Below are 144179 nucleotides of genomic sequence, written 5' to 3'. Positions count from 1 at the left end.
GCTGAAACAGTGCTCATGGTAAAAAGGGCCCCTACGACCGCACTGCGGCGTCGACATGCCCAAAATTAAAGACCTAAACAATTTCCAATTACTGGTATTTATCAAACCAGCATTTCGGACTTCAACGTAGCCCTGTAGACCAGGGGCCAGTTCCACCACGAGTGCTGTGTTGTAGCTCATATTTCACGCCAGCATTAATTGTCAAAAACTCATAGTATTTTACCTCTTTAGATCTTAACATTAGACAGCCCAAATACATGCAGCGAAACTCTCATCCTAATCAGTACTTTTTGTTCTAACGTTCACTCGCCCTCAAGATATTGCGGGGTGCGCGAGCACGTGGCGAAACGACCCTCCTCCCCGTCTAGTGGCGCACCCCTGGTGTCGAGACCGACGCCTGCGCGCATGCGCGTCCCTGCAAGACTGCAAGTGGCCATGTTTCCGCGCTTTCTCCTTGCGTGCCGGCGATATGCGAATGCAGCCGCGAGATGCCCCTCTTGCGATTGGCAATGTGGCGGCTTCGACGGGCAGAACTATGTGAAGCGTGTTTGGAAGCGTGAGCCTGCGAGCGCCCTTTCGGCTGCTTTTTGTCGAGTCACAAGCGCTGACGCACAGGGCCCGGTGGCGAACGCAACAAGTAATTTTTTTCCGCGCTGCACCCTGTCGTGGCCAATCTTCGTTGCTGATTTTTTTTTACGAACTGGGCGTTCTCCCGCAGAAGAGCATAGCAGAAAACGCGCTCAATAGAAGCAGACAGGAAAGACGAAAATGAACTCTTTGATTTCCGTTGTATAAGCGAAGTTTTGCCCGTCAAAGCCGCCACAGCGCCAATCGCAAAATGGGCACCTCGTGACTACGTTCGGATATCGCCAGAGCGCAAGGAGGAAGCGCGAAAACATGCAAGCCTGCAGTCACGGTGTGACGCGCATGCGCGCCGGCGTCAGTCTGGATACCAGGGGTGCGCCGCTAGAAGGGGAGGAGGGTCATTTCGCCACGAGCTCGCGCACCCCGTAATATTTAGAGGGCGAGTGTACATGTCCACGCTGATCCATTAGATTTAAAGTACTGCAAATGTATTCAATGCTTTTCCACAGGCAGCTGTTTTTATTCCTGATGATGCCAGGAAACCGAGCCTGATGCCACAAACGCTCAGGAATCTAAGCCGGAGCGCGCAAATTGTTTTCGCACACCTTATGTGATGTAGCGTAGCGCTCAGGTGCTTCTTGTATAGAGTGTAGGACAATAGGTTATAAAGGCAGAAGTGCATGGTTGGTCACATGTGCGTAAGCTCTTCAAGTTGATTCGCGCCAAGGTAACCTGCCCGCGCTTTCGTACTTGCTTTTTAAGAAGCCTACAGCACCAGCAGTACGCCGGCTGCTTTTAACTGCAACAAATAAAACTATTACACCAATACAAATAATGGTGACATCATTTTATAATTTGAGTGTTCAGAGTGGCAACCTCTAGATGCGGAGTAAGTTGAGAAGTTGGGCGTGTAATTAGACTACAAACACAAGCTAAGTTACTTAGATTTTCAGTAATTGATCTTACGGGGCTAAAGAAAATGAAGAGTTTAGAGCCCGCACTCTAGATTATCCAGCCGAGTGAAAAAATTTCCATGAAGCATGCTTGTGTAAGAGCCACGCGAACAAAAATTTTGCAAGTATACGCTCTTGGAAGGCGTAACTGACGCAGAAAAAGAACATATATAAAGTCACGGAAAGAACAGCGCTTCAAGACGCGACACAAAGGCGGAACCACACACACACTGCGCTAGCAACTTGAAGCGCAGTTATTTCTACGATAATGAACCAACTAGCCCGTCAGTCAATCCTTGCAAACCTGTAAAGTCAACCTGACCGCACCTAGTGTTTTGTGATGCTGTCAATAGTATGGCCCCTTGAGCATGTTCATTGGTTCAACGAAAAGAATTAGCCATAAGAATTGCCTTTTTCGATCACGGCATCAGTCGCCCACCGCGGACCCCAACGACGTGACGGGGCAGGAGCTTCGAAGCTAGACCTGCTATACGCCAGCTGCATACCGCGGCTCTAACCCAATAGGGCATAGCTCAGGGTAGTTAGCCACGCACGGTAAACCCTTGCCGCAAGGAAATTTGAAAGGGATAAGATATCTGAAGGGAAGACAGGAAAGATTGAAAGTGGGAGAGAACGGCGAAGGTTGGAGAGGAGGACAGGACAGGCGACTGCAGATTTCCTCCAGTTGGGCCAGTCTGGATGAGCCGTCTATGTGAAAGAGAGGCCAAATGGGTGTGTGGCCTCCGCTGGGGGGCCTTAAAGGTCCGAACCCCCGGCACCGGCTCAACCCCAAGGATCCCCCTTTCCCCGGACACGGCTAAGCCACGCACGGCTACATGCGGGAGGTTCCAACTCGTGTGCTCGGTTAGGTGGTGTGGAAACACACCAAACGGCTGCTTAAGCAGGCGGCCCTACGGGGTCCCATGTATTTCTATGGAGCCCACCTTGTCAAGCGTTGCAGGCACAGGGACGTGCATGTTCCCGAGTGAAACGGCCCTAGAATGCTTATGCGCTAAAGAAATTACTCACTTTAAAAAAGAAGTTCCGGTGCTGAATGTTACCTCTGAGAAGAAGCGTGTGGCATAGAAAGGAGTTACCTGAACGACAACGCTGATTTTTACTTTTTGTTTCTCTAAGGCGTCGGACACTCCGCATTGGAACTGTCCAAGCGGAATTTCAATATCAGTATACAATAAACAAAGTACGTTGACTAATTGATATTCCACTTGCCATATTACCCCTGCCTCGAAACTTCATAGACTTTTGCACGTCATGTTTCTGACATCTAGAGGTACTTAAACGAATGTATTGCTAGAATAGCGAGCCCTCCACCCCGCTATACTCTCTTGCTTGCGCAGGTTTTTAAGCAGCTCTCTACGTATTTTTACCACTGTACTCCGGAGGTAGCCCGAAGCTTCGCGGGACGTGGTTGCCCTAAAAGCGTTTTCCTTATATGTCCACCATTTCACCGTATCTTTAGGGCAACAGACTGTATTGCTCGCTTGTAGTTCTGACGTAGCTTTGGACACTTCGTTAATTTATTGAAAGCGACCGGTTGACTTCTGGCATCCCGCTCGATTTCTCGAATTTCTGGCATTACACGGTTGAACATGAACGCTATGGTAATTAAGCCGGAACTTCTAAATGATATTGTTGACTTTTATGATCATTGTGATTACTCCTGGAATGTTATTCATTGATGTCTGCTTGACGATTGGACATACTTTAACGTCTGCGGTGTAGGCGTTGCTACTGTTCCTCGCTCTGGTCATGGGCTCCGGTCACTTTTTGTCAGGTGGCCCATCACGCTTTTCAACACCAGCCTTTTTCACAGCAGAACAACGACGAGCTGCCTCGGCAGATAGCTTCTTCCTTTCTTCAGGCACAGCAGGACTTCATAAGCATTTAGGATGCGCTCTTTTATATGGGGCACGGCGACTGCGAATTGTGTACAAGTGCGTGACGCTTCCAGGGGAGCAGATGGTGTTATACTTAGTGACGCAAGGGCTGTCGAAACGGTGGTAAAAATTTACCAATATGGTAAATAGTCGTTGAATATATTGGACTCATATATGAGTTTCATTTGCCGCATAGATTACTATGAAGCGACGTGATGTGTATATGTCTTTGTTGTGACTTTTAAGTATGTCATGTAGAACACAGAAGCAGGCAAATGCAACTGTATTTCGGGTCAGTACAACGATATTTGGTTTCTGGGTCTAATAGAGCTGCACAAAACGGTTTTTTGTGCAAAAATAGTCCTCTCTAAAAAATTGTTTATTATCGATTGAAAAGAAAAACATTGAATAAATAGTCCAATTTCCTTTCCTCTATAACCAAGTCTATGGGATAGCGGTGTTACAACCGCGCGCTCCTCCTTATCATTCTGATGGTCCCTAACGTCGTCTTCTTAATGTTGTCCTCTTTGAAAGTGGGCGACAATAAATAGTTACCTGACCACTTTGATATAGTTACTTTTATTAAACCCCTTGCAATCTAGATTTTTGTCTATGTCTATACCGTAGCCTTGCATATGAATGCAACCATGTCTACTCCGCCTCTTCACAGATTTTTTTATATGGACACTCTAATCGCGTTATCCAGACTGCCGACATGCTAGTGCTCCCATGAGCCTAAAAAAATTATGGGGTTTCACGTGGCAAATTCATTTTCTGATTATGAGGCGCGCCGTAGTATAGGACTCCAGAAATTTACACCACCTGGGGCTCATACGTGCACCTGAATCTAAGTACACGGGTGTTCTCGCATTTCGCCCGCATTTCGATCCCGTGACCTTCTGCTCAGCAGCCTAAAAACATAGCCACTTGGCAACCTCGGAGGGTCCATCAGTTTTAAACATCAGCGCTTATGAATGATGGACATTCGCAGCCATTCTGTCTGGTTGAACATCTTAGCATTCCAACACAATCCGCTGTGTCCCCTCCAGACTTTTTCTGCCGCAAACAGATGCTGGTGTGCCGAATATGTGCCTAAGCTTGTCATTAGGCAGCCAGCTTGTCCATCAAATAGCAAGTCACTGCAGTTTGTGTCACCATGGAAATGTTCCCTCCTGATTTGTTTCTAGCCATAGTATATTATCGGGGTCTTTTTGCAGCGAAGCTCCAGATGGCTAGTTTCCAGCAGTTCGATGTCCGTACACCAAAGACCTGTGGGTCGATCCCGAACATCATGTAATACCAGGCCGGCAAGCGTCAGAGGTGAAGCAGGCTTCAAGCGCTCCACCAACTTGCAAAAAGAAGTTTAATATCTTGGGCACAAATACAACCCTTATAAAATATTAAGCTGCAGATACAACACTTTGACCAGCGTCGGCCATGCCTACTTCACACTGCCCTCTTTCTGTAGGAGTTCCAAGCGCTGCGGATCTCCTTTCCTTTCCTTCCGCTCTCCCGTGGTGGCGGTCCCGTGTAAACGACACACGCGCCTAACTTTCTCCGGCTCCTCAGGGCGACGGTGCTGTCGTCTTCGTGAATATATCTAAATATCACAGTAAACGAGTCCATACCTATGTTCAAAACTCTATGTCACCTCTGTGTTGTATGACAGTTTCGCTGGTCATGGACCTTCACAGAGTGGAATGGCTCATGATTTTTTCAACTTTGCATCCGATTCACCGTCTTTATTTCTCTCGTTTTTTTTTACAGCAAAGCTGTACATGGCTAGGGTTCCATGTATTTTGTTCCTTGCGGACAAAATCTATCATCACCAATGTTTCATACCTCCGTAAGGAGGAGGAGGAATAAACGTTTACTGCGAGACAGAGCGGGAAAGTGTTCTTTCTTTTTCCTAGGTGGACGGCTCTCTTAGTCCAGAAAGCCGGAGGCTAATGCCGCAGCCCGGGTCCGGTCCACCAGATTTCGCTGATCTTCCAGGTTCTGTGCCTTTAACATTGCCTCCCACGTTTCTTCGATCGCTTGTAGCTGTTCTGAAGCATCACCTTGACTGTTCTTCTCGCGATGTGGGCACACCAACAGCATCTATTAGAGGGTGTCTGGTATATCACAATATCGGCATAGGTATGAGAATTTGTGCATCCGGTGCATGATAATTCCATAGACATACGTATTCGTTTATAGTCTGCGGAGGGCGGTGGCTTCTTCCATGCTTATTTTTGGATGTGGTAGAGGATGTTGTCTTCCTTTCCGTCGTTAATGTTGCAATATTACGGCGTTGTTGATGGGTATTTCCTCCTCCGTCGTCACATTCCGGAGACCGTGCGGCTGGAAATCCCGGCTGGTACGCTCTCGGGCGACAGCATGTGCTGCTTCGTTTGCGGCCAGGTGTTCGTCGCCTGGGGTCCATGCGAAGTAGGTTTCGGGTAGTCATTGGCGTCTTGTTATTTCTTGTAGAATTTTTACTGCTGCGGCAGAAATTCTGCCTTTTCATAGGTTTCTACTTGCCGTTTGCGGCTCACTCAAGATGCTTGCTGTGTCTTTCTATCCGGAGATGCGGAGGACGATGGCCACTTCCTCCACCGTTTCTGGATTTCTGACCGGTATTGCGGCAGCGACAAGCTCTTTCCCTTGGTTGTTGGTCAAGGTAAAAGCGTATGTTTTTCTACATGGGTATTGTGCCGCATCTGTATATCTTGTGTTGGGGCTCTTTGAGTATTTCTTCTGAAAGCTTTAACTCTTCATTGTCTTCTGTTTTTGTGGTATGTTGCATGCATGTTTCCAGGTGTTGTGCGACTGAGATAGAGTCGCGAAAAAGTGGTGGCAATGGGGCTTTCTTGTCTGAGCCTGCTGTGAATTTTTCCCTGTATGCGAGTTTGCGAAGTACTGCTGTGTCTGTTTGAGTGAGTAAAAGGGGTTCCAGCTGGCTGGCTCTGTGCGCTTCACTAATTACTTTCCAGTTGTTATGGAGGTCAAGTTTGAGGAGTTTCGTGGTTGAGGTGGTAGTGGGAAGTCCTAGTGCGCTCTCGATTGCTTTTCTGATGACCATGTTGAATTTTTCAATTTCAGCTTTCTTGAGGCGTAGATACGGGGTACCATATTTGATCCGTCTTATAAGGAGTGCTTGGATTAATTGGACGGTTTTTTGCTCTTTAAGTCCTCTTCTTTGGGTGGTTATACACCGAGAGGGATGGGTTACTTGTGTTCGGTTCTCCTGAAGCTTCGGAAGTGTAGCTGTAACAGAACCATCTTTATGTATTGTGAGGCCAAGGACGCTAAGGGAGCAAGCTTGAGGGATATCAATTTCATTGAGTCTGACGTTCGGATCTGGGGCGACGTAGGCTGGTGGTCTTCCCCGGGTCCTTGCCTTGAGGATAAGCAGCTGTGATTTTTCGGGGGCGCTCTAGAAACCGCATCTTGAAAGGTACTGTTCTGCCTAATCGATTCCCTCTCGGAGGGCAGTTTGCTGTCGGCCGGTTGTGGACGCTTTTGCCCATAACGTTATATCGTTGGCGTATATTGCATGGCTTAAACCTTAGATGTCATCGAGTTGCTGTGTGAGTTTAATCATGGCGAGTTGGAACAGAAAAGGTGAAATGACTGAACCTTGTGGAGTTCTTTAGTTGGGCATTTCGAACTTGTCGCTTCGGATGTTGGCAATACACACCGTAGCCATGCAATCGTTGAGAAAATCATGTACGTATTGGTAGGTTCGGGTTCCGCAGTTTGTGTCTTGGAGATTGTGGAGGATTGCGTAATGCTTCACGTTATCACGTCAGGCCCGTACGCAAGCAATAAATGAAATGGCTCATGATTCTCTAGTTGAACGCTGCACTTGCATCCGTATTCAATGACCGATTTGGCAGAGCCTTCTGGCTCTGTTCCGTTGTTACCAGTGTATTTGTGAAGGCGCTACGAATCGCCCAAAACCGAATTTTCGGTGTAAGGCAAGCATTTCGCCATTTTCTGGAACATGATCGCCGGCGTCGGTGTGGTGGTGACCTTAGCCTAGGCTTGCTCCATGGCCGCCGGGATTGAGCGTGCTCCCGGTGCGAAACCATACGACATGGTGTCTGAGATGGAGACGGCCACGCCTCCGACGACGTCGAGTCCTGGCCACGGTCAGACGTGCGTCGCGGTACAAGGGGAAGAGATTTCTCCTGAGGATTTCCAGAATGTTATCGGTGGGTGGCATGTGAGCCAGCGCATACCTGCCCCGGTGAGCGAGCGCTCCGCCGCTCGCCAGTCAGGCCTAAACCGAGAGACCACTTCAACAGAAAAGCGATCGCATCGACAACAAGGGCAGCTAGGATGCCAGACGTACTGCAAGAGAAGACACCAACGTGATTGCGAGACCACGGGGAGGCATAAACATCGCAAGAACGCAGACAGGGATTGTTGAGTCGGCCATCATGGCGGCGGTGAGGGTTTCAAGGGAAGACGGTGCGGCAGATACCTTCTGCCCCAACCTACGCCAGAATATCATTGTGGTGCGTACAGGCGATAAGGGGCGTGCGTTGTCCTATGGCAAGATTCAAGTCATCCGCATCGGAGACAAGATACACGAAGTAGCCGCGTACCAAACCACACCATATGGTATGGTCAAGGGGATCATTTCAGGCATTGTCATCGAAAATATTCCGGAGAACATTGACCGGAACGTTGTTAACTAAAGAAATTCATTAGCCAGAGCGGCGTAACGAATTGGCAATTTGCCTACCGTAATAGTAGTTTTTGAAGGCCAAAAGGTTCCAAATTATGTATGTTACGGCAATGTGTTAACAAGGTCCAGTCTCCACCGAAAGCATTTCGATGTGTGCAAAGTGTGCGGCAAAGTAGGCCACAGACGAGATGTTTGTCCTAACTCGAATTTGAAAGTGTGCTCCGACTGTGGGGCCAACAACGCTGTCGGTGGCCACGAGTGTAACCCTAAATGCAAGCTCTGTAGGGGACAACATCTAACGGCCAATAGAAAATGCACAACAAATATAAAACTCCCTACGTAGTAACCAAAAGGCAGTTGGAGCGCAAGATGGCGGAACAGCGCGTACAGCAACATCTTGCCGCAGAGAGTTTCCACCATTGCTGACGTCAGATGAGCGAACGGAACAGCTGGTCACCATGAGTCACGCTCGCGCTCGGAGAACAGCTAAAGCCGAAACAAGCACGAGCCGCCGCCGCCAATCCCAATCCAAAGACAGAGTCGGCTGGGCAGACGCAGTAAAGTAAGGGGTAGCCAAGAGAGAGCAGCAGCAACAGCGGCAGTGACAGCAGCAGCAGTCACCGATATTGCAAAGTGGCGGAATGAAATTTAAATACAAAAGTCAGGCGATGAAGGCGCTTGGAGAAGCAAATGAGGCGTTGCGGAAGAACATTGAACTAAAGACGGCAGTCAATAAGATCAGTAAGAAATTGGCAGAGATCAAGAGGATGCTGGCCGTCTAGCTACAGCAGCAGCAAGCACAGCAGTTATCGCCACCACCAAAGCAGATGGCCATAACCGAGGATGAACCAGAAGTAGCGGTGAACCCGAGGACAGAGAACGCGGCCGCGGCGGGTCCGGCGCCCAAGAGAATGGCAATTGAAAGTCGCAAAGAGCGTAGATTCAGCGATAGGGTGGACAAGCTTGAAGATAGGCTCAACCGCTTTGAAGAGTGTATTCGCGCGACGTTCCCCAAGAAAATCACAGACCGTGTAATAGCAATTGAACAGAATTGAACTGTCTGTGATAGTACAGAATTTGTCGACGCAAATGGATAACTTTCAGTAAACATGGATAGGGCATGAACCACCTCAACCACAACAACAGTGGAAGGCCTCCTGGTCTGGCATTGGAATAGCAACGGTTTTGCTGAGAAAAAGGCTGTACTTCAGCAACACTTAAAACAAGTGCCCGCCAAGCCTGCGGGCGGCGGCCGGCAGTAACGGCAAAGGAGTTTGCCCCGTGGTGAGAAAAGGAATCACGTACGTCGAGCACGAGTTGTTCAACAAAAGCACAATTGAGCACAGCATGGTGGAGGTGGCTACCGGGAAAAAGCAGAAGGAAAGTACTTTTCTGATAAGCGTGTACAGTAGCCCGTCACACGGAAATCAGAAATTCAAAGCACTGTTACACAGAGTGCAACATCGCGGGGCCCCGCAGGCTGGTAAACTGCGGGGACCTTAAGGCGCCGAATCAAGCCTGCGGTTACCCCAAAACATTGGCAAAGGGCAGGGACTTGATGCAAGATGCTACCGACTTGCGACTAAGTCTAGTCACTAACCCAGCATACCCAACAAGAATCGGGAACTCGATCACCCGAGACGCATCGCACGATCTCACTTTCGTCTGGGGTAACGGCGGCATTACGGCGGACTTTGAATGGCGATACACGGAGCACAAGTTGGGTAGCGATCATTACATTGTGGAAGTCGCTGTCCCGCTCGGTGGCAACGAAGAAGTCGGCAGAAACTTTCGTAAACATACTTTCGAATTGGAACGCGCTTCGAGGGTTGTTACCCGAGGAGAAGAAGGTAATTACAAACATTGAGGAGTGGTCGACCAAGATTGTAAACAAGGTAGAAGACGCCACCAAGGAAGATGAGACGGACGAGCGAGTCCACAGGGTCGACGGCGGCCTGGCCCAGCTCATCGTGGCCAAGCAGTCCATCCTCTCGACGTGGAAGATGCAGCGGACAAACAGAAAGCTACGCAAGAAGGTCGCCGAATTCAACCGCGAGATTGAGTCCCAAAGCAGAGCGCTATGCACTCAGCAACTGAATGATGTTTGGAACGCAGCGGACGGCCAGATGCATGGTGTCAAGTTACTGCGACATCTTTTGGATACGACCACGACCAAGTCTCACTAGCACCACAACCTGGCCAAGATCGTCCACAGGACGCTAACCGAGCACGGGGTAGACGAAGTGAAGAAACGCTTCGATGACGAGTACTACCAAGGCGAAGCAAACGAGTGGCTAGATCGAGACATTGAAGTATGGGAAGTAAGGGTTACCCTGCGCTTTCTCAACAGCAAGTGCGCCGCTGGTCCCGACCGGGTTAGGAGCAGAGCGCTGAAACAGCTTAGCGAAGCGGCCATCGAGAACTTCATGACATGGTTCAACCATTGCTGGCGAGCCGGGTCGCTTCCCCGGCAGTGGAAAGCAGCCAAGACCATATTGATTCCCAAGCCGGGCAAGCCACTAAACATTGAGAACCTCCAGCTGATCTCGCTTGCGCCCCGTGTGGGCAAAGCGTTGGAGCATGTACTCCTATACAGGTGGCAGAGGTACCTGGAAGTTTCGGGGCTCTACCCAAACACCTCCATCGGGTTCCGAAACAAGCTGGGAACTCAGGACGCCGTGTTCCAACTGGAAAATGAAGTTCTCGATGACACTACCACCACGAAAGACAAGCGAGCCATCTGGGGTTTGGACCTGCACAGCCCTTTGGATAAAGTGGGACACTCTGCGACCATGGCCCAGGTCTGACGGCTAAACATGGCCAAGAGAACATATGCGTGCATCAAGGATATTTTGATGGAGTGGACCACTGAGATCATCGCCGGTGACCTGCGGCTTCAAAATAAGAAGCTCGGCAGTGTCGGGACCCCCCAGGGCTCGGTCATCTTGCCATTACTTTTCAACCTTGTAATGATAGGCACGGCCGAGCGGCTCTCGCGAGTCGCGAGGGTCCGACACACCATCTATATCGACGACAAAACGTTCTGGGTCCCAGGGGGAAGCGACGGACACATCGAGAGTACATTGCAAAAGGCGTTTGACGCTGTCGAGGAGCAGCTGGACGGGTCTATGCTTGTCTACTCCCCAAGCAAATCTGAGCTGTTGATGATTCCACCGCAATGAGCAGCTAGGAAGAACAAAGGCAACCAATCTGCGAGGGAGCAAGGGACAATACAGACCAAGACGAGCGGCGGTCACACGATCCCAGATATCGAGAAAATCCGAGTGCTGGGGATGCTAATTGAGCGCCAACAAGTGAACGGTAAGACGACCAACCATCTCGCGGCCAATGTCAGCACGGTCATTCGCTTCGTCAAGAGGGTGTCACACAGAACAGCAGGCATGAAGGAAGAAAGCTTCACCGGGCTAGTGGAATACTTCGCTATAAGCCCCACATTGCATACGTGGCTGCTTTCCACAACTGGAGGTAATGGGAGCTAAATAAGATCAATGCGCTCATACGCAAGGCGTACAAGGCAGCACTGAGTCTTCTCGACTGCACAACACCAACAAGTTCCTGGCCCTGGGAGTGCAAAGCGCCCTGGAAGAAATCGCCGAGGCGCAAAGGACCGCCCAGGTCGCGCGGCAATCGGGAACAAGAACCGGTAGACAAGTGCTACGTCACGTAGGCCTGGGGCCAAAGGAAGGGGGACCGGAAAATATAGGAGCTCCTGTACCAGACGCAATTAGCAGACGGTTACAGATACGTTCGGTGCCAAGCAACATGAACCCTGCGCTCCACAAAGAGCGGTGGGCAGCGAGGGCCAAGGCGGTCATCGATCTCCGTGCCAAAGACAGCAGTGCAGTGTTTGTGGGCGTGGCAGAGTATCCAGATGACAGAAAGGCGTTCGCCGCCGCAGTCGTTGGGGCATCGACTGATAAGACGAGAACTGCAGCGAGTGTGCAGACTCGGAGGGCGCATAGAACCAAGGAGGTGGCCATTGCCATGGCCATCGCCGACTCCGAGTGCACCACTGTGCTCCGTGATTCCAGGACGGCAATGAGAAATTACGCCATAGCAAGGGTGTGTGGTGAAGCCGCGCCTGTGTTGCGTGCGGTTGATCTCGCGAGTGAAAATAGGTGCGTCGTGATACAGTGGTTTCCGGCGTACATGGGCAGCGATGTGTCGGATAGCGGCCACGAAAACCACAACGAGACGGCGAACGCAGCGGCGCGAGGACTAACGAACCATGCCGCTGATACTGCGGACGACCCATCGTGGTGGTGGGAAACCAAGGAGAGACTGACCTTCTACAACGAAATTGTTAAGTGGGACAGACTAGAGAGAAGAACTATGCCGCCACCTCATCCGGGCTTGACCCGTAAGGAAGCGGTGTTTTATCGAGAACTTCCTACGGTGTGGTTATTTACACCGGTGGTGATGAGGCACGTGTATCCGAGTGTTTATGTGACTGACCTCTGTTGTGTGTGCCGAAAGGAAAGAGTCACTACAGCTCACCTCCTTTGGGACTGTTGCAAGAATCCTCACGAATCTACAACGATCACAACCATCGCACCATGAATCGAGTCCACAACGAGGTGCTACGATCACGAGGTCCAAGCCCAGGCCCTCCAGCAGATCTCGGCGGCCCTCGAAAGGCAACGAGCGAGCGAAACCGGAGGGAGGCTGCCACCCCAAAAGAGGGGCACGTGCGATCGACCAAAGGGAGTAGTGCGGCCACAGGCGAGGCAGAGGCGCCACACGCCGGGAAGACGTCGTGGCCGCGTGACGATGACGCCTCCCTTACAGGGGAAGGCTAATTGTGTTGCAGGCATTCCTAATGAAGATTCTTCGTCCCTCGCTCGCTCACAGCCCCGTAAGCAAGCTGCTACAAGCCCCCAGCAAAGTGAAGCGAACAGTGCTTAAATTATTTTTCATCACGCATACAAGATACAGAGCAGCAATCAGAATGAAACATTCAGTCTGCGTACCTTTCGTCATTATGACCGGCCATGGAGACCAAAAGTGAGTTATTTCCTTTGTTGAAAATTATGTGTCACGTCCGTGTCGTGGGAAAAACAGCTTCGCTGGGCAGCCCCCTTTAGAGAGTTGAATGGGTCACAATTTTTTTCTTCAGGACTCCGTGCTTCTATTTGCACTTACAGTTTCACTCCACTTGGTTGCTAACTTTCTTAATCTCTTATTACGTGTCCGTGGCTTTGGCGCAGATATTTCTCCAGGGTAGTCACCCTTTCCTTTTCATGTATTCTATCAGTCTTTCTTTATATTTGCCTTGACAATGCGTTTATTTTACTTCAAAATGGCCGAACCCACGTCACTCTGCGCTGCCCCATTTGTATAGTTACCGTGAGCCACCATTGTTAATCAGCCAACCCATGTTTTGTCAAGTTCCAAGTTAGACATGATCTGTTATTTTAAGCACAAAAATCACATTTGCGAACTCTAGCGGCGCTGATACCATTAATTCTTTCCTATTACTCGCACCGCCTTATGTTGATTGTAGCTCAAACATACTCTAAATAGTTTCACGAAAAACATACCTTTCGGATGGCAATAATTTGTCAAATATGAACATTCCAAAAAGTTACGCAAAATGTATGGTCCTTTGTAATACCTCAAATGGAGCGGGGAAACCTGGCTATTCTGTCTAATGTAAACTACCTATTATCAGGGCAGCTGCTGAAGTTTTCACTTTTAAGAACCAGCATTCCGGTCATACGAATACTCACCATATGAACTTGTCTCACGCTGAAGTTTTTCGAGAATCTCGGTGCGTATTCGTGGCCAGTCGACACAAGATTGTCATAGGCTGCCACGACCGGCTTGGAACCGTAGTCGGGGAAAAATATGTAGGTGTCCAGTGTCTTCCTTATCGAGATCCTGATGGTCACGCCAGAGTGATTTGGCCTTCCCATGTCTTGCACTGCGCCCACAGCCATGATTGTAACTCTGTAAAATAAGAATGATAGAAAGAAAGTCAGTCCTTTTCAGCAGGGAGAAAGTAAGAAATGCAGGAATATACAGTATCTGTGCAATATGACAAAAACACACATTTACAATGAACTAGCTTATTTCATGCGACAGAAAAACATATCAAAAGACAGTTATTACAGCACAAGAAGACACATTGTACAAACGTGGAGGCTTATACGGCTGCCTTACACGCTATTTGCGTGTGCCTCCATGAGCTCATTGCATTTAGGTTTTGCATTTCTGTATCTACACCTCAATGAAAAATCACTAAGGAGACTGCAGTGCGATATTAGCACGCCTGTGCAGTTCAGTATTATTTATTAGCCGAGGCGGTCGAATCCCGGAAATGAAGTTCCCGGAAAAAGCTTGGGACCTCAGCATGTCTACTGAACGTCAGGTGATTAATGCAACGGATCTCTAAGAAAACGCAGGCCATTACGAAAAAATTGGAGGACGCTTAAGCTTCGCCTTCAAGAGTGGAACGCGACAGCGTTCCTGTCGACCCGCCAAGGGGTGTAAGACAATGGGCTACGGCGCAGCGACTACGCGCCCCGCATCGGACGCGGTGAGCGTCGAGCAACGCAGCGTTCGGCGCGACAACGAAATGTGCGCCTGAGCAAGCGACGCACGCCTGAGCTAGAAACAGCTCGTTTCTAAGGCAACACCGCGTTCACTAGAGGTGCTTTTGTACCGCTTTGAAGCATCGAACTCGTGGCTCAGTGGTAACGTCTCCGTCTCACACTCCGGAGACCCTGGTTCGATTCCCACCCAGCCCATCTTGGAATTTGCTTTTTATTTATGAAGTGCCTGCCGTGATTTATCGCTCACGGCCAACGCCGCGGACGCCGACACCGACGCCGACGACACCGGCTTTTCTGCGACACGAGCTCCTTAACGCTATCGCGTTAAAAACTCGGGGACCGATCTCGTGGGCAGCGAAAGCCCAGGCATGTATCCGAAAACCCAGCATGTATCACGCACGTAAGCCTGTCGTTCCGACAAGGCCGTGTTTGGCCTTTTTAGTGTCCACTACACTACAGTGTCCTCTGGTAAACAACGCCTTCTTCGCAGGATACATAACGCATCCAGTTTTAATTCAAACCGCATTCTTTGCCTACTTCCGCCGTTTAAAATCTATCTATCTATCTATCTCTCCTCTCTCGCCGACCCAGTGGCCCACCCGTACAAAAATGACTGTTGATGAACTATTGATATATTGTTGGGCAATTGTTGAAAGAACGGACTTCAACAAATTTTCAAGAGCAATTGAGTTCACTCAACCCTTGCACAACAATATTACCGTTAAGTGTTCTCAATAAACAATTTATCGGGTAATTTGTGTAGATTTTTTCTAATTCTTTTTTTGTTGTGTAGCAGTTGAGTCCAGTATACAATAATTAGGACTCGTATATGAAGACATTCCAAACATGTTTTGCGATGCGTTCCAACCTGATTCCTGTCACTTTGCGGCAGGTAGCTTCTTCTTTCGCCTCGATTTCATTAAAAGAAAATTATGTGTGACCGATGGGGTGGAATCGAACGTCGGCCGTCGAGCCCGGTACTCTAACCAATAGGCCACGAGCGCGCGCATACTCCTCTCATTCGAAAGCCAGTAAGCTCTGAAATGCTTGGCGCGTGCGCCACGTGCCACTTCCTGGTGCTGTCGCTACAGCTGGCGCTTTGAAGCGCCTATCTCCGGGACCGCCCCACTTTCGTAGCCATTTTCGCTACGTAAAAACTGCAACGTTAGACTAGATTCATGACCGCCAAAGTTCATAACGATTTATTTCTTCGCCGGTGTACAAATGCCATCGTCATTTTAACATACACTAGATGGCATAACCATTGGTACGATCCGAAATGAGCACGTTTCGTGGAGCAGAAGAATGCGAAATTCACTTGCAAACACGGGGACTACGCGCATGTGGAGTTCCCCAAAAGTAGACACGGCGGCAGCGCGGCCGGCGATAAGACAGGTGTCGACAGGCGACGACGCTACCTTCGAGCATCGGACGCACGGTGGGAACCGTAGGATGCAAGCGCGCACAGGCTACAAACATACACGGGTGAGGTCTTCGAATTTCCTGCGACGTACCGTCTGTCCGTAAAGCAAATATAGTTTTTTATCCAATGTCCATGGTACTGGAGATCAAAGAATGAACGCGCTTTGAGATCGCAGCGCGCCGCCGCTATAACCATTGACTTCAAAGAGCTTCGGATTCAGCAACAGCCGCAACAGTATCACAGCTAATCGCTGTATCTGCGGCTGCTCCCGTTTCTCGCCTTGCAAGAAGCACGCGATTTATTTGAGCCTCGCCGAACTGTCGTCCTCTCATGTCCCAAGCATGCAGGTCTCGTATGTTCAGTTAAGAACACCAAAGGGAAATGAAAAAAATACAGGTAACGGACTCTTATCGTACCTTACTTGTCACCTCGTCATCTGCAAAGGTGCTACAAACTATTTTAAAAGCTTTAATTTTATAAAAATAGCAAAACTAGTAGTAATTTTTTTCTAGGTGGCGCGACAAACGTTAAGGTAGCGTTCGGATGTGTATGTGTGCGCGCAAGCGGGTGCAATCGAGCTTCGTATTGCGCACACTTTTGCAACAGTACACACGGTTACCGCTAGTTTCGTAGTCGCATTTTTTGGTCGTAGTATTTGTTGTTTACGCTACAAATTAGGTAGTTCTTAAACAATTATGAAGGCGAGTTGATGAAAAATTATTGCTAATTAATTAGCGGTTCTTAAGTGCAGTTATTTTGTGTTTGAAAGGTTTTTATAACTGAATACGATGCTGAAGCTGTGAACGGCTTTCGGACTCAGTTATTCGGTTGCAGTTGTGCGTTGGTTTACGCCTGGTGCTTTTTGATGAAAGTATTTTGTTTTCGGACATCATGACGCACATTTTAGTGAAATGCTTTAACGACGATAAGTGGGACGTTTATCCGTTGAAGTGGTTGGCTCACCCAGCTACTAGTCTTCTACTGATGTCCGAGCCTGACGGTTTTGATGAGTGGCGCGGCAGAGGCCATGATGCCTGTTGGAGAGAAGGCACCCAGAAACAGTCGCAGCCGCACTTCTGAAGATAGGTAAGTAATCTCGTTTTCTTGGGCACGTAGCCTACTTTTCTATTTTGATATTGACGAGCGTGACATGTTAAGCACACCGTTCACTTTCTTCAAGCAAACCGCATGCCCCGTAGCAACTGCGCGCGATACTAACTCTCGCTGCCGCCTTACTTCGTTTGAAACAATGGAAGGCGAAGAGGCAGCGGCGCCCCATGTGCGTAAGATTGCATTGCTTCATTTGTTCCTGTACAATAACGTTTCCTTCATTTGTATGAGAGAACACAATTGGAACATAAGGATCGGCTTCTCTGCGCAGTGATAGTTTTGTACAGTGGCCATGTCATCTTTCATAGGGGCTAACGTATGCCGTCTAAGCGCTTGTTATCGTGTTCCGATACGTGGGAGGCGCGCTGCCTTTCAAGGTATTTAGGCAGGCACTACGAGCTTAGGAGAACCGCGACAAATAATCGTGCAGCAGGTGTGCAGCTGTGCTACGCTTGTACCACACTCGTACTGGAAGGCAGTGTTGCGCTTCACGCTTACGGATTTCGTAACTATGGCGGGCTCCGTGGCAATTTGGGGCTCGAGGTCGTGGATACGATCCCTGCAGCGGCCGCATTCCAAAGGAGCGGAATGCAAAAACGCTCGTGCATTGTGCATTGTATGCACGTAAAAATTTCCAGGAAGTCAAAATTAATACGGAGTCCCCAACTACGACGTGCTTCATATTCACATCGTTGGTTTGGCACGTGGAACATCAGAATTATTTTTTTTTCCGTAGTGGCTCATCGTATACCATACGGTTAGTGTGATCACCTTTTGTGCCGTAGTGGTTAAGCGCGCCTCGATTTAGGTTGCGGCTAATGAAGCGGCGCACCGCGAAATATATTTCGCCTCTCTGGGATTTGCGGAGAACGGCCAAACGATTAGTCACAGCTTCCGCGCGGAGACTGTAGTACACGGATACACAGCGCAAATAAATAGAGGTGTGGTGACGACGTGGGCAAAGAACACAGCCGCCGACGGGCGCACCTTATCGCCTATCACCACCAAAACTACCGCAGTAAACATCTTTATCTAGCGCGGCGGGTTGCCGTTGAAGGCGTACTGTACAATTTTAATAAGCGATAACCGAAATATGCCACTGTTCTCTGCTGCCTCTTTGAGTTGGACCGATCCGAATGTGCGTTGTTTCCAGAAGCGAAAGGAGCGCCAATCGGCGCGTTGTCGCCTCGAGCTAAGCGTCGCACTCGAGCACCGTTTGCGCGGTGAAGAATGACGCGCGCATGAAGCTAGCTCACTGCGCGGATGCTACCACGCCAAACGCGCAAGGGCGTGTGCGCGACGTTCTGCACACAAATGGCGCGGGATGATCGGAGCCACGCCGGAGCGGCTAGCTTCAAAGAAGCGGTACATGTTCTCACTCGTACAGGCACGCTCATGCTCGCATCGCTCTCGGCGTATGTTTAGGTTATTCCTTCTACTGGACTTCTACCCAAAGATTCGATATCTGTTTGGTATCGGCTATGCACTGTCGCGTGGTCTTTGGTTCTGCGAGAGAGCCGGGAATATTTTCCCCACTGTGAAACATCGCTGTGCGTGTTTTAGCTAACATTTACCGTAGGAACCCATTTCTTCCTTTTCTCGACGGCACTCTTAGTAAAGAGTCGCAAATTTTTACTTGCCAGTATAGTGTGTACTTCTATTTCATGCGTACTTATGTGCAGTGTATGGCAGATTCTTAATCCGCGTAATCTCATTTTCTGTCCACATTCCCTTCTCACAGCTTACGTATGCAGCAAATTCCTAGGTGCTAAAGTGTTCTACGCCAAAAGCACCTTGGCGTCGTGCAAGAGACACCCGTTGATATGTGGCTGATTCACTAGCGAGCTCGCATCTCTTTTGCCACTCTCCATCAAGTGGGATTTTCAACTATTTTTTGTGCTGCTCTGTGGTGTACTAGCTGCCGGATGGACGCTGTGAAGGCTTACTTTCGATTTGCTCTGGCGTTTAGTAGTAAAGGAGGGGCTACCTTTTGAGGGGAGGCATTTACTTTTGTTTGTGAGAATGTTTACCAGCCTAACCAAGTGATACGTGCGTACTGTAAACAGCAGCACGAACAGAGGCGGACGACGGACGACGAAATAGGTAGGAGCACACACGAGCGCAAGCTCTACTGAGACTTTGCTTTTGATGACAAAGGTATTAAACACACTGATCAACTTGGCAAAGGTAAAAATCCGTGCATGCGTGGCAGAAACAGCCACGTGCGACAAGAAAAAGATATGAAAAAGCTATGTCATGTAGAATAAACGTGCGTGAAAAACGAGAACTATCGGACAAATCTTTCGAAAAAGCGAAAGATTTGTCCTATAAGTGATACTACCCGAGAAATACTCTTTTGAGAACTGCAACTTTTTCCCACTAAGAGAAATAGATAACTTGGTTATGCATTTGTTTCGTTTGTGATCAATAAATATTGCTTCTGGAACTCCTCTGGTGTTGCGGTATAGAGCAGAAAGAACGATTGTTTCATCACAGAGACCAGAACACAAGAGGACTTATGGAAGCATTATTTATTGATCACGAAGAAATATTCATAAGCAAGATTTCTGTGACCCTTAGCGGGAAAGAGTTGCTGCAGTACTTCTCGTTAATATCACTTACAGGACAAACCTTTCAGTTTTCATGTTTTTGTTAGTTTTTGACGCACATGTTTATTCTACAGGACGTATTTCGGTCCTTTTTTGTTGTGCCGGGCTGTTTCTGCTGCGCATCCATGGCTTTTTCTTTGTGAAGTTGGCCAGTGTGTTTAAAACCTTCGTCTTCACGAATAAACTTCTAGTTGAGTCAGCGTTCATGTGTGTTCCTACCTTAATTCATCCTTCTAGTCTCTGTTTGGGTGGTTGTCAAATATAAATGTACACCGAATTGGCGAAGTGTCCATAGAATCGATACATGAAGTTGACATGATGATACATGATACATGATGTCGGCGCTGCTGTGTAATCTTGGGGCGCTTTCAGCCTCGGGCACCGTGTGGCCGCCCACACAGCGTGCGACTGTACAAGCCTAACGGACGAAATAAAGAACATATCTGGGAGAAAAGGCGTTACGGTATACTGTGTTAAACATCAAACAAGGCGTGTTCAATGTATGCACTAGTCAGAGATGGCAGAGAAAATGAACAATGCACAAAGAACCGCGAGGAGTAAACTGCCTGACATTAGCCGCCGAGGTGGCTTAGCTGTTATGATTATCGAGTCTTGGCCTCGGCGACAGCATTTCGATGTGCGCTAAATGCAAAATCGCCGCTATCTAGTGCGTTGGGAGCACGTTTAAGTTTTATTTGTGGTCGAAATTAATGGAGAATCCCCACTGTGGCGTGCCTCAACATCAAATTGTGGTTTTGGCACGTAAACCCCAGCATTCAATGCACTACCTGAAAAAAGTGGCCATCTTTGATATATGCCTTTACCCATGTGACTGATGATGCATATACCAAACATACTGGTGTCTGCTTGACGAGACAACAGCACAAGCAGAATCTCTGGAAGGCAGCTCCCGCCGGACATCTTACTTTTCATCATTACTATTGCGCAGGAAAATACACCACATCAAGGTTTTAGAAAAGTGTAAAGAGGAATTGTCGTGCAAATTTAAATGTTATGACCACTGCGGAAGCTGCGCCATAATGACCATCTGTTGACCATCAGACCTACTAACAAATGAAAGAGACAGGCTAAGTAGTAAGAACGGTCTATACCCCTAAGTAAACGTATTATCGGCGTGACAAGGAAAACAGCACCATTGGTTGCAAAATGGTATAAAAAATGTCAAAAAAGAATTTCGACATTCACCTGATAACCCAGCGACGTCCAGCAACAATGTAGCTCGTTGTATATTTCTCAGTGCTTTCATCAGAAAATCGTTCTTGCTATGTGAAGCAAACAAGCTCAGGCAAGCACTATTTTACAACAAACAAAAGTGTTTCAACTGGCATGCACTGCGGAACATTCCAATCCTACAGTTTGCTGCTCGTTCTCTACAGTTGACTTAGAAGTTTCAGCCACATGAATGCCTTTTGAACTTCTTTGCTTTGGCGGAGCTATTCCATTTCTGGTGCTTCCTTTCTGTTCATGGTTGAAACTGCCACATTGAACGGAACTAGTATTACTTTTTATGTGCACTCCTCTGTGATTAGCCAGGAACCGCTCAAAAAGCGTGTTCCTCGAGATCAAGCTCGCATTGCCTTCCGGGCTTTGGTGCCTGTAGATTGTTCCTCGACAACAGGCGGTCGTTTATCCGCCGAATACGCAACAGCGCCGAGCGTCCGCATAATTTATATCGCATTAAAATGCCGACTGTAAATGCAGACTCAAATTCGATGGACAAACCTAGCGGGCTAATCACTCAATTTTGGTCATGGCATTACTTGCTTCAGCCCTATTAAAGTACGCTTCGGGTCGACAAAAAAGTATTCCTCCAATCTATGTTCACGCTGCGCCAGTACTCCGGCGTGACCGACGCTGCTGTGGCCAGTTTGAATTTTAGCAGTGATTTATGTTGGGTGGAGAACTGCGGTCCTATAACGTAAACTCCTTACAACCTGTTTTATTCCAATCTCTTGACGTAAAACTTCCGTAACCACCAATGCAAGCATCGGGCTATAGCCCTCAGCATTGTATGAGAAGCCCAATGGAACGCACTCCTGCTTCTTAGCAGGCCACTTTCTTTTTTCCTTTCAAAGCGAATAGCATTGCCTACATTGTGCAGGTTTCTTTATCGAATTGGCTGTCAAGAGGCGAGGCGCATACTCAATTGAAGAGGGATTCGATGAGGCCGAGCCGGAACAGTGAAAGTGGATATCTTGCTAAAGAGGGTGGTGCCGGCGTCTGTAATAATACGCTTCCCTTATACTTAGCCTACGGCGGATGGTCGAAAATCGCGGTGGCGTGCAACGGAACGGTAAAAATTCCGCCAGGACGTATCCTGATCAAAGAATAGTTGGCAAAGTGATGTCTGATACATGCCGGAAGGGCACGATAACGTTACAGTAGCCCAGAAAAATGTTTATCATACGCAAATAAATCGATGTTCCGCGGCCGCTCCCAGTATCTAGCGCCAGAGCAATCGGTGGGCAGCCATCTTCTATTATTTTCGGAACAGGGCAGCCTCCGGGTATTCAGAAAAAAAATAGTTTTTTTGGCATAATAATGCGTCCTTAACGCCTACACGTCACTTTGACGCTATAAGTTCTCGTCGTTATGTGACGTCGCGTGAAGATAGACGATGTGGACGAGCCCGAAAACGTTTGATCAACTGGCAGAGTATTGCGGTGAAAAAGGCATCGAATGAGAAATAATTATTTTTCTTTCGTTCGGGCTAATAACGCATAATCAGTCATCAAGCATCATATCAGATGGGGCGTTTTCGCGGTTTTTGTGACGTCGTGTGAGAGACAGGCGAAGTGGGGGGGTGGCCTGAAAACGTTTTCTCCAATAATGGAGGACTGATTGCAGAATTGTAATAGAAAGGTTTCGAATAGCTTTACGTTATAACGCCCCTAAATTAGGTATCGAATGGAGCGTCATACTTTTCTGCCCAGGCAAAGAAAAATCTCTCACGGGCAAGCATTTGTCGAAGTGTGTAACAACAGATACTAAATTTTGAACAAGACGGCAAGAACAGCAGCAGTACGCGCAGACAAATGTACGCAGTACTGTAAGCGTCGTCGGCTTCTAAAATTTGGCCAAAGCTTGAATCTAAACCCAGTCGTAAGGACGCCATCTTTGGGAACAACAAGGCCCAGTATAGCTAATTTTCGTGCGCCAGGAAATTCTTTCTTCAAGTGACGTTCACACTATTTTGCGTAAGGAAAGGATGAACTTGCTTAAGGCGCCACATGGTTCCGGCTCGGGGCGCACTGCTTTGCTCACCATATTTATCTGCGTCACCACATATGTAGAAAATTGCAATGATTAATTTCCAGCATGTGAATCCCCAAGAGCAGCGTCAGCGTTGCTCGGAAACAAGTTGTTTTCTTGCTTTTTTTAATTGGAAATTACCCGCAAATGTTTTGCTGCGGGCCATATTTTATATTACGCACTCATTAGCGCTGCCGCGGTAGCTCAATTGGTTAGAGCATCGCGCGCGTTATGCAAAGATGTGGGATCGTTCCCCACCTGCGGCAAGTTGTTTTTTCATCCACTTTCATTGCCATTATTTTATCATTTCTTTATTTCAATTAGTAAGCGCAAATAATTTCCCGTGTGTTGTCCTTGGCGTCTCTGTTGGCTTCTCATGGTATGATTAATAAAAATGGGACATCTCAGTTAACCCCCTTTCTTCTCATTTACATAACGAGGGTCTCGAATCCGACAAAATTGATCCCATTAGGTGGCATGTGTGGGGTTATTGGCCAGTTGCCTTCATAAAAACAGGTCACGTACTCGTGATGCCTGCGGCAGAAAGGATGTTCCCAAATCCGCCGCTAAGTTTTGTGAGTGGTGACGCTGGGTAACACTCCTACGGTTAGTTGTGGTAGAAAAATATTATACCCCAAGAAAGTGGACGGGGAAACGGGGGCGCAGTAGGTCAATTGGTTTGAGCATCGCAGGCATAACGCGATGGCGTGGGAGCGTTCGCTACCTGCGGCAAGTTGTTTTTTCATCCACTTTAATTGTCACATATTAAAGATTTCTCTAATATAATTAGTAAGTAGAAGTAATTTCACATATGTAGCCCTTGCCGTCTTTGTTGGCTTCTCATGACTTGTTATAATTTATAACAAGTCGTGAGAATTTGTGCCAGCGTTATTTCACCTTAATCTGTTTTAGGTCACCTGAGTCCACGTTAATCTGTCTTAATCTACCTTAATCCATTTTAGGAGTGGGCCAGGTTGGTTTTTTGGGTGTGGGCCACGGCGTCCGGCCAACGCCGTGGCTGTTCAACGTGGGTTTTTGCAGTGCGAACCGCAGCAGGTCCAGAGCCAGGAACGTGGCGTCATCACTTGCTCACCTACGAGTTTTCTTGCCATCCGAAATTGACGCTAGAGGGCGCATCGTTTGCTTCATTGGGCGTATAAGGCTATCGCCGTAATACCAGAAAAGGGGCAACCCCGTAGTGTCGACACTGTCGCTTGCACTAACTTTTTTTCGAAGGCGAAAGCCCGATATGCCCCATGATGCAAAAATCCGGTGTCTGGCGTCCGAGCTTTGTCACCTGATAGTACCAAATCCCACGTAACCAAGTGATGACGTCGCGTTCCCGGCACTGCGCATTCTGCGGCTCAGACTGCGAGTTCACACGGTGAAGTGAACAAAAGTGGATTGCGGTGGCTTAAAGTCGTACAAGATAGGGCAAGGTGGAATAAGTTGGATTACAGTGGATCAAGGGTGGTGCGAATCACAGCGATGAGAGTCAAGGTGTATTAAAGTGGATTAAAGTAGGTTATGGTGGATTAGAGTGGAATAAGGTGGATTGAATTCATACAGGCAAGAGCAGGGTGGATTGAAGTGGATTAAGGGCGGTGCAAAATAGGGCAAGGAGGATGAAGCAGGATTGAAGTGGATTAAATAAGTTTTGGTGGAGTAAGTTGAATTAAGGCGGATTAAGGTTGGTACAAATAATGGCAAGGTTGATTAAGGTGCACTTTTAGCTTAAGGTGCTAACTTAAACAAGCAAGTGCTCATGCTTGCATTTTCAAATTGCGCAAGTAAACTTAAACGTTTGTCAACATTGTACTCCGCGGCAGCTTGCTAGCCGAGCCAGTCGCTATTATTTAAGTAAACTTAAACGTTTGTCAACATTGTACTCCGCGGCAGCTTGCTAGCCGAGCCAGTCGCCTATTATGCCCCATGAAACGAAAAATCTTGCATCCGTGGTTAACTTTGGATGGCAAGAAAATTAACGTGACCGATTGATGAATTCACGTTCCCGGCGCTGGACTAGCTGCGGCTCGCACTGCGAAAGCCCATGGGGAACAGCCACGTGGTCGGCCGTGATCAGCCTACGCGCTGCACCGAAAGAAAACAGCACGCCGGCCCACGCGTTTCAGTGAGATCACAGCTGGAACAGGACGCTCACTTCGTGCTCATGCGACGGGGAGGTGTAAATGCCTCCCGACTCGCGGGCGGCTGATAAAGGTAGGGCAACTGCTCTCTTCGGTAGTTTCGGTTCTCGAAGGTAAATTGTCCGGAATTCATCATGACGCAGAAAGTAGCCGTGTTAGGTATTTGGATATCAAAAAACGGTTATTCTTGGATGATTGGCATCAAGTATTGCATTAGAGTCAGTTATCTTGACTATGTCTCTAGCGTGCTGTTTTCGCCCCATGGCAGTCTCTGGTGAAGATGTACGGGACAGCTCTCGAAAATATTGCAAGGTCTATTTTGGAAGGGGTTCATGCGTGACCAACGGGATTCTACTTTCATGATTTTGCTTCTTAGATACTCTGCTTATCTGAATGTTTTCCTGTTTTTACAGTTTTGTGTGAACGGGGGTTAACTGTATTTGCTCGAGGTTTTGTCATATGGAATAATATGGCTGTTCATTGCTAATGTAAACCTAGCCGCAGCAGCAGAAGAAGAAACCTAGCTTTCTGCAACAGTTCAAAGTGTCGCATGTCACTGACAGGGCATTACGGGGTGGTTAGTTTTCACGAAATCTGATTCGCCTCTAGTTCACAGCGGTGCGCGTAAATATTCGAAAATACTTCTTTCATTTATGCCTATTAGTTAGAAATAATGTACGCGGGAAGTTTGCATGTGCGCTGTGAGTAAATTGATCACTTAAGTGCAGGAAATCTATGTGAGCGGCGCATTCTTCCCATGTTCGACTCAAGGCTGTAGAAAATTACGCTGTGAGGCTAAAAAAAAAAGGCAAGTAAATTTTGCAACAAGACAGTACAAGTTACTTGAGAACATGGCTCAGGAGCGAATGGTGAGGCAGGAAAATGTAAATTCAGGTTATCTTAGCACCAGTTCTTAGTGCTAAGCCCCATTGGCGCCAACAATCCGTAAATTATAGCGTAAATGACGACATTCAAAAAACACTGGTGGTCGCACATTAAAATATTTATGCACACATAAGCACTCACTCGCTCGTGCCGCTATATACCCCGGTGTAGTGCGCTATTGTACCGACTTCCATCAAAACAAAGTGGTCCAAATACGGATCCTGTAAATATAGCACAAAGATTTGTTGTAAAGATGTGAATGGGGACAACACGTTTAGAGAACGGACTGAATAAAACGTTAGTTAACTTTGAGTACTACGCCGGACCAACTGTTGCAAGATTATGCGACAATAAAAGCTGCACTGTAGCATGCACTGAATCCATAAATAGGAACTTGAATCATCCATTGTGCTGCCTTTTAGGGCAGGATGTGCCTACTAGAAAAAATAGTTGTTTAGGAAAAGCACAAGAATATTCTTAGTCAACTTGTCCAGAACATCTTTGTAGGCAAATTGAAGTGTTATATATAACATGTAAAAATTTCTCAATATAACATTTTAAAAAATTCTTAACTGATGTGGTTGTGAGGCCGGCATTTAGAAGTCAAATTGCGCTCGCCCTCAAATGATTTTTAGCAGTAACATATGAGTGACATGATCTGAGTAACGAATCGAAACTAACGAGATGGGAGGAAAGCTGAAAGAAAAATCCACAAAAATCCTGGCTATAAAAATCAAGCCATATCAAACCTTTTTGGACGTTTGTTGCCCAGCCAGATACGTGTGAAGTAAGCATGAAAGCGTCTTTGAAAACTCTTTATAAGAAAAGTAGATATGCTTATTCGCGTACGAAACAGATGCTGAAAATTGGTTTAGCGAAAGTTTTAAGAAAGTTATCAGCTGCCCCAATTCGAATAAATATCCAGGAGAGGTAAAATTAATCAGATTCGTAGTTTATATGCTTCTCGTTCTTGCTTTCTGCACGACTTAGACAATGGTGCGGCTCATCATTTGTCCAGCTTGTTTGAGCGATCGGTACTGTAGCGGGATGCGCTCACATTGAAGTGACCAGTAAAGCTGAAGAGAAGTTTTTGTTGTGTAAAGGACATGTTCTATTCTGACTAGTTTCAACTTATCAAGTGTGTATTTCTTGACATTGCTGAAGTGACTGAGAGCCTCAGATAGAGCAAACTCGAGAATCACTAGGTCCAAGTCGTACCCTTGAAACACTCGTTAAGGGAAGACATCGTTCGGCGCAGTGCCAAGATTTAAATTTGCTTCCTTCCAGTGTACATTTTCATTCCGGAATACTGCACCCTCCTTGCACATCAATAACCAAACCGCAACGTATTTCTTGAAACACTGCTATCCCCTGGTTTCTCGTGCCTGGTAACTATCGCGGATTGATTCCTGACAAACCTTCCTTTCCTTCGCCTTCCCACTCCCATCTTGGTGATATTGTAGCTACTTGTGCAAATGAGCAAGCTACCGTGCATATACATACACAAAAAGACAATCTTGTACTTATTTTAGCACTTAAAAAGCCAAGAGAGCGTAAAGAACATGTTTTAAGCGTAGGATGTCACCAATGTGAGAGCTTATGCCTATCACATCTGTGATAGGGATAAACTGTTATCAATGATTTTTTGGCTTACCCCTTCTTCGAACACTAAATTACCGAAAAAAGAAAGAACAGACAAAAGGCCAAAAAGAAACCTTTTGAAGAAAGAAAGTTGCGTCTTCAACTTGGCGTGCAGCCTTAAACTGACAAGAAAAGAATGTGGAGATATTACATCCTTTAGAGTGCTACAGGAGAACTGCTTCCCTCGCGTTTTCCTTTGGGCTCAAAACAATCTTGTCTCATAGTTTGAATATCATGCGTGACCAACTATCGGGCTCTTCATGTTACGCTTCAGCGGAGCAAATACGGAGAATAAGTGATACCCTTTCGGTTCGCTACGCATGATTGCTTAGTTTTTTACGGTGTGTCTGTCCTCATTACTGAGTATGCAATGTCTACTCATCACGGTTCATTGCTGAGCAGGAGATTGAGCGGCCACTGATTGTAGCAGAAATGCTACATGCGCACGCCACAGTAAACCGAGAAACATCTTTCAACGTACACCACGTTGTTTTTTTCTTATGTTTCGTGTAAACTCGTGAGCGCAAATGTAAGGAGCCCAAAGCGCGTGCCCAACGCTATGCCGAACAACATCAACGCGAAATGTTACGACGCGGCGCTTGCTGGCGGAAGTGACACCAAGGAAGCGGTCTGCCTGCGCGTCCCATTTCGAAGTAAAATTGTTTGCTTGAAATGAGGCGTGCAATCTGGACTAGATGGCAGCGAAAAGTCTCACCCTAGCCGCCAGTTGTACTGTTGTTTCCGAGAAGACGCAGACCGACTGAACTGTACGCTTTATTTAAAAAGTACGCTTCTCTTATGTGAGTGTGTTAGTTCAGTACGACGAGTTATGACAAGTTTTATGAGTATCTTACGTTAAGAAGAGTTGTGTGTATAAAAGCAAGAAAACAAGAGAAAATTAAATAGACGGAAAGAACGCAGTTTCCTTGGTTCATCTTTTTATACGCGCAGCTCTTCCTAACATGGCCATGCACCAACCCGCCCACCAAGAAGCTTTAAAATTTTCTGAGTACGTGACGATTAACAATACAGATCAGTACCGCACGCTGCTATAAAGTTTCATTCTCATTTGGCCCCTGGCGAGTAGATTAGATTGCGTGATTTAGGCAGGCCTAAACATGCAAGTTGTTCACTTGACGATTCTCGTGGAAATTAAAGCCGTGTTAGGAGATTATATTCTTGATTCTTTGTCTAATTCAGTTTGCTCAATAAAGGGCACCGATTGCAATACCGTGCTCGAATAAGCGACATTCATCGTTGGACGTTATTTCGATAACATTACTTCGCGGCAAACAGCAAGGGATTATGTGCGAATCTTCAAGAGGCACGAGAGAAGGCCGCAGGCTAAGCGGTAGTGGAAGAACTGTGATGCGTGACGGACGAACTTGCAAACATTGTGGCAAACAAGCAGTGAAGCAGTGGCATAGATGCGGGGTGGCACAGGGAGCGGCAGCCTGGTGAGCGCTTCGTTGAGGAGCAGCGTACCTCCTTGGGTAAAGTCACGGGACACTTGACCAAATGTGATGGGACACGCGTATGTAACGCCCCTGCAGCGTCACTGTTGGTTCATTGTTGGTTCCTTGCTCGAATGAATACACGAGCGTCAAGAAAAATACGATGGCAATGGTAAAGGGCAAGTGTAACACACAAACGCACACACAAACACGCACGCACACACACAGACGTAGGGACACACACAAAAATAAAATAAACAAATGCGCGCATTTGGCGTGCCAAAATATTGATGTGAGTATGAGCTTCAGAAAACTGGCTAGCCAGGCTTATTGGTACAAACAGGTACTTAGCAAACAGCTTAAATGACGGGACGCCGAAAAAAAAGGGGGGGGGGGTACTGCGGAATAATATATTTAAATGTTGGGTTTTACGTGCCAAAACCACTTTCTGATCATGAGGCACGCCGCAGTGGAGGTCTCCCGAAATTTGGACCGCCTGAGGTTTTTTAACGCGCACCTAAATTTAAGTACAAGTGTCTTTTCGCCCCCAACGAAATGCGGCCGCCGTAGCCGGGATTCGATCGCGCGACACCAAAGCCACTGCGCAACCACGGCGGGAATCGATTAAGCGGCCTCGGTTTCCTTAACATGCACCCAATAAACGACACCGGGCGTTACTGAATTTCGTAGCTATCGAAACACGGCCGCCGTGACCTGGATTCGATCCCATTCCCTTCACCTTAGAAGCGCAACGCCAAATTCATCCCGTCGGGTAGACACGCAGACACTCACCGACACTACTCGCCGCAGTTGCTTAGTGATTGTGGTGTCGGGCTGCTAAGCACTGCAGATGGCAGAATCGAATCCCGGCCGCGGCAGTCGCATTTCCTTGGGGGCTAAACGCGAGAACAAATGTGTACTTAGATTTAGGTGCGTGTTAAAGAACGCCGAGTTGTCCAAGTTTTTTTTTTTTTGGAATCTCCCACTACAGCGTGCCTCACAATCAGAGCGCAGTTTTGGCATGCAAAATCCCATAATTAAAAAATAAAACACACGCAATTCCAAGGCCAATGTGAGTTAATAGTTATATCTTTTTTTACTGTTCATGTGTTAATTAATTTCGAGCATTACCTCAGAAAGCATTCGTTCGATCGTATGAGCAGGGTAGGTATCCTACGCGAAGTATGTAAGACATCGGAGAAACTTAGCATAATATCGAAGAGTGCGGATTTGATGGCTAGTTGGTTAGTTGCATCAATTGAAGCCTGTTTGAAGTCGGAGGCGATCTCACCGCTGCCAACCAGATGTTTGGATCGCACCGCTGGTGCGATCGGTTGGGAACTCGGCGCTGACGCCCGTGGTTGTACCTGGGTCGCAAGCCCCAAGGGTAGCGTTGGCCTGGCGGCCTGGGGTACAACTGGAAGCATCCGAAGGTCCCGACAAAGCATGAGTCGACTGGTAACAACAAAACAACTTGTTTATTTTAACATCGCAAAGAGTTGGCGGTCAGGTTGACCGAAGTAGAGAGACGGGAGAGCACTTTACTCAACAGAAGAAATCGGAGCCCTCCTTTTGGCGTCCGGGGGCAGCTGTTTTTATACTCTCGCAGTTGAGGGCAAGAAGGAACCCCTTAATAGACGAGCACGTGAATGTACAATGGGCTAATGGTGACGCACACTGTCGTAGCGCTGCCGGTCGGGCACAATGACTGTAATGAGAGGGTGATCCCTGCTTTCGCATCGCCTGGTTCGGGCACAATGACTGGAAGGAGAGGGTGCCCCTGCTGTCGCATCGCCTGGTTCAGGCACAATGACTGGAAGGAGAGGGTGATCCTTTGCGGTCGCATCGCCGCAGTCGCGCCTGGAAACACCTGGCGGGGAGCGTTGCGGCGACGACGATCGGGCCAAAATGTCTGCCGCCCCGCCGCAGTCGCGCCGGCAAAACCACGTGTCGCAGGCGAAACGCAACAGACCGCCCCGCCGGGGGAAGGAGATCCCGATGGACAGGGGACTGCATCCGCTGTCCGGAGGGATGTCGCTCGATGATGCTCATAACCGAAGTCGGGCGTCCCTCGACGTTTCTTGAGCGCAGCGCACAGAGAAGGCCTCGTTCTCTCGTTCAGGTTCGCACGGGACACTGCAAAGTGACTTCGGGAGAGTTCACATTTTTGTTCTCGTTCCCGGCAAGCGTTAGAACTACGCTGAAACTCAACCGCTCAGTCAGCAAGCACGGCACAACCCTCACTAAGCCCTGCCAGGCTCTTTCCCCTTTTTATACCACTGCCTAGTTCCTTACAGTAGTCTAGCATCACTCAGAACGCGTCCACAAATTGAAAAATTGCACTAGAAAGCATATCATCACTTTGAAACACTAAACAAAAGCAATATGTTAAAAAAAATCCTGCCTCAGGAAGAAAAACATCAGTAACAAACAATTTTGAGGCTGATTCCTACGTTAGGGGCTTCGACTTAAGCCATCGGCGTTACCGTTGAGACTCCCCTTTTTGTAACGCACCTCAAAGGAATATTGTTGTAAAGCGAGGCTCCAGCGCAGAAGGCGGCCATTTTTGGGAGAGATGGTCTGCAGCCATTGGAGAGGGCAGTGATCCGTCTCAATGATAAACCTCGAGCCGGCTAGATAGCATGACAATTTCTGAACGGCCCACACGAGACATGCACACTCTTTCTCGGTGGCGCTATACGCCTGCTCACGACTGGTCAGCTTACGACTAGCATACAGGACGGGGTGTTCTACTTCTCCCTTTTCCCGTTGGCACAGTACAACGCCCATGCCTCGCTCACTAGCATCGCACTGAACAATGAACCCTTTTGTATAGTCTGGCGATCGTAGCACAGGCTGGTTTGTTAGGGCACTCTTTAGGGCGCTAAAAGCTCTTTCCTTTGTCTCGTCCCAGACGACTGTTTGAGGCTCTGTCTTTCTTAGAGCATCCGTCAGGGGAGCCGCGATATCAGAGTACCTAGGGATGTACCTCTGATAGTAGCCGGCGACACCTAAGAACGACCGAATATCGGTCTTTGTGCGCGGTTGCGGAAAGTCTCGCACAGCGGCCACTTTTATTTCAGAGGGGCGGCGACGACCCTGACCAATCACGTGACCCAGTTAGACAACCTCGGCCTGTGCTAACTGGCACTTAGGAGCCTTTACTGTCAAGCCCGCTTCGCGCAGGCGGGTTAGCACTGCCCGCAAGTGTGCCATATGCTCAGACCAGGATGCGGAGAATATCGCTACGTCGTCTAGATACGGTAAAGCGAATTCTTGCTGTCCCCGCAACACTTTATCCATGAGGCTTGAAAAACAGTATGGCGCGTTTTTCAAACCAAAACTCAGCACTTTAGGACGGAATGTTCCCATTGGTGAAATGAACGCCGCATACCTACTAGCCTCTTCTGTAAGTGGAACCTGCCAATAACCCCTGACAAGATCTAGGGTGGAAATAAACTGAGCGCTACTAACTTTCTCAAGGCGCTCCTCGATGTTAGGGATCGGATAAATTTGATCCTTAGTGATGGAATTAAGCCTGCGGTAGTCGACGCAAGGACGAGGTTCCTTGCCCGGTACCTCAACTAAAATCAAAGGGGAGGTATAATCACTCTCACCTGCCTCAATAACACCGAGCTGTAGCATTTTCTTTACCTCAGCCTCCATAATATCGCTCTGGCGGGGTGACACCCGATACGCCTTGGATCGTACTGGCTCTCGGGAGGTAAGTTCTATATCATGAGTAAGTACAGAAGTCCTACCAGGCCTCTCAGAGAACAGACCTTGAAACTCTTGTAATAGCCGGTGTAGTTCGGTTTTCTGCTCGGGCGACAGCGGTGCTTTACTGATAAGGTCACTAATGACTTGACCGGTGTCTTCCCTGTTCGTCACTGAGCCTAGTCCCGGAAGCTCGACCGGAAGCTCTTCAGGAACGTTTACCATCATGCACACCACTGCTTCCCTTTGTCTATAAGGTTTGAGCAGATTACAGTGGTGAACTTGCTGTGCTTTCCGCTTTCCTGGCAGACTTACCACGTAGTTAACGTCCGACAGTTTCTGAACAATTCGTGCTGGGCCCTCCCACTGCACGTCTAGTTTGTTGTTTAGCGATGTGCGCAATATCATGACCTCATCGCCCACCTCAAAACGACGGGCCCTGGCGGTCCGATCATAATAAACCTTGGCCCTCTGCTGGGCCTTTGCCATTGCTTCACCTGACAACTCCTGTGCCCTTCTTAAGCGTTCGAGGAGCTTAAGCACGTATTCCACCACGACTGGGTCGTCGCCCCTGCCTTCCCATGATTCTCGAAGCATGCGAAGCGGAGACCGAAGCGAGCGACCGTACACCAGTTCAGCTGGCGAAAACCCCGTAGCTGCATGCGGCGCGGTCCTTAAAGCAAACATCACCCCAGGCAGACACAGCTCCCAGTCAGTTCGATGTTCAAAACACAACGCTCTCAACACGCGCTTCATGACGGAGTGGAGCTTCTCAACGGAATTCGACTGTGGGTGGTACACCGAGCTGTGTAGCAGCTTTACCCCACACCTTTCGAGAAAAGTTGTCGTCAAAGCGCTAGTAAACACTGTGCCCTGATCTGATTGGATTTCCGCAGGAAAACCAACTCGCGCAAATATGGACAGTAGTGCATTGACTATCTCAACTGAGCTGAGTTCTTTAAGCGGCACTGCTTCAGGGAACTTTGTCGCTGGGCAGATCACAGTCAAAATGTGTCTGTACCCCGTGGCTGTTACCGGCAGAGGTCCCACAGTATCAATAACGAGCCGTCTAAAAGGCTCCGTAATGATAGGTACCAATTTCAACGGCGCCCTCGATTTGTCCCCTGGTTTGCCCACCCGCTGACAGGTGTCACATGTCCTCACGAAATGGTCTGCGTCCCGAAAACACCCGGGCCAATAGTACTCTTGCAAGAGACGGTCCTTAGTTTTCTTAACTCCTAGGTGTCCGGACCACGAACCCCCGTGCGACAAGCGCAACAGATCCTGACGATAGCATTGAGGAACGATCAGCTGATCGAACTCCACTCCTCTGCGGTCTAGATACTTCCGGTACAGGACTCCACCTCTTTCCACAAAACGCGCAGTTTTCCTGGCGATACCTTCTTTGACATTGCAGCGCACGTTTTCCAGGCTGCCATCCTTTTTTTGCTCGGCTATCAAAGCCGACCGGCTGACTTTTAGCAACCTATCAAGTCCGTCTGACGTAGGCGCGATGAGCAAATCAGTAGATAGCTCTTCTAACTTTCCCGTGTCGGGCGTTTCCTCTCCAGTATCTGGCGCCTTTAACGTTACAGACTCAAGTTTATTCAGTTCGGGCGTGCTCTGAATATCAGCTTGCTGCGCCTCTGACCCTTTTTCGTTGTTTGATAACGTCGGCCCCGCAACTACCGCCTTTGCAGCGAGCTCCCGAACCTTCGACCTGGTTAAGGCCTGAACACTAGCTTCACCAAACAAAAGCCCCTTCTCGCGCAGGAGGTGATCCGACCTGTTTGAAAATAGGTACGGGTACTGGGGTGGCAGCATAGATGACACTGCCGCCTCCGTCTCAAGCGCTCCGAAAGGTCCTTCAATAAGCACCTTTGCTACTGGCAGACACACGCTATGAGCTTCCACGGCTTGCTTGATCCACGCGCACTCGCCCGTGAACATATGGGGTTCTACGTAAGACGGGTGAACTACATCCATCGTAGCTGCGGAATCGCGAAGCACTCGGCACTCTTTCCCGTTCACGAGGAGGTCTCGCATGTAAGGCTCGAGAAGCTTCATGTTCTCGTCAGTGCTGCCTATTGAAAAAAACACAACTTTTGGTGTTGTTTCCGGACACTGCGCCGAAAAGTGACCCGGCTTCTGGCACGTATAACAAACGCGCGCTTGCCTCATCTCGAACCGCTTTCTGCGTTCGGCTTCGGCTGCCGCCGTCTCCTTAGGTTCGGTCGCACTGCTTCCACTCGCATCCGAACTACGCGTGTTCCCCTTTGCTCTCATGGGTGTGAACTTCGGCCTCTCAAACTTCGAGCCAAATTCACCCTTTTGACCGTCCTTAGCTCCGCGAGCCCGACGCGTCACAAACTCCTCGGCTAGCTCAGCGGCTTTAGCCACCGTACAAACGTCTGGCCTATCCAAGACCCAGTATCGCACGTTCTCCGGTAACCGACTATAAAACTGTTCTAGCCCGAAACACTGCAGAACTTTATCGTGGTCACCAAACGCTTTCTCTTCTTTGAGCCACTCCTGCATGTTCGACATAAGCCTATACGCAAACTCTGTATATGACTCACTTTTGCCTTTCTCATTTTCCCGAAACTTCCGACGGAACGCCTCCGCAGACAGCCGGTACTTTTTTAGAAGACTCGATTTCACTGTGTCGAAGTCCTCTGCCTCCTCTCTATCCAAGCGAGCGACTACGTCGGCCGCCTCGCCGGGTAACAAAGTGAGCAAGCGCTGTGGCCACGTTTCCCGAGAGAACCCCTGCTTCTCGCACGTTCGCTCAAAGTTAACCAGGAACAAACCAATGTCCTCTCCAAGCTTAAACGGCCGCATCAGGTCAGTCATTTTGAACAATACGCGTTCTCCTGCACCGTGTGCCTGACTTCCATTACGAGCGCGTTCTATCTCTATCTCGAGACGCTTCATTTCCAAAGCGTGTTGACGGTCGCGCTCTTCTTTTTCTTTCTCTTTTTGTTCTTTAAGTTCGCGCTCCTGTCTTTTTGCAGTCTCCCTCTCTTCAATGGTCTCAAGGCATTCCGACAGCTCGTCATCCTCAGCCTCTAACTCAAGAATAGCCTTTAGCAGTTCTGGTTTTCTGAGTTTGTCCGAGACATTCAGACCCAACTCTCTTGCAAGCTCCAGCAATTTCGGTTTGCGCAACGACTTCAAATCCATGGCTGCTCTGAATGCTGCTTTCTCTACTGCTTACTATTGTCTTGCCGCAAACTAACCCGGCAGCAACGACAACCACAATTACCAGCTCTGTTTCTAACACTAACAAAAGCCTGGCAAAGCTCAGAAGAAGAAAGTCCCGCACTCACCAAACCTCGCAGGCAGGAATTCCGCGCAGTCGTTCCGCTGCAGGCAACCAGTCGTCACACAGGGCTCGTTGCACTGCTCCCGGATCGTCGTTGAGCTGCTCAGCATACAGTCAACTGCATCTCTTCGCTGCTGGCCTCCGTTGTCGCGATCTCACCGCTGGCAGACAGTTGTTTGAAGTCGGAGGCGATCTCACCGCTGCCAACCAGATGTTTGGATCGCACCGCTGGTGCGATCGGTTGGGAACTCGGCGCTGACGCCCGTGGTTGTACCTGGGTCGCAAGCCCCAAGGGTAGCGTTGGCCTGGCGGCCTGGGGTACAACTGGAAGCATCCGAAGGTCCCGACAAAGCATGAGTCGACTGGTAACAACAAAACAACTTGTTTATTTTAACATCGCAAAGAGTTGGCGGTCAGGTTGACCGAAGTAGAGAGACGGGAGAGCACTTTACTCAACAGAAGAAATCGGAGCCCTCCTTTTGGCGTCCGGGGGCAGCTGTTTTTATACTCTCGCAGTTGAGGGCAAGAAGGAACCCCTTAATAGACGAGCACGTGAATGTACAATGGGCTAATGGTGACGCACACTGTCGTAGCGCTGCCGGTCGGGCACAATGACTGTAATGAGAGGGTGATCCCTGCTTTCGCATCGCCTGGTTCGGGCACAATGACTGGAAGGAGAGGGTGCCCCTGCTGTCGCATCGCCTGGTTCAGGCACAATGACTGGAAGGAGAGGGTGATCCTTTGCGGTCGCATCGCCGCAGTCGCGCCTGGAAACACCTGGCGGGGAGCGTTGCGGCGACGACGATCGGGCCAAAATGTCTGCCGCCCCGCCGCAGTCGCGCCGGCAAAACCACGTGTCGCAGGCGAAACGCAACAAGCCGTAGCGCTGGATGGCACGCTCAAGAATGACGATAGGACATGCGCTAAAGTTTAGGTTTAGGCGAACGTTCTGTCGTTTTTCTTGTCCGTGCCACTCCAGAGCTATGTCTTCAAATGATGCGACCTAGCATAGCCGCTGATTCGGAGCTCTGGAAGCCAGATGTGGAGCGTATATTTTCCTAAATCAATTTTCTTACCCCTCAGTGCGCGGAACACAATTGCGATAGGCGTCTGACGCCATTCTGTAGAAACTGCCGTGCTCGTATCGCCGTTCTATCAAAGCCTTGTCTTCTGAGCTTCATTGTGTCGCAAATGTTGAAATTTTACGAGAATGAAACCAGCAATAGAGGAGACTGCCCAGCACTGTTTACGCGCACCAGCAATGAAGAATGTTTAATGGCTACACCCTATACAACATACAAGGTATAATTGCTGCGAGAAAAAATTAATCCGAGGGGCTTCATTTTTCGCTACAAGAAATGTGGAATCACAAGACAATGAAAACAAGGAAAACACCGGGGAAATTTGCGGGATTTTAATAAAACACAATAAATACAATGACCACAGCAATATGAGTAGGCGAAAAGATGCCCTGTCGCCAGTGACAGCTCAAGCCACGCCTCCCACATTGTTTGGGCGTTACCTGTTTAGCTAAGGTTGCGGCCATCCTTCCGTCAAAGTAAGCAGACTAAGATTTATTTGCCCTTCCCGTTCATTCGTAACATATATCTCCACTCTGGCAGCATCAATGGCTTCAGGCAGCACGCGAGGTTTAGCTGGCCAGTTGGCTACTCCTACAGCTCGTGCACCATGGCATGCCTATTGTTTAAAATAATCTGCCGCATGATCGACCATGATCACGAATGGCGTTGGCTAACACGGCCAGGGCCAGATCTATGCTGCGTATACATAAATAAACAAGAACGTGGATGGGGTCGCCAATGAGCTACGGCCGTCGCCATAGCCCAGTTGGTGGAGCATCGCGCAGGTAACGGCGAAGGTACGAGTTTCGCTCCAACGTGCGGGAAGTAGCGTTTTGTGCTCTTCCATTTCCCTTTTCCTTAAAATTGTACACTTCAATTGAGAGAAAATGGCTAAATTCGTGATATTCTTTTTTTTTTGTGCCTTCAATCACAGTTGGATCAGAGAGACTGTGCGCCTCAGGTACAAGTTATCTGTCGCCTGATATTTTTCGTTGGCCCTGGCATTCGGGCTAGTGACCTGCATGACAAATGGCTATAAACGGTGTAAGCATCACCTTCACTACCAATATCGACAAAGAGATTCTAGCTTATGCGTTATGACTCACGAGTCCAGTGCTTGTCGGAAATTTTGTTGTGCCTTCCTCATCTCCTACGTGTTTCGACAGGTGCACCATCTTGCCCTCGTCCATTTGCTCCCGGTGACTAACACCTGCGCAAAAGAATTTTTAAATCGAGAATGGACATGTGTAAATCGAGGTATACACTGTGAGTCCTAGCTGATATTATCCACGCTACTAGTGCGAAAAAAAAAATGTGGCGCAATAAAGGAACATGAGCCTCACAGCGTTCGGTCGTTTTTCGTCTCTCGCCATGAAAACAACTTTTGTTTACTGTTTATGTGGTGATACAGAAAGTACTTATTTACCTTGTTTGTAATCTTTAAATCATGGGCACATCTTCCGATGGCATGATTGTTATTATCTCTTAAAACAACCTGTTTAGTCGTCTACATTGTGGTATGTTCTGCATAAACAGTTTTTCCGCTCTTATAGATTACTAAATGCAAACAGTGCAACGTGATTCTGCGCCTACGTGCTGCGACAGAAGTGGCACTTAAGTAAATTGAAGAAACCAAGTCCGCTTATTGTCTGAATCATCAAACACCTCGTCACTGCGTTAGGCTGCACTATTACGAGTATCACGCAGCTCTCAATCTGCGGAAGCCAACACCGACATCTCGTCACTTAGGTCCGGTTGTTGTGCGATGAGAGAAATTGTTTATTTCAGTTGTGAAGTGGTGTGAAGTCATGTCTCCAGCATTTAGATCGTGTTATCTGCGAATTAAAAGAAATAGCTACTGCGCCTACGCCCTTTGCTGCGCCGGCGCCTCTCTTTACAACCAAAAAAGCTTAACTTCACATGTGACCTACTGCAATATCTTGCTGTCAACTATGACGTCATCATATCAGACCCAGTGGAAACCATGACAGCTGACATGCGTACGACACGGACGAACAAATGCAACCTGCCCGAATTTTTTGTATTCAACGCGATTTTTAGGCTTTTCCTGAATAATGGATAAATAAAGTCGAATTATTACACAAGCCTACAATAGACGGCGCCCCACTAGGGCCTCTGCGTCAGCAGGTGCTTCTTGGTTTACGACACCATGGACCCGAGCAATTGGGGTTTGTATCCTTTGCGCCTAACCGTGTGTGGTCGAGCTGTGTCCAGCAGAACGGATACGGCAGATTGAGCCTGTGCTGAGTACCTAAACCTTTCAAAAGCCTCTTGGTTATGGCGGCACAGTCCTTTGGCATTTGGGCACGTAAAACTAGAGCTCAGTTTAGTGCAACAAACCTGTAAATGCTGAAAGGTACAAGTAAGCTCGCACGATATTTATTGGTCGTCTTTGTGTCTGAGTGGAAGAACCTTCCGGCGCTGAGAGAAATATGAAAGAACTTGAAAAAGAGGGTTCCAGCGAAACACAAAGGACGCGCACACAAGAAGAATGCGCTAGACACGGACTGCTGCGTCCATCCGAGTCTAACGCTGTCTCCTTGTGTGCGCGTCCTTTGTGTTTCGCTGGTACCCCCTCTTTGAAGTTCATCATGCACCAACTGGTCCAGCAGCTTGCGCTATGCACCACATTTTAAAAGTTGCTTTTAAATGCTATGTTGGAGTTCTAGTGCAGAGCTACTCAGCGAATCAACAGCCACGTTCGAGCGCAACAATAGAGATGATGAGGCCTACAAAGGAAAGCTAGCTCATCGGCTACAGTCACGCACCGCACAACGGCGCTTTCACAATACGACTTGAGTGAAATGCACCTGTCTCGATCATACTCGTCAACAGCAGAACGCCACAGCAGCTGCACTTCCGTCACGGGCGCCGACTACGAAGGGGCCCAGGATTAAATTGTTGACCTCATGCTGGACTCTGTGCGGCACTAGATGGCCGGTTCATTTCCCCGCCGCGGTACTGGCACTAGAAAATGTGATGGAGGCAGAAACGCTTGTGCGCCTTGCTTTGTTTTGCATGCTTTGCGCACAGAAAAACGTCACCAGCTGGCCAAAATAAATTTTGACTCCCCCAGTTGACGTGCCTCATGCTGAGATGGTAGTTTTAGAAGTAGAAGCGCACAGGGTAATTTATTAGAACGGATGCCTTAAGTGGTTCATTGCAACGGCTCATACCTAAAATACGCTGCGTCTAGTGAAGTGGTGCAAAAATATCATCGTCAGCAAGGGCGCCTACACCCGTAAGCAAGCAAGTTCCAACGGCTCATACACCTCGTTAGCAATGGCTCATACACCCATAAGCAAGCAAAAATGCAATGGCTCATACCCCCATAAGGCAGAGGCTACCAACACCCAGCAAAGTGAAGGGAATAGTGCATGCATCCACTGAAATCACCCATGGAGCTCAACGGACAGAATACGATTCACTAAAGAAGAAGCTCAAACCTAGCATCAGAAACATCCAAAACGAACCAAAACAGCATTGCGTACCTCACATTGAAGAACGCTTAAGGACAAGTTTGCTTGCCAAGCGAGAAACAAGATACTACGTGCGAAGCGGCAGAAGCAAGGCAATTGACCGTGATCGCGGCTTTCCCATGCTGAAAGGATCATCAGCTTTTTTGTCGAGGAAAGAAGAAGAAGAACGGAACAACAGTTAAGAGTTTCTGCTGACGTCCCCGCGTGTTCCACGTCGGGGACGTCCACCTCTTATGCCATGGCGCCTAGAGCATCGAGGACTCCCTCGAAGGCCCACGTCTTCGATGTTGTCGTCCCTACGGAGAATGGTCCCGAGACCGTCGTCGACGCGACGGCCTCAATGGTTGTCCTCAGTGAGGACTACTGCGTTCAGCACATGGGAGGCCTCAACTTCCAAGTCACCGTCAAGAGTATGGCTTGGATGACTCTAATCGTCGATGCTGGCTGCCTTGTCATCGGTGGCGAGTGTTGATCACGGCAGAAAACTGGGCTAGTTGGTGTGTCATCATTATTCAAAAGACTAGCGCAAAATAGCAGGGACAAAGACAGAGAATACGACAGGACGAGCACTCGTCCTGTCGTCTTCTCTGTCTTTGTCCCTGCTATTTTGCGCTAGTCTTTTGAATAATGGCGAGCGTTGTCCTTTCGTTCCCGTCAGCCTGCAGGTCAGAAACGTAACCTGCCTCTTTTTGCCCTCCTTCGTTCCGAACGAAGTCCTCAAGCAGGCACTATCACCATACGGCAAAGTTCTATCTGTCAACGCTGGTCTTATGAGCGGACGACGTGGCGTGCTCACGGGCACACGCTTTGTTCGTAAAGAAGTGAGTACTACAACCGCGGTCCGCAATTATCGGCGAGTCTCTGGTCATCGTGAGACGTTTCACTACCACGGCTTGCAACGCGTGTGCCGTCGGCGCGGCTCTAGCGACCACTACCGCGCACAGTGCACCGGAGCGTTCCGTGGCTGTTGTGGTGTCCATGGTCAGGAAAGCGACGGATGTGACCGTCCTTGTCGGCGTTACGGGGATGGTCACCCTACGGTCGCGTGAAGTGAGCGGCGTTTATACTCGGACGCTGCTGCTGGAGTCTTCCCACCCTTACCGCCGGCGTCAGCTGCGGTTGCGACTGCGCGTGACGCACTGAGCAAAGAAACTGCCCTGACACCACATCAACCAGCATCGACAAATGAAAAATAAGAGGCGTGCAGCTCGGGAAGTCACAACGCGTCACGTTCGCCGGCCTCCTCTACTGAAAAAGAAAACCGTGAAGTGGCGAATCGCAACACACCGTGTTCGCTGGCCTTCCAGGACACGCATGCAGTGGCCGACAGCGCCTCCACTTCGGCTGCTACTGTCAGTCCTCCTCATTGCAGCGAGGCTTTAAACACAGACAAAACACCTGATCTTGCGATTACTATGGTCGATACAACCACGAAATCTGCTGTGGCTTCATCCGCCTCAGTTACATCGCCTACAACGCCGCATCCGGTACATCTGAATGAGCCCCCGGCTGCCGAAGTTTTCGGCGGCGATGAAATCAATCCCGCCGCCCTACCGCTACCGACATCTTCCTCATCAGAGAACAGCTTCAGCCTCGGAATTGATAGCAGCGTTGAACTCTCGCCAAGCCTGGATGAACTCGACATAGAAATGGCGGCCCCACGAGACGTGAAACGTTCCCATGCGTCAGCTTCTGGCTCGGACGGCGGCCCGGATCGCAGTGCCGAGTTACAGCGGCCCAAAAAACCTCGGCCTTCTTCGAGAGCGTCGAAGAAGTGACGTGGGCACTGCATAACCCACGGACTTATTCCCGGGGCGCCGACTTGGACAACATGACCAGGTCAGTTTGGTGATACATTTAATTAAATATGGAGGACACCCTGAACGTTATTTATTTAAACGCACAAGGGTTCCGAAGTCCTGCAAAACAAGCCCAAATTATCAGCGTGGCCCGCGCAAAAAAAAAAAACATGTGATATGCTGTGTTTGCAAGAAACAAATTTTTTCACGATTGGACATGTTCTTACTTTCAAAAGCACTTTTAACCTAGACTGTTTTTTCTCATTCGCAACATCAAGCTCTAGTGGAGTTGGTATTATTATTTCAACAGAACTCTCTCGTGAGATCGTCATGCCTTCTATGGTGGGACAGCGCAAATATTGGCATTTGAGGGCGTACTATATTAATTTAGGTTACGAATCTTGTGGATATATGGACCCTCGCAGGCCATTAAGTCCAACGATATTTTCGCGGCCTGGACGTGTATTTCCTGGAAGTTCGTCACGTGGTGCCTGTTGAGGATTTTTACTGCGTCTCAGACAGTCGAGCAGATGTGCAAGGCCCAGGCTGGGGTCGCCATGATTGGAAGGCACGGGAGTGGCGTCACCTTGTCCAGCACGTTTCGTTGCTGGATACAGATCGATCTTTTAACGGTTCTTTAGTTGCCTGGACGTGGCGACGCGGCGTGTCGTCAAGCAGGTTAGAGCGTACCTATTTGCCAAGCTATTTAGCTCGGTATGTCACCCGATCTGATGTGATAACATTACACGAGGTCGCGGGATCGAATCCCGGCCACGGCGGCCGCATTTCGATGGGGGCGAAATGCGAAAACACCCGTGTGCTTAGATTTAGGTGCACGTTAAAGAACCCCAGGTGGTCAAAATTTCCGGAGTCCTCCACTACGGCGTGCCTCATAATAAGAAAGTGGTTTTGGCACGTAAAACCCCAGATATTATTATTATTATTACGTGATAACATTACCTTCATCCCCTGTTTATATTTCCGATCACAGACCAGTTAAGCTCGAAATTCGCTTCCCTACTTCCTCATCAGTAAAACCTTAGCGCCTAGACATTCGCGTTCTACATGACGCCCGCTAACGCTCTTCTTGTGAAGAGTCTTGCACGCCTCTGTTTCTAGATCTGACCCAGTGTCACGTGACGCGTTCAAGGTGCCGTGGCGTCTGCATCGTTCTGTTGAAGGATCGTGCACTCAGACAACGTATGCCGGAAGAGCTTGCGGATACTGCAACGAAGTTCTGTATTCCATTTCGGGTCAATCTACTGATGCCGTTGATGCGGTCATGGCAGCGTGCGCTACGGAAGCGTTTCCAACGCCTCATCGCAGCGCCGTCTTTGTCAGGTGCTGCTTGGCGATGCAGACGTAATCCGTATGCACACCCTGAAGTTCTGCGGTTTGCAAGAAACTCGCTTTTTAGACAGGCGAATGCATTCGGTTCTACGGCCCCAAGAGCACTTTCTGTTACGTCGCCTCCCACGCGTGATTATTCGCTCTTTTTGACGCATTTTGAAAACATGCCGCGTACGACTACGCAAATAGACCCTGGCTTTCGAGGATTTCGTGCAATGCTTAGTCGGCTGCCTCAGGTTCCACCTGCGGCAGCTGACCGTCTTTGTGCACGACAATCACCGGATGAAGTCAAGGCAACATTATTTTCCATGAAGCGTGGCTTGGCCCCAGGGCCAGACGGGTTATCCGTTGAGTTTTATCTAACGTTCAGGGAAGATATTGGTGCCGCTTTCGTATCTGCTATCAGCCGCTCCTTTGAGAACCTTTAATTTCCGTCCAGATTTTGCGACGGCCGTATTGTGCTGATAGCTAAGCACGATCCATCAGCAGTTCGTCGAGAGGAATGGAGGCCAATCACGCTTCTCTCAACGTTGACTACAAAACCTTCACAGCTACTGTCACCCTGCGTTTGGGAAGCCTGATGCCTTCCTTACTAGGACACCGTCATGCATGCTCAGTCTCTGGCAGAGAAATACAGTCTTTCGTTCGTTACGCATGACATAATGACATACACGGTGACCAGGTCAGCACGTGGTCTCTTAGTTTCACTAGATCAAGAAAGGGCATTCGATCGCCTTGAACATACGTACATATTTAGTATGCTGACCTCGTTCTGCTTTTCGTCAAATTTTGTTGAACACATTAGGAATGCTTATTCAAATATCCGAAGTACATTGTTCCTTGATGGTCACGAAAGTGCACCATTTGCCGTTAATCGTGCTGTTCGTCCAGGGTGCGCTCTATCCCCAGTACTATTTCTGCTCAGCGTTGAGCCATTTCTGCGCTCAGTAGTGAGAGACCCTTACGTATGCGGTCACCCACTGCCTTGCAGCGGTGTTGTGAAGGTGACAGCCTTCGCTGATGACATCACATTATATCTCAGGAATGAAGGTAGCTTAACCCGTAGCCTTCGAATTTTCATTGATTACGGAAATATTTCAGGTGCGGCGCTAAATTTTTCAAAATGTAGTTATTTGTTCATTGGTTCACCGCAGACACGCCTAAGTCCCTTTTTCAGTCTACAAAAGAGCAATTCTTTTCGTATTTTAGGCCTTGATTATACCTATGATGGCATATCAGACTCTGTGAGGCTCTCAATTCTTGAAGATGAAATATCCAAGAAGTTCAAGCGTATAATTTCCTCTATTAGAAAGAAGGTACTTAGCACAGTCTGTATTTTGCGGCCGAGCGTTGTAGGTTTCTCACCATGTACAGCGAACATTACGGGTTACTAGGTCCTTGCAGTCCTTTCTCGATTCTTTCTTCTGGTCGAGCCGTAGAGCACTTGTCTGTCGCGTGGCGCTTGGCCAGCCACGCTCTCGCGGTGGGTTCGCGTTCCCATCAGTGTCTGTCCGCTTCCGGCTGCTTTCTCTGCGATTTCTGCTCCGCCTGTTACAGCGTGATCAGTGTCCTACGCGTGAACTCGATTGGTATTTTCTTGGCGCAAAAAATTCATTACATGTTACCGGGGGTGCACTTAAATCGCGGACAAAAGTTTTACACGCACATACATTTTACTGTACGCCCGTGGCATTTTATCGCCCCATACAACAGGTATGTCCTAATGTAGACGTTCTCGAAACCCGTGTAGTAGACTCTATGGCAGCCTTACTGCTTCGTCTAGTTCCCCGAACGCGCCCCGCATGTTCCAATAATGTGTCATGGGATGCGATAACGCAGTCATTTCTGCCTGGCCACCCACGCGACTTCATGTGGCGTCTAGGGTGGCAAGGGATTCCAACTGGTGACAGGCTAGATTGGCAGGGCGTTGTCCCATCTTCGCTGTGTCCGAATTGCCCCCTTTAAGAATCCAATAAACATGCGCTGCTGCACTGCGTCGTTGCCGGGATATTCGGGAGGGCCCTCTATACTGGTTTCTGTGGCCTTGGAGTTAACCACTTTATTACACCTGGTCGTACTCACGTGCTGCTTCGGGCGACTTTAATTGCTGCGGGGGCCTTTTGTCTATGGCGTAACCGGTGCGAGGCAGTTGCCGTGGGACGTCGTTACCGCGCTTTCTTTCCACTTCTGGCGAGGCTTTACTCTGTGCTACTGTCATTTCTGCCAGAGGAGTTGTTCTTCCTTAGAGAAGAAGAGTTGCTTCGACAGTGGTCATGCTGTTTCCTGTCTGTGGCTCATGGACGCGTATGGCCTAATTTTCGACAAGCCTGGTTCTTGTAGCCAGGCCATCAGAAGTAATTATTTAATGCGCATAGAATAAATGTGCCCGTGATTTCTGTGTGTGTGTGTGTGTGTGCTCTCGTATACATGACCATTTTTGTATACACACATCTCGTGCAAAATTGTGTAAAGTGTTCTATCACATCGTCATTGTACGTAACCATTGTGTACACTGTATATATGGAACATCTTTTGTACATGTGACATTTAGTTTATGTGCAACTGTGCTTTTGCGTGGGTATATGTGTTGTACTTTGGTGAGTGAGGACTTGGACATTGAAAACGTGCCGTGTTTCGTGTTTTATATGCTATCGTCCTGGCGGAATTGTGCCGGGATTGTAACTCAGTGTTCATATCGGCTCTTGTCGAAACAAACTTATTCTAAACACAGAAGGGAAACGTCGTCGGCGCGTGTCTGACTCCTCTATACGAATGTGCAAGGGTCAACCAAGGGTCGAAAAGAAGCCGAAGAAACCGAATTGCGAAGGCAGCGAGGCCACGATGAAAAACGGCAACAATGAACGGAGGCCAAAGCTCGCAGACAACGGCTTTCTAAACGTTTTCTTCAAACTGAGGCTTGTTATGTCTTACCTCAGGAAGAAGAATAAAACACAGGTTTAGGAGGGAACGGCACTCCGTGTCTTTTCTTGACTTCAATGGCGCAGTCGGCGAACAGCCAGGTTTTAGACGAACCAGCGTTAAGCAGAGGGCTTCAGAAAGAATATTTCTATTCCATCGACAGGACTTCACTGCGGAACCGCAATCCCACGGATTCAAGAAGTGCACTTTGTCGTGACCGTACATTCTTAGGCTGACGCTACCACCCCGCTCAGACATCCCACTTCTTTGCCGTATGCACAAGTGGAAGAATCTATCACTACTTGCACCCACCACCGCAGCGACTGGCCACAGTGGCCACGTATACGTGCCAGGCTGCCACGGAGACTCACGGATTGAGCAACGCTGTTGATGTTACCCATGATATCTCTGAACTGCCACAACAGCTGAAAGCTATGGCCAGCTGTATATTTACGACATTGGTCTTCTAACTAATACAACTTCTTCCGAGACAAGAGCTCTCAAATTCAATGGTTTCCAAGAAAACCATACGTTCCGGATACGAACCGTTGATTCCTTAGGCGAACATTATGCTTGGACTGAAAACGACCGGAGATTGTTTGCTGAAAGAAACTACGGTATGCCTCCAAAGCTTGGCAAGGGTACTCCTGAAAGCACAAAACCATGTGGCCCAGTCGGCCAGCTGAGCTTCGCAGTGACGAAATCCCGCAAATGACGTGTCGACGCATGGCGAAATGCGTGTGTTCGCCAACAAATACGAAAAATAATATTTTTTACTGTTCGTTATCGACATAAAAATTGTGCTAATTATTTAACTACTTTCATTCTCAGAGAAAAAAAACTGCGTAGTCGTGTCTATGGTAAAGATGACATTAAGCGGCTTCAACGCCATGGCGGTTGCATTATTACCGACTTCCGTGAGATTGAAGTCGTCGTAATAGACTAGAATCGACAGTGATTCTATGAGGCTGGTCATCATAAATAACAATAATCCGGACGGCGGGGTTTCAGTCTATTGTAGTAAGTGTGGGGGTTTGCTCGATTTAGAGCACATGCTGTGGCGCTGCTTGGCGTTGGCCGGTGATGGTTCTCGAGGTGAACAGTGGTGGCAGCGGATGCAGCACAGTGAAGTGCTGGCGGACCAACTCAGGGCTGTCCAGAGGGCCTGTGTGACGGCAGAAGGGCTCGTCCTCTCTGTACCGACGTAGGAGCAGCCCGCATCAGTCCCAGACTGATCCCTGAGGACCTAAATAAAGTTCTTCATACCATACCATATGAAGCTGGTGAGCGGGAAAAGAAAGCTGAAGCTTGCAGCAGGCCTCAGGAATATAAAAATACTTTTTGACTTGCATCATCAACAGGTGTGTTATAATTTCAAAGTCGATAAAAATTTTTCGATATTTGAACACAGGCCGGTAAAAAAGCTGCCATATGCAGAAAGGGGAAATCGCTTGAAATCTTAGCACAGTGCTAAATTTGACAACTTAGTGACAAAGACCTATATCGTTGACAGGGCGCCAACTTTCGGGACGAGTAAATTTACAGTGCAAGGAGTTCGGCTAAAACCCAGAGCTGCGAAATAAGGTGAGAATGCCGATAGAAATGGAACAGAGCCGCAGTCAGCCCTGTGGCCGCCGCCAGCGTTCGGCAACTGTCGGGCGATTGCCTATATAGGTGAGATACCTGGCTGCCAGCCATAGCAGGGTGAGTCGGGGCTAAAATTTCGCACTCTAACTCTGGCACATGACAAAATATTTCAATGGTGCCATTCTTCGACGACAGCACGGAGAACAATCTTCGCGCATTCACTATGCGAACAATTTGTCTTGTGTGTCCCCTACCACATTCTTCAAGCGGCCAACATTCCTTAATGATGGCCTTGAAGGTCGCACAACTGTTGAACACAAATAAGTGTTAGTAGTTATTCGCGATGTCTTTCCGTATGTGGACAGCCTTTTTGGCTTTCCATATCTGCTATTGAAGAGTGCGGATATAGTATAAAGAGTATAGGTATAGCATGACAAGGTACAGCATGAAAGACAATTAGGATAACTGACAAATCCTGCATGTATACTGGTCAAGCTCCTCGCACACGCATAACATTGACAGGGAAGTATTTTGGCAACTACAAGTAATGGGTACATCCTAGCCAAACGTATACCCGGCCTAGTGGCCAGTAGATGTGACGTAGTATGACGTACTAGCAGTGAACAGCGACGAGCACGGACCAACAGCGCGCTGGCCTTGCTTGTTGACGTAAGGCTAACGCCGCTTGGAAGGGTGCGGCCTAGTGCTCGTTGAAGCTTCTTATTTTATGTTTCGTGTGCTCTGACAGCCCAAGTTTCTCATGCCACAGTTCCGCAGGTAATAATATTTGGTCACATCAAAAGTTGATATGGCTTGTGCGGAGAGTTTGCTTCAATTTGTCTATCGCGATAAGGCTGCTAAAACAAAGGTTCAAAGGTTAATGCATATATTTTTCTGAATTAGTGTACATTTGCCGCGTATCACCTTCACATCGTGGTCGCCACAACTGAGAACATGTCCTTGACGGCTGTGGCCTTTCATTTGAAAATGACCCTTTTTATAGCGGAGCACTCTATGGCTAGGATCCAGGGATTTCTTCGTGGCATAATATCGACCGCAAACTATCATCAATGGCTCATACGCGCAATGCAATGGCTCATACCTGCTTAACGCAGAGGCTACAAGCACTCCGCAAACTGAAGCGAACAGGGCATACATTCCTTGCAATTACGCATACAACAAACCGGACAACATACATTTCAAGAAACAACAATCTCAATACAAGCATCCAAACCACATAATTGATGATAAGGCGCTCCTGCACCTACGTGCAATGCGCAGCACGTAGCCAACCCCACATCCGTTTCCCTGTAAATATTTGTGTTGGGCAAGCTGCCATGGCGACTGCAGATTGTAACGTCGGGAGTGACGACCCTAGGCTTTCGTCCAAAATATAACCGACCTATCAGCTCATTGCAATGTTGTTGCAGCACTGCTAAGGTTCGCAGCGTGCTGTCAGAATCACCATTACTCCTATTACTAGCATTACTCTAAGGTAGCATTACTGCTATTACTCTAAAGCCATCAACCATCGCACACCCATGAGCTGTTGTAGTTGTGGTTTTCAACAGGTTCAATGGACATATGTTTTTGCAGGACCGGGATGGTGATTCAAATTTTTTTATAATAGTTTTCTCCGTAGAAACACACTGTATAAAATTTGTTAATCTAGGAATTAACTAACATTAGTGTGAAATCATATTTTATAGCAATTGCTCACTATTATAAACCAAATATTTCCATATTTCCACGAGCTCTCCCTGGAAGAGTACTTACCGCTCCATGGAAATACTGCATATTTCAGCGCCTGTTTGTCCACAATGGCCTGAAGAAAAAAGAAACAAAATAATATAAGTGCGCAGTCACTTAGATAACATATAATGTGATCAGTGTACGATCGATATGAACAAAACACTGACGGCGCCAAAAATGGCTGGCCGTGTTGCAAACGCCATTGCTTATGGAACATTCTTTTGTATAGGGGAGCATGTGAAGATTCAAAAAATAACGTGTAAATGGACTGACAATGGAAAAACAGTAATGATGCAGAATAACTTCTAAGGCTTTCGTTCAATGTACAAATGACTTTTCGTAAGGGTATTGCGTGGCTAATCTTATTTGTTTAAAATTTTCACATGGTGACAAATTTCCCGCAGTATAGCTGCGTCTTCATAACACTTTCAGATTGTGACAATGTTGTCACGTCGTAGCCACGGTGAAGAAATAAACACTGCCAAAACTGAAACGCAATTATGTATCTCCTTATTTGGCGGACTTGTGAGACATCGGTAACGAAGAACTATACTGTAAATAAATGTCGCGTGCGCGAAGCGTCGCCTATTTATACATCACTCACCGTAACGTCCTGTGTATTAATCTTGCTGGCGAACAATGGAGAATGTAAAACTACGACTAGAATTGCGAAGTGCCCACATTCTTAACTAGAAAGCCCTGGTTTACTTTATAATTCCCGAAACATTCACCAACTTTCGCCTTTTGTATGCAAGTCCTCCATCTGCTATCGAAGCCTGCGTGCGATTCAGGTAATTATAGTGCGAACGAGGAGGAAACAAGACTTACTTTCCTACCAAACAAAAAAAACACGACAGAAAGAAGGAACGCAAGCTGACTTTTGTTTTCATGCTTGCGCCTGGGGGAGGGTGTCATCCGTGCAGGAATTCTGCCGGTTTGGATGCCTGCTGAGCTCGGCACACCAGCTGTCAGTGATTACACAGGTCCCAGCAGGACTAGACGGCCTCCCACTGTCCTATTGTGGGATGCACGATGGTGGGTGGTGTCGTTGCATGGGGAGATTCCCATGTGGTATGATAGGGCGATGCTTATTCCTCATAGTGTGGGTATTTATTGTTGAAATTTGGCGAAAATATGCCGAATTAGGTGCGACCTTTAAAGGGTCACTAAAGCGAAACTGTAAATCAGTTTAGTCTAAGAAAACATTCTTTGAGCACTCTGCAGGCAGCCATATTAAAATAATAGTTTGATTATTAGATGAGAAAATTGAGGTCGAAGTATCAGTATTTGAATTTCGCGCCGAAACCCCGACGCCGGTACGTCAGTGTGACGTCAGGGATTCCAAAGTATGTTTTCGAACTTGGGCTGGGTTGACTGAGCAAAGGCTCCCGGAACTTGCCATGTTTAATATTTGGTTCCTTTAGAACACAATGTGGTCAATATGTACCGCTATTTACTTAAAGAGGCACTAGAAGATGCGTCAAAATCTATGACGTCACAGCGACCAGGTGCAGAACCTTGAAGGAGGCATCGCCACCAGTCTTTTGTTCTTGCGCTTCTTCTGGATTACCAAGCGTCTTATCGTGGTAAGAGTGATGTTTTTGTCATCGTAGAAATGTAGTTTACTGATGTAGAAGAAATTATTTTTCCCCTTAGTGTCCCTTTAAGATTGAAAAGCTTAATGAGGGTGCCATACAAAATGCGCCTGCTGCCTTCACATTCATTACTTAAAACGGCTTTAGGGCAGTAATAAAAAGCTAATCATAAAATGTTTGTTAATTCGTTACGGTAATTCGTTAATTGTAACGTTAATTTGCTGATGTTGCTTTATTATTAACGTTAGTTCGTTTTCGTTAATTTGTTTCGTTAAGAAGGGTATAATGAATGTTTGCCACTAAGTGGCCAGTCTCCGTGCCTGTCCGCCCTTTTGACTATTCCGGCTGGAGTAATGGAGTTATGCTATCCGCAACAAGTGCTTTTCAATATTGGGCAAAATTTTAATATGATCACCCATTATGTGACAGAGTATAGCACCGATAGCAGGAACGCGGGCAAAAGAAGACGCCCTCACGGTAATAGTTACGTCTAGTAGTGCTGCTTCGCCCCTCGAGTACCTTAGGACATTCCACCATTTCTGGTTAACATCCTGCCTTCCCTTTTCATTTTCTCCTCCTCATCCCAAGAAAAACGCCACTCTGCAATTCTCGTTCATTTACTTTCAGCCTCGAAACAGACCCAATAAAAAGATAGTTACTACATTGACGATAGCTTTAAGAACTGTTAACGTCGCTACGCTGTGAAAAGGCCTTGAGTGTTATTATTTCCTCTTTCATGAAGCCTTTTTTTATTGTGTTCGCATGACCTCTCGCCACTTCTCTGAAAGTCTTACAGTTTTGAAAAAAAAAATTATTCTCTTCTCGAAGCTGAGAGCGAGCTTCGGTCCCCCAGCACAGCAGCCTGGTGCTCTGACCGTCAGGCAATGATAGGACATATGCTTCCATCGCACCAACGGCAAACAACAATTTGACCTAATCGCCGGGGTTCCCACAACGCGGTGCAACGGTGTAGTCGAGCGCATGCCTGCGTATGTTTGCTTGCAACGCCACAGGAACGAAATAGACGAACCGATATAGAAATTGAATAAGTTGTTCACCAGCGTTCGCACAACACAGATCCGAAGATGTGCGCCGGATGTGTGCAAGCGTTCGTGGAATTTTACTCTGACACCTTGTGGGGTTATGAAAAGAATGCACTGACCTGGAAAGATTCGCCATAGTAACTGTCCATTATCGCGCGAATTGCGAAGCTGAAGAATGTACCAGATCCATAAACTTGGTCGTTTTTGACGTCATCGTCGGTGTAGCTTATGCCGCTCGTGCCTTGTAGCACTGCGAGTGGCTTAAGCTTGTAAAATTTCATCGTGCAATAGGCGCCTCCATTACTGATCGCATGCTCGTATCTGAAAGAAAAGAAGCACACATTTGTCGCACATAGTAAAGATGAATTTTAGAAATGGTACGCATGTTAGACATAAGTATCACTTTATTAGTAGGCTTAAGTAGATACTAATGGGTTGGAACGCGCCTCCGAATAAACTGCCTGTTTCTGACAAAAAAATTCTAGAAAGCCACGTTTACATTTCATGACGGCTTGGTTGCAAAAAACAGGCATATCTACACCATTATGCAAAAAAGAGGTGAGGCGTGCAGACAGGACACAAGAGTAGAGAAGTGGACAACTCGAACGCAGCTTATCCACTATTACGTCCTCTCTGCACGTCTCACCTTTTTATTGCATAATGAATCCTTACCAACTAGCGCAGCTTTCTGTGATATCTACACCACTTTTCTTTATCGTTGAATGCGCCCCATTCTCTTCAAAAACGACTTAAATGACTTGGGAAGTGGGTCCTGTGAAGTGGGTTTAAAGGTGTGTGGAACAGCTGCTGGGTTAGAAACAGTGGCGGACTGAGCAACGGAAATGTAGTTCAATCAGGTCGAGTGTTTACGCGTTTGCGCTGGCCGCTTGCTGACGAACAAAACAAGCTCTCCCATTATTGCGCGTGCCAGGTTGAAGATTAGAATGCACATGATTTCGTTTTGCTTCTTGGTTTAAGACATGCTATTATCGACGAGAACTCGTTTTGTTAGCCCTTATTCTAAAAAAGCAACCAGGGGCCCTATAGCGTAAAACTATTCCAATATGTTTTTATCAAATTTGTGTAACCGCCGACGCAAGCATCGGGCGGTCAGCCGCAGGGTTGTCTGAACAGACCAATGAAACGGTCTCCTCTTTCAAGGGAGGTCACTTTTATTTGCTGGACAAACGAATAACATTGCCTGCACTGAGCGGGTTATCTTATCTAATTGGCTGACAAGAGGTAATGAGCACGCTCAAGGGGAGAGGGATTCAATGGGGCTGTGCCACTGCACTCGATAACCGGATGAATAGGGTGGTGCCGGCGCCTGTGATTGGTCCACTTTCTCTTACTTAGCTTGGGGTGGCTTGTCCAAAATCGCGCCTGCATTCTACGGCAGCTTAATAATGAGGCTGAAACAGATGCTCAGCGAAGAAGAGTTGGAAGAATGAGGTCGCAAATGTGCCGAATGTTCTCGAAAACGTTATACGGCCACGCAAGAAGTTTTATTATACGCAAACAAATCCATGCTCTCCGGCAGGTGTGAGTAACCAGTGCCTGAACGATCGGCGGCAGCCATCTTTTATTTCCTCCGGAACGGAACAGCTTGCGGCTTTCAGAAGAAAATTCACTTTTGCTCGGCATATTAATGCACCTTTAACGCGTACACGTCACTTTGACGCGGTGAGTCCTCGCGGCTTTGTGACGTCGCGTGACATGCAGGTGAAGTGGCTGCAGCCCAAAAACTTTTGACCAGTAGCAGAGGGCGAATGGCGAAAAGGCGTCGAATCAGAAATAACTATTTTTCTTTTGTTCAGTCCAATCATGCATAATCCACGTGTACACGTCATATCAGACAGGGAGCTATCGCAGTTTTTGTGACATTGCGTGACAGACAGGTGAAGTGGGGGTGGTCCAAAATAGGCTTCTGACCAATCGCGGAGGGCTGACTGCACAATTGGAATAGAAAAGTTTAGAATAGGGGCGCTATAACGTAAAACTATTCCAAACTTTTCTTTTCCAATTCTCCAATCAGCACACCACGATTGGTCAAAAACTTTTTTGGACCACCCCCACTTCACTTGTCTGTCACGCGACGTCACGAAAACCGCGATTGCTTCCCATATGATATGACGTGTACACATTGATTATGCATAATTTGACCGAAAAAAACAAAAATAGGTATTTCTGATTCGACCCCTTTTTACATTTGCCCTCGGCTATTGGGCAAATGTTTTCGGACTGCAGCCACTTCGCCTGCCTCAGACGCGACGTCACAAAACCGAAAAAACTTATCGTGTCAAAGTGACGCGTACGCGTTAAAGATGCATTAATATGCCGAACAAAACTGAATTTTCTTCTGAATAGCCGCAGGCTGCCCCGTTCCGAAAGCAATAAAAGATGGCTGCCGCGATCGCTCTGGCACTGGCTACTTGCCCCTGCCGGAGAGCATTGGTTTATTTGCGTGTAATAAAACTTTTTGCGTGGCCGTGCAACGTTTTCGATAACTTCCGGCACATTTACGCCCTCGTTCTGCCAACTCTTCTTTGGTGAGGATCCGTTTTAGCGTTATTCTTAAGCTTCCATTGCATGCGGCCGCGATTGTCGACGAGCAACCCCAAGCTAAGTAAGAGAAAGCTGACTAATCGAAGATGCCTGCAGCACCTTCTTCATCCGGTTATCAATATTCAGTGCACTGGCTCGGCCCCTCCGAATCCCTCTCCATTTGAGCATGCGCTTCGCCTCTTGTGAGCCAATTAGATAAGACAAGCAGCTCAATGCAAGCGATGTGACTCGTTTTCAAGCAAACAAAAGTGAGCGCCTATGGACGAGGGGAGCATTTGATTAGTTTGTTCAGACAACCCTGCGGGTGGCCACCTGGTGCTTACCTTGGTGGCCACCCAAATTTGACGTCCGGAGATTGGAATAAAAACATATTGGAATAGTTTTGCGTTATACGGCCCTAGTTTTACGTTATAGCGCCCCAGGGCGACTGCAGTTTCCTTGGCAACATGAAGTACTTTTCTGAGAAAAGTTAGGGGTCTTGGGTACAACTCCTGGACTTTTGTCGGCACTCCAATCACATCGACGGTGAAAACATCAGTGTACTATCCTGCTTAATACGTCTGCTCCGACTCATTCGAAATGGTGTGCGCGTTGGTCGCGCGAAAGACACTCGATCGGGCTAGTTTCTAGATAGTGGTGATGGCAGTAACGAAGAACATTCATCTCAAGCCTTTCGAAATATTGAGCTATTATGTATTCTAGAGTCATGGCCTACTTCCAGAAGTGTAGCTAAACTGCTATAACAGTGAGCTAAAAAATTTGCATTGAATATATTTTTTTATTTATGACGGTTAATGGCTTGCCAAGATCAAGGACGATGAAAGCAAAAGTTTACAGATCGATATTTCCCCAGGACATCATGGTGCGAGATTGATTCATCCATAAAATTCACACCGAACACCTGAGCAAACACTGTTTTGCCGAAAAGGACTTGTCTTCTAGCAATCTCTGGAGATTGCATCTTTCACCAGACACGGCCTCCAAACGTGAGCAAATGGGTCACAAATGCGTGGAACGTGGCAGAATTTCTGAAAATGTCGAACATACAGGGGCCGGCCGTGAGTTCGACTAAAAGCCAGTGCTACCGACGCTGCAGCTGGCATGATGCGCCTAGTCTCAAATTGGAGGCATGTGAGCGTCGGGTACGCCTTAAAAAGAACACTTTAAAACGACCTGTCTAACAAGCAAAAGTAGATCAAGCAACGACATTTCAATATTTGGAGTCGACGCTACAATGTCTTGTCATTTTCTGCAGTTGATGAGTCGTCCGCATGCAAATCTTGCTATGTGCTGAATGCTTTGAGTGGCCGGAGTTAATGCCGAAGTTGTCAGTTAGCTTGGTAGGTTATGTTAATTCGATGTAATGTTAATGCAATTCGATGTAGACTTTGGGTCCACATGGTTCCTTACTACTCAGTTGATATATCGACGCTCATTAAAGGCGCATCCTGCGAAGCTATACAAGCACCCTCTGCAATTGCGCACGCGGTCCACAAAAGAGATCGGCGTCATTGTCTCCGCACAGGTACTTCTGTGGTTCAGGTACTTCTGTGGCACAGGTACTTCTGCGACTACTTACTGCCATTGCTAATCATGCAGGCAAATGGCTGAAACTTACTGGGGATAGACAGGATTTCAGCATTGTGCATGCTCCTGGAAGGACTAAACCAGATTCTTCACGTGACGGCAGCAATACAAGAAATCATCGCTAATCATTAAGCTATCATGAAACAAGATATTGATGACTACACTGGTCCCATGGCGCATTTAAACGTGCAGGAGAATGAGCGACCAACATTTTACTGTTTGAACCGTACCACATGCCCAGCGAAGTGCAGTAGGTGACGGAAAACAATCGCAACAAAAAAGGCTCCTCGAAAAAACTCATCATTTTGCAAATAGCATCACGAATACTGCTTTATCGCAAGAGATACGGCCCTATTCACTGTTGTGATGACTACACGAGAATAGTCAGGTTATTAGTGTGAAAAGCATCGTACCACCTTCCGACATAGGAAACACCGTGGACCGCCACCTCTGCCGAAGGATGACATCAACGTCATTTTGAGGCCACACAAGGATATCATCGTTAAATATCTCCTTGGATCGGAGCTCGTTATAGCAGTGATAGAGGCCTAGCAGAATAGTTTTAGAGGCAGCATTTTTCGCTGCCGATTCATCCCGGATCCAATATTTTAATATTATCCACACCACACGAACAAGTGGCGGAAGGCTGCGAGAAATTAGACAACTAAAATTCAGGGGGCAGCTTTACCCCTTTAATTGATATGTGGCAGACCTAGATGTTCTGCGAGGCATTGTTCACGGCTTCCCACTCGGAACAGCTCACGCGGAACTAATGGGAAATCTGCGGTTCCGCACTCAAGGTGTGAAGATTGAAAGAGCCCGCATGCTGGGCTCATAAAAATCGGTGATAGTTACTCAACGGGAAGGTGCTTCCAAGGTGTGTGTACTTTATTGGAGCCATAGTGGTCTGCTACAAATACAGACCCACAATCCAGGTTTGCAAAATATGTCGGTCAACGGATAATCGTACCAATGTGTGCCAAACACCCGATATCAGCGTGTGTTTCAACTGTGGGGTGCTCACCACGAGTGCTCACCGAAGTGTTCCATCAGTGGCGACGAACACGCGACGGGCGACCGTTTATGCAGAAAGAAGCTAAAGAACATCACCCCCTGTACTTCTCGAATCGAGCAGCGTCAACGAAAATCGGTGTGTATTAATTTGAAAAAAGACTCCCTGAAATAAAGCAACAGTGACCCCCACGATGGTTCAGCTTGGAACGGCAGGAATTGATGAGCAAAAGGAAGTCCCGTCAAGATCACGATCAAGACCCGCATCGAGGACATGCCATACCAAAGCCAACAAACCAGAGGACACTATTAGGAAACCAAACCTCAAGAACACCTGGTCCAATAAAAAGGACAGGGAGAACCCCCCCCCCCGTCTGTAACCGGAGCAGAACGAGCAGCTGCCAACCAACCAAACAATCAGGTAACGCCCAGTGCTCTACTAGCAGACAGTCAGCAATACAGAAAAATCGTAGATGATAACAAAAACTAATGAAAGAAAATGAACAGCTTAAGATTAAAATGGCGGCCGAGCGCAAAAAAATTCCAATTGGCAATCTCCTCATTGCAAAATAAGTTCGAAAACACAATTAAAATACTGCAGGCCTCAGGCCCGGCGGTCAGCCCTGAGGGGCACAAGACGGAAATACATCCCACCCAAGAAAGCAAACTGTATATAGGCGAGGGAAGAGGTGACGAACTTCTTGGCATCTCCACGCATAATCACAACCTTATCAAACATATCCAGAACCAAGTCCACGAAAATAGAAGTAGCATTGCGAATCTCCACTAACTTTTAACGAATTTTATGTAAGGCATAAAATCGCTCATTGCCGAGGAATTAAGACTCCAGAAGCAATATGTAAACAAGACTGTGGGAGACTTGCCGAAAGCAAATATTAAGAGCCCTCTTATGGACCCATTGTAACCCACAAACCATCAAATATGGGTCGGGACGACGCAGAGGCTCTCGTATATCATGGCTCAAACTAAATTGAAACGCGGGGAACAATCAGAAATTTGGCAACAGGATTGCCGCACTTTTAACAAGCACGCTGCTCTACATAAAAATTATATAAACGGTGCACCAATCCGATCAGATGCAGTATGCCAGCAGTAAATTGTCCCCAACGTGGTCAAGCGGCGAGAATATTACACACTGCTAAATTCAAGATATCCCCGCGCGGCCACCTTGGTCATCAGAACTATCGCGGCCAAAGCAGAGTAAATAGAAAATCTTCAAATAAACCACCAAATAATAAGCTTATTCCCTCTAAAATGAGGCATGGCAAAAACTATAATAGCAAATTTGCACAGTCCGCCCAAATAAACAGGAATGAAGATTTTAGCAAACTCATTGCGGATGCTAGGGTACTGAGACTCGGGCACCAAGGACCACCTCGTGGGGCTGGGAGATTTCAACGCTCCCAGCACCGCATGGGGCTACCCGAAAAACACACCCAAGGGAACGAGTTGCGAACACGCTGTATCCAGGCTGGCGCTGAGCTTGACCACGCTCCGCACCATGCCCACCGGGATCGGCAACAGCATGAGTAGAGACACGTTGCCGGAACTCACTTGCACACGCAACATCAGCAACGCCATCTGGACCAACCTAGGTAAAAATATAGGGAGTGGTCACTGTCTCATCAGCATTTTCTTATCGACTCCCAAACTATGCCGGGCGGCGGGGACAATGTTCGAACTACGTTACCCTCCACGCGCAATCGAACCGGAGTCCATGGGCGAATGATCCGATTTCGTTACAGCAGCACACGGGCAGGCATTGAAATAGATTACATGGACGGTGGAAACACCGGTGGTGGATAGGCACCCCCTGAGCCTGTGAGAAAGCAGGCGTAAGCTGCAAGAAAGGTGGCGAAAAGAACGTTTAACAGGAACCTTCTGAGCAGGTTCGCAGCTCGGGCAGGGGAAGCAAATTGATATGATAGTAAATTGGCAACTGAGGGGTGGTTTCACTTCTGCAGTTCGCTACAAGAAATACGGAGCACTACAAAAACCTGGGCCATTGTGACGAATATCTTAGACCTGGAAAAGTCCAAATCAGTGACCAGCAGAACATTGCAAAGGATCGCGGAGGAATTTCTAGGCCCGAATGAGGAATTAATAGAGGCTCTCAAGGAAATATATGTCGAAGCGAGCGCGATACAGCCAACCGGACAAAACATTTATACCTGTGTCTAAAATGGGAAGCTGGACTTCCGAATATCCACGGAGCAGGTTTTTGTGGCAGCCCAGGCACCCAAGAATACCACGTGGATACCCTTTCTGCCACAGTGAGTGGCTTTTCACCATTTTACGGACATTCCTGTACATCCGTTGGTGGCGTCTAAGAAGCACTTCGGAGACCACGCCTTGGCCTCCGGGGTGGCTCAGTGCCACTCGTCCGCTCCCATCATGGAATATCAAGTAGAGGGAGAAAATATTCTCCCGGAGGAAGTCACTCAAGAGCAGGGAGGGCCAACCGCAGGTGCTAGAAGAGCTGGCGCCAAATCGCGGGAAGCTAACCCGAACGCCATGGCAACGCCTTTGGCTCCCCATAGCTACAAGTCTAGCGGCGGAGCGCTGAAGACCAAGATTATTAGGGCAAGCCGAATGCCTGTTCTTCCCAAAGAAGGCACGAAGATCGTTATTAGACCAAGAGGTGGGCTGAATATTTCCAAAATTGGAGCGGCCACGGTGGCTGACGCAATACTTGCAGCCTCCGGCATCAGCCAGCACGAGCTCACACAAGACACTCTGTGCCCGAACTTATAGCAAAACATCATGGTGGCCACCACTCTCACACGGGAGAATGCCGATCGATATGCCCGCATCAAGCAAATCCGAATCACAGGCAAGATTCACGAACTCTGCGTGTACGAGACAGCCCCGCACTCCACGTGCAAGGGGGTCATACGTGGCATACCGCTATAAGACGACCCAGCGACGGTGGATGGCGAGATTGTTAACCAGAACAACCATCTTGCACTAGCAGCCAAGAGAATCGCTCAAACTGGGACCATCATCATCGCCTTTGACGGGCTGTGGGTACCGAATTTTTTCAGGTACGGAACGCTCCTGATGAAATGTTCCCTATATCGAAAGCAAGTGGACGTATGCCACGCCTTCGGAAGACTCGAGCATCGCGCCGATGTATGTCCAACACCGAGCGACGTCATCTGTCGGGGATGCAGCCTGCCAAATCCTGATGAGCAGCATCAATGCACCCCAAAATGCAAGATCTGCGGCGGTCCGCACCTTACAGCCGGTAAAGAGTGTGCGCATAGATTCAAGACGCCGTACACCGTTCGCCGACGACGCTTCGAGCGTGCCAGGCAGCAAGAGGAGCTCCCCACGCCGTCGATCGTTCGATCCTCCGATCCGCAAGCCTCATCCAGCACCAACCTTAGGGACAGAAGACGCTTGCGCTCGAGAAGCCGCTCTACAAGCCGACGGGGCTCCAGAAGTCGCTCTACCTCGAGATCGCGACACACATCGCCTTCTCCAGCGCGCTCCAGCTCCAGAAGCTGCTCCAAGTCCCGTACTGGGAGCGACTCATCCAACAGCTCACGTTCGAAGACCCCCAACGGCGGTAAAGGCAAGTCCTCTCTAACGTGGGCCGATAGTGCCATGGCAGCCAAACGCAGGCGTCCAACTCTCAAGACTCGCACGACCTGCGTCTCACGAATGAGCTCGAAGAACTTAGGCGTGCCAATGATAGTCTTAGGAAGGAAAACGCTCTGTTCAAGCAGGAAATCAGTCGGCTAGCCGCCGAGATGGCAGAAATACGAAGATTGGCGCTCACACAGCCAGCTTCTCAGCCTGCCGCACGCTCTTCGACCATGGCCACAGTGGAGGCCCCTCCCAAGACGGTTACAGTGAAGCGGCGTGCCCTGGATGACTCAAGGGGAGACGAGATGGTAGAACTCCTGTCTGATCTCAAGAACGCCATCTCCAACATACAGACAGGTCTCTCTCACGTACAAGAAATGATCGCGCACCCTCAGCTGGGCCTGGTCGCCCTCAGCGCTAGAATACTTAGGCTGGAGGGGACCAGCCACGGATCTTTGCCGAGCACATCTACAGCACAATCCCAAAGCTGCACAGGGCCATTTGCCTCACCGACGGAGGGTGCCATTATGAATGCGGCACTTTCGCAATCCATTCCCAAGCCCAAATATGGATAACAGAACTAACATTATAACAATGTGGCAGTGGAATTGCGCAGGGTTCGTCAGCAAATGGACGACCCTGCGACAATACCTAAAAAACGTAAAGGACAAACCCCATGTAATCGCCTTGCAAGAAACGATCCCATCATCAGCTATCAAGCTCCCCAGTTTCCTTACGGTGGCTTCCACTGAAGCAGGAAGGGGGGTCGCCATCCTGGTCAGTAAAAAGTTCACGTGCCTTCTGCGAGACCTTGGTCCTGCGGACAATGGGATCGAGTACGTCATGGCAGAACTTCTTGTCGACCCCCCTACACAGTGCTTAAGAAGAAACAGTATCTTCATACTTAATGTTTAGTGCAGACCCAGCGTTCACAGAGCCAGGCCTGGTGGTATTCTCAAGAATGCCATGCATTTGGCCGGCTGTCAGCCTCTAGTCGTCATAGGGGATTTTAATGCCCAGCATCAGGCGTGGGGCTATTGTACCAATACGAAGAAGGGTAGAGACATATGGGACGCAGCAACGGAGGAAGATCTTACGCTGATAACCGGTAAAGACTTTCCAACCAGGAGAGGGAACTAGGTGTGCCGAGATACGACTTCGGATCTTACCTTTGTCAAGAACGTAGAAAACGTCAAGTGGACCAACACAGCCATGGACCTCCGCAGCGATCATTGCATCATCGAAGCGGTGATCAAGTCTGCCCGTAACAAAACGAGGACCTTTAGGTTCACTGAGTTCCGAGCCAACCGCTCCTAGCGCTTCCTTAACGATGATATGGACCTAGACTCTTGGTGCGACGAGATAAAGAAGGATGCGGCTAGAGCCACCAAGGAGGTGGCAACCGATCTGGAGGTGAACAGAATGGACAGTAGGCTGGTGCATCTATTGGAAGCCAAGGAGGCACTGCTCACGAGATGGAAGACTCAGCGCCATAACAGAAGACAACGCAAGAAAATTTCCGATATAAACAAGATGATAGAGGCTCATTGCAAGGTGCTATGCAAGCAGCAATAGGACGAGCTGTTGCGACTCGGTGGAGGGCCAGCTAAAGAACGGTAAAAGCTGGGGTCTCCTTAGGCACCTGCTGCACGATGGCAACACCAAGTCCAACCAGACGAGAGCTTTGCCGAAAGCTGTCCATTTGGCCACCGACTCGACTCTAGATGAGGCAGTCACGGAGCACCTCATAGACAAGTACCTGGCGGCCACGGACGATTCGGTGCTCCCCCCCGCAGTTTCCCGAGTACGAAGGGCGTGACGTACCATCTATGGACGAGGGTTTTACCGTGACTGAGGTCAAGCGAGTTCTCGCATCCCTCAACGGCAGATCTGCCCCTGGGCCTGACGAGATCACCAACAAAATGCTCAAGCATCTCGACGACGCCTCAATCGAGTTTCTTACGCGCTAGATGAATGATATCTGGTGCAGCGGCCTCATTCCCAAGAGCTGGAAAGCAGCCTACACAGTACTCATACCGAAGCCGGGTAAGGCGCCGAGCATCGACAATTTATGGCCCATCTCCCTGACGTCGTGTGTTGGAAAGATGGCCGAGTACGCCATGCTTAACCGCCTCACTGACCATCTCGAGTCTAACGAATGCTATACACACAACATGATTGGCTTTCGGTCGGGGCTTTCGACTCAGGACGCCATGAGACTGATCAAGCACCAGATCATTGACTCTACCTCCGCCGACACTAAGGCAATTCTCGGCTTAGATCTGGAAAAGGCTTTTGACAACATATCGCACGCCTTTATTCTCAACATCCTGACAGAGTGTAACGTCGGCAAACGGGCGTACAATTTCGTGCGCTCTTTCCTTTCCTCAAGGTCCACTAGACTCAAGATTGACGAGTTTTTGACCCACGAAATCCAGCTTAGGCCAAAGGGAACACCTCACGGGGCGGTGGTCTCCCCGTCGCTGTTCAACATCTGCCTTATCAACCTGTCGAGAGCCTTGAACAAAATCCCGAACATTAACCACACGATCTACGCGGATGACATCACCATCTGGTGCTCTAGTGGATGTGAATGGCAGGTCGAGGGTGCTTTGCAAGAGGCCATCGATGTGACGGAGCGGTATCTTATCCCCACCGGGCTTAGGTGCTCGCCCGCTAAATCCGAGCTCTTGCTTTAGAAGAGGCCCAGAGGCGGTTCACACCGGTCCTGGAAGCCAGCAACAGAGAGCCACATTACATTATTCACCGGTAAGGGCTCTCCAGTACCGCGGGTAGACACTATCAGGGTCCTAGGAATGTTTATCGAGTCGAACGGGGCCAATGGAGCCGTCCTCAAACGCATTTGTTCCAAGACCGAAAGCGCCCTCGGCCTGATCCGAAGAATTGCCAACAGGTACCGGGGAATCAAGGTAGACAATCTGATCCGGATTATCCACGCCTTCGTGCTAGGCCACCTCGCTTATTCAGGGGCTATGCACAACTGGCTCCTCAATTTGGGAATTCACAACACGTTCGAAGAAATTGTTGAAGCCCAAGAATTTTCCCAGTTTCTCAGACTCTCCGGTACCCCAGCGGGCCGGGCCATACTTGGCAAGCTGGGACGTAACCCCACGGTCGTCAGTCTCGACGCTGCGAAGCTGCCCAGCGATGTAAGGTCCAAGATTTACATACGCCGGATGTCACGAAATATGCATCCCACCTACAACGAAGGACGAAGACGAGCCAGGGGTAAAGCTCTGCTCGCCAGTGCCCGCTTGAACAAGGACCGAACATGCTTCGCAGACGCTGCTTCGTACGTTCAAGAAGAGGCCTTCTCCTCAGTGGTCATCGACTGTGATTCTAAAATCCTTAGCTGCGCTACCGTCCACACTTCTAATTCTAGCGTTGCAGAGCAGGTTGCTATTGCTCTTGCATTGACGGACAGTGTACGTGACACGATTTATTCGGATTCGAAGGCCGCTGTCAGGGCCTTTCATATGGAAATGGTGGCTCCCCAGGCCCTACGTATCATCCAAAGTGCTAGACATGAAACACCACGCTTTGGCGTGGTTCCCTGCGCACCTTGGAACCATTGAGGCTGCCTCGATCAACCCCAACGAGGAGGCGCACTCGGCTGCACGAGGTTTGACTGACCGTGCGCTGGGCAACGCGTCCTCTCCTGGGTGACCCGAGCCTCTCTGCTCGTACAACGAAATCTGCAAATATAATGATGTGTCAAGAAGACTCCTACCTTCGCCGCACTCCTCACATTGCAGGGCCCAGGCGGTCACTCTCAGGCTTCTGCAAACAATCACTTATCCGAGCCCCGCTGCGCTGCACACAATGTACCCCGAACGGTTCCCAAGCCCGGACTGCCCTCTGTGTGGTGATTATGCGGACTTCGAACTTGTCCTGTGGGGCTGCGCCTCTGCCGGTCCCTCTTTCACTCAAGAGGAAATGATGAAGCTAAGTAGGGCCCAGGATCAGACCTCTCAAATCCTGGCAGTCCAGAGGGCTCGCGAGAGGGCCGTCAGGTTTCACCTGATGGTCCCCGAGTGGGCCTAGCCAGGTGAGGTGGAGCTCGCTTACGTCTATAGTGGACCAAATAAAGTTGTTTCACTCACTCACTCACTCCTGGCACCGATTAGATTACCAGGGCTGTGCTTACAAAACAACGCTAAAGTCATAGAAGCTATGGCAAGGCAATTTAATGAAAACTATGGTCTTAAGGGAGAGATCCCCAAAGAGTGAAAAACTGCAAAATTATTACAATTAAAAAACCCGGAAAGAAGCCATCCCTGCAGGCGCTCAGGCATAGTTCACTGATGTCCTGCATGGGAAAGCTCTTCCAACGGGTGATACACACTAGGCTTAAAAATTTCATTGAATACTGGGGCTTGTTCCCGGCCACCATGTTGGGCTTCCGGAACAGCCTTTGGGCACAAGACGTGTTCCTGCTGCTACAGGAAGAGGTACTCAAAGGCGTACCCAAGGGTGGCGAGCACCTACTGCTAGCTCTTAACCTGAAGGGCGCCTTTGGCAACATACCACATGAAGTGATACTATCCGAGCTTCCTATTTTTACGTAGAAAGACGCAGACGTGAAGCTATATGCAAGTATATATAGAAGGAAATACGCCATACTTGTCCTAGAGGCAACAGCCCGCGCTAGCCTCTAATCGTCGTCGTCCTCTTCACACTGCTCGCCTCTTCGTCATCGCAAATACTGCTCCGTAGCACCGCCCCCGGCGGCAAAAGCGCCGTCCCGGAGTGACTAAAGGCCAGACTCGGAAGCAGTGTAGTAGGCCTTGAGCCTGCTGACGCGCACGACATCGCTAGATGCCAGAGTAAAGGACGAGGTTCAACTCACAGGAGCAATTTCGCACGCCACAGGCGTCACCTTGCACAGCACGTGGTAGGGCCCTGAATATCGCGAAAGGAGCTTCCCTGAAAGTCCGACGTGACGAGAGGGCGACCACAGGAGCACGAGCGCAGCAGGCGAAAACTGTACGTCATGGTGGCGGGCGTTGAACTGACGCTGTTGAGTTGTTTGAGAGGCCGACAGCCGAGTACGGGCAAGCTGGCGTGCATGGTCGGCCAGGGCGATGGCGTCCCGCGCATACTCGCTAGTTGAGATTGCAGGAGGAAGTGCGGTGTCAAGGGGCAAGGTCGGTTCGCCACAGTACAGTAGATAAAATGGAGAAAATCCAGCGGTGTCGTGCCGGGAAGAATTATACGCAAATGTGACTTAAGGAAGAACAATGTCCCAGTCGTGGTGTTCCTTGGAAACGTCCTTCGACAGCATATCGGTAAGAGCACGGTTTAACCGCTCAGTCACGCCATTGCTTTCAGGATGGTATGAGGTAGTCAGGTTGTGTTGAATGGAGCAGGAACGCACAATGTCGGCGATAACTTTCGAGAGGTAGTTACGACCACGGTCAGTAAGCAGCTTTCGCGGGGCGCCATGAAGCAAGATAACGTCATGCAAGAGAAAGTCCGCTACGTCAGAGACGCAAGTGCTAGCGAGAGCGCGCGTGATAGCGCATCGGGTGGGGTAACCAGTTGCGACGGCTACCCATTTGTTCCCAGAGGATGACGTGGGAAAGGGGCCGAGGAGGTCTAATCCTACACGAAAGAACGGTTCCACAGGGACGGGTGATAGGCTGGAGATGACCGGAAGGTATCACGTGAGTTATTTTCCGACGCTGGCAGGGATGACAGGGAGCAACATATCGTCGGAAGGAGCCAGCGAGACCACGTCAGTAGAAGCGGCGGCGGACGCCGTCGTACGTGCTGATTACCCCAAGATGTCCTGCAGTGGGCGTGTCATGCATCTCAAAGAGCACAGTGTGTGGTAGATATTTTGGCACGACAAGAAGATCAGATCCGTCAGGCAGGAAGTTCCTTCGGTAGAGAATGCCGCCTTGGAGGATATATCGGGGAACGAATGGGTCGGTAGGTGTAGAGCACAGACGCTCGATTAATGCTCGCAGCGATAGGTCTCGGTACTGCTCATCGGCGATGTTAGCGAAGGCAGACACAGAGAAAATGCCGTTGGCGGTACTACTGTCAGCGTGGTCAGGCTAGTCTGTCGGGTAGCCAGACAGGCAGTCAGCGTAATTGGGTAGTCAGCAAATTTGTAGGTGACAGAATAGGAATATTCTTGAAGGGCGTAAGGCCCAGCGACCAAGTCTTCCTGTAGGATCTTTCAGTGAGCATAACCAGTAAAGCGCGCGGTGGTCTGTGACAAAGGAAAATGGTCGGCCATATAAGTATGCGCGGAACTGTCTCCTCTCCAGTGTCATCCGAAAATTGACAGCACAGCACTGGGACAATCCGGATAATCGCCACAGACGACTCCAGAGATTGGACCCTGCCATGACTTTTAGGCTACCACCGAAACTTGCCAGTCTTCTGTGCCAGTCTTCTGCACAGACTAAGGCTGGGGGTAGCGTTTACGCGCGGATACGTGCACCTCATGCGACGCACCGAGTCTCCACACTGTGAGGTGTGCAATGTGACTGAGACTATAAGTCATGTGCTTTGTGACTGCCCTAAGTACGTGGAAGAGCGTGAAAGGCTGGACAACGACCTTACGTGTCTCGACAGCGCGCCGTTGTCGGAGGACGTTATTTTAGGCCCTTGGCCAAATCCTCAATCGAGTTTCAAGGCCATTCAGGCATTACTGAACTTTTTAAAAACAACGGGCTTGGATTGCAGACTTTGAGCATGCCAAATTGCTTGCGATATGTTCTACTCCTTCCTTCTATCGTCATCGTCACCCATCATGCACCTCTTCCCTCTTTCTTTCCCTCTTCTCCTTCCCCCAATGCCGAGTAGCTGGCTAGAGGAATATACCTCAGGCCGACCTCTCAGCATTTCATATCATTAAACTTCTCTCTCTCTGTCTGCGCAACCACTCAAAGTAGGGCCAGACACTCACCCTCAGTGATGGAATAGCTGCGCTCCGAGGGTGAGAGGACCCTGCAGGCGTAAGAGATAACGCGGTCGTTGCCGCGCGGTGTTGTGCCAATACTGCGCCAATTCCGCGACCGCTGGTACCAGTACGTACTTCGGTAGGCACAGAAGTATCAAAATGGGCCAGAGCGGGAGGGGTTGTGAGGAGGTCGATTAGATGCGAAAATGCAGAGTCCTCGTTCTCGCCCCACTGGAAAGGGACGTCTTTCTTCAAAAGCTCGGTTAGCGGTCATGCTATGGCCTCGAAATTTTTCACGGAACGGCGTAAATATGAAGAAAGGCCGATGAAGCTGGCACATCCTTGACACACTTCGGAACAGGGAAGTGCGTAACAGCATGTATCTTGCCTGGATGCGTTTACACTCCGTTAGCGTCAACGAGACATCCAAGGACGTTAATCTGGCGATGGTCGAATTGGCACTTCGATGGGTTGAGTTGCAGACAGGCTCGACGAAAAACGTCCAGGACTGTTGAGAGGCGCTGGAGGTGTGTAGCGAACGTTGGGGAGAATACTATAACATAGTCGAAGTAGCGCAGGGACATGCACCATTTGAAACCGTGAAGAAGGGAGTCCATCATGCGTTGAAAAGTTGCAGGAGCGTTACATAGACAGAATGGCATCACTTTGAATTAATAAAGACCGTCGGGTGCTAAAAAAGCAGTCTTCTCGCGGTCTAGATCGTCCTCGGCAATCTACCAGTAGCCGGAGCGAAGTTCAATAGAGGAGAAATAGCGAGCACCGTGGAGGCAGTCAAGGGCGTCATCAATCCGAGGTAGGGGATTCACGTCCTTTCTGGTAACCCTGATAACGTGTCGATAATTCACGCAAAAGCGCATAAGCCATTCTTCTTTTTTTACCAGTACAACAGGTGACACCCATGGACTACATGACGGTTCAATAATATTCTTGGCAAGCATTACACAAACTTTTGCTTGAATAACTTGACGCTCAGCCGGTTACACGCGATACGGGCGGCGATGAATAAGAGGGGCATCACCGGTATTAATGCGATGTTTAGCAGCTGTAGCTAAAGGACGATCGTTAAAGTAAAAAATATCGTGGTAGGAAAACAGGGTGCGGTAGAGCTCACGAGCGTGCTCGCACAGCATGTCGGGCGCAATCATTTTCTGGAAGTCGGCGATGGTATAAGTTGATGACTGCGATTGTAGAGGATTTTCGGCTGCACTGTCGTCTACTGCAATAGATGCTACTCAGTGATCCTCGAATCAGCAAAGCTGGGCCAGAGACAACCCACGCGGCAGCACTTGTGTCGTCAAGCCAAAATTGACCACTGGCAGGCAGAAGCGATTCGTCGTAATAGATAAAACTGTATGAAGTGCTATGATCAAGTGCGAGAGGACCTGGGATCGACACCCCGCACCTCCACCAGAGATGTTACGTAGGAAGGCGCAGAATAAAAGCTATATACAAGTATATTTACAAGAAAATACGGCGCACTTAGCAAAGAGGCCACAGCCCGCGCTAGCCGCTAATTGTAGTCGTCGTCTTCACACTTCTCAGCTCTTCGTCATCGCAAATACTGTTCGGTAGCAATATAATCGGCTGTGGAGAAAATGTCTTTATTACATTAGAGCATTCCTCACGGGGAGGGAGGCTACAATAGGAATACCGCATGTCAAATCCGATTCGTTTCCAATGCCAAACAAAGGTACGCCTCAGGGATCGATCATCTCTCCTCTACTACTTAGCATCGCCATGTGTCGACTAGCGCGGGCCCTAGACGGTGACCCGCTACTGGGTTATACTATCTATGCGAACGACATCACCATTTGGGCCTCGCGCGGGTTCCTAGGAAAGAAGGAGCGAGCCCTCCAAGAGGCGGCCACTGCAGTTGAAGATTTTGCCAGGGTCAGCAGCCCCAGCTGTGCTCCCCGAAAAATCGGAGATAATTCGCATCCACGGGAAACGATATAGAAGTAATGGGAACATATAAATTGACATCGAAAATCAGCAAATCAAAGAAGTCGCTGTTGCCCGAATCTTGGGATTCTGGGTTCAGAGCAACGGCAGGGCCGGCCACACCATCAATTTACTTAAGTCTGCAACAAAACAAGTGGCAAGGATGATTCAAATAATCACCTTGCACAACCAAGGCATGAAAGAAAGTGACACTTTCCTTTTAGTATAGCATCGTAATCAGCAAACTAAGATACAGCCTCCCTTTTTACATGTAATAAAACAGAGATACGTAAATATGACAACGTAGCCATCCTTGTTTATTCTCACTTCTTCCTCTCCTCCCCTCACCTTTCCTCTTCTTCTCCCTTACACTCCCCATCTTTCAAGCCTCACCCCTCCTGCGGTGATACGGAAGGACGTTGCTTACAGCTGTCCACTGTTCATATACCCAACAGTCTTGAGTACGCCTTTCTGCGCACATGTTTTCGCCACCTAGAACGGACCAAGAATTTTTACGTCGGTTCCTGGTATTCCCTTTCGCACAATCACAAAGTCGTTTAACTTGATATCAAGTATATGTCCCCGATGCCTCTTCTCGAACTGGCGCTTCATCACTTCGCGATACCTGCTGCGCTCCTCAGTGGTTTTGATTCTTTCAGTAGCTGAAGTTTGTCGGAAATTCAAAGCTCCTGGTCGATGGTCAGTTTCGGCACTTCACCATACGTGGCAAAATGGGGGCAACATCCAAGGCTTGTGGTATGTGTCCGGTTATGGTGTGCAACGACTGCTTCTAGGCAGCACTTTCATCCTCCTCGGAAATTTGGGTACATGGACATAAACTGCTTTATATCACGGATAACTCTCTCTGCCAATCCACTGGCTTCGGGGTCAGCAGTGCCGAGGCACCACCCCGCGACTATCTGCCCACTGCTAAAACTTCTTCCTATGAATGCGCGCCCGTCGTCAGAGACTACGACTTTCAAATTGGAAAACATTGCTCGGTCAAGAAGCGCGACAACACTATATGTATCTTCTTTTCCAGGGCGTGCAGCTTCCATTCTTGTGCATTGGTCAATTGTAACCAGAAATGACTGTGTTTAGCGCGCACCTACGCCCTTCTTTTTCCACTTGGCAAAGTCCACATGCACTACTACAAGAGGTGCGGCTGAGCGACGCGGTAATACCAGCTCGTCGGGCCGGGGCCGGTACTTTGTCTTATTGACCTCACACAAGTGACATGACCGAACATATTTGTCTGTGTCTCCACATTCTTCCCTGTGAACCTTCGTAGAAGTTTATTATAGGTTCGCCAGAAACCATCACGACCACTAGAGTCGGGAGTGTCATGTTACATGTGGAGCACTTTAGGAACGAGAGTCTCCGGCACCACGAAGCTTCCATTGGAAAACTGTAGATTTTCGCATCCTTCCCATAGTTTCGTCATGTTTAACACTTCATGTGTAACTTCGACCACCAGTCTAGATAACGCATCTGCATCCGTCAAGCCGCTGCCTACCCGGTGGATAACCTCAAAATCATACTGCTGCAGTTCGCTTATCCAGCGCGCCAGCTTTGCTCTTGGCTCCGACTGACTGAGGAGATAGGTCAGAGCGTGATGGTCCGTATACAGTTTGAACGTTCTGTCGTCTATGCACGATCTAAAGTATCACACTGCCATGAGGACAGCAAGGGCGTCCTTCGCCGTCGTAGAGTAGTTGAGCTGCGAAGTGTTAAAGCTGCAGGAACAGTACCCTACGACACGAAGTTGTCGATTTAGTGAAGAACTGCAGGCCCTCTCATACAGCACTGCCCCTGTACCACAATTTGACGCGTCTGTATTCATTACAAACGGCAGGCTCAAGTCAGGTAGAGTTAGTACTGGGTCAGACGAAATGCGGCGCCCTAGTTCTTGATAGGCTACTTCACAATCACCCAACTGTATAAAAGGGACATCCTTTTTTTCAATGCGGTCAGGCACTTTGTCATCTTTGCAAAGTCCTTGATGAAAGCCCTGAAGTGGCCTGCTAGTCCAAGGAATACTTCCAGCGAATCAAGATCGTGCGGCTTCTTAAGTGTGGAAATCCGATGTGCAGAGGCTTGCTTGGTACTTTTGGTAGCACCGTTGAACACTCTACCGAGGAAAAGGACCTTGGGCTGAAATAAATTACTCTTTTTTTCGTTTATTTTCAGATCGGCATTGCTGAGTGCTTGTAAGACTTTCGCCAGGTGTTCGGTGTGCTTCTGCTCAGAACTAGAATACACAATGATGTCATCAATGTAGACATTGCAAAAAATTACCATATATGGCTTTAGAACATTGTTCATCATCTTCTGGAAACATGCGGGTGAGTTCTTTCAGCCAAAAGGTAGCCTGTTATCTTCGTATATGTCGAATGGTGTCATGAAGGCGGAAAACCTTTTAGTCTCCTCCGACAGTGCCACTTGCCAGAAGCTTTTGCACAAGTCTAAGCGAGAAAATATCTTACAGCCCCTGGTTTCATTGATGATTTCATCGATAAGTGGCATTGGAAAGGGAACTAAGTCAGTCTGTTTGTTGACTTGCCTGTAATCAGCACAGAGAAGAAATGTTCAATCTCCTTTAGGAGCAATAGCGATCGGAGAAACGAAGGCAGGGGTTGATGGGTGGATTACACCGGCGTCGAGCATCTTCTGTATTTCTTCCTGCAACCAATGTTTCTTCTCTCGCGACATATTGTAAGTCTTGCGTTTAACTACAGTCTTGTCGCGAAGTTCAAATGGTACTACAAATTTTGATGTAGCCTTCGGATAGCCCCCGACGCATATTAGCTCTGGATACAGCTTGATAACGTCCTCTGCTGTAATGGGCCTCGTTGATGTTCAGCAAGTGAAACCGAAAACATTTGGTGGTCATCTCGAGTAGTGACTTCTCCATCCCAGTAGAGGTTAAGTCGTAGCTGTTGCATGACTGGGCGAGACAAGAGCAGCGGAAATTTTACTCCATTGAGTACGACAGCAATAGTTGAGGTGCTTTCTTCCTTTATACGTGATCAACACTTCCGCCCACTCATTATACGTCTGTTCTTTGCCGTCGTAACTATACGCTATCAGAGGATAATGTTCCACGATGCTTAGGTCCGGAATTTAGCTCTTGTTTACATCTGTTATCCAAGCTCCACTATCTACTAAAGCCTTGACGTCCCTCCCATTTAATAGCACAGAAATCTACACAAGCTTGGCACGATCGGTAAGAAAGATGGTCTCTTTAAATGAGAGGGGGTCACCCCCTATATCAACTTGGTCCCGTTTTTACACCCCAGTGTTTTATATTCATTGGATGAAGTACTGTAGCCGTTAGAAGCACTCACCTGATGCTACAAAGTGCATAAATATTTCATATTTGTAAGCAAGTCACCAACAATATTTGGAGTTCGTCATTGTAAGTCTTACTGCATGCTCTTCTCCAATCCTAATATAAGCAAAGGTACGAGCGACGAGTCCGATAACGTGGAGTCAGCATTATGTAGCAGCCTTCTCGTCTCAAAAAGTATTCTACCAGAGTGCCCGAATTATAATTGAAGGCTATAGTGCTGTCCCAGCTCTGGGGCTTATTCTCGGAGATAGACATTAACAACTGTCTCTCCACTCAGCCCACGACCGGTGCACTCATTGCGTGATTCTCAAGTCATGCCAGGTTTTTGCTATGCCTCCTAGGTACCAGCGCATATTTTATAACCTTGTCAAGGTCATGTCGCCAACCATTTTGGTCGCACGCGTACTCCTAAAACTCAGCCAAGCCTGCGCTTTGCAGGTGACGAACCGTCGTAAACATCCGGTTTTACCGGTTCCAACGACGGGCTCCGAGAATGCTGGAGGAAGTTTTTCGTCACGAGCTCTAGTATTTGTTGCTGGTTTTCACTGTTTATCTGCTCTAGTTCCATTATACGATGAAAAATGTCTTGCGCTCTCTCGTATATTCGGCATTGTTCACTCATGCTGGTCGTACACGGTTACGTTGCACCACCGTTGACCCTCAACAGCAAACCGTCCTCCGTGGAAAAGGCTTGCCACGCTCGTGTGTCTATTTCCGTCCACGCATATTTCTATAACGTCCAAGCAAATGGTGCTCAGTGAAACGAAGCGGATGAGGTGCACAACACAGGTTCGACTCCTGTGGTCTGCACCAAATTCATAATAAAACTGAGATACGTCAATTAGACGAGGTAGCCATCCTTGTTTATTCTCACTTCTTCTTCCTCCCCTCCCCACACTTTTCCTCTTCTTCTCCCTTACATCACACACTACACAAAAAGGAGGAGGAGCTGGTTGACTCTATTGTCAGAGGCGCCTACAAAGTGGCCTTGCGCTTACCGGGAGGCACCCTGACAGACAAGTTTCTTGGTCTTGGTGTATACAAACACGCCGAGCTCAAGGCGGCAACTTTAATTTCACAAAGCCAGACACAAAGCCAGGCAAGATCGGGCAGAGACACAATGGTGAGGACATCCCCCAATACTTTGACGAGGTACTAGTAGATATTCCCGGGGCAGTTCGAAGTAAGGTCTCAGTCGCTCCTGTCCTGAGAAATATGCACAAAGACAGAAACAAAAAGAGAAGAGAAAAGAGGGTGAAATGGTTAGGGAAACTAGTCTGAAACAATGAAAATAATGACGCCTCTCAGTACAACTGCAAGCGTGCGGTAGCCAAGATCATAGGCAATGACACGACTAACCTAATCTCAAGCGCCTCACTCATCACGTACTGTACTACGAAGGAAATATGCTTCCCCATCGCCTTGGCAATCCAGGATCGGCAACGGACGGGGCAGTCGTACAACACCATCATCTCAGACCTTCCGGAGGCATGCCGCATCTTTATGAACGGCCGTCTCCATTTCAAGGTTACCAACCTCCTTGGAAAGGAACTCATAAATGTATACAGGCTAGTCAGGAGCCCGGAACACGCGGGACTGGAGGGGAGTTAGATAGCTGCGCTCTAGCTCGAGAGACGATAAACGGAGCGGAGCAACCATTGCCTTCCCATTCACAACCCGCCACTTCACAGGAAAGCCGTCGAAAGGAGCAGGATAACGATCCGGCACGTAGACAACGCGCGATATTCTTGCTCACCAGTACGGCACGCGGCAAAGATACGGCGCCCCCTACATATCTTGGCAAGGGGAAGACGCAATACATCTTCGCAACATTCGAACGGAGGTCTAACCAAATTTATTAGGTTTGAGCAAAATTTTCCCACCGACGTATGCGCGTGCTTGTCAGTGGGGTAGCGACTCGTCACCGTCTTTGTACCACAGCACATGGGGATGCCAAAATAGACCACCGCGTTTAAATGCCCACTTAGTTAGGTATAATCTAAGTAACATGCTGGAACAATGGGAGGCTCAACTCGCCAGCTCAGAACCGAAGGTGCAAAAGGCTCTTCTGGGTCCATTTCGGCTAGCAGCAGCAGCCAGTGGCGTCCTGGACTTGGGGCGCCACCCACCAAGCTCGTAATCCCCTATCCCCCTTTCCCCAGTTCTATAAAGTTATTCTCTCTCTCTCTCGCTCTCACCAATCGCGGGAGGTATTTCCTCTCACGAGGGGTAGATGACCTCCTTCATGCCTGCTCCATTGAAGCTAAGCTCACCAACACTAATCATCCACAGACGATTGGACTAACGGAGTGGCTGAACCGAACACTAACTCAGATGCTGGCCATGTATGTTTCACCCGATAACATGGTTGGAACCACATGTTGCCATTTGTTACGTTCGCGTAGGATTCGCCACGGCATGACAGCGTAGAATATTCCCCTTGTTATTTACTGTTTGGCCAACGTGCTGCACTGCCATTGGGTACCCTCCTTCCATCGGCTCCTAATACTGTTTTATTGCGAAAGCAATACCGCTCGCACTTGCGGCCCATCGGTGGTTGTGGCGCCTCCTTACACAGCTGCGCGTCACGTGACCGTGTGACGTCACGCCAGACCGAGAGACGGGGCCCCAGCTCGCGGCATCGATGGTGGAGGCGAAGCCTTGCGCGCCGCTGCTGCGGTGCTACCCAGAGAGGGCGCTCGCTGGTGTGACGTGACGCTAGGATGATAAATGGGGCTGTGGCTATGGTGTTAGGCTGCTGAGCACAAGGTCGCGGGATCGAATCCCGGCCACGGCGGCCGGATTTCGATGGGGGCAAATTGCGAACACACCCGTGTACTTAGATTTAGGTGCACGTTAAAGAAGCCCAGGTGGTCGAAATTTCCGGAGTCCTCCACTACGGCGTGCCTCAGAATCAGAAAGTGTTTTTGGCACGTAAAACCCCATAATTAAAAGTAAAACCCCAGATCATGTTGTAACTGAGCCTCGCAGTGGTAGGCGTGCTGCCTTGCGCTATGTCGGATGATGTATAGCCATAAGTTTAACAAAGGGCAACCATGTCCTCACCATCAGCCGAACCAAGGCTCAGCCAAGGGTATTGCTTTCGCAATCCTCCAGGCTTAACCAAGCTAAGCCTTCAGCCATTTTTTTCGATTGATATCACGATCGCTACGCAAACAAAACGCCAATGGCAGACGAAGCTTAAGGGGACAGGGTAGGTACTATTCTTGCCATGCATTTTAGGCTGACCCTTTTTTCTCATGATCTGCTGGGGTTAGAACATTAACCTTGGTGGCATTGTAATCAGCAAACTCAGGTAGCGTTATGGAACTAGGATTATTTTTTAAAAGATTAGTATTTTTTCTTTTCTTTACTGCACCCACCAAATTTTAGAGCCAAGATCTGCAGTACATAGCCTGTAAGTAAAAATCCCCTACAATAATATTTATAATCCTAGTTCAGTAGACTGTCTGTAATGTATGCTCAATATCTGGAAAATATCTCCCTAGCGCTTGTAGTTTCTGAAAAAACGGGCCACATGCAGCAAAATTTGGTGTTTCGAAATAATTGGCTTTGAAGTGGAAGAAAGAGCTTTATTGCAATATAGGACTATACAAAAACATTCTGACGCATTTTTTCAATGGCCACCAGCCTGGTAGTCCCCTCCATCACCAACACTTTTCTGGGCTAGCTGCCTTGTTTTCCGGGCCTCCTTAGTGACCAGTCGTGTAGCCCTCTCTGCAAGGTACAGTCGCCGCCGGTCAGCTTCGCGCAACCACTGGACTGTGAACCGTCCTGGAGAAACTCCGAATGACCTCAAAATGTCTGCTCGAGCAATGCTGCCGTCATTAAAAGTTAGCGCAGCATCCATTGTCGCTATTTTCAGTGTCTTGACACCAAGAAAGACATTCTTCGGAGCACGCTCCCATACAACGTTGTTCAACGCCTCATTCGCGTTCTGAGTTTTTCCATGGAGACATTTCTGGAGAAGCCCAGGCTTTGAGAGCTGCTGAAACACCGGCTTCACTGCCTCAAGGACCGGTGCCGGGAGGGAATCCTTGTGGGTGTAAGGTTCGCCATTCATCTCGCTCTTGTTGAATCGGCACCTCGTGTCGGGAGCCTTTGGACACAGGCCATGGGAAGAATGGGCATCAGTGGACGCCATATGAATATAGGTGGCCCATACGGTCTTCCGCATGTCGTCCAAGCTCCCAACATTGTCTCCTAATGGCCAAGCCATAATATGCCTGTAGTTTGTTGATCACTGTGTCAGTCAAGCGTCCCCGGCCAGAAATAACTTTTCCGTCGGGCAGCTTATTTCCTTTGTTTTCATTTTTGAGTCTTCGCAACCGGGTCCCCATCCTTTTTTGGACGTGGCCAACACACTCTAGCTTTGAAACGTCAACATGATCTAAATATGGCTTTGCTGCTTGCACAGCAAGGAAACCTTTGCTGTCCATACTTCCTAATACTTAGTGTATCGAACCCCGTGTAGTTGTTTGCTCCTTTGAAATATATGCAAAGCTCCTTCGGTCTCCATTCCTCCGCTTGAACCTTCATAGATCCGTTGGTAATGATGCGTGTCTAGGTAGGCACGAGAGGTGGCTTTCGACACACACATTGCGAAATGTTTCGTAATTACTTCCACATCAATGACCTTGCCAGAATCAACACTGGTTGCGGACACTATGCCATTATTTGAGGCGTGCCCCCGCTTCTGCCAGCTTCCGTCAGGAGCAATGGCGATATCAATATCTCCGTCATTGAGGTCCGTTGCTTTAGCTGCGCATTCCATTGATCTTTCAGCGGCGGCGGTAATATGATTCAGTAGTTCATCATTGTACCGCGAAAATTTTGTGGGTGGTTTTGGCAAGTTGAGCATCGCACGCAACGTAGTCCTGGCAGCTGCTCCTTTTCCTACGCATCACAATGCGTAAACAATCCTCACATTGATTTCGTAAAGGCCTGATGTTGTCCGTCTCGACGTGTCGAACCGGTGCGCTGAAAAGCACTTTACACCGTGAAGGGAAAACGCGCAAGCAACTCCTTTTCGTGCACTGTCTTCAACAAGCTGCTTGTCGCCACCGCACGCTTCACACGCACAGCTTTCGGCAACGGCACACGAGAGATGGTCAATGTCACTCAGGCCGTAACCGCGGTCACTCTCACTTGCCTTTAGGTTCTTCGAGCGTTCCGCCGAGTGCGAAAGCTTCGATGCAGACGCGCACGTGGTGGCCGCGGCGCCCACTCCTGGATTGGGTTGCGGAGAATTGGCGTCACTGGAGATGGACTTATGGTGGTTTCCGTGGAAGAGACGTTTTTAAAGCACTTCTTTGGCTTCGTCATTGCAGTACCGCTAAATAACCAGCACCAAGGTATAAACAAATTCGATTGTCCGCGAAAACACGCCGAAGCACGAGCAAAACGCCGCGCGTTGCGAGTAATCCAGCTGCGTGTTAGGATTTGTTTGGCTAAGTGAAATATGCTAGCTAGGTTTTAATTGTTGCCAGATGAGTGACAGCCTTTCCCTTAAACGTCACAAAAATTAGGCGTTGAAAAATTTTATTTTTTTTCACTTTAGGAGAGACACAGATCCCGAGCATGTGTCAAAGGGGGCGTGGCTGGATGCTGCCTATATTTCGAAAAAAGTTGATTTTGGAGGTACATATTTTACGAGTGCGCAAATGAAACACTGGGCCGTGTTAACGAAAGACTGAATATTTGAAATTACGCAGAAACAAAAAATCGATGTTTTTCGGAAATTTTGCCTACCCTGTCCCTTAAGCGACAGGGTTAATCACTACGATCCCGTGACAGACTCAACTCTGACAAACTTTCATAATAAAAAAAAATGCGAACACGTGCGAACAAGCTAGTCAGCGCATACGTTTCGTCATTACTGAGCTGAGACGTGAAGATGACGTTAACGCCATACTAGCAGGCATCCGTTCACGTTTACATAAACAGAAGTCGAACAAGTCTCCCAAATGCTTTGTTATTACGACAACATGCACGACACTGTTAGGCAAAAACAATACAAGCCGGAAATACACGTATGGTCATATTCAGGAATGCGACCGGCTATTACGAGCAGCAAGTTCTCAGATCGGAAGAAAAGCGTCAACAAAAGTTCTGTTATTCTGAACGTATGTAGTTTTACGAATACTTTGGCAATCGTGGTTACGCAAACAAAACGCCAATCACACATTTACCGAAATTGAAACGACATGGTTGTCACTACGAGCGCGTAAAACAAACAGTGAATTGAGAAAAAGTTTCGCTGTTACGTACTAGAAAATGTGACCACGTGCGAACGAGCAATTAAGTCAGCGCAGATGTTTCGTTCGTGAAAGATAGCTGAAGAGTAAACTCCTCTTGATGTCACCACCATACTAGTTCCGATTACTTGTAAGTAAGCAGAACTCAAACAAGTCGCCCAAAAGATTCATTAATCGAAGAAACATACATGGCACTGTTTGGCAAGAACAATATAGCAGCCCTAAAGACAGGCGTGTTAAAATTCACCAGCGCGGCTGGCCATATATGCAGCAAGTGCGCCAATCGCGATACAAATTTATGCATACGAATTTTAGCTATTCCAACCTTACGCAGTTGTACGATTGCTCTCGCATTCGCGGTTACATAACAAAAAAGGAAACAAAGCTCAATCAAGGCTATTGCGGACAATGCGAGTCTGGAGTAGTTAATTGATTCATATCATTTTGTTATTATTCACTACTGTTCAGGAAAGACACAAGCGATAACTCTCGCGGACCCATCCAATGGGCTGCATGGAAGTTAGCGGTTCTAAAGTTCCTCATTCAGAAATTTCTTTTTATTGCACCCAAGCGCTGCGCAGAAACAATATAGGCCAGAGTAAGCTCGGAAATTTGCAGAACAGCAGTACGATGGAACTAAACGCAGCACAACTCATGGTCAATGGCCCATTGATGTTACCGTCGCCGCAAAGCATGGCGATGTGCAATTCCCGTCATTCGAATGGTCCCAGACACGACGACACATTAGTCGAAAAGATTGCAGGGCGGCTAATAGAAAAACACAGACTTCTTGAACTGTAACTTACATCTTGATATACGTGAGGCGTACAGGTGCCGCGGAGATCCAGCTCCTAAGCGAACGACGAAAGCGTTCACCTGGAACTGACAAACGTTCAAGCTGGAACACATGAGCATATGACACGACCACCACGTCCAGTGAAAACGCGCAGACTGAACGCTGGGCGCACCAACCTTAAGGCATTCCGAGCCTACAGATAAGGTCAAAGAGATCCAATAAAACGGCGGCCTCAGGTCATGTGACCGACTAGGCGCAAATGACCACAAAGTGGGCAAATAAGAGAGATTGGCCTTTTGACTGGCTAAAGGCAGTCATTGCTCCGTTCTACAGCAGTAGTTGCATCCGTTGCAGAAGTAGAAGTGCTCGGTTTTCTCGACATCTTTGGAGAGAGCGGGAGCGTGGGACACGATTACTTCGCTTACGCTTGCGGTAGTTCGCAATGCGTGGTAATGCGCAGTAGTTCCGGTGCTCTACCTACCAATATGTGACCTTTGCTCCGATATGCTCGATCAGTTTCAGTCGTTCATAGCTGCTTCTCTATTTATCCTCTGCACTGGAAGTTTGATCCTGAGTGCAGCAGCTTCAGAAAAAGACTTAACATTCGGCGATATGATCACCTACTACGTGTTGGATTGTGTGTCTTGGTCCCACATATGTCCGGTATGGAAATTCTGTTGCAAACATCCTTCGGACATCCCTAGGGTTAAAGTTCTGGAATTTGTTTAGATTCCAGAAGTTCAAACGTTTGTATGTCCGAAGGATGTTTTAAACAGGACATCCAAAAATTAATGTACTCATGTTATGCACTGGACATCTAAACCAGGATTTGGACGTTTGGATCTAATTGCGAGTTCCAGAGTGTAGTCGTGGTTCAATGAGCTGCGCTCTAACGACCGGCAGAAAAGCCCGATCCCAAGTTTGCTGACTTCAGTGCATAGAAAATCCGCGGCCGCCCCATACGAAGGAAGGTGAGCAGAATCGCTCTGCGGCGTTCCGATGGAAGCTCGTAAGCTCCGGATGCCACCATATACATCTCCAAAGCCTGCTTCTACTGGGCCCATGGGACAGGATGACCAGTTAAAGGCAGGAAAGGTGGTGGCGGTTGTAATCCCGGAGCGTAAATTGTAGTGATCTAGCAGGCGAAATCACCAGAAAATTTGCCGTTGTATTAGTTTAATTCTCGCCGTCACTATGTTGTATATAGAACATAGAAAATCGATGCAATCGATGCATGTACCTGATCTTTCTTTGTTGTCGCCACACGACTCCCTCCTTCTTCTTCCATGAACGAGAAAGTGAAGGCAGTATTTTATCAAATAATAATGTATTCTGTTCCTTTCAACACAGATCCACAATATGTATGTTAATACTAGAAGATAAACTTGGTTGAGTTGGTGACGATCCATGTTTCGGAAATTAACAACGCAGCACAGTTTCTGTTGCAAGAAGCTACAAAATAGGTTCGTTATATGTGGATCTTTCGTGGTGTATAGGTTGCTATTGTCATGCGAGAAGGTTTATGTGGGCCAGAGCAGCCGCTGCCGGAACATTAGATTAAATGAGCACAAGTCATCATTATAAGGTACGGAGCTTTGCACTTGTCTTTGCATTCAACAGCGTGTGGGTGACGACCATTCTGGCATAAAGATCAACCCACAAGGAAGATTATGGGAGCTTTTCATGTTGATAGGAAAGGGGAAAGGTGCGTCGGTAGACCGTTTGTCACTGTTAGTAAAAAATAGGTGAGATATTTGAAAGAAAGTGTTTCACGACTGATTGTTGTTAAGTTTGATAGGGACGTTTGTTACTGGGTTTTTGGTTTTTTTATATTTTGACACACTGGTTTTATCCGCTTAATTACGCACTGATGTTTTCGACGTGCGTATCCACAACTCGCCGGGATAGTTCCTAATTTGCATGTACAGTAGCTCAGTTGTTGACATGGGGTTCTGTGTTGGCGGGTGTGTATAAATGTGATTTTCGTCAAAATGAACGTTAGTTGTGAGTGAGCGCCAGTGTCGTGTTCTTCCTTTTCTCCGTACTTGTCTGTTTTGCGCTGTTAATATCCGAACATGCATGTGTTTACAGTAACTACAGTAACTCTGCTTGTGAGTATAGTCCATCGATTTTCTCAGACGCTTGATACCTGAGCTAATATATCTGCTGTTTTTTAGATATTTTATGTTTCTTTTGATAAAGTGCCTCTTGAAGAGTTAGTATTCAAACCTGAAAGTATCGTGCTTTTGCCAGATATGATTGAGCGGATTAATTTATACACAGTGATCACTCTTTTGAGGCCCGAGGTTGTCCTCCATTCTGAGTGCTACTTCAGGTATACCGCAAGGTTGTGTGTTCGGCTTATTATTGTTTGTAATTGCGCTAACAATTTAGTTCAGGTCATACCTAAAACATTTTTATTGTAATATCTGCCGGCGACTGTGTTGTTCTGAAACAAATGTGTTCATTGTATGAGCGTCTTTTACTTCAGGAAGCATCGATACTAAATTATGTATTGCGTGAGAAAAAGGATCATTCAACATGGAGCATCGAACCCAGACACGGGGTTGGTGTAATTGGTGTATGATACGTAATACATCAAAAGCGCAGAAAAACGTCGCGGGCAGGACAGCGAACTGCTGCCTAAGCACGTGTGCGGTACCGTGTCCCATACGTGGCTTTCTTGCAATCTCCTAATTTATTGCGTAACAAGTTTAATTTGCCAGAAATGGTTTTCATGAAACGACCAACGTGCAAAATGCCCACGTTTCCACAGGTACCTGTTAGTGGCTCAAAGCTCTACATCGGTGGCTTCGAAACAGTCGTCATTTTATGAAAGTGGTCCGTTGTACAAGGGGCAGCATAAGACTCTACATATCGCCCTATGTTCCACCACTAGAACCCTCCGCACAGTCGATCATTATTTCTCAAGCGTAAAAAATGACCAGTCTTGATTGGCATCTCGAAGTGATGCCAATTTGTGTAAACGGAGGGCACATGGAACCAGTCGAAGCCATGCAGAGGTGCTTTATCATGTTTATTTGTCTGCCCATGGCAGGCATGTTTTTTTTTTATTTTCTGACTGCCGTTATGATGTATTTTTGCTGTTTCAGCAAAGGTAGTCGAGAGGGGATAAATCTTTATAATTACCTTTCCTTAGCGAAACCTACCGATACCTATATGACCACCTTAAATTGAATAGGCTACTTTTAAATTCTGTTTCAAATGAATTGACAAAACATTATTTGACGATGTTAGGGAGACTGAATAACAACTGAAATCTTAACTGATTACATTGGCTTTTGAACAAATTTACCGTGGCTGCAACCTCCGCTCTCAATTAAAACTGTTCTGTCGTTTTTTTCTTGTTTGTTTCTGAATTAAGGGGGCCTAAACACGTACTAGGTGGGAATTTTGTGCATGATAGTATGCAGAGTAATGTTGTAGCATTGTCGTGGCCACGTCAGCGCTTTCACTGCGCATGTCGATGCATCCTATGTTGTTATTAAGCAGCCGGCTGAATTTTATATGCGCACGTTTCTTGTTCACCACCGCTATTCGGTGCGCACCGGGTAAATTCTCCGTATTATTTGGTACATGCGCGTATGAGAAAGTATGCAATTATGTTCTCAACCTATAAAGGGTGAATTGGCCAACAACTATTATAGTAAATTTAACGTAGATGTAAAAATTGACATTTCTATCTTTCACATATTCGATTAGCTGCCTCTCGAGGAGTGGAAGAACGTTAAATTGCATGCTCAAAAGGATAACCTTACCGGCAAACTGCGAAATGTGAAATCTTTTGCGAGTGTACACGTCTAACAAAAATTGAGAATTAGGTAAGATCCCTGTCGAGTTAACAATACATTAGCGTTATACAAACATAATCTCAGGACACATTTTGGTGAGTTGAGTCCATTGTCTGTATTTTTGTGAAGAATAACATTGAAATAGCAACTCACGTCGGATCCGCGTCGAGAGTGTAGCCGAAGACGCGAACGGTTAGGCCCTCGTACGCATCGAATCGTCCTGGAAATTCGATGGAGAAGTCGCGTCCAAGCTAGAACATAGTACAAGCATATGATTTACCGTACTTAGCATGTGAAACACACAAAAATACTATTTTTGCCAGTAACAGCATTATCGCATCAGACATGATGTTTGATGGGATAGCAATATACAAAAGTACACGAACAGGACAATGTGCAGAATTGTAGGTAGGCTTCTTAGCACTGAATAAATTGCTGCGATGGGGATGAAAACCAAACAATGGTGTGTAAACTTCATAATACAAATTCTATTGTTATTAAACTCACAACTATCTTTTAAGAAACTATATAGCCGATGGAAGAAGTTTACAAGAAAGCCATGCGGAGGGAGCAGCAAGTAATTGCCAGCATGCAAATGGGCTTTCAAAGAATTTCATTTAGTGGAACATGAAGGCAATATCAATGCCTATAAGTAACGGGTCTTCGAAACGACCTAAGTCTGTCCACAACTGTCGAAGTCATTGCCGGTTCTCAATACTCGCTGATGATTTTTACCCTATCGTCTATTTGCGTTCTCTATTATATCTAGAAATATCTGGCCTCTTTAGCAGGTCACGTAGGCAGGGTAAGCCCTATTGAGCCCATTGATTCTGGCTGATCGTCAAGAACTTTGTCAAATGAGATGCGCGCTGTCGTCTTGTGCTCAATCTGGCAATGTTGCATGCAATCCCTGGCTTCTCACTTAAAAAAGTGCACTCATTCACGCAAGAAAAAAAATAAATAAACGGAGAAACGCCTCGCGACAGAAAAAAATGTGACAGTACCAATCTCTCAATAAATTTCGACGTTAATACAATAAGCATCAATGCACTGTAGGACATATATTGATGTGTGAGGCATGTATGTAGCGCAGCTCCTCTATCGCATTTCCCTCTGAACATGCAGCGCCACATGGCGGTGACACCGTGCAGCAGTTGTTGCATAGAGCGTGTATCACTTTGTATTCAGACAAAGTTGTCGTAATACACACAACGCGGGTTTCACTCCACCGAGAATCAGGGATACTTTTTTGTTATTTTGGGAGTACCTCCTAGGCACATGTTCCGATATTAACAGAGCGGCTACAAATAAATGCCTGCAGCTCTGTTTGGTCCAACCCGCCGTGGTTGCTCAGTGGCTATGGTGTTGGGCTGCTGAGCACGAGGTCGCGGGATCGAATCCCGGCCACGGCGGCCGCATTTCGATGGGGGCGAAATGCGAAAACACCCGTGTGCTTAGATTTAGGTGCACGTTAAAGAACCCCAGGGGGTCAAAATTTCCGGAGTCCTCCACTACGGCGTGCCTCATAATCAGAAAGTGGTTTTGGCACGTAAAACCCCAAATATTATTATTATTGTCTGTTTGGTCCAGGTACCGCAGTAGAGAATAAGCACGTTGTTGACCTTCATCGATCGGGCTGCGTCATATGCCGCGTTCAACTTGGATTTAGCTTCATCGAGCATCTTTTGCGTCATATCTTTATTACCACGGCACAGTCCAGCACAGGAACATATATTCCGGACTGCACCAGATGCACAAGTTGGTGACAAAGAGGTTCGTGGAAGAGTAGATCGCTAGTGACACCCGGTGGTTAAGTTGAATTAAATTATGGAGTTTTACGTGCCAGAACTACGACTTGATTAGGACACGAGCACATCATAATTGGATTTCTGCGCATGCACGAGGAGCAGTGGTCGCGAGAGGGAAATGTCAGGACTTTCGTTCCTTGAGATTTCTCTTCGACTAGGTACTACGGAGAAGAAAGTTGTTAGCTGCGTTCGTCCCTAGCCGAGCTGGCAACGCAATAGACAGAATGCGTGGCGTGTCCAAGCTGAGTTTGTTGCCATTTGTTTGCGACGGTAGCATATTAAATTTTTATAGTCTCAGGGGGATACGTTTGGACGTGAGGCGTTTTCTCGCATGACTTTAATGGCAAAGCATTACGTTGCACCGATAAATTGTTCATTAGTGTCGTTGAGCATATACCACACACTTCAGGGGAATCGCGGGAACGGAAACAGTTTATGAATTCAACTGCCGTGCCGATGCATTAGTTCTTAATGTAACTGAGCATACAACGCACTTGGAGATTCGTGGGAAGGGAACATTTTGTACTCTGTATGTGAAAGTACTAAAACATGCGTCGTCATGCAATCTGAGCCATAGATCGTTGTGAGAGCTGTACAGCCACACTGGCAAAACACTGTGCCCTGCGGATGAATACGGAACAAATGTATGCTAAAGAAAAATGGTCGTCATGCAATTTCATAGCAGTAGGTCCTTGCGAAAGCTGTACGTGTAGTAACACTGTTATTGGCTACGCGGTACGTCCAATCAGCCAGCTCTTCCAGATTCAGAAAAGACTTAATGCCGGAGGCAAATTTCTAAATGTACAAGACGGCAACCTGATTTGATAAACCATAGTTTGGATGTCTCAAGTAGAAGCATCTGCACCAAGGGAAACTAAGTTGCAGTAAAAGTTGGACTTCAGGAAGTAAGTGCGTCAAGATTACACCAACGATAAACGCAATTCCACTATATGGATGACTTGCCTTGTATGAAAACATTGTTTTCACCTTTTGCTCTTCGGTTCGCCACATAAGCTTTGCGGATTAAGGCGAAGTCTCACGGTTTAGAGCGATGCGTTTGTCACTGGCTGACCACAAAATAATCAATGCAAATGTCGTATGATGCGCATTAAAAAGTACTGCTCAGCTCCTACTTTGTGACTGATGAGCCGGCTATGCTTACATAGGCTGCGGATCCACCTCCAGAGGGTCTTCACTCAATTGCATTTGTTTTTTACAGGAGCGTAGACACCTGAATAGTGTTTTTTGACTGACTGCACATAGGTTACCAGGTTTTTATCAATCTTTCAAATCACTCACACAGGCGTACGTTATCCTCTTCATTTAGTAAAGAGGGGTAACCACCGACAAAATGAAGCAGCTCAAATAGCTTGAACGTGTATGCGTTTTCTATCCGCAGGGACGGACAAGATGGCTCGAACGTTGCACAATGCCGTTTGCCTAAAGTGAGCTTCCCCGTAATACATCGATGTCGCGCAATCAAGCATGCGCGGGTATTGCGGCGAAAGCGGCCACTGTCGGAGGATAGAGTGTACATATACGGGCCTACCTGCCATCACGTCTCCTGTCGCAGTACAAGCACGGAGACGCCGACAAAGTGTACTGGCAGGCCTTCAGAGCTATTTCGCACGCGGATGTAGTGATCTGAGCCCTTGTTTTGCCCACAAAGTGCTCCCCGTATTCTGTTCCAAGAAAGAGCAACGGCAATGTTGCCCACGGCGAGTCAAGCTGGTTTTCCGGGGCATGAGGCAATGACCCCCACGGCGAGGACAATGAAGTGACGGGTGGTCGCTAAACACTCCTTTGTGTAACAGGTGCTGGGGTATCGTATAAGTACCGGGACAAGGACCGTTCGTGCAGGGCCCTTCCGACGTAAAGACTAAAGATGCAGATGAACTTCAGCACGTCATAGGACAACCTTTAACAGTTTCTGCACTGTACTGTGACTGATTCGAGCACAGCAAGTGTGCCAGAGACTTTTTTAGTGTACAAAGAAAGCGCTAACGGGCCACAAGTATGACAATGGACATTGGCGCGCCACATGAAGGATACCGCTAGGTATGTTAGGCGGTCCCAGGCGATTTGGATCATTTCTGCGCACAAAAAGGACGATTTCTCTCGGCACAGCGTACAGAATGTTAATCTATAACATCGGTCAGCGTCAATGCAGCGCGCAAACGAAGTGGCAGGCGAAGACGGGAAAATAATATATGTAATTTTACCGGATGGATAGATGTATATCACGTGCGTCCCCTTTGGAAGTGCTTGGTGAGTTGCGCCACCAAGCTCTTGCTATTATTATGCCTAATGTTGCACCTAGGTTAAAAAAGAAAAAGCAACACGATGAAGTCCCACAACCAAATTTTCTGACCCTCTTTTGCGAACTTAGCTATTGTACGTCTCCGCTCTTCTCGTTTCCATACTTTTCCTCCACTAATCTTCCAATCGCCTCTTACTAATCTCTATTGCGGACATGTTTACTTTTCCCCTGCTCCTGCTGAACCCGATGGCTTCAAGGAGGCCAGTAGTGCCTAAATCGACTGCTGGGCAGATGTCTTCACATTCTAATAAAACGTGCTCCATTGTTTCCCGGGCTCTACCTAAGCAAGCACATGCTTCTTCTTCCTTCTAATATCCGCTTTATAGGTGCGTTTTCCAAGGCATCATGATCTCTATTCCAAAATTAATGAGCAAGCCTTTGAGTTATCATAAATTGTTTCTTTCCTGATTTCGTGTTTTCCTCTTATGTAGTTACTCAGGACATGTTCCTTTGCAATTGCCGCCACCCATGAGAAAATTTCAGCCTCTCTGACTTTCCGTTTGACGTTCTTTGTTGCTGTGTTACTCAACCTACAGACCACATACCTGCTGGTAAGCTTCCTAGTTCTTTTCCTGCACTGTGAATCAATTTTTCCCCTGTACAAATACCTCAGCCCTCTCCCATCCCATTTACTTTTTTTCCATATTCCTCAGTCGTGCTTCATAATTAATTTTACTTTGAACTTCCCTCACTTAGTAAAGCAATAAACGGGGCTAGTTGGTGGCCGTTTATGATTATATTACGCTTAGTGTTACAAAGATGAACGATAAGGACAGCAAGCTCTACGTACGTCCGCGTGCTGTTCCTATCGTTCGCCTGTGTAAGACTGAGCGCCATATAATCATGAATTTCCCTCTCTAAAGAACTAGTCCAGCCCATATCACCCACCACAGCTTCATTTGTAGTCTTCCCTTGAGAGGCGTCCCACTGACCTTTGGTTCCCATGGAGTCCTGGTTGTACCCCTGATTTCAAACAAACAACCGCATTTCCAAAAGTAAGTCCTGGAATTACTAGACCTTTCCACATACCCTTTCCACATACAAGCAATGAGAACATTGCTTTTTTACGTCTCTGTTTTTTTGTCGTTTCCCTACTTTCCTTCCACCAATCTTCCAATCGCCTCTTACTAATCTCTATTGTGAACATGTTTACTTTTCCCCTATCTCGGTCCCTTGGGTTCAGCGAGAGCAGGCGGAAAGTAAACATGTCCGCAATACAGATTAGTAAGAGGTGATAGGAAGATTGTCGTGGGAAAAGTAGTGAAACGAAAAAAAAAACGGAGACGTGCAAAAGCTAAGTTCACAATAAGAGGTCCGAAAATTCGGTTGTCGGACATCATCGTGTTTTTTATTTTATTATTTTTTATTTTTTAACCTAGATAGGGCTTCAATTAGTAAAAGCAAGGCGCAGAAGACCAGGACCAGACCAGGACCGGTGTCGGCGCCGGTCCTGTCGTTTGGATTCTTCTTGAGTCCTGGTCTTCTGCGCCTTGCCTTTACTAATTCAAGCATGAACCAACTAGTCCATGCAAGAGATTTACTAGGTAGGATATTAGCCAGTATAATTGCCAGAGCTTGGGGGCGCAACTCACTGCCCTCTTCCAAAGGGGACGCTCATAAGATACATCTATCCACCGGTAAAATTACAGATATTATTTTCCCATCTTCGGCTGCCACTGAGTCTGCGCGCTGCATTGACGCCAGCCGATGTTATAGATTAACATTCTGTACACTTTGCCGAGCGAAATCGTACTTTTTGTGTGCAGAACTGACCCAAATCGGCTGGGACCGCTTAACATAGCTCGCGGTATCCTTCGTGTGGCGCACCGACGTCGACTGTCGTACTTATGGCCGTTAGCGCTTTCTTTGTCCTGGTGGCCGGCTCTGCAAGCTACCGTGCTTTCGCTAATTGTATAGATGGTGACGGCGTAGTGTGACACCATGCATATACGTGCCCACATATGGGCAGTGAATCTAGCCATAGTATAACTGCTACATTTAATGCAGGTTGTATATTTATTACGCAAAATCAATAATATTAACTGATTTAGGTTACTGCTATGGTAACGCTGGCCTTGCAGAAATTAATGGTAAAGTTTTCGAAACGTCAGAATGGCAAAGCTCTTCAAAGCAAAGCTATATATACATATATATATATATATATATATATATATATATATATATATATATATATCTATATCTATATATATTCTGAACCATGGCACATTTTACATTTACACTTAGCTTTGCCATTCTGACATTTCGACAACTTGACCATTAATTTCTGCAAGCCCAGTCTGACCATAGCAGTAACCTAAATCAGGTAATATTGTTGAATTTGGGTAATAAATATACAACCTGCAATAAATGCAGCAGTTCTAATATATATATATATATATATATATATATATATATATATATATATATATATATATATATATATATATATATATATATATATATATATATATATATATATATATATACACGAGGGTTATTCAACTCAATCCCGGACTTCTATTTTCTTTCCAGGTTTAAAGGCACGCCCAGGCTGGAGCTTTTGTGTCCAGTCGAAATTTCCACCTGAGTCCTGTTACTGGTGGACGGGGCTAATTTCCCGCGGTTCTGAATAGAGTGTTATTCAAGATGGCGGACAAACGTGTGAACGTCTACGTGGAACAGTGTCTTGTTAGGAAGTTTTTAGTGAGGGAGGGCATAAAACCTGCTGAAATTTACACAATACTTCAGGCTCAGTACGGTGATGAGACACTCAGTCGCACTAAGGCATTTGAATGGTGTAAGCGCTTCAAAGAGGGCCTTATCTCAATTACTGACGATCCAGGTCGTGGTGGATCACAGCCCACGGTAGTCATTCCTGAGAACATTCAGTGCGTGGAGCAGCTGATCACTTACAATCGTCGCATAACCTATCGTTAGGAACAGTGAAAACAATAATTCATGATCACTTGTACCGAAAAGTGTTGCACGCTGGGTCCCGAAGCAGCTGTCTGCTTTTTACAGACACAGAAGAGTTGAAATCTGTAGAGAACTGAAGGAACCATTTGATAGGGAAGGCCAGGATTTTCTGAATCGCATCATTACATGTGACGAAACATGCTTTCGCCATTTCACCCAGGAATCCAAAAGAGCATCGATGCAGTGGAAGCATACGGAATCACCACCTCCCAAGAAATTTCGAACAGTTGCGTCGGCTGGCAAAGTGATGGCAAGTATGTTCTAGGATAAACAGGGAATTATTCTCCTTGAGTTTTTTACCCCGTAGTGTCACTATCAACAGTGAGTATTACTGCCGTGTTCTGCGTGATATGCTAAACAGTTAAGGAAGAAACGTCCGGGTTTGATCACAAAGGGCGTGGTCCTTTTGCAAGACAATGCACAACCGCATACCGCTCAGCACACATTCCAAATAATCGAGAAACTTGGCTGGGAGGCATTACCTCCCCCCCCCATAGTCCAGACTTAGCACAAAATGATTTCCACCTGTTTGGGCCCCTGAAGGAATTCCTTGGAGGAAAGCATTTCAACACTGATGATGAAGTGAAGAATGGTGTCCTACAATGGTTCCGTGGTAATAAGAAATCTTTCTATGCCGAAGCATTTCTGGCCTTAGTTAAACGCCGGGATAAGTGTATGACTGTAGCTGGAGGTTACGTGGCAAAATAAGCCCCTTTTCCAAACTTTGAAATTTGTTCTTCTTTTTGTTTTCAAAAAAGTCCCGGATTGACTTGAACGACCCTCGTATATATATATATATATATATATATATATATATATATATATATATATATATATATATATATATATATATATATATATATATATATATATATATATATATATTACGATGTCATCGAGCGTTGCTCAAGGGACGAGCCGCCGCGGGAAAGACGACAAAGTGGGGAAGTGGGTCTGTGCCCTTAACGCGGGCGAGTATCGGCCTGGCGGTCTGGCTCCAGTGTAAATAACCTGTGTATAGCCTCTTTCATCTGTGTTTTTCCACACGTAACATTCTGGTGGAGGTCAGCGATCCCCGTCCTCACCACGGAACTCCGGAGTGGTCCGTACATCGAGCTTCTCACCATGTCTCCCGGTGACGAGACCGCCTCTGCAACGGCTTCGGCTTGTCCGACTGCTCCAATCATCACGGTTGCCCAACAGTGCGACCCTGGTGTGTTCTTTGGCCTGGAGGGAGAGGACGTTGACGAATGGATAAAGCACTATGAACACGCCAGTGCTAATAACAGGTGGGATCCAAAGATCATGCTCGCCAATGTCTTCTTTTATTTGAGCGGCACCCCAGGCGTGTGGCACCAAACGCATGACGACGAGATAAACAGTTGGAACAGGTTCAAAGAAAAGCTCAGGGAACTGTTCGGCGACCCCATTTGGCGCAAGGCTGCCGCGAGAAAGGCTCTTGCGTCTCATGTTCAGATATCTACAAAGCCGTACGTTTCATACATCCTCGATGTCTTGGCTCTCTGCCGCAAAGCTGACGATACTATGTCTGAAGCAGATAAAGTGTCGCATGTGCTAAAAGGCATCGCCAACGATTGGCTTTCATTTGGCTTGTTTTCGGCCACGTCTCGACTATCGACGCCATCATCAAGGAATGCTGTCGCCTTGAACAAGCTAAGAGCCGCCGTATCACACATTACATCACGTGGCTACCCAACACTGTTGCTACGTCGACATGTGAAGGTTGACCGCGTCAGACCACCCCCTGTGACGAGGTAACCCGTATTCGCCACGAGCTCGAGGCCGGCTGTCTGCCAGCTTTCTCCACTCCTCTCGATCCACCAGCGACCACGATTGCGCTTATTCAGGCCGTCGTCAGACAGGAATTTGAGAACATGAGTCTCAACTCCGTGTGTTCATCGTCTTCATCCACGGTTCCCCAGTTCTCTAGCAGCCCTGCTCGTCCCCGGCAGTCCTTTTCTGCCACATCTCGCCACAACCCGTCCGAATGGCCTACCCCTGATGACAGGCCAATCTGCTTCCACTGCTTTCGCATCGACCACGTCGCTCGTCACTGCCGCAACCGATGGCCACCATCTCCTCGGATATACACCGCCTCTCACTACCGCGTTTGTTCCCCATGCCACCCGCCATGAACCCATTGCCTCTGGTGCTCGTGCCCCGAACATTCGCTACAGCCGCTCGCCCTCACCACGACGCCATTAGTCTTGTTCGCCCCAACCCCGTTGCTTCTCTCCGTCGCCCATCGCCTCCCGGATCCAGCCGGAAAACTAGGCACTGCAGTTTCTGGAGGTGAAGCTGCGCTGTCCACTTTGGATCTTTAACTTTGCATCGGCAAAGCAAATTCTACCACAAGGTATTTGCCTTGCCAACTTTGATTGTCTCGGCGACCATCACGTGGCAACTTTATCGACCGATACTTCTTGCGAGCTTAGCAGGCCCATCGCGCCCGCCTCAGCCGCCGATCCCAAGATACAGAAAATGGTTGCGACGGGCCTGTCTTCACCGGCCGTGTGTTATCTAGGAGGCGTTGCCCAAGCGTCTGAACGCGCTCGCTTGGCCGCAAGGTGTTGGTAACCCAAGGGACCGCTGAGTGGCGTTAAAATGGACGTTAATGTTTTCGCATTCACAACTCATAGGAATGGCTTCAGTGTGCTGTCATTTCTTCATTTCTAGATATAAATAATTTGACATGAGCTGTCCGCGTGCATTTGTTTAGACATGGGTAGTTCAACTTCAGAGAAATAATGGGCAATAAAAACGTTGGCGGTCTTTTTGGTGATCTCAATCCTGTTTCGTGATGATCTAAAGAACAACAAATTTTTCTTATGTGTAAACTGACATGCTTGGCATGAATAGCTGCGGCTTTGCCTACTTAGGAACTGAACGACGCCATGTTAGGCACAGTGGAATTAGAAGTAGCTTGGCGTTCTGCTTGTAATGTTGTAGCGCGAAAAGCTCCATCTTTTGAGAGAAGCTGTTGGAGCAACTTTATTTATATATTTATTTATTTATTTATTTATTTTTAATCCGAATGCATTATATGTCCCAATAAGCGAAAAGACGGCGTTGTAGTCGGCAGCGTGGGGGAATGTTGGAACAAAAAATGGCCGACGGCAAAGCATAAAAGCACATAAAGAATTCTCCGACTTGACGTCAAATTTCTCTCGGAGGTTTCCGTAAACAAAGTAAATAAATTCCTTTAAAAGGAATACCACGTAAATTCCGGTCCGGGTGGCCACGGCGGCTCCAAGGTTATGGTTGACTCAACGTGTGCCTTGTGGGTGCGCCATTGCGCACGCAATGGCGCGGCCACCTGGCCGACCAAGCGTGTGGCCTTGTGCGCGCGTAGTTGGACAGCTGAGCCGATGGGTAGCAAGTGGCACAATGCCACCTTGTGGGTTTCCGCAGAACTACTACGTCAAACACTTGCCTTTGCTTCGTGTTGTCGACAAATTCGACTTCGCCCTGCCATCTGCTAGCCGCCTGGTTAGCTCAGATGGTAGAGCGGCTGCCCCGGAAAGGCGGTGGTCCCGGGTCGAGTCCCGGACCAGGACGAATTTTTCTTCAACTATCAGGCGTGTTCTTTAGAGGAACACGTATGGGTTTCCTTTGTAGCAATTGCTACGAACGGGTGGATGTCCGATTTTCCCTTTATTCAATGCCAAGGGTGTATAAAAAATCGTATAAAATAAAAAGCCTTAGTGTCCACTTGAATGCCGCTGTAGCGTCCTTCGCGTTTAGAGCTCCTCGAGGGCAATCTGGTGCGTTGGCATGCTTGGCGCGCGGTCCGTTTGTACCACATGAGGCGTGTTTGAAACGCAGAAGAGCGTTTGCGTTGACAATAAATGCGCAAGAAAAGAATCATTTCGCCAAAAGCGACTATAATGCTTTCACATTCCCTCACTTAAGCGGTCTGAAGTGTCTTCGCCAAATTTTATATTTATTTGCTTACTTGTCTCAGGGTCTTAAACAATATTGCAGAGGGGAATGGTACCAGATAAAAGGATTAAGCATAAAACAATGTCGTTCCTGCTTACACCGAATTAGCTGCTACAAAAATGCCGGAATAAATTATTATTGCAATAAGGAATATTGTGTCGAATCAAATTCAAAACATTGCACAGTAATTTGTGCAATAAACATATCAACCTCTAAAACATTGCCGTTATGGCACTCATAAACAACCCACTATCTTCAATTTAAGATATTTGGAAGGGAACCGTTAGTAAAAGTCAGCCCTTAGACATTTATTGCGCAGCATGCTCGTTGTGGACAAAATTGTAATCTGTATCCTGGGCCCTGTTTAGGCTAATTTACTGATCCCCATTCGAACGGTACAATATGATTCAATCATTTTCACACTCTATAATAATAGCTGAGCCGCGAGACTCACATTAGACAGAAAATACCCTCACACGCGCTCTTTTGGATCTCGTCGCCAAATAATCGCAGCTAAGTTCCTTTCGTAAATTTCATCGGCTTCCCGAACAGCGGAAACTACTCATAGATACGTATTCGTAAGGTTATCATATTCATGAGCTTAAAGATCCCCTCACCACGCCACACAATAAATTGCGGTTATACGTAGGAAGCTGCTAAGTACCCTCAAGGGAGCGTGCAACCGCAATAATTTTCTTTTTGAAATTGCTCCATTAATAGCCGAGATAGAAGTATTTCAGTGCCGCGGACCCATGATTTGAGAGGCTGAGTGTCACAGCTAGACACTATCCACTCGCCCCGTCTAACCTCCGCAAGCAAGATTCCTTCCCTGCGTTCTCCCGCATCGGACCTCGAGGATTTCGTGACGCACACGTTACGGACGCTGTCTTCTTTCTACTTGCAGCGAATCCGTATGCAGCTGCCCTGTGGCGGTGGACGATGTCCGTCTCTCTACGCGTCTCATCGACGCGAAAAAATTTTCCTCTCCGGTTCCGCGCGGATGTTCTGCGCTTCTCAATCTAATGTAGGTACCTTGGGAAAAATTATACTGAAATTTTCCGCTACGAGGACTGTAATATTACTCCGAGTTTCATTTACTTGTCATAATTAGCTTACAGTGAGGTTGCAAACTATACAGAGTTCCCGTGTGCTATCAATACATGGTCGTTTACGGAGAGAGTATGGTTGCAGAAAATGGCTGTGAGCCTTGTTTTATCGAAACTATTCCGAAACAAATTATATGCCTATTAGATGCTTAGACGGCTATGACATTACTCCCAGTTTTATCTACTTTTCTCAATTACGTAGATCACAGTTAAGCCGGAAATAGTGTGGAATTCCAGCCAACTGTCGATACATGGGCTCCTACGAGAGCGAAACGCACACCTCCATGTTTGTCCACTAGAATGAAACTGTAGTCCTTGCAAGTTTCATTCAGCTAATTAACTTGGAAGGGCGCAGAATCGCAAAAGATAAACAAATGTGTTTTGTTTCGGGAACTCCTATGACTGCGACTCGGTCAACGCATAGCATCGGTCGCATCGAGGCTCGGTTTAACGGCCGCCTGCGTCCTACACACACGGTGGCAGTGGGCGCTATGTGTTCTGGTTACGCCATAGTCGCCGAGGCTATCTCACATTAATTATTAAATCATTTATTTTATTATTAATAAATAATAATAATAATAATAATAATAATAACAACACAACCTATGTACATGCGTAGCTTGAGGTAAAACACACCACAGCTCCACTGCTCCTTCCACATCATCGAATGGAAGAGCTGATAATTTTTTTTTCTCGGTACTTTGCTGCGCGGCGCGCTTCCGATAGCGGTCTGGTGCGCCAGGTGTTGCGTTTTTCTTGTTTCGCGCAGCGAGAACGCCTGACTTGCGGTATGAGTGAGTGGTGCACGAAAACTCAGGGAAACACAAGCGGACGACAGAGCATCATCGCGCGCTGTAAGACGGCAGAAAGTGAAATAGTTGCGTTCTCTGCACGCGCGACTCCACAACGTGGGAAGATGCACACTAAACGGAAGTACATATCCCTTGCGGCTGCAAAAAAGTAAAACAAAAACACGAAGACATTGACCTTGTACGTTTTATTATATCTATAAGCTTTATTTTTTCTATTGAAGCGGTAGTTTTACCCGCCGTGTTTGTTTAGTGGCTATGGTGTTGGGCTGCTGAGCACGAGGTCGCGGGATCGAATCCTGGCCACGGCGGCCGCATTTCGATGAGGACGAAGTGCGAAAACACCCATGTACTTATATTTATCTGCACGTTAAATGACCCCAGGAGGACCAAATTTCCCCCTCTAGGGCGCTGCCTCGAAATCAGAAAATGGTTTTGGCGCACAAAACCCCATTATTTAATGTTAAGCGACAGCTTTAGCAAATAATTGTTGTTGCCTAGAATACTTGTCGAAGTCACCTATTACTGAGAGTGACGTCACAGCACGGCGATGTGCGTAGCGCATTCGCGAGATTCACGTCACTCTGTTGCTGGGACCACGGCGCCCGCGAGGAGAACGACAAACGGCGTTTGGTTTGAAATGTGAGCTCTTTTCTCGGCGCGTCACGTGGTGATACTTAGCAGGCACGATTTTTAGCACGCGTTTATGTACGGCGCTCGTCAGCTAAAAAACGGCCAGACCTGGTGAGGGGCTCTTTAAGATCGAATAGATGCCATTAGCTTGCTGTCCCTATTGTAACAATTCAAGTATGTGGAACATTGCAGCAATAATAACAATTTGTAGTGATGAACTACTTGGAATAATCTGCATATAAGTTAGCTGGAAAGAAGAAATTGGAAAGAAGATACACTTTCTTGCACTCCCAAATTTGCCAGTTTCCACTGTAATGTCGGTTTACGCTGATGGCATGATGAGTAAATATATTGGTAAAATCTCACATTCTCATGCAGTTGGTGTGAATATGGGCCACTGCATGTGGTGTGCATAACATTAGGTGCGTAATGCAAATATTGCATACAGATATGCGTATTATCATGTATAGTATCCAAAGGTTGCCAGATTTAACTGCTTCCTTGCATATTTCAAGCACAATAATCAAACGCGACGTAGTACTCACCGGATAGATTATGTGGATGCCATTATTGTTCATTATTTTGTGTCGCAATGCATAATGATGAGGTTTCAAAGGTGTGTGCGGTGACGTGGCCATTTCTGTGGTCTGTCGTTTGGTTGCAAGGACGTATTCGTAGATCGTCTGCCAGCGGGTACGCTGCTGTATTGCGCAGACGGTGGAAGCCTTCTAGAAGCTTCGTGTATTTCTGTGGTCTGTCGTCTGGTTGCAGGGACGTATTCGTAGATCGTCTGCCAGCGGGTACGCTGCTGTATTGCGCAGACGGTGGAAGCCTTCTGGAAGCTTCGTGTATTGTGTGGGCGGCCACACCCGGCCTGAAGTTACGACTGATCCTAGTCCCATCAATATGCGTTTGACAATACAATGCACGAAACGCTAGCGACGCAATGGCCGAAAGGAATTACTTATCATAAAAGAAAGCGGTAAATATCTCGAAACGCGACTGTTGTTTCTGCGGCTGTGCTTCATTTCGTGGAGCGATGGTATTTTCGAAGAAAAAAAAAGGCCAGACCTCTCAGGGCCAGGACCAGATCTGGACCAGGCCTCTCAAATCCTGGCAGTCCAGAGGGCTCGAGAGAGGGCCGTCAGGTTTCACCTGGTGGTCCCCGAGTGGGCCTATCCAGGTGACGTTGAGTTTCATCGCTTCTATGGTGGACCAGATAAAGTTGTTTCAATCACTCACTCTCCAGTTTCTCGCGAATACTCTGTACCTCTCATTCTAATGAAGATACCTTGAGAAAAATTATACTGAAATTTGCCGCTACGAGGACTGTATCATTACTCCGAGTTTCATCTACTTGTCACAATTATAGTTCACATTGAGGTTGTAAATTATACACATTTCCCGTCTGCTGTCAATACATGGTCTTTTGCGGAGAGTATCGTTACAGAAAACCCCTGTGAGCCTTGTTTTATCGAAACTATCCGGAAACAAGTTATACGCCTATTAGATGCTTAGACGGCTATAACACATTACTACCAGTTTCATCTACTTTTCTTAATTATGCAGTTCACAGTTAAGCTGTACATATTATCACAATATTATCGGGAGATACTTGCCTTGGCGCGGGCGAGTATCGGCCTGGCTGTCTGGTTCCAGTGTAAATAGCCTGTAAATAGCCTATTTCGTCTGTGTCTTTCTACACGTAACATTCTGGTGGAGGTTATCGATCCCCGTCCTCACCACTGAACTTCGAAGTGGTCGGTACATCGAGCTTGTCACCATGCGTCCCGGTGACCAGACCTCCCCTGTAACGGCTTCGGCGTGTCCCACTGCTCTATTCGTCACGCTTGCCCAACATCGCGACCCTGGTGTGCTCTCTGCCCTGGAGGGACAGGACGTTGACGACTGGTTCAAGCTCTATGAACACGCAAGTGCTAATAACAAGTGGGACCCAACAATTATGCTCGCGAATGTCATCTTTTATCTCGGGGGCACCCCACGCGTGTGGCACCAGACGCATGACGACGAGATAACCAGTTGGGACAGTTTCGAAGAAAAGCTACGGGAACTGTTCGGCGACCCCTTGGCCGCAAGGTTCCCGCGAGAAAGGCTCTTGCATATCGTGTTCAGACATGTACAGAGCCGTACGTTTCATACGTCCTCGACGTCTTCGCACTTTGGCGCAAAGCTTTGGCGCAAAGATTTTGGCAGCAGCGGCAGCCACCGGCACGCACGACAAGTGAAATCTACTCTGTATATTTACAGCGTCCTTCGCCTGTGGACCAAAGTTCCTGGCCGCCGAGAGCAGCTCCGGCTGCGCTGGTGCAACTGAAAACCGATCGTCGCCCGAAGTTTTTTTCCTTCGCTGTGGAAGCGAGACAGTTCTGGGGAAGGCAAATCGCCACCTGCATCACCGACGCCAGCGACAACTGACGAACAAGCAAGGACCGAAGGGGCGTCTCCCCGCATTTGGCAGCAGCGGCAGCCACCGGCACGCACGACAAGTGAAATCTACTCTGTATATTTACAGCGTCCTTCGCCTGTGGACCAAAGTTCCTGGCCGCCGAGAGCAGCTCCGGCTGCGCTGGTGCAACTGAAAACCGATCGTCGCCCGAAGTTTTTTTCCTTCGCTGTGGAAGCGAGACAGTTCTGGGGAAGGCAAATCGCCACCTGCATCACCGACGCCAGCGACAACTGACGAACAAGCAAGGACCGAAGGGGCGTCTCCCCGCATTTGGCAGCAGCGGCAGCCACCGGCACGCACGACAAGTGAAATCTACTCTGTATATTTACAGGTTGGTCGTCTTTACTAATAAGGATTAGACTCTTTTTTGTTGCCGACCCTGCCGCTGCTGCCACGAGTACATTGTTTTCCTGAAGTGTATTTGCCTTTGCACCGCACGACATGTCGAGATGTTGTACATGCCGCTCGCTTGTGCCTGAAAATGTGCCCTCTGCCAGCTGCTGTGAATGTAAGTTTAGTTTTCATTTTGGCGACTGTTCTGGTATAACCGAAGAGGTGTGGCAAACAAAACGTGTAAAAAAAAACTGGAAGTGCAATACATGCAAACATGGCCACACTGTGGAAGATGGAAGTGAGAAGCTTAGTGCAGAAAAGGAAGTGTTAACACGTTTGCTCAAAATTGAGGCTAAACTTGACGCTCTCCAAACCTTGCCCAAAAGAATTAATGAATTAGAAGCCTCAGTGCAGCTTATCTCAGATAAGTTTGACGAATTTCAAAACCGGCTGACTGATCAAGAAAAAAACACCAAAGAACTTTGCCAGCGTGTAGACAAACTTGAGAAGGCGGACTCGGCAAATGAAATTGCTCACCTAAAGCGTGAAGTCGAAAGCTTAGAGTGGCGAAGTCGCCGCTTCAATCTTGAAATACATGGCGTCTCTGAGTCCGTCGATGAGGACCTACTAGAAAAGATAAACGAAGTGGCTACCAAACTGAATGTACCGCATGTAACAAGGAAGGATATAGCTGCCGTGCATAGGCTGCCAGCGAAGGCCGACAAAACGCCAGCTATTATCACTCGCTTTTTGAGGCAAGAGGACCGTGACACTTGGCTGGCAAACAGACATTTGCTGCAAAAAGAGAAAAGCTTGTTTATCTGCGAAAATATCACGCGGCTCTCCCGCACATTGCTAACCTCGACAAAAGAATGGGCAAAAAAGAATGGCTACGCATACGTTTGGCATGCTAACGGAAAAATTCTGCTGCGGAAGCAGACCGGCGGACCCCGCTTTCGTCATTCGCAGTGAGCAAGATTTTATCAACTTGCAGTAACGTGCTCTTGTAGCACCCACGATGTGGGCGTTCTTTGTGTTCTTTAGTGCAAGATGATGCACTCATGTTTTGACCTTCCTTGTGAACCTGCTTTCTTAAAAAAAGACACACTTTCTTTGTTTCATCTTAACGCTAGGAGCTTAAAAACTAAACTTGATGAGGTAGACCTATTCCTAAATGACCTTAACTATTCTTTTGACATTCTTTGTTTCACTGAAACGTGGTTTTCCTCTGATGATGAGTGTGCTTTTCTTGATGGTTACGACTGCATATCTGTATGTCGCGCTTTCAAACGTGGTGGTGGTAGTGCGATGTATATTCGCTCACACTTCAAGTACAATGCACTCACAGAATATAATATTATAAATGAAAACATTGAATGTGTCGTTGTACAACTTTATGACATCCTGCTAGGAGTGTTTTATCGCCCGCCATCTGGATCCTTGAACCATTTCTTGAACTGTATGGAAGAACTGTTTGAACTAAGTCTTGAGTTAAAACTACAGTGTGCTTTTGTTGGCGATTTTAATCTCAATGTTTTATCAGATACCTCCGGCTATTCGCGCCTACAAGAGCTGTTTGTGTCATACGCGTGCTGTAACTTAATAGATATGCCAACTAGGATTACTCCTACCTCTCAAAGTATTTTAGACCTTTGCATTACAAGCTTTCCGCCTGACGTTGTCAAATCGGGTGTATTGAAGTGCGATTTAAGTGACCATTTGCCAATCTACTGCATTTTACCTCACAAAAGGCCTAATTCAAATAAGCAACCAGTTTTTATCCGCCATTACTCTGAAAAAAATATCAGCAAATTCAAATATCTTCTCTTAAATCAAAGGTGGGACTCCATTTTAATGGAAACAGATGCAAATAAAGCGTACGAGGCTTTTCTTTCCTGCTTTATGGCTGCATACGAGAAGTGTTTTCCCCTCGAGCCATGGGTAAAACGAAAAAAGATAAGGAAGCCTTGGATCACTCATGAACTGCATATGAGAATCAAACAAAAAAACAGGCTGTTTGAAAAATTCCTGAATACCAAGCATGAAAATGACTTTACACTGTTTAAAAAAGTTCGAAACAAATTAAATGCAGATATTAGAAAATCAAGATTTGAATACTACATAACAAAGTTTGCAGACATTACGGGTAACTCACGGCTAATGTGGCAAACCGTGAGGGAGGTACTCTCGAAAAATTTCCAGCACAAAAAGGTCCCATATCAAAACGATGCTATGACTGACAACGAAGTCGCAAATTTATTTAATGACCATTTCATTGCAGTCGGATCATGCGATGGGAATTCAGTTGATTCACCGTGCGAGCAGTTCATTGCATCAAACGCTGCAAACACATTGTTTTTAGCACCCACTGACGAACGTGAAGTGCTAGATATTATTCTGACACTAAAAAATGGCTGTGCTCCAGGAGCAGATGAAATTAAACCGAAACCTCTAAAGGCTGTAGGTGAAATAATCAGCTGTCCGCTCTCTCACATTTGCAACATTATTTTATCTACAGGCGTTTTTCCGCAGAAAATGAAACTGGCCAAAGTGACTGTTGTGCACAAGGGTGGCCCAGCGAACGAACTAACAAATTATAGGCCTATATCAGTACTACCAGTATTTGCAAAGGTAGCCGAACAGGTTATAAACAAAAGATTCGTCCGTTTTCTCACCGCGCAAAATATTATAGCCGATGAGCAATTTGGCTTTAGGAAAGATAGATCAGCCGAAACCGCACTCCTTGGGATAAAGGAAAAAATTCTAAACAATATTGAAGAAAAGGCACACACCCTGGGAATTTTCCTCGACTTCAGAAAGGCATTCGACTGTGTTCAGCACGATGTTCTAATAAGAAAGCTTCCACTTTACGGATTCCGTGGCGTGTCGTTGACCTTAATTGAGAGCTATTTAACGTCAAGAGAGCAATTTACTGTCATAAATGCTGCAGCCTCACACGTAAAAACAATAAAATATGGTGTGCCTCAGGGATCTATTCTCGGACCTGTACTCTTTATTTTATACCTGAATGATATTGTGAATATACCAGGCAGCGAAAACCTAGTGTTGTACGCTGATGACACTAATGTCTTTTTCTCAGGTATTGACCCCTACGCGCTCGAAAGAAAGGCTAACTATTGGTTGACCGGCTTGAGTACATGGTTAAAACTAAACAAGATGCAATTAAATGCTAGTAAGACCAAATACATTCTCTTCAGAGCAAAAGGTGTAAAAGCTCCTGACAACCTAAACTTAAACTTTGAAAACACTCAGTTGAAACAGTGCTCGCAAATTCGTTTTCTAGGTGTTCTGTTTCAAGAAAATCTCTCTTGGAATTCGCATGTTGATCAGCTTCGAAGTGATCTTTGTCGGGCGGTTGGCATTTTAAACAAATTGAGATATCTCCCGGCGTCCATAAAGCGGCAAATATACTATTCATTAATACATTCCCGTTTAAGCTACTGTTCCCTTGTATGGTTAACGACGACACAAACAAATCGAGATTCCCTCTTTGCAATTCAAAAGCGGGCGTTACGAGCTATTGGGAAAATACAGTTATTGCGCAGCTGCTGGCCCTTGTTTAGGTCTTATGGAATACTAGAAATAAGTAAACTGCACACATACAAATTATGTCTGGAAATATTACGCCAGTACAAACTAGACAAAATAACCTTCGAAACCACCTATCACACTAAACTTAGCACATACGAACTTAGGAAACAATGTATGGAAACACCTCGTGTACGCACTAATTACGGTTTTCAGAGGTTAGGATGGCAAATTCCTGACTTAATTAATCAATACCCTATTATTCTGGATACTGTACGCAACACTCCCTCTATACGTAAATACAAAATGTTAATTAAAGCAATGCTCATAAATGAACCTTAAAGGTGAAAACTGAACGTATACCTATCACTAGTGTGTTTTGTAAATACTGCTATGGTTGAATTGTGTTTTGAAGTATGCTGTTTGTTTTTCCGCCGAAAGCCTGTGTTTTGTAAGGATGTCTTATGTATTGTGTAAAAAATATTGAATATGTGTTCTATTATGTAATGCTCTTTCTTGATTTTTGTAGCCTGTGGTGCCGCCTGTCATCCGGGTGGCGTGGCCTCGTCAGGCAAAGTATGCCTTTTGCCACGTCACCCTGGACAACCTTTTCGTTGTCTTAAATAAATTCTGAATGAATGAATGAAAGCTGACGGTGCTATGTCTGAAACAGATAAAGTGTCAGATGTTCTAAAAGGCATCGCCGACGGCGCTTTCAATTTGCTTGACTTCGGCAACGTCTCGACATCGACACGAGCATCAAAGAATGCCGTTGCCTTGAACAAGCTAGGAGCCTCCGTATCACACACCACATCACGCGGCTACCCAACACTGCTGCTACGTCGACATGTGAGGGTCGACCGCGTCAGACTATCACCTTTGACGACGTAACCCGTATTGTTCGCTGCGAACTCGAGGCCGCCATTTCGCCAGCTTTCTCAGCGACGCCTCCCGATCCACCAGCAACCAAGATTGCGATGATTCAGGCCGTCGTCAGAGAGGAATATGAGAACATGGGTCTGAACTCCGTGTGTTCAACGACTCAACCCAGCGTTCCCCAGTTCTGTAGCTGCCCTCTTCCTCCCCGGCAGTCCCTCTTTGCCATATCTCGCCGCAACCGGCGCGAATGGCGTACCCCTGATGACGGACCGATCTGCTTCTACTGCTGTCGCATCAGCCACGTCGCTCGTCACTACTGCAACCGATGGCCACCACCTCCTCGGGCATACGTCGCCACTTATTCCCGCACATTTGGACCTTCTGTTCTCTATGCCACCCGCCATAAAACCCACTGCCGCTGATGCCCCTGCTCCGAACCTTCGCTACAACTGCTCGCCCTCACCTCGACGCCATCAGTCTCGTTCGCCCCAACCCCGCCGCTTCTCTTCGGCGCCTATCGCCTCCCCGAGCCAGCCGATAAACTAGGCACTACAGCTTCTGGACGAGAAGCTGCGTTGTCGACCCTGCCCTCAAATCCTCTGCTGACGTTACCTACAAGCCAACACCTTCTTGACGTTGACGTTGACGGCTATCCTGTCACTGCACTCATCGATACAGGCGCACATCTTACTATTATGAGTGCTGCCTTCCGACGACGACTGGAAAAACTCCTCCCCCAGCGTCGCCACGCGTCGTCCGCGGTGCGGATGGGCGGTACTATGCCTATCGTAGGCATGTATAAGGCACGTGTCAGCATCGCCGGCCGCCACAGTCCTGGCCTCTTCACCGTGATTGCTCATTGCCTCCACTACCTGATTCTCGGCCTTGACTTTCCCTCCTCGCATTCTGCACTTATTGACTGCTCCGCCAGTACCCTTCGCCTTGATTTGCCGCTTCTCGCAGACCCTTAAGACGCACCCAAGTACCGCTTACGTCCCACGGGCTTTCTTCGCCTGCCGACAAACTCAATAGCCTTTATTGAAGTGATGTCTTCCCCACCAGTTCCTGATGGCGAGTACTTCGCCACTCCTATGCCCGACATTCCACTACATTATGACGTCACCGTGTCTCACACTATACTTATTGTTACTGCGAACTGCCTTCGCATACCTATCTTTACCTTTGGATTGGCAAACCGAATTCTACCGCAAAGTATTTGCCTTGCCAACATTGATTGTCTGGGCGACCATTATGTGGCAGCGTTACCAACCGATGGTTCTTCCGAGCTTCGCAGGCCCCTCGCGCCAGCTTCGGGTGCCGATCCCAACATAAAGAAAATGGTCGCGATGGACCTGTCCTCTGCGCAGGCTGAAGACCTTTACCAAGTATTGCCGTCCTACCGAGACATTTGGGACTTCGCCGACCGTCCTTTAGACCGGACGCTCGCGGTCAAGCACCAGAATCTTAGTGGCGATGCTACGCCTATTCACCGATGACCGTATCCAGTTTCTGCACCTGAACGCCGAGTAATTCAAAATGAAGTGAGCATGCTGCTAGATAAAAACATCATTTACCCCTCTTCGAGTCCCTGGCCGTGACCTGTGGTGTTGCTTAGGAATAAGGACTTCTGTGTAGACTACCGTCATCTGAACAACAATACTAAGAAGAATGCCTACCCGCTCCCACGTATAGACGATGCCCTTGACTGCCTTAATGGTTCCAGCTGTTTCTCTTCTGTTGATCTTCGTTCTGGATACTGGCAGATTGCTGTTGACGATATGGACAGAGAAAAAACCGCGTTCATCACCCCTGATAGCCCATACCAAATTAAAGTAATGCCGTTTAGATTACGAATTGCCCCTGCCATCTCTGAGTGTATGATGGAATCATTGCTCCAAGGTTTCAAATGGTCCACATGCCTCTGCAACTCCGACGTCATCTTCTTCGCGCCAACGTTGGACACTCACCTTGAGCGTCTAACAACTATGCTTGATGTATTTCGAAAGGCGATAGCTGCAAGTTAACTCGTCCAAATGTCGTTTTCGCCACGTCAAATTACTCTTCTGGGCCATCTCGTTTACGCTTCTGAAGTGCAGCCTGATCCCGACAAAACTGGCGCTCTCCGAGACTTTCCGGTTCTCAAGACAGCCGCAGACATCCGAAGTTTTGTATCACTATGATCATACTTTCGTCGTTTTGTTACAGATTTTGCGACAATTGCTAGACCCCTCACTACTATTTTGAAGAAAGGCGTACAATTCTTGTGGCGCACTTCAGAAGCCGCCGCCTTCTCTCGTCTCATCACTCTTCTAACCTCACCACCCATGCTCGCCCACTTCGACCCTGATGCTCCTACAGACTTGCGTACAGATGCCACCGGTCATGGCGTAGGTGCCGCCTTTGCCCAGCGTCAGCGTGGCCAAGATCGCGTTATTGCTTATGCGAGCCGCCTCCTAGCACCATCGGAGCGCAACTATTCCATTACGGAACGAGAATGCATTGCTGTTGTCTGGGCGGTTGCGAAGTTGCGTCCTTATATTTAGGGTCGCCCTTTATCCGTAGTCACAGACCATCATGCTCTCTGTTGGCGCTCGTCGCTAAAGGATCCTACAGGCCGGCTTGGTCGATGGGCTTTGAAGCTACAAGAATTATCATATAGCGTGGTCTACAAGTCTGGCCGCCTGCACCAAGACGACCGTTTTCAACACTCAGCGGCCGATGCCACTCGACGCCTCTTCGTCCTCCGCGACGCTACTCTGTACCGTCGTAACCTTCAACCGGATGGCTCTGAGTTCCTACTTGTAATACCTAAACACCTCCACTCAACCGTTCTAGAAGAGCTTCACGACGCACCAATGGCAGAATACCTCGGCGTATATCGAACATATGACCGTGTACGTCGCCGTTTTTTCTGGCCCAGCCTTGCCCGTTTCGTACGTCATTACGTCGCCGCTTGTGAGCTTTGCCAACGACGCTAGAAGGCTTCCCAGCTCCCCTCCGGTTACCTTCAGCCACTCGACATCCCTGCCCAGCCCTTCCATCGTGTTGGCTTAGACCTTCTCGGCCCATTTCTGGAATCTACATCAGGAAAGAAGTGGGTTGCAGTCGCGGCTGACTACGCGACCCGCTACGCTGTAACCCGCGGTCTTCCGACCAGTTGCGCAACTGATGTTGCGGACTTCCTTCTACATGATATTTTCGTGCATGGTGCTGCGCGTCAATTGCGAATAGACCATGGCCTTACGTTTTTGGCCAAAGTCATTGAAGACATCATGCGGGCCTGCTCCATACAGCATAAATTTACCACCTCCTACCACCCTCAAACGAACGGCCTCACTGAGCGTTTGAACGGCACCCTTACAGACATGCTATCGAAATCCTTCTCAGACGACCACCGTGACTGGGACCTTGCTCTACCTTACATTACCTTTGCGTACAACTCATCCCGTCTTGAAACTGCTGGCTTTTCCCCGATTTACCTCTTGTATGGGCGAGAACTGACGCTACTACTGGACACTGTTTCCGTCCACCACAGCTTCAGCTAGCGCTTACGCCCTTGATGCAATCGGCCGTGCTAACCATGCTCGTCAACTTGCGCGCGTTCGTCTAAAAGTGTCTCAAGACAAACAGAAGCAACGCTACTACCTCCGTCACGGTCATGTTCATTTTGGGCCCGGCACCCTCGTGTTGCTTTGGTCCTCGTCGCGTAATGTTAGCCTTTGCGAGAAACTGCTGTCCTGTTATAGAGGACTATATCGCGTGCTCCGCCAAGGGACCGATGTCACCTATGAAATTGTTCCAGCCACGCCCACTACGTCCTCCGCTGTGACAACCAGTGACATTGTCCACGTCGCCCGAATGAAGCCCTACAACTCTCCACGCGCCTTGAATATTTAACAGCACCGTGGCGGCGCTTTTGCCATCGCGGGGTAGTATTACGATATTATCGGGAGATACTCAAGAGACGAGCCGCCGCGAGAACGACGATGAAGTTGGTCTGTGCCTTGGCGCGGGCGAGCGTCAGCCTGGCTGTCTGATGATGATGATGATGAAGCCTCAGTTAATGGCACAAACCCACTGAGGGGGATAGGCCACGAATCGGGTGGTAATATTAATCAATAAATAAGATAAAATAAATGGGTAAATAATAAATAACAGGAAAAAAGAAAGGAAACGAAATATTCCAAGATGCAAAATAAACTATGAATACATGAAATAAAGTATTGATCAATACTATAGCAAGCCTTGCGTTGATAGGAATGTTAGAAAAAAAAGAAAAGAAGTATATACTTAAACTTGAATAAGGCAAGTTATGAATAATAATAGTAAGATTTGAACTGTGAATTTGTGCATTTACTTTTTGAATTTTCTAAACTGCAGTAGAAATAAATCAATTCTTGAAAGTAAAAACTATTAACAAGGCATTCTTTTTGAGCCACATAGAAAATTATAAATGGCTAGGCAAACGTTCCTGTGGCTATATCCCAAAACTGTTGCTCCAAGGGAGAGTATAACAGTGCTGCTTAAAGGTAATCCTAAATTTTGAAGTGGAATTTCTAGAGAAAGTTTTCGAAGAGTAGAAAACCGCCGGCATGATAATAAAAAATGATCTATAATTTCTGGTTCATTGCAGAGGTAGCATAGAGGGGATACCGCCAGACTACATCGGTGCAAGTAAAAATTAAGTGTTGGAATACGGCAACGCAGCCTTGTAAATGAAACTTCAAATTTCCGGTTAGGACACCATTGCCGGTTCCAAGAATAATTTAAGTGTAAAACATCTTTAGATTTTGCTACTGACAGAGCTTTTTTCTCCTCGTTCAAAGAAAATCGCCGATATCTGGTTGCAGTAATGTGCGCAGTTGCCGGCAGCACAAATAGCACAGGACCTGCTAAAGAAGCTCGTGATAAGGAATCGGTTATTTCATTAATGTGAATGTCTCGGTGGCCAGGGACTCATACTATATGCACTAAACTTAAGTGAGGTGGAGCTAATGAATAAAACGTTTCCGGTTGTCGACTTTGTAGACGCAGTAAGTGCGCTGCATACAGATAGAGAATCTGTGACGATAATAACTCTTGTAATATGAATGGGTAATTTCCGCAAGGCAAGAACTATTTCCAGAAGTTCGGCATGACAAACTGATGTGTAATCTGGTAGGCGAAGTGAAAAAGACCAATTGAGGGATGGTGAGTAGATACCCACACCTGCCTTGTCTTCACACGAAGAAGCATTGGTCGCTTTTACGTTTATTTTGAAACGGGCCAAATAATCTTGTAAACGGTCATTCAAATACGTTGTGGGCAGAAATTTCGCATTGTGTGGAAAAATGTCTGCAAATTCAATTTTCAGCGACCCCGGTGACCTATGAAGCGCAATTATTTCTCTAAGGCGAAAATTTAAAGGTGCTAATTGTGCTTGCACAAATACAACTTGCGGGGTGTGGAACCGTGACCACGTGGTCTCAAAAAATGGACTTGGTTCACTAATAAAGGCATATTGCCCACGTCGTAGCGAAGAATCATAAGCTCTTAAGTAGGTTTGGACCGTAAGCATGCGGAATCGTGTGTGAAGAGTAGGGTGGCGCGCTTCCTTATATATTACATTATTAGCAACGAATTTAGGAAGACCTAAACATAGTCGAAGAGCTTCTCTTTCTAACAGAACAAGGGGCCTTAATTTATATTTTGCACTTCCGGAGAACAAAACACAACCAACTTCTAGAATCGGTCGTAGATACATACGCTAAATCATAATTAATGTGTCACTTCGCATACCAGAGCGTCGGTTACTGACTATACGTAGTAAACCTACGGCTCGTGTCGCCTTCGTTACAATATTTTCTATGTGAGAACGCCAGTTCAGTTTTCCGTCATATGTGATACCCAAGTATTTAAGCGACTCTACCTGAGGAATGGTTTTCTGTTCATATACTAATGATAACTGTAACGGCCCGGAAAGCGGAAAAACGAGGACTGCACTTTTGTTTACGTTTAGGGACAGGTGCAGGTTGTGAAGCCACGTCTGTAGAGTACAGAGGTACGTTTGCAAAGACAGGCGAAGGAAATTGATGTCTCTAGCTGTCGCGAAAAATGCAATGTCATCTGCATAGACATACAGATTCCCAACCTGGTGCAGTGGTACTAAACTCGTCAACAGGTTAAATTGTATAGGAGACAGAACAGGCCCCTGGAGCACCCCTCTTGTCTTATCGAACATTCTCGAAGAAAAGCCGTTTATGAAACAATGAAATTTTCTGTTTCTTAGAAATTCAACAATCCATGCCGTTATATATTTCGGAAAATTGTAGGACTGTAATGTGTCCAGAAGTAGAGTACTCAACGCTGTCATAAGCTTTTGCTATGTCAAGTGTCACTAAAGCGCTAACTTCTTTTCTATGCTGAGCAAGTTGGATGCGGCTATCCAAATCTACATGTGCACACCAAATGGAGAGACCGGGCCGGAAACCTATTTGACTTGGGCTCAGTACCGAATTTTCAGATATATGATCCATCATACGATCATATAAAACTCAATTAGTTTTACCATATTTGACGTAAGAGAGAGAGGCCTAATGTTGTCAAGGTTGTAGCCAGCTCCTTGTTTTTTAAGCAGCGGAATAACGTTGTCTGTCCTCCATTCTGGTGGAATCCAAACATTTTTTAGAGAATAATTAAATGCGTTAAGAATGTCATCAGAAGACATTTCAAACAACATTTTTAGCATGATATTGGAAATGCCGTCAGGGCCTGGAGCTGAGGCAGGCAGAGATCTAAGGACATTGAAGAGCTCTGACACTGTGACTTCCACGAAGTCATCGGCGATGGGAGGCCTTAGTGGCCCATTCGGCAAACGTGATTTTAAGCGTTGCGCTAAGCGCTTTCCTATGAATTCTAAAGAGGCAGATAACTCGCGTGGTGAAAGTATTATCGATTTAGTATTCGCTGGTGTTAGCATGAGTTTTCTATATCGAAGGAATCTGAACAGAGCTTTTTTGTTGCTGGGCTCAGAGAGGAATTCCTGATGTTTTTCGTCATACTCGTGTTTGGCATTCGAAACTGTTCTCTTGAACGCAGCAGCTGCGAATTTATAATCACTCCAGTTACTCGGGCACTGATTGTAAAGTAATTTCTTCCACGCGGCTTTTCGTCTTCTATATTCCTGCGTGCAATCCGAAATCCACCAAGGAGAGATAGTACTTTTGCTTATCTTAACATTAAATTGGGACTTTTTAAAGGTACTTTTTACTACTGCGCAAAGCCTCATGGCTTTGATGTCATTCGGTAGCGTTTTCTGGGAATTGAGGAACGTTTTCAAGATACTCTGAAATTTCTGGTAATTGACAAAAGTACGTGTCGGAGACTCCAGGGGAATAACAGGGCAGACAATGTCAAACCTAATAGGTTGATGGTCATTATTTGAAGCTGAGTCGACAGTAGACCAGGAAGTTACAGAAATTCCTGAACTGGCAAATGTTAGATCCAATGCCGATTTAGAAACACCCTGAATAAAGGTAGCTGACTTCGTGTTTAAGCAACAAAACTTTTGATTAATTGCCCAGTCGGATAACCGCTTTTCACATGAGTCTGTTTTCAACCTCAAGACACATGATGCGAATTAAAGTCTCCGGCTATCACAATTTCTTTCCTACAAGAGTTGACAACGGTATCGAGGAAACGAGTATCAAGCACGCCTGTGGGAAAATATGTATTAACTAAGGCAAATGGGGAACAACCAGGAATAGTTACATCTGTTGCTAGTATCTCACACTCCGTAGACATATACTGGTAGGAAATTTTTACTTTGTGGCATATTTTAGTTGATATCAAGAAAACAAGTCCTCCGCCTCTCGATGTACGGTCCAATCGAAATAAACGATAATATCTATGTGAAAATCTTGGCCATTGGAGAGCCAAGTTTCCTGCAAAAGAATAATGTCGGGAGAAAGTTGTGAGCAAAAATATATTAAATCAGTAGCTGCAGAAATAATGGAACGGCAGTTCCACTGTAATACATTTAAATAACCTATGATGAATTAATGCCTGCTTTAGAAACCGCTTGCTCTAAAATAGTCTTTTAAAAAATCGTTCTTCGAAAGACGGTCTTTACCGTACTTTGTTGGTTTTGATTGAGAGTCAGAGCTGGAAGAGTTAGGATTAGAATCTGACTTGGAAAGACTATCTTTCACAAACTTTTTGGTTTTTGAGTGCGGGACGGAGATCGATGAGTTATCGTTAGGTGATCTTGTGCGTTTAAGAGTCGGGAGGTCCATTTCTACATCCTGGTTGTTTTCCGACACTGATCCAGAGAAGCATCCGTTGTCGGTCTGCTGAGTTGAAGTTGATGGCCTCGCATTGTCTGCGTCTTGTACAACAACTGATGAAGGATCCATTAGTTGTTCAGCATTCGATGTTAGGGTCTGTGTAATAATCTGCGAGCTAGCATTAAAACTCGCTAAAGGACTGAAAAGCTGAATCATTTGTGATGTCAACACTTGAGCTAGAGTCTCCGACAGGTTTGATGTTAGTCGTTCCATAGCTTTTGACAACGCCTTTTCGACCGCTCTCGCAATAGAATCGGAAAGGGCTGAGTCTGCAACCATTTGCTGACGGGCTGTCACTCCTGCATATCCCTTAGACCTCCCCTGGACCTCAACAACAGCCTCACGGCGTGAGCAACGTCTCCTTTCAATTAACTCTACAATTTGCATTTCCTGTGATCTTGCGGGACAGTTCGAGTAGTTGGCGGAATGACCACCACCACAGAGACAACATTTCTCTTCTTTGGAGGAACAATCACTAAAACTGTGGCTGTCTCCACAAGCACGGCAGCGGGGTGCAGATCTGCAGTCTCTGACGCTGTGGCCAAATCGCCAACACTTGTTACATTGCAGAATGCATGGAGCTAGAGCTTCTACCTTGTAAATTAGGGGCCAGACCTTAATTTCTGTTGGCCGCATTGTCCCAGCACATGTAACTATGACTGACCCTGTTGGTGTCTTCTTATTGTCAATCACTCGACTGCACCGGGAAACGGAGATGACGCCAGCCACCGAGAACATTTCTAAAATCTCCTCGGGGGTTAAAGTGACGTCCACCCCTCGTACAAAGCCTCTAGAGCATGTGAGATGTGGTGGTACGAAACAGCTCACCGGATGGGAAGCGAATGTGGAACAATTCAGCAGTTCTTTGACACAGGTGTGGTCTGGCGAGCAGCAGAGTATGCCACCTCTGCCGAACTGACGGACCTCTCTGATTTGACGGAAGTGGAGTGAGGCCTTCTGCAATTCGCCCTGAATCGTTTTTAGGTTTTTCATATTGATCGTACCGCCGTCAGTCGGCACCATGGCCACAGGAACAGTGCCGGCTCCACTGCGAAGAAAAAACTCAAGCGGCAGCTCCTGAGGAGCTACCGACGCTGACCACGGGGAAGCCCCGTAGCCAGGTGATGCTGCAGACATCAAGCAAGGCTAACACAAAAACACATCAGAAGAAAAAGAAATATATATATATATATATATATATATATATGTATATATATATAAAGGGTATGTGAAATTACAAGCTGACCAAAAGAAAATACCACCCGATACTTGACCTAAGCCCCCAAAGCAGGAGAAGCCAGAACCGAGGAACGCGAATCCTAAGCGCAGAGCAAGCACAGCCGCCACGTCTGCTCTTCTTCTCGTGGGATCGTTGCAGTGTAAATAGCCTGGAGATAGCCTCTTTCGTCTTTGTCTTTCTACACGTAACAATATTGTGGAATTCCAGCCTACTCTCGATACACAGATACACGGACTTCTACGGGAGGGAAACGGACACCTCCATGTTTGTCCGCTAGAATGAGACTCCAGTCCTTCCATGATTCATCGAGCTAATTAACTTGGAAGGGCGGTCAATCGCGAATTATAAACACATTTGTTTTGGTTCGGGCATTCCTGTGACTGCGGCTCGGTCAAAGCATATCATCGATCGCGTCGAGGCTCCCTATAATGGTAACCTGCGACATGTACACACAGTTGTAGTGGGCGTCGTGTGTTGTGGTTACGGCATAGTCGCCGAGGCCACCTTACTTAAACTAATTAATTAATTATTAATTAATTAATTAGCTACTAAGCAATGAATGAAAATACCTACCCTAATTATTGATTAGAAGTACTACTACCACTACTACCACTACTACTACTACTACTACTACAACTACTACTACTACTACTACTAATAATAATAATAATAATAATAATAATAATAACAGAGCCTATATACATGCGTAGATTGAGGCAAAACACACCAGAGCTACACTGCTCGTTCCACATCATGGAGTGGAAGAGCTGATAATTTTGTTTTCGGTTCTTTGCTGCGCGGCGCACTTCCGATAGCGGACTGGTGCGCCAGCTGTTGCGTTTTTTTTTTTTTTTTTGTTTCGCGCAGCGAGAACACCTGACTTGCGGTATAAGCGAGTGGTGCACGAAAACTCAGGGAAACACAAGCGGACGACAGAGCATCATCGCGCGCTGGAAGACGGCGGAAAGTGAAATAGTTTCGTTCTCTGCACGCGCGACTCCACGACGTGTGAAGATGCACACGAAACGGAAGTACATATCTCTTGCAGCGGCAAAAAGTAAAACAAAAACACAAAGACATTGACCTTGTACGTTTTATTATATCTATAAGCTTTATTTCCTCTATTGAAGCGATAGTTTTAGCCGCCATGTTTGTTTAGTGGCTATGGTGTTGGGCTGCTGAGCACGAGGTAGCGGGATCGAATCCTGGCCACGGCGGCCGCAAGTGCGAAAACACCCATGTACTTATATTTAGCTGCACGTTAAATGACCCCAGGAGGTCCAAATTTCTGGAGTCCCCTAATAGGGCGCTGCCTCGTAATCAGAAAGTGGTTCTGGCACGTTGAAACCCCATTATTTAATTTTAAGCGACAGCTTTAGCAAATAATTGTTGTTGCCTTGAATACTTCTCGAAGTCACCTATCACTGAGAGTGACGTCACATCACGGCGATGTGCGTAGCGCGTTCGCGAGATTCACGTCACTCTGCTGCTGACAAACGGCGTTTGATTTGAAATGTGAGCTCTTTTCTCGGCGCGTGACGTGGTGATACTTAGCAGGCACGATTGCTAGCACGCGTTTATGCACGGCCCTCGTCAGCTAAAGAACGGCCAGACCTGGTGAGGGGTTCTTTAAGATCGAATAGATGCCATTAGCTTGCTGTCCCTATTGTAACAATTCAAGTATGTGGAACATTGCAGCAATAACAACAATTCTCGTGATGAACAACTTGGAATAATCTGCATAAAAATTAGCTCCCACTTGGCAAATTCGAAAGAAGTTACACTTTCTTGCATTCCCAAATTGGTCAGTTTCCACTGTAATGTCGGTTTACGCTGATGGCATGATAAGTAAATACGTCGGTAAAATCTCACAATCTCATGCAGTTGGTGTGAATATGGGGCGCTGCATGTAGTGTGCATAAAATTAGGTGCGTAATACAAATACTGCATACAGATACGCGTATTATCATGCATAGTATCCACAGGTTGCCAGATTTAACCGTTTCCTTTCATACTTGAAGCACAATAACGAAATGCGGCGTCGTAGTCACCGGATAGATTATGTGGATGCCATTATTATTCATTATTTTGTGGCGCAATGCATAATGATGAGGTTATGCGGCTTGTACGAAGGAAAAAATGATGATGAAAAGCGGCTTGATGAAAAGCGGCTTGTACGAAGGAAACAATGCTGCGCATTGAAAAAAAAAAGCGTTACTTTTGCCTGAAGTCGGACCCACGTTTTCCTCACAGAATAATCACATTTATAACAGCAGCAGTGTTCCTGCTCCTCATCAACTAGCGCATAACAGTCAGACCAGGCGCCAGTGAGTAAAGGAATGTAGGGAAACAGCAGGGAGCCTCGTAAAACGGAAAATCTCATCGCCTGCTGCGGCACCGCCTCTGGAAATTCTTGAACGGGGATTGGACGGGTCGCCATGCTGCGCTGATATTTCCCCAAGCCCACGGATATATGCCGGAGCACTAAACAGTTCTGGCTGCATAACTCCTCATATGATAGCCATTACGGAGTTTTCGATATGAAGCATCCAAGCGATTCTATTTAGTCAATTGCCCGCACGGCAGCCTTTGCGTTTTGTGTTAAGGCCGGCGGTTCGCGCCGTCTGTCGTTAGGTGCGCGAAAATGAAAACTCCCTATTGATTGTAATGGGGCTCGCAAGAATCGTACTTTGCTTGTTGTGCTCACCAGAGGCTTCCAGATACCCTAGGACTACCGGAGGCCAAACAGCGCAGGTGTTGCTTGGAACTCGTGGGAATGTTGTAGCAGCAGCTTCTCAGAGTCACGGAAATGAGATGGTCTGGGGATGAAAGAAAGCACCAGTGACTGTTATATAAGGCGTCGCTGCCTACCGCAGCGCCATGAGAAGGCGCGCGCTTGGAGCCGCCCAAGGGCGAGGAAAAAGAGGATGGAATGAACGCAGAGGATGAGTAATGTCTCAATTCCTGTCGTACTGAGTGTTATGCACGATATAACATAATTGGCGACGGGGATTTAACAACCCATGTGCTACCGGCTTGCTCTTCATCTGTGCCGTCGATTGCTGCATATCATCCTCCACGATGAGTATTTCGGGGCTACAACCGCCACCCCCGTTCCCGTCATCACTTGGAGACCCAGTCATCCCATGGGAGCAATGGATTCAAGCGTTCAAGAACTACATGGTGGCGTCGGGCGCCTCCGACCTACCTGCCATGCGTCGGAAGACGATTCTGCTCAACTGCTTGGGCTTGGAAGGGCAACGCATCCTCCAGACTCTCACGTCGGAGGACGACCCGCTCTTTTTGGCTTCGAGCGCTACCGGAGGGACGTTGACGACTCCTGCCCCAGATGAGTTCGACTGCGCTGTTGCGACACTTGAAAGTCACTACAAGAGCACTGTCAATGTCACCGCAGCGCGTCACCGTTTCCGTCGACGTGCACAAGCACCAGGTGAGACTGCGCTCGATTACGTCACCGCGCTACGAGGTCTCGTAGGAGCGTGCAACTTCGGTGACTTGGCGGACGACATGATGCGCGACCAGCTTATAGAAAAAACTACTAGCGAATACTTGCGTGAACGTCTTTTACTGGAAGAGTCTCTTACGCTTTCTCGGGCCCCTACCATTGCGAGACAGCATGATCAGGCGACTAGCGAAGCGAGAGAACTTGCACGACAGGAAGCACAAGTGCATTACGTTAAAAACACAAACACGTCAAATATGAGAGAAAAGCACTGTGGCACCTGCACGTGCTATAAGACGCCAACTGAAAGTCGTCGAGCTCTGAAAAAGCAAGAATGTTATCGTTGTGGCTCTTTGGACCATCTGGCGAATAGCCCTCACTGCAAATCTAAGAGACATAAGTGTCGCAGATGTGGAACGACTGGCCATCTGGAAAAGGTGTGCAAGTCTTCCCGAAAGTCTGAAAAGAAAATTCAGCATGTCATGGAAGGCGACGCAGATACAGCTGACACGGACGATCACATAAGTGTTTGTCACATCTGGAGTCGTAAGAAGGGAACTTATGCAGTGTTGGAAATTGAAGGAATTTCCATGTCGTTCCTGATTGACACTGGATCATCGGTTTCAATCCTAGCCAAAGAACTTTACCGACGCCATTTCGATACTGTATTTCCTCTGACATCAACATCCGTCCAGCTCCTCGATTATTCTAAGTCAGCAATTCCTATAAAAGGATGTTTCATTGCTCCAGTTTCATTTGATGGCCGATGCACTTCTGTCCTTCTGTACGTTGTGTAGGGAGGAACAACAATTCTTGGTTTAGATGGTATCGCGGCTCTGGATATGAAGATTCAAGCGTCACCTCTCAGGTGTCTGCTAATGACGCAAGATACTCCTGTGCTCCCTCCTGAATTACGCTCCGAGTTCGAGCACTTGTTTGAAAAGCAGCTAGGAACTGTCAAAGGTTTCACTCACAAGGTCAGAGTTCGCGCATCTGTTCAGCCAGTGGCTAGAAAACTGAGATGACTAGCACTCGTCATTCGTGAGCAAGTCTCGGCAGAAGTACAAAAATTAGAAGCTCAGGACATCATTGAGCGCGTCGATTCTTCAGAGTGGGTCTCGCCAATTGTCGTAGCCAGAAAATAGGATGGCTCGATTCGCATGTGCGTAGATCTACGATAGCCAAACAAAGCTATAGTAGTGGACAGTTTTCGCCTGCCACAAACTCAGGAACTTTTGAACAGCTTGGCTGGTGCACAGCAATTCTCCAAGCTAGATTTAGCTTCTGCATACCATCAGTTACCACTAAGTCCAGAGAGTCGTGGTCTTACGACGTTTATAACCCACGACGGACTATTTCGCTTTAAGAGGGTGTGCTTCGGACTGGCATTGGCACCGTCAGCGTTTCAGAAGATGATGCATATGATCCTCCAAGGATGCAAATGCGTCTTGTTTTACATCGACGACATAATCGTGTACGGACGCTCCAGAGAGGATCACTTGGTCAATTTGCGCACTGTTTTGAAACGGCTCTCTGACGCTGGCCTCAGGCTCAACAATAAATGTGTTTTTGACGTCACTGAGCTGACTTTCCCAGGCCATGTTGTCAGCGCCAAAGAGTTATTCCCACTGATGTCATCTATCGAGGCGATAACCAAGGCACCATCACCTAAAAATATTAGTGAACTTTGCTCGCTGCTGGGACTCGCAGGCTTGTACTCCAAGTTCATCCCGCATTTTTCTGATGTCGTGGAGCCAATGCGTGTTTTGCTTCGAGGAAACGCGCCTTTCGCTTGGACTGCGGCAGCCCAAACCGGCTTGGAGCAGCTGAAAACGGTCATAACATCTTGCAAAGTTCTTCACCTTTTTGATCCTCAGTTAACCGTGTACGTTACAACTGATGCCTCGGGATATGGATTAGGTGCAAACTGTAGCGTTCGCCTCATGTACTCTTCAACCGCATGAACGGAAGTACTCCGTCGGTGAACGTGAGGCTCTTGCCTGCGTCTGGGCCTGCGAGCACTGGCACGTTTACCTGTGGGGCCGACCTTTCACCTTGCGGACAGACCACGCTGCTTTAGTTACGCTCCTCTCAACGAAAGGCACAGGTCACCGTCCGTTAAGGATTGCGCGCTGGTCATCACGGTTGCTGTGCTACAACTACATCATGGAATACAGGAAGGGTAGCGAAAACGTCGTGGCTGACGCACTCTTCCGGCTGCCCGTACAGAGTTTCACCCATGATGCACCCGAAGAAGTATTTATGTCTCTTGTCCCCAGTAGCTACCATGCAAGAGCTTCAAGAAGCAAGTGCCGCCGATCAGGCTATGTCTTGTTAAGCAGTCAAATCCTTGTCAAAAGAGCTGCTACCTTACTTTCACGTGCGATCTGAACTCTCTGTTGTTAGCGACATTCTTTGCCGGGATTACAGGATTGTCGTGTCTTCCGCTTTGACCCGCCGTCTTATGGATCTGGCTCATGAGTCACACCCAGGAATTAGTCGTACCAAGGCTCGTCTTAGGGAGTCATATTGGTGGCCGTGCATAGATAATCACATTGAAGAACTTGTACGGACATGTGTAGCCTGCCAGTCATCTGACAAATGAGCGCGTACATCTGCAGCCCCAATGCAACCCGTCACTCTTCCCGAGAAAGCCTGGGACAAAGTTGCTATCGACATTGTGGGACCTTTCGCGCACGCTCCAGCTGACTGTCGATTTGCCATTACGCTTATTGATTATTACAGCAAGTGGCCAGAGGTGACTTTCGTACGCGATGCGACCACGTCTACAGTGACCAAATTTCTACTTGAACTTTTCGCAAGAGAAGGATATCCACGTGGTATCGTATCCGATCATGGACCACAATTTTCTTCAGCAAATTTTGAAGGTTGTCTCACAGAGCGCGGAATCACCCATTACAACTCTTCTGTGTATTACCCGCAAGCTAACGGTTTAGTGGAAAGATTTAACAGGGTATTAAAGTCTTATATTCAATTAGCCCTGTTAGAACGTCGTGAATAAGAACAGCGATGTTTGATTACCTACAAACATATCGCTGTACGCCTCATGCGACTACTGGTGTTGCACCCGCTATTCTTCTTCATGGACGCCAACCTCACACCAGACTTGACATTGTGGGATTTCCTGACAGATCTTTCACCAATGACCCTTCAAAGGCACTGCAGCAGTTGAGAGAGCGCATCAAGGATAAGCAATTGACGTCAAAGCGCTAGGCCGATCAAAAACGCGGTGCCAAGGAACCCAACTTCGCCGTGGGTGACTACGTGCGGGTTAAAATACCTGCAGTTCATGGGAAGTTATCTTCACAGTTTTCTGCGCCCAAGAAAATTATTGGAAAGCGCGGACCCGCCTCTTTCCTCTTGGAAGATGGGCGGGTGTGGAATGCTTCCAAATTAGCGGCCGTTCACCCTGAAGCTATGAGCAGAATGAAATTAGGTACCACTGCTGTCATGAACTGGTCACCGGCATCCGATCACTCAACTAGAGCGGCTGTAAGCCACTCGCCACAACCTGGCACATCAAGCGCAGATAATGCACCCCTGAATCCTGAACCACCTGCTGCAGGGCGCACGCAACAAGCTTCAGGTAATTTGCGAAGATGCGAAGAGCGCGTGAGGAGAAGCGCCCGCAACAAGAAGACACCAAAGAAGCTGCATGACTGCATCAGGAAGTAACGGACAATTTTTTTTTCACGAGGGGATATGTTATATAAGGCGTCGCTGCCTACCGCAGCGCCATGAGAAGGCACGCGCTTGGAGCCGCCCAAGGGGGAGGAAAAAGAGGATGGAATCAACGCAGAGGATGAGCAATGTCTCAATTCCTGTCGTACTGAGTGATACGCACGATATAACAGTGACGTCTTCCGGACTACGCGGCTCAAGGACATACTCAAATCCGACGTTCGGGCTTGCAAGGCTTTTCTTCGTCTTCATAGTACTACCCCGCGATGGCAGCCGCCCCGCGTACCCTGCCCCTTTTATTTATTTCGCATAAAAGGAGATGACACACCACAGAGAAGAACCAGGCGCATCTAAAATTATTCTTAAGTGAAGAGCCCCACCACAGGTGACGTTGGCTTATTTACGAGATTCCCCTGCCTGTCGACGAAAGAAAGCTAAAGTAGCGGTCGACGTTAGCGATGAGGGAACGCAATTTACTTAAAATTTAGCGATTACTATATATGGAGTGTTATAGTGCAAGGGCGAATGATAGCCAATGGGCGCCAATCGGTTATCTACTGCTGTCGATAATGTGGTAAGTGACAAATGGTAAATGTACAGATGTGGCGGAGTTGTACGGAGGTCTAGAAACTGCGAATGTAAAGTGAGTAAAATATATGTGTAATAAAATAATGACCATGTCTGATGAGGTGGTAGTTAGTACAAAAGATATGGTTTGAATTGATTGAAATACGTAAAGGTATAAGTTTCAATAGCACTACTGCTTCGTCAAGGCCCTTAAACGCATGAGCCTGGAGGCGCGTGTTCTACAAATTGCTACTAACGGAGCAGAAGCCTTTGGTGGGAGGATCTACTACGAATCTCGTGGGCTAATCACATGTGACATAACTTCACTTAGGAATCTTAATACAGCATTGGCTTGGATAAACGGTCCTGCAACAAGAAACATTGCTGGATTGAGAGGAGTATGCTGTTGGTAAGCAGCAACGAATGTGCTTTTTATTACAACGAAACTATATAAATGGCTAGAGTTCCGTGCATTTTCCGCTCATACCCCCGTAAGTTTCATTCTCGCGTACGCAAGCAAAAATGCAATGGCTCATAGCCCCGTATGGTATAGGCTACAAGCACTCAGCAATGTGAAGCGAACGGTGGTTAAATTTTCTCTAATCACGCATACAAAATACAGAACACCATTTCGAAAACTGTCATCGTAAATGGCGCATACTCTCGTGAGCAATGGCTCTTACCCCCCTAATAAAAAATGCAATGACTCATAGTGCCGTAAGGTTCATCGCTGCTGATTGGAGGAAGACGAAGTGACTGCGAGCCAGGACGCGTCGCGTCGAAGCCCCACAATTTGCTCAAATAAGCGTGATTTTTGCGAAACCAGTGCCATCGCACCGCGGCATCACGTTTATGAAGATATATGCTTCACTTCAAGACCATTTTAGACCCTGTGAGTTTATTTTGTGCACTACCACGAGGACTTTTATGCCTGAAGCGGGCGCTACGTCGGCTAACCCTAACGCTGTACCCGCCGAAGATTTCGTCGCTTGGACGGACGCCGGGGCTCCCACCGGCACAGAGACATCTACCCAAGTCTTGTCAACGGCACTACAATTATTTACGAAGTGATCGGCTGAGAAATCGACCCCTCGGAGGTTTCCGTCAGGAACGGGTGGTGCGACATCGCCCCACGAAGAGCAACCAAGCCTAAGTCTAACCTCAACGTGGCTGCCAACGTGGCAGCCTCCGGTGCCAGAGCGAAAGCACCCAAGACCATGTCGGCCCGTAAGGAAATCATCAAGGCAAGTAGAATGCCATCACTCACGCAAAACGAGACCAAAGTAGTAATTCGCATCCGCGGCGGACTGAACATCGCCAAAACCGGGCACGTGGGAATTGTGCAGGCCATCTAAGAAGCAGCCGCACTCGAACCGATGCAGTGCGACGGGAACACGATTCGCCCGACCCTCAAACAGAACATCATGGTCGTGAGTTCTTCGCTACCCGAGAACGTCAACGGATATTTGAAAGTTCAGAGCGTCACCATCGCCGGGCAGACGTACGGGGCCTTCTCCTACCAGACTGCACCGGACGACACGTGCAAGGGAGTCATTCGCAACATTCCGCTCCACCACACGCAAGAAACGATGACGAGGTCTATCGTCAACCCGAGAAACCCACTCGCACTGGCGGCGAAGGGCATTAAGGAAACCGGGACGGTGATCGTAGTCCTCGAAGGACGCAAAGTTCCCAACCACGTGATGTACGGTTGTACATGGGTAGAGTGCTCGCTCTACAGGAAGGAGATCGCCATTAGTCAGGCTTGCGGCAAACTAGGGCACCGAGCTGACGTATGCCCCACACCGGAGAAGCAAACTTGAAGGGATTGCGGCATTTCAGACCCCGGAGAAGATCACGCTTGTGAAGAGGTCTCTTGCGCGCTGTGCGGCGAGAAACGCCCCACGGCCAGCAAGGAATGCAAGAGCAGATACCAGGTCCCGTACGTGGTACGCAAGCGAAGAATTTAGAACAAGCAGGCAGCCATTGCGACCAAGAAACTTCGAGAAAAAGCGACGAGTCTCTTAAGGCAGAACGGCGCAGGTGCGGCGCAGCATCCAGACGGACAGCGCGAGCCCAGAGGACGCTCCAGATCCAGAGGGAGCTCGGGATCCCGATCGGCCAGCAGAGGTCGCAGGAGCCACTCTCGCACACCCGGGAGCCGGGGCCGCTTCACCTCGGGTGTGCGCTTCGTACCCGCGACCGGAGCTAACAGCTGGGCCCAGCGAGTCAAGGCGACAGCGGGATGCCAGGCCTCGGCAACGGCAGGGACGCTGCCCACTAACTGCGGGCCACTGATGGACCAATCTCAGGTGAGCTTGCAAGCGCGGCCAGAGAATAATGTACAAAAAGACATCTTAGAGAGAATCAAAGCACTCGAGCACGAAAACGCTCAACTCAGACGCACAATGACAGAACTGGCTAACGAGAATAGATTGCTTAAAACGCAAATTACCTCACCAAATGCACAGACACAGGACATGCACATGCACACTTCAACCAGTCCGAATACCTCCAGCGTAGCGGTATCAGAAACGAATAGCCAAAGCCCACCCGCGGGCACGCCAGCAACCAAGAAACGCAAGGCCAAGACCACGGAATGCGACCCGCCTGCCAAGGGCATAGACGGTAAATTGAACAAGATCCTTAGTACCCTAGGTCAACTACAATTCAATGTCGAGTCACTAAAGAAGGGGCACGACAGACTAGTAGAGGCGGTCGATGGCCTAACGAGCAGGGTAGAAGTGATGGAGAAGGGCTTCGGCGCCAGGATCGAGGGCCTCGAGAGAACCGTCTTTATTCACACCACGGCACCGGTCAACACCCCCGCCTCCTTTATGGTCAGAAGGAACACCGCAACAAGCAATATCGTCACACCCAAAATGGCGGTAAAGTCCGCAACCAAAGTAGAAAGCAAAAATAGAGAAGGCAAATAAGCGAGAAACAGCCGAAAGGCACCAAGCGCAAACGAACAATCAAGGCAAGCTTATAATCTGGCAATGGAATTGTCGCGGGTTCCGCAACAAGAAATCGGTCTTGCAACAACACATCAGACACACTACAGATAAGCCGGACATCATACTCGTTCAACAGACCAACACCGACACACCCACACTTCCGCGATATGAAACAATTGCCGTTCCACCAACAAAAGCCTGTAGCGGCGTAGCGACGTTTGTCAGTAACAGGCTCGCGTGGGCCGAAATTGAGAGAAGTAATCCGGACAGCAAAAGCGAGCACTTGTTCATCGAAGTCTTTCCCAAATGCAAAAATGCTAAGAGCATACTAGCACTGAATATGTACAGCAGCCCGAACCACAGAACGCAAAGTTTGAGAAGACTGTTGAAGAAGGCCAGGGACAAAGCCCACTGATTATTGCCGGAGATTTCAACGCCCCAAACGTAGAATGGGGCTACGGCGTCACCAATGCCTAAGAGAGAAATCGTGCCACCGATGCGGAAGAGATGGGCCTCAACCTGATCACGTCCGCGCTCTACCCTACCAGGATGGGCAACTCGGTCTCGAGGGACACCACCCCAGACCTCACGTTCGTTCTCAACACCGAGGGGGCCACCTGGCATAATACCGGCGACGACCTCGGCAGCGACCATTACGTTGTGGAAACGTCAATAGCAATCGCTTTGAAACTACTACGAAAGTGGAGATAGACGGATTGGGATGCGTTTAGACAGATAAGAAAGGAACGTACCGACAAGCCCGCTACACTAGAACAGTGGACGCAATAACTAAAGGAGGACGCCCGCAACGCGACAAAAGAAATAGAAACAGATGTCCAGACAATCGGAATGGATGGTAAGCTCGCTCACATGCTGGAAGCAAAAAGATCCATGCTGCAGAGATGGCGTACCCAGAGACTCAATAGAAGACTTAGAAAAAAGATTGCATTACTCAACAAGGACATTGAGCACCATTGCGTGGTGCTCTCCAACCAACAATGGGACGAAGTATGTGCAAGGGCCGGTGGCAGCATAACCTACATAACCTAACCTACTCAAACACCTTCTTAACAAAGGTCAAACCAGGAGCTCCCAGACCAAGGCGGCTGACAAGATAGCGAAACGTGAACTCAAAAACTCCAACGAGCATCAATTTATGGCAAGACTTGCCGAAAGATACATGCCACTCTCGAGCAGCCACGCAAACGAGGCCGAGGCACCCGGTTCCCCTTACACGGGAGCGGACAACCCCGACTTCGATGAAGCCTTCATCCTGGAAGAAATCAGGTCCGTCCTTCAAAACCTGAATGGCACATCGGCCCCAGGTCCGGACGGTATTAGTAACAAGGCCCTTCGTAACTTGGACGAAGACTGCGTCCGGTACCTAGCGGATCAAATCAATCAGGTCTGGGCTTCCGGCAGGGTCCCACCGGAACGGAAGAACGCCACCACGGTTCTCATCCCAAAGCCCAACAAGCCCTCGGGCATCGAGAACCTCAGACCCATATCACTCATGTCGTGCGTGGGTAAGGCGGCGGAACGCGCAATTCAGAACAGAATCTCCAGATTCCTCGAAAACAAGGGACTGTTACCACACACCCTCATCGGATTTAGACCCCGTCTATGAACTCAAGACACCATGATTTTATTCAAGCACCAAATCATTGATGACCCCATTAGAAACGCCAAGGCCATTCTTGGGTTGGATCTACAGAAACCGTTCGATAACCGCTCTCACCAATACATTGTGGACACCATTTCCGAAATCAACCTCGGAGCTAGATTCCACTCGTACGTCAAGTCATTCTGGCATACCAGGACGGCTACGCTCCGATTTGCCGACCTCTCCACGGAGACACCCTCGCTGTGGGGCAGGGGCACCCCACAAGGCTCGGTCATCTCCCCTATGCTTTTCAACCTTGCCTTGGCGGGACTTGCTGAGAAACTAGGACAGATCCACGGGCTCGAGCACACCATATACGCAGATGACATCACCATGTGGGTGTCCGAAGGAACCCCGGGCATAGTGCAGGACATCTTGCAAGAAGCAGTGAACGCCATAGAAGAATTCGGAGCTGCTCGTACGCAGACCCACGCAGAAGGACCGCAGGCCATGCTCGTGAGACTTGGATTTTAATCAGGAAATTACCGTACGAACCACTTCGGGACACGCCCTACCGTGCGTCGACAAAATCAGAGTCCTGGTTATGATCGTAGCGACTAAAGACGTCAATGCCTCTACGGTTCAGAAGCGCATCACCAAAACCAACAACGCTATTGGGCTCATCAGAAGAATTGCCAATAGACACAGGGGCCTCAAGGAACATAATCTCATCAAACTCATACACGCGTTCGTCACCTGTCACTTCGCGTACATTGCGGCAATGCTCAATTGGACACGATCCGAAAGAGACAGACTTAATGCCCAAATCGGAAAGGTCACCAAGCAAGCCCTCGGCATTCCAACCAGCACCACCAACGAGAAACTGAGGCACCTGGGTATGCACAACACCCTGGAAGAAATCGCCGAAGCCCAGCAGTGCGCCCAACTTGCTAGGCTTTCGACGATGCCTATGGGGCGCACGATCCTAGAGAAGCTAGGCTTTGCTCAAGGAGACATAGAAAAGACTTTGCGGACCTCCCACGGGACATCCGCGCCAAGATCACGGTCCGCCCTATACCCAGAAACGTACACCCCGAAAACAACAGGGGCAGACGACAAGCGAGAGGACAATTCCTTCTTAACTAAGCCTTGGCGAACCGTGAACGCTCAACTTTTGTGGACGCGGCGGCATATACGGGAAACAAAGCTTTCGCAGTGGCGGTTGTGGACGGCCGCAGATCCACAAGATATGCAGCCACGGTAACTGCAAGGAAGCTTGAACAGGCCGAACAGGTTGCAATGGCTGTTGCACTCACCGAAGACAATCTTTCTCATATCTACAGCGACTCCATAGCTGCTATCAGAGCTTTCCAAAAGGGCACAGTCTGCGCACAGGCTCTCAGAATTGTTTCAAAGAAAGAGATTAAGAACCACTTCATATACTGGTTCCCGACACACTTAGGACCAAAGATCGGCGACGTCCCGAATCTTAACGAGGCGCACACGAGGCTGCGCGCGCGCTTACAGACCACGCGGCTTCACCCAACCACTCGGAGAGTAAGGACGCGCCCACTACATACAATGAAATCACTAAACACTACTTCCTACAACGCAGACAGTATAGCACGCCACACCGCACGCTCACTCGAGCTCAAACGGTTACACTCAGCATGCTACAAACAGACACATACCCCACGCAAAACAGATTACACCATTACATGCCTGAGCTCTACGAAAAGTCTTATTTCACCAATTGCAATACATCCCTTAAAGTATATCATTTACTCTGGCCGTGCTCGCAAGTTCACATAAACTCCGCACCGGACAAGCGCAAGTTTTAAAAAGGAATCCGGAGCGAAGAACTCTCTCCCCACCTCTGGGCCGTCCAGCAGATCCACGGCGCCGCTAGGAAACTCAACCTTCCGGTTCCGTCGTGGGAGACGCCCACTCCATGAGAGCCCAAAGCTTTCGTGGCCTGCAGGACCTGAATAAAGTTGATTTCCTTCCTTCCTTCATCGCCGCTCAGTTTGAGCGAATTAGCTGTGATGACAATACCCCTGTTGTCGTTGTGGGTGATTTTATGTGGATGTGTCGCTACCGAAAAGAGAGCGGTTTACGCTCTCCGTGTTGCAGACATATCCGTTGCGATGACACACCAATCCGGCCCATGAGTTCACCCAGCGGCGTACGTGCCACGATTTCACATCAACAAAGAATGTCATCGCACTAGCGAGTGAAATGACCACTGATCAAGACAATAATTAAGTGCGCATTCCTTTAGTCACGATGATCACCCATCAAGACAATAAATGAGTGCGTACCTTTGTTCAACGTTATGTGTCAACTCTGTGTCGTGTGCTAAACAGCGTAAGTGGTCAACCACTATCACAGAGTGGAATGGCTCAATTTTTTAGCTTAACGTTCGCTTGCCGGCACACAAGAAAAGCTTGGAGTGCAGTCAGATGCTCGCTACATCTGCCATAGTTTGGTGGTTGACACCCAGTCGGAAGATAAGAATTCTCAACGGACAAAACAGTAGAGCAGTGTGTTGCTGTTTTGTTGCCAATGGCCTGTTACCTAAATGTGGCGTGATTAAATACAAACTACTCAAGCTTTCTTTGTCCTAAATGGACTGCCAAAAGCTTCTGAGTTATTTTCGCGAAAAAGGCTTCAAGTCTATCGCAGGAATAGCTGTAGAAGAGTTTTAGGCTATCGTTCTAATTGGACGTAGTAGTTTCCTTCCCGGGTACCTAGCATAAAACGATATGTTGGTTTGATGGATATATTGTACACAGACACGGAAATTCATCGCACTTCTTTGTATTCACAGAGGCGTTAATGCTTTGAAAAGTCTCAGCGAGCCTTTAAATAGAATTTCATTTCATACTTTATTTGCTTGCTGTGATTTAGAGCGGACAATATTGCCTAGGCCTTAGCGGTAAATATATTTGTTTCTTGATTAAAAACATAAGGATCCTTGGAGGATATACGTATTATTCCCAAAGGTACACCGGAATATGATCTTCGTGCCTCATCGTCATGCTCTAGGCACGAGTATTTCGCACAAAGCTGAACAAAGTGCACCTCAATATGTGCCTCTGTGGCATGTTTAGATTTCAAGAAATGATCTGTCACATTCTTTGAGCTGCCATTGCCACGGTGGTAACAACTTTGCTGGAGGCATGAGACGATGTTCAAGAACTTGTGCCCCCTCTTTGGTGATATTCTACGCGCACAACGAGAGAGTCTCTGTAGCTGCAGGTCAATTATGAATAGTTTGGCATATGTCCCATCATTAACATTCGAGTAAGGAGTATGTTTAGTGCTGGAAAGTATATTCAAAAAGTATATGACACTATAGTGCACAGCCTCTGCTGTCGGACTGACATCTCATTGGATTCTACATAGACACTGTACAGCACCTTTTATGAAGTTGCAATGGGCAGTCGGATGCCTGTGTTGCACAGAATTGTGCATCCTGTGGATTGTGCACATGATTGAGCACTGGGAAGCCAAGGCACCGTAGTCAAAGCGCGAACATACAAATCTTTGTTTGTGTTGTGTACAGTTCACTGCCCCATGTTCTGTGCACGACAATTTAAGAACTGATTATGCACGAACGCATTTCAAATGTTCAGCTCGATAGGCATGCCATGGTCGGTTGTAGAACGTCCATCTCTGAAACCGCAATGATAATGATCAATCATTTTCTGGCACAGCGTGCCAAGACAACTTGTATACTGGAGTAGCTTGAGAGCACCGATTGGTCTTTTCCTTGTTTCAAAACAAGGACCGCAACAGCTTCTATCCATGCAGATGGGTGCTATCTGACAGCCCAAATAGCGTTGAAAAGTGCGAATACTAAAAGTTGTGTATCTGTGTATACGTTTTTAAATCATGTCAGACATAATTCTGTCAGGTCCCGGTGTCTTGAATGTGAGCTTGCATGTGACCAAGATCTGCATGCGAACATGCACGTCAAAGGGCGGTTATATGGTTTGTTCTGCTGGTATTTACGTACAAATGGCTTACATTCTTCTATATTTGGTATTTCAGGAAGTATTGTTAATAATGGATTTCATTTGACACCCACTCAAAGCGATCCTCAAGTGAGTCTGCTTGGTGTTGCAAAGTACTTCCTCGATAGTTCACACGAGGCGATGGAAGTATTTGTTGTGTGTGTTATCAATTTATATCTCAGATGTATTTATTTATATCTCTGTTTAGTATTTCCGAAATTTATCCAGATACGGTGCCGGTATTCCCCATCACGTCAATTATGACTACATTGCATTCGAAACTGACACATAGGATCTCAGTTGGACTATTACAGACTGGCGCAATGCGCATCGTGTGTGTGCATTTTGTTACGACAGCGGTTAATAGATTGAAACCTTATTGGTGTTTGCGACGGTCCTGTACTTCATCGTCCTTGTGTCAAGTGAGCATCCTTATTTTAGATTTCACCCTGAACCACATACTGATATAAACACTCGCCTACTGTATCGCATATCACTCTTATCGCTGCGGGATTGTGCTATCGGCAGTGGGATACTACAGCCACCAATACATAGTTACAGTGCAGTAGAAGGAAAGTGTTTCAGAAGTGGCGAGTGCTGTGTATTGGCAATAGGTGGCAAGTGGGGGAGGTGCGGCACATGGACGCCAGCACACGCGATGGCAATGCAGCCGCCTAACATCTGTCTATCATTCCGGCAGTTGCCAGTTGTGCTGGCTGTGTATGGTTGTGCTATTTGTGAGTTTTTTCGTGTGGTGTCTGAGATTATCGTTTGCAACTGTTCAACTGTTTAAAATAAAGGCTTGCTTTTCCCTGAATTATTCAAACTTGAAACAGTCACATCAGTTGTCGCCGCAATATCGCCACCTGCATATAATTATTTACCTATTTATTAAGTTATCCTTATTTAGCTAAATACCTAAATTATTTCGCAAATAGCTATGCAGCATGGTCGTTTTGACCAATAACTCATTAGGTTCTAATTTTAAAATAATTAGGTTATTATACTTTTTTAAATGATTAGTTTGCCATATACAATACATTTTTCATTCTGTGTCTTCAAGAAACCAAGCAAGCAATCACTTTAGAAAATGTTCATGTATTGTGTATTCTTACATATATTGTTTGATTTCCATAAGCATAGGTACTAGCACCTTTTCGTTGATACGTTTCTTTCATGTGTGACTAGTAACTATGAGGATTTAAAGTGTATTTCTCCAGTTGATTTCCTTCACGTTAACCATGTACAAGCCACACTTGCGACTTCAACCACTAACCATTGTACAACATTCGATTAAACGCTGTTAAATTTGATGTAATGAGTTGAATCTTTTGAATATCGATAGCCTTTCCTAAACTTCGCCACGCAATACTCCGCTTCGGAGCCTGTGTTGACCTTGAATAAAAGAAATAAAGGTGTATATATTCACGACTACAAGTGGTCGTCGCAGATCATGTCGGCGGAAACAGGCGGCTTCCATACCGCATCATTTACCTCAAGGGCTCAGCAACTCTGCAATAGGTATGAGGGCGCTTTCCACGTGGCTTATGTCGACGCCACGGACTACCCGGCGGACTCAGCTACGACACTTGCCGTGATCACGAGCTCGAAACTGGATATCACAATAACCAGTTCAATACGTAGTATTCATCCTGAAAAAAGGGAAACAGCTTCTACAGCTCTCGCCTATGCATCGATACTGCATCGTGCATCATCACCGATTCGAAGACGACCGCGTAACTATACCAGAGGACTCATCTCGCCCCAAGCGCACCGCATTCTCAACGTCACACACCCCTACCGTCGCCGCAACGTCCTTCTTACCTGGGCGCCGAGCCACTCAGGTGTTACGGGAAACGAAGCCACCCATTACACCGCCCGAGCAAGCGTCACCCGGCGCGCGCCACTCCTCTTCGGGCCAGCAGTTTTCCGGACGGTCTCACCATCCTGATCACGATCACCTCTGATCACGAGGGCGTAGCCTCCTGGCGCAGCCACGCACGCGAACACATGGTCACCTATGGTGGGATCGTCACGTACTACCGTAAAGCCCAACTCAAATTTTCCTTTCCCAACAAGTCTCGTAACAAGCATCAATCCACCCCTTGGCGGCTCTTACAGACTCACACCCTTCGTACAGCGTCCCTGTATCATCACACCTAGAGAGACGCCTTCACACGGATCTGCAAAACATGCCACGCGCCACAAGCAGGTATCGGCCACATTATCTCGGCATGCCCCAGTGCACCACCAATTGTCAAGCACAGCACCAAGCTTGCAATCAGAATAACCATGCCCGAGCAGTGGGGCGCCATACTGCTCATGGAATAGAGAGAGGGTCAAATCTGTGTTGTACGGCTTGCCGGACGCCGCTAAGGCTAAATGTCTGGCCGCCGCCTGAGGAAGGGCGGCTCCGGTGGGGCTAGTCTCCCGGTACCCCACCTCCCTTGACCCCAGCAAGAAATTTGAATTAAGTTCTCTCTCTCTCTTCCACACATTACACCTGGAAGGTGAGCCACCTGGCAACGTCCATAAGAGGATTGTCCACCACAGACCATCGCAGAACACACTACTCCATTCTAGTACATTTTAATAAAAGAACAACAATTCTGCTTTGCAGATATTGAATAAAATTGTGCCTAGCGCGCTGTGAGTGTAGCAACACCTTTTGTAGCATTTCGATGAGCACAGCAGGCAATGGGATAGTAAACATGATACGAGCATCTCAGAGCGTACATAGTGAAAATATCGGGGTATCTGTCACATATTAAGACCAACTTAGACACGCAGATGGCGGTATGATTTGCAACAGCGTACTGTTGTCGCAGTAATGATGTACAGAATGGGGGTGAATCAAGAGGTGCTGATTGTTAACGCGCATATCTGCTTGATGAGTAAACGGTATATCTTCTCAACCACACAATCTTTCTTTCTCCAATTTTATTGCTCATTGTACTGAGAAATACAGCCAAGTGAGCCAAAGGACAAAACTTTAATACGCCAAGGTTGAGCGATGCAACAACGAATCATATAATAATACACAATAAACATATAGTAATAGGAAAAAATCCCGAACATTGCCCGCGTATTGCCGCTACCGGAGAGCGGTGCATGCTTTCACTTCTCAGAGCAGAAACGGCCACCACCTCGACGGGACGTCACGTAATGTTCAATGTAGTCTTCACCACACGGATACGCCAAAACGGGTCGGCCCTCAGCGGGTCGTTGTTGCCGCATTTGTTCACGGTGTTGTAGTCGCCAAGGTGAACATTAAACAGGAGTATCGCCATGTTCGGGCGCAGGATGGTAGATGGTCTTATCAAGTCCTTGCACTGCGGAGGCAGCCATAAAGGTACTTGTTAAAGCAATTCCATACACACTCCAAGCCATTACGTCCTGTATAGATTACGCGATCCCATGTTTGTGGTTATTGTTGTTCACTAAAAAAATAGTGTGCATATTTGCTGAAGCTATGAAATGACTTAGACAAGAGTAAACCGGCTAGTGACCGTTACTTTAAACAAAATTCCTTATCATGCACACGAGGCAATGGTGCCATGGCCTGAAAGACTTGTCTCGCTATCGGCATTCCCAACCAAAAGAATCTTTGGTCACATTTGGCAGCAACCAATAGGTATGCGTTTTTCATTTTGTTGGAAGGTTTAAGTCTGATATTTTGATGCGACCAAAATATGACATAATTATTAAATGAAAGACGTCGTAGAGACATGAACTTATTTGCCATACAACGAATGGAGCGACGCAATTTCACAACCAATGGTCACATCACACTGCTCGGCTTCGGAACCAAAATATTGCACATGGCATGAGGGAAGCACAAAGCTGTAACCACTGGCACGATCATTTGCGCAGCCATTAGGGCGCCTTAGCTGATCTATCAATGGGGGAGTCAACGTAATACTACGTTGACACGTTGCACTTCCTATGGATGAAGCTTCCATGACCGACACTGAACGGTAACGCTGAAAAGTTACAGGGTACCAGCTTCGCAACATTCCATCACTGTCATCTAAACACTGCAGTTAGGCAGGTACACTGTCTCATAGGATTGTTCATGCTATTTCTGAATTGTGTTTGAAAGAGACCTCAAAATTATTTCACAAATATGTGAGACTCATAGCATGTCCCTTTATGGCTGCAGTTTTATGGTTCCACCAAGGGAGAAGAAACAGATTTGTCGATACTGATGCAGCCATCCTAGATATTGTAAAGAAAATAATGTTAAGGCTCTTCTCCTCGAGGATGTTTCCTAGCCAAGTCTTCCTGGAACCTCACAACTTGTAACGAGAAGGTTGTGAGTACAACTTACGAAAATTGTCATGGGTTTCCCTACTCTTTTTAATTGTTACCTTTTAGTGGCATAAAAGGATCCGAGAAAAGTCACGAATTCTTCATAATTCGTAAATATATTTTTTAACACGAAGGACGTGCTGACGCGTATTTGAAGGATGCGTGCTAGGCGGCGGGTATTTTTCATGATTACTTATATGTGAACAGACCAATCGAGAAATGCAATACTAAAGTACATTACCCTATCGAACTTCGTTGCTAATTTGTTTTTTAAATAGTATGATTCTTCAAGAAGATGCCTATTGTTCGCTCTCGTTTGTGAAATGAATCTGGTGACGTTTCGGAGTGGTTAAATGCATTACGTACGTGTCACAGTAGCTAGAAATATTTTCAATTAGTCTCAGTTTTATAAAATCTTCCCTTTCAGAAAATGCCCTTTCAATTAAATAACACATATTTTGCGCAAAAAGCTATTGAAGTGTGTCGTATCAAGAGCTTTTATAGCTGTAGTCGCAGTTTATTACTCTTTGACGTTGATGACAAGAGTGCCACCAGTGCCTACACTTTCGTCTGTGCTAGTGACTGTACCGTAATACTGAATTGCATGTCACTAGTGCAACCTAACATTAGTACAAAATTGTCGTTAATGCGCAGCAAAAGAAGGCGGGCAGGGGGTGCAAAATGATTATAAGGGTACGTAATGAAACATCCGTACTTTCAGTAAGAGCCCGGCTTGTTGCCGAAAGGTCCGGTGTGTTGAGAATCAACTTTATATGTTGGGTCGCTGACATATTGAATATTTCGATAGTGGTGAATTGGTGAATAAGCGCGTGGTATATACGTACGCCTAGCGAGTCACCGACCGAAATCGGCCTTACAAATGTGCGCAGGTGGAGCCATCTCTAGAAAGCAACGTAATCCGCAGCTGTCACATCTGCCATCACTGGTCCTCACATGTGTTTCAGCTTTTCATTATAAAGAAACCAAGGCCCTGCACACAATGTGACGACTTAAGAGGAAGGGAAAGTGAATGTAGATTAAGCGCATTAAAAAAACACTATACATCAACACTTAAAGCAAACAATAAAAAAAAGAAAAAATACTTTGTGGACACGACGTACTCTTCAAATTGTACTGGTGGTGTTTTGTCGCGCCTAGACTTCCGAACAACTATTACCCTGTCCGCCTCCATATTGCCAGACAATGACTCCCTCCACTCTTACACTGAAGCATGACCATGTTTTACAGGCGGATCACTTGTGTTCCAGTGTCGTCAGTAGAAAGTGGTCGTTTTTACCTTTCAGAAGGCGACTGCATCGTCACCCCACAGGGTTGCTGCGAGCCCCATTTGCTGAAAACGCCTCTCTTTAAAAGGCATATAGTTGCGATGCATAGAATATTCGCTATTCCGCAAGCAATACGACCAGTCTCCTATTTATTTCATGATCTTCACAGGCGGGCCGAAGGTATCTCTACCGTTGGGCGTGGAATATGTTTTTTCACTATTGTGTCGTGTCCGACGTGAAATTTCGGCCCTTGGATCCCCCGCGGAGTCCGGTAAACTTTTTTTATTTGCTTTTTTGTACACAATCCAGAGCCGCCAGGTTTATGTTACCGGATCGCTCGGGCCCCTTGCTAGTTCACTTACTAATTCGAAACCTGAGAGAAGAATGCGAAAGATCGTCATCAGTGGTGGTGGCAAACCCATTGAGACAAAACACCAAGGAGGCTTCACGTTTGCAGTAGGCGCGTGTCAATTTATTTCAGCGGACGTATGCAAGTGCGGCGAAGAAGAAGCAGGAGTGGCGCCATGTCGGCGTTCGAAAGAAAATAAAAATAAAACTGAAAGGCTAGCCTTGCAAGAAGGTTGTGCCTTAGGTCTTTCCTGTTCTCGCGACACAAGTTACGACGACGCTCTCTTCCGTTGATCTGCACTAGCCGAGCTCGCAACAAATTCACACAACTTTTTGCAGTAACAAAGATGGTCACCCCCGGCTGGGCTTGGCTCGTAAATCACTGCAGCCCGGCGTGAGCCAAGCACTGGAATCTTCTGCCTTGAAAAATCAAGTAGACTGATACCGGCACTGCTGTGCCACGCTCTTCCAGGGAAAATGTTTCAGGGTGCATTTTTAGTCCGAATTTTACCGTTTCTTTCTTCTCGCGGTCAGCTCAATCCCATGCCTTTCGTTCCCTGGGCTGTTGCAAAATATGCGAGAAGGGCGCTGAGCACTCACTGATCCACATGCTCTGGCACCCAAAAGCACAGAAAATACGTCAACGATGCAGTTCGCCCACAAGTTCTTTTTTTCTCGCATGCCAACAGCAGCGGAAACCGAAGATCTCCTGCGTTCTCAAGAATCTCGGGTGGCATATGGAGTTACAAACCGAGGTGCACTTCCAAAAAAAGAAACCAGCCATAGCGAGCACTTTGGCTGCGAGAAACGCAGTACATTTTTTCACATGCTAGCGTTGAGAGACTTAACAACAGGTAAGTGCAATTCAAAGTGACAATGCACACTTTCCACCCCACCGAACACACCTAGGTTGAGTGAGCTTGCCCTGAGACGCAAATGTTTGTGGCTCTTCGATCAGTATTTGTTGCGGTGAACTAAGAGTCGGTGACGCTCCGATTTATACTAATGCTTAGGTCTTCGGCAGTGGTTAACAATGCAATGACGCCTTATGTTCCGAGCTATGAGGAAGTAAACCAGGAGGGAGCATCGCGTCATGCATCCAGCAAGGAACTCTCCATGAAGCAATCCCTTTGGTTTTTGAAACTGGCGTGTCACGTCCTGAGACCCAAATTTGATGAGGCATTATTATTACTGTTGTATTATTTTCACCACTCGGAGTTCTCTGAAATGAATTCTGAGCTTTACCCTCGGAATGTCGTCCGAATGCGTCAACTCTTGAGACTCCGCTTATCGCCGAGGATGTTTAGTCATCAGTGGTTTCAATGGACGCGGCACTTCAAGCTCTGGCTGCCGAGCGGGATGACTAATACGCACCGTTAGCTCAGACGCGACCATTCCTCGTTGCGCCGACTATGCGGCTTTAACTCAGGTGCATAAGCGCAAACTCTTGGGCCAGTTGGTGCATGACGAACTTGAAAAATCGGCACCAGCGAAACACAAACACAGGGAAAGGAGTTAGACACGGACAGACACTGGCCTTTAAACTTTACTTTCTTGGAATTCACATTGCCGCGCATAATAGCTTCAGACGCATGCGCATCTTGAACTCCTCCCAAGACATGTGCATCCATGATACCTTGGAAGTACATTGCCGCGCGAAAACAGCCGACGCATGGGCAATTTTTACTCCTCGCAAGACCCATGCATCAATGTCAGTCTTTTTAATCATCTTTTACCTACCCGATAGGCACGCACGTTGATTGTTGGCTAAACGCGAAGACATACCACTGACACAATTTTCTTTCTGATTTGCAATGTGAAAAGCTTCTAAGATTTCGGGCTCGTATCCAGTCTTAGCCGTCCCTTAAATGGACACACGACCAAACAAAGGCGCACTTTTTTGCAGTTCTTGCGAAAAATTATGTGTTTTGACGTGCCAAAACCACTTTCTGATTATGAGGCAAGCCGTGGTGGGGGACTCCAGAAATTTCGACCACCTGGGATTCTTTAACGTGCACCTAAATCTAAGAACACGGGTGTTTTCGCATTTCGCCTCCATCGAAATGCGGCCGCCGTGGCCGGGATTCGATCACGCGACCTCGTGCTTAGCAGCCCAACACCATAGCCAATAAGCAACTACGGAGGGCCAATTCTTGCAGCAGCGGCAATGAAGTGCGAAGTTGCTTCCCTGCTCCCCACTTAAGGATTTATTATGTTCTTGCAGACGCATATTAACACACCTACCTGTCTGGCCTATATATACTTTACCACAAGCGAACGAAATGCGCTAACCAACCACAGTCTTTCACTCGATGAAGAGTATCATGCCATTTTTTCGTCGTGTTATCATTTTAGGAAAAGGTAAGACTAGATATGAAAGCGAAATCTTAGAAACTTTTCACACTGCAAATCAGAAAGAAAATTATGTCGCTGATACGTGTTTGTGTTTAAACAACAAGGAACGTGCTTACCTATCGGGTAGGTAAAAGATGATTAAAAAAACTGACATTGATGCACGGGCCATGGGAGGAGTTGAAGATGCGCATGCATCGGAGGTTATATGCGGCAATGTTAACTGAAATGAAGCACAGCTGAAAGTCCAGCGTCCGTCCTTGTCTAACGCCTTTTCCTTGTGTGCGCGTCCTTCGTGTTTCGCTCCTACCCCCTTTTCAAGCTCGGCTTCTACTGAGTTGCGCATTGCTGCATCCTACCGCTGCACTTTCGTCATTGCCCTAACAATGTGACTCACTGTGATAAACACATCAAGCTAAACTTTTCTATTCAAATGCCGAAAGACTCGCCTTTCGTTCCAGAGTATCCTCGTCTTCAAAGAGGAAAATTAGAGACGGCAGATGTTTAATAAATGCGATACTGACGTCGGGGTGCGGTCGGCCACGAGTTGAGCGTGAATTCCTTTTACATGGCTGCAAAAAAAAAAGAAAGGCCTAAAGGTATTGGTATACATCCCTTCAGTTGTATCTACGATCTAAACAGTACTCTAAATAGTGTGGGCCTGTTGTAATTGCGATGTTGTCATTCAGTGGCTTTGCGTACAGACACGGCTTGGATTTCGCTTGTAGCTGTCGTTCCTTAAAGGGACACTAAAGGAAAACAATAACTCACGCTAAAGTGATAGATTAGTGCTGGAGAATCTGCAAGGCGTTAATATTATTGTGAACAGAGCCTCAATAATTGAGAAATTGATGTAAATGCACGACATGATTAGAGACACTCCCAGGAACGTAAATTGCCCGATAACGAAAGCACTCCTCAGTTAAATTTCGTCACTAGTAGTCAACCACTCATTGCACAAAAATCCTCGTACTGTATTATAAGAGAAAATAAAATGCTTCTTGTTGAGTTCTATTTCATGTTTAGGCAAAAGAACTCATTGAAGTCACTGTTGACAACGAGGGCGGTCGAACAGCTTCGTTTTCTCACAACTCCGCGTGGCCCACGCTTTCGTGTTTTAGTAGTTATCGCGTCGGGCTGCGCTGGTTTTGCTGGCTCGCGAAACTTGCACAAACTGCAAGTAGCAGAGAATTAAACATCCACGTGACGTCGCTAAATACCCGAGCGGTCTACGCCACTTGACCAAAAAGCAGCTGTCGCGGAGAGTCCGCCGCTCAGACTTTATAGGTCTTGGCTCGGTACTACCGACTGTCGGGCGCCGTTCTACTCACCGACGGCAGCGAAGGGTGGTGACGGCGTATGCAACGTCACCACTACCCCGGTTGGGTGGCAAGAGATTTGAATTTCGAGTAAGCTATTTGGACCCTTCAGATGAGATTTTCACGTAAACTAAACCTTTTCTTGGCACGAAAACAGTGTTGCGAATTTCTGGAATGGTATTTGAACAGTCCATGTCGAACTAATATTAGCTTTAAGTATCCCGTCAAAATACAACAAAATCGAGTGAGGGAAAAGGGCGAAGCGCTGTCAGAAACTGTTATATATCTTTAACACCGTCACAAAAGTACCAATTCAATGAAAGCTGGCAACTAATTGTATGAATAGAGATACCACATATTTAAAAACCAAGCTTGCACCCAATAAGGGAAGAGCCACTGACTGCCAAAAAAAAGTTAAAATATCCTTCAAATACACATGCCCATCGGGAACACAAGGATATGATAAATCTGCTCTGGCGAGTATCAGCATTCAATGCAGCAGGGCCTAAATGAACTTTTGAACTGAGCTCATCGCAAGTATGACCTAGCCAAACAGACAGATTTAGGCGTCTGCTCTATGATGAAGCACTGAAGGGAACAGTCTAAATCACCCTTATCAAATATAAATATTGCAGGCGGTTTGAAGGTAGGCAACAAAGTGGATGTGAGTAACAGTGCGGGAAGCAAAACCTCAGGCTAGAAATAACGTCTCGACAAGGAGACCTTTAGATGATTTTTTGACCAAAAGTGACCAATAGAAATGGGTTCAGAGGAGTAAAGTAGGGCTGACGAAACTACAAATATTCAAAGGATGCTGCAATAGAGTGATATCTCAAAGTATTCCCAAGGAGGGTACTTTTGATTATGCTAGAACGGGGTGGCTGGGGAAGTGACGGATTTCACCTTCGCTCTCATAACAAGACGATTATTTACGACACTTGCCCTCCTTGACCCTCAGACTTCTCTCTTCTACATTTAGAGCCATGGCGAAGAGTTTTGGATCCTATTTCAAGGTGGTCTACGCAGAAGCGAGTTTTGCGTAATTCTTACCTCAGTCCCCTAGAACAATTGATCAAAGGAAATACTGATTGGAGGAACAGATAAACTTACCACGACATCATAGTTTGTCGTAAAGAACAGGTTGCATTCACTGTAGATGAGCGCAGTATCCAGAGCATCTCGGTGAAGCTTGCGTTGCGTAGTATTGTACACCAGTGTGGCCAACTCGAAAGAGAGACCCGTCTTAACCAAGTTTTTGTAGCGGTGATATTTAGACATTAGCGCTGCATGCCTCCTCTGTGGACAAAACATAAACATCAAATTAAGCGGTGTTTTTCAAAAACAAATGACGCTTGCAGAAACTACAATCTCATTATGAGGCACGTCGTGATGCAGTAGTCAAAATTAATTTTTGACCCACTGACATTCTTTACATTGCGCTTAAGTATAAGTAAACAAATGTTTCTGCACTGTGCCGACATCGAAAAGCAGGTATTCTGGCATGGTTCGATCCCGCGACCTTGAGCTCAACAGCGCAACGCCAAAGCCACTACGCTAGAACGGTTGGTTAAGCACGTTTCAAGGAGTCGTCGGCTAGCTAAGATCCAAATCGATTCTGTGACTTCAGCTTTCGGGAACCTATATTTAGAATGAAAAAATTGAGAAGTCGGTCTGTATTTCAACAAACTTCCCATGGCGACTGTTTAGCGAATGCTGCTAAGTCACTGTCGCCACTCTGAATGGTTAAGCATCTCGCAGACGCAGAAGTCTTGGCGTCATTACCTAATAGTCAGCACTTACGTTTCGTGATTCTTGTTTTTTGCGTTGTCATAAACCTGTTGAATGATGTATCAACACCCAACACAGTGTGAGACCTAGAACACTGCTAGATTTACAAATATTAGTGTGATATTTTGAACCCACCAAAACGTAGGGTAAATTTTCGAAGAACCAATCATTGCCAGTCAGGCAGGTTCGGCCACTTTAGGGCGATGTACACTGAAGAAAGTTCAAACGTTGGAGGACCTCTACCTCGCCCGCAGCATTTATGCTTCTGACTGGCATGCATACGAAATTTACCGGGGATACGAGAGCGCCTTCTCACCTATACACATTATTAGGGCGTCAGGTTTAATGCATACCTTGTGCATTTATGTACAATGGATAAGTGTGTCTTGAAGATGGAGTAGACGCGCTGCTCTAATGAATACTTTTTGATTGTCTTGCTTTTATACCATTTGCTATGTTTAGTCTATCAGGCCTCGTAACGCCAACTGTGTGTGGCATGCAAGTGGCCGTATAGTGTTAAATGGTTATTTACAGTTTTATTCCAATATTCAGAAGTCAAATTTGTGTAATCATCGACTAAAACAGCGGGCGGTGACCCGCACCATAGTTTAAACGGACCCATACGCAAGAGTGCTGGACTGTTTGAGCAGCTTCTTTGTTTCCGCGCGCCACGTGGCATGTCGGCCCTGAAGAATCGAAAGTAGCCCCATGACGTATGACAGGACAAACAAGTAAAGGACACACAGTAGAAAGAAGCACACCCTGGGAGTGTTGCTTCACCTCGGCACTTGGAAAGGAGTGCACTTATGTATCGGCCTTATCTGAGGACGTCCAGCTGTTTGCTCGATGGGCAAGGAATTGATGTGCCAGATAGCTGGTCGGCATTTCGGATGAGATGTCTGGCCGAGATAACTGCTCCCGCGAAGCTTCAGTTTCCTTTAATTTTATTGCTTTCTTTATCATTTGTTTACCACTGCGGCGGCGGTCTTGGTTATAGTCAGCATTATGTTTCCCGCGTTTCCATGTGTTTCTTATGAAACCGACGTGATGCATTGGGAGGAATCTTTAGGTCGGGTCTATCGCCGATGGCATCTGCTCAAATACATGTAAAATGCCAGAATGCTTCTATGAAAAAATCACTCAACCAATTTTAATGAGAATTGTTGCATTTCAGAGAGAAAGTTAGATCACAGTGATGTAAGCTAAGATAGGGCGCTATATCTTAAAGCTATTCCAAACTTTTCT

The 144179-nt window shown here is 47.4% G+C and overlaps 1 protein-coding gene across 1 annotated transcript; it reads right to left on the bottom strand.

Moving 5' to 3' along the window:
* Positions 1–38283: 38283 nt before the first annotated feature.
* Positions 38284–99210, bottom strand: LOC142559314 (uncharacterized). The gene is made up of 6 exons (XM_075670929.1): positions 98973–99210; positions 84966–85063; positions 53020–53221; positions 50287–50335; positions 38462–38565; positions 38284–38373 (listed from the first exon to the last, which is right to left on the bottom strand). The coding sequence occupies exons 1-6, from the start codon at positions 99063–99065 to the stop codon at positions 38284–38286; spliced, it is 636 nt and encodes a 211-aa protein (XP_075527044.1). The 5' UTR covers positions 99066–99210.
* Between the last annotated feature and the right edge of the window lie 44969 nt (positions 99211–144179).

The sequence above is a fragment of the Dermacentor variabilis genome, chromosome 10 (genome assembly GCF_050947875.1).
Source record: "Dermacentor variabilis isolate Ectoservices chromosome 10, ASM5094787v1, whole genome shotgun sequence".
In the NCBI taxonomy this organism is placed as follows: Eukaryota; Metazoa; Arthropoda; class Arachnida; order Ixodida; family Ixodidae; genus Dermacentor; species Dermacentor variabilis.
The sequence above is the reverse complement of the archived record's forward strand: the minus strand, read 5'-3'. Positions and strand labels throughout refer to the sequence as shown.

Bases quoted from the DNA above. Each gene is read 5' to 3' on its own strand.
- LOC142559314 (XM_075670929.1), bottom strand. From the start codon at position 99,065: ATGGCCACGTCACCGCACACACCTTTGAAACCTCATCATTATGCATTG. The intron at 38,566-50,286 runs GTAAGTACTCTT...TCTTTTGCGCAG, and splicing joins TGCAGTATTTCCATGGAGCG to GTGTTAGTCACCGGGAGCAA. The intron at 38,374-38,461 runs GTGAGTCATAAC...TTTGTCATGCAG, and splicing joins TTCCGACAAGCACTGGACTC to GTCACTAGCCCGAATGCCAG.